The 144,179-nt window shown below is 30.7% G+C and overlaps 3 protein-coding genes, 1 long non-coding RNA gene and 1 pseudogene across 6 annotated transcripts; all 5 read right to left on the bottom strand.

Annotated features, from left to right (window-relative positions):
* Positions 1-44,948: 44,948 nt before the first annotated feature.
* Positions 44,949-54,621, bottom strand: LOC143242519 (techylectin-5A-like). 2 transcript variants are annotated; one of them, XM_076485960.1, is made up of 8 exons: positions 54,513-54,621; positions 53,342-53,414; positions 50,035-50,235; positions 48,657-48,837; positions 47,500-47,690; positions 47,287-47,392; positions 46,667-46,831; positions 44,949-45,228 (listed from the first exon to the last, which is right to left on the bottom strand). In XM_076485960.1, exons 4-8 carry the CDS (start codon positions 48,811-48,813, stop codon positions 44,978-44,980), a joined length of 870 nt encoding a protein of 289 aa, XP_076342075.1. In that variant the 5' UTR covers positions 48,814-48,837; positions 50,035-50,235; positions 53,342-53,414; positions 54,513-54,621; the 3' UTR covers positions 44,949-44,977. The 2 variants fall into 2 exon arrangements, with proteins under 2 accessions (XP_076342075.1, XP_076342147.1); XM_076486032.1 differs by lacking the exon at positions 46,667-46,831.
* A 10,968-nt stretch (positions 54,622-65,589) lies between these two features.
* On the bottom strand, positions 65,590-69,160 carry LOC143242615 (techylectin-5A-like). Its single transcript, XM_076486109.1, has 3 exons — positions 68,994-69,160; positions 68,238-68,402; positions 65,590-65,892 (listed from the first exon to the last, which is right to left on the bottom strand). The coding sequence occupies exons 1-3, from the start codon at positions 68,995-68,997 to the stop codon at positions 65,768-65,770; spliced, it is 294 nt and encodes a 97-aa protein (XP_076342224.1). The 5' UTR covers positions 68,998-69,160; the 3' UTR covers positions 65,590-65,767.
* A 2,780-nt stretch (positions 69,161-71,940) lies between these two features.
* LOC143239358 (uncharacterized) lies at positions 71,941-76,473 on the bottom strand. The gene is made up of 3 exons (XR_013021236.1): positions 76,421-76,473; positions 75,129-75,310; positions 71,941-73,244 (listed from the first exon to the last, which is right to left on the bottom strand). It is a non-coding gene; the product is annotated as an uncharacterized LOC143239358 (long non-coding RNA).
* Positions 76,474-84,353: 7,880 nt separating this feature from the next.
* On the bottom strand, positions 84,354-126,352 carry LOC143242168 (techylectin-5A-like; annotated as a pseudogene). Its single transcript, XR_013022522.1, has 7 exons — positions 125,978-126,352; positions 115,594-115,736; positions 114,878-115,061; positions 93,306-93,469; positions 87,820-87,925; positions 87,358-87,522; positions 84,354-84,996 (listed from the first exon to the last, which is right to left on the bottom strand). The product of XR_013022522.1 is annotated as a techylectin-5A-like (transcript).
* Positions 103,551-110,829, bottom strand: LOC143242463 (techylectin-5A-like). Its single transcript, XM_076485896.1, has 2 exons — positions 110,084-110,829; positions 103,551-106,619 (listed from the first exon to the last, which is right to left on the bottom strand). The coding sequence occupies exons 1-2, from the start codon at positions 110,130-110,132 to the stop codon at positions 106,333-106,335; spliced, it is 336 nt and encodes a 111-aa protein (XP_076342011.1). The 5' UTR covers positions 110,133-110,829; the 3' UTR covers positions 103,551-106,332.
* Positions 126,353-144,179: the final 17,827 nt, after the last annotated feature.

The following is a 144,179-nucleotide window of genomic DNA, read 5'->3' as shown; positions in this document are numbered from 1 at the left end:
GTGGGACGAGGATTCTAATCCGCCACACTTAGATTCGGAGTCGAGTACCATTCCCACAAGCCATACTAAGCCCAAAACGGAAGGAGACATATAACATGCATACTGGCCGCTGAGCCACAAGTAATATAAAAAACATAAATTGTTTTCAATTTCTTTGAAAAAATACCTTGGAAAAACAGAGATTGAGACTTCAATCGTGAGTAACATGAATAAGAAACTCTGAAATAAAAACTTCCTGCAGAGCAATTCAACAGATTAAGGTTATTTTTCTAGATTGCTACATGGCCACTGTTACATGTATTAATAATCATATTTAATGTCCAGTGATGAGAATTTTTCTTCCAACGGGATATTTTTTTTCCACATTTATATGATTCTTTTGGGTCTTATGAATTGAGCAATAGCAGGTGATGACAGATAAGTATAAAAGCTTAGGATATCTAACTGTCTTCTCATTCTATATCTTCCACTCACCAACGTTATAGTGTTCTTTAAGTGGAAATCTGTATGGTAAGTCTGTTTGTCACTCTCTTTGGCTGTTACGATAGCTTCTTAACCGTGTTATTTTACAACATTATAAATATTTAGAATTTATTTGAAATCAGAGTCTTCTTTGGTGACATATCTACTGATATTCTATATTCTCCTTTTAGCAAACTCAACGCTTAATATTTTGGTAGAATTACAAGTTATAGCTTAAATAACAATAATATAACTCACCTTTAGGTTATAGACTTTTTAACTCTGCAGAACATGCTTTCGTTTGTTTGCAGATGGCAATGACCATGAGTTTATCACTTCTATCCGCTGTATTAGTAACATTGCTTTTAGCTACCTCATGTTCTTCCCAGTTAAGTGAAAAACGTGGTTTCACTGACCAAGGATGTATGGGAACTTACGACAGTACCAAGCTTGCTCGGTTGAATCGAATCTGTGAGAATGTTATAATGTTTACCAGGTTCCGCTCATTCACAAATCCTGCAGGTGATTATCAAGAACTGGTTGTTATTGAACATTATTAAGTTGACAGAGTCTCAAAAAGTCTAATGGATACAGTCCTCGACTTTCACTCTGCGGGTTATGATTTCAAATTGCCCTTACCAAACATGCTCTTCCTATTTGGTTTTCCACTGGGCTAACCAACGAGATATAAAATATCTACTCTTACAAAAGTATTTGCCAACCCCAAATTAGTTAGAACTAATTGATATAAATTGGTTGAAAATTTATAAAATCCATGTATGTTTATGCCACCTGTAACGATAAAAATAATGTGATTATTGATCAATACTCACTATTAAACTATATATTCATCTGGTGTTCTTATTCTTATAATATTATATTGGAACATATAACAAAAATATATGAACAGATGTCATTAAAGTAAGTAAAGACAGTTTTATTGAGATTATGTTAGGTTGCACAAACCTCTACACCCCAGATTTCAATAAGAACCACAACCTTAACTCCATTTGAAAAGGGAGGTTAAGTTATTTTGCTGTAAATCTATTTTTTAACATTTTTCTTTTCCACTGTTTTCTTAAGCGATATATTTCTCTTATTTATTTAATGTTTCTGTACTTGTTTACTAAAATATTAAAACAAAATAAAGAAAATGCTTCATAAATAATTATACTCAAGAAGATATGTTAGATAAATACCATCAACTATAATAATTAATTGTTGTTATTTCTTTACGTTCTACAGAAGATAAAAGAATAGGATAGAAGTGTTAAATATATCAATTTTTTTTTTCAGATCGAACTGCTTCAATAACGACATGTTCACCGACTGTATCAAGGTTCTACTTCTCGAGTCTGACGAACAACAAATAAATAGCATGGTGGGAGAATTATTTGGAAAAAGGAAGTAAAATCTAATTTTGAAATGGAATATGTTAAAATTATAACTTGATCCAATTTTCTGTTGAATTGACGAAATAAAGAAAATATATTTAAAAATATATTTCTAAGGATTATTGACTACGTTTTATATAACAAAATTATATCAATTTGTGTCAATGTTGTAAGATTACAAGATATATTGCGACGCAAAAGTACAAAAAAATTCTAGTGTTTCTAATATAATGTATTGAAATATATTAACAAATTCCAGAAAAAAGAAACACAAATAAAAAAAATCAACTTTATATTATCATCAACAAGTGATAAAAAGTAAATTCAAATTTATGTCACAGATATTTTAGAAAATGAAAAAAATCTATTCAGATGTACCATTTATATATTTGTTACAGGAAACAATACTGGAGTATGTCATCCCTATCAGAAAAAGCACGACATCAAATAACAATGTACGAAAATAAATCTTTATCTTCAACGCCAAAAATTATGAACTTATCCTTTCATATTCGTTTCAACACACGTTGTCTCTATATTATATGGCCAGTTATTTACAGCTACATACCTTTAGACCACTTGAGTCGTTCAGATAAACAGAGAGAACCTGTATTAAACATTTAAAGATATTTTCTGAAGATTTGTGTGAAATCAAATTCGTTTTTCATATTACCAACAAATTAAATCTCTAACAACTAGATATTAGAAATATATTTAGTTTGAAGTATAATGCAGTCATGAAAGGATGATTATATCCTTCATATATTTGAAAATGATTATCGCTACATCAAACAGAGGATTCCAAAATACATATAGAAAGAGTCAGAAGTAGTATTTCATAACCTGTAAAGCCACAATCTGGAAATATTGACACGTTCAGAGGAAAGAAAACTAAAAACTAAAAACTTAAATATACTCAGATGATACTCTGTAGCTAAAATAAAATGAACTTGTGTTTAAAAAAACAATATATAACAATCTAGGTTTATGAGAAACAGAAAAACAGTTTCAACTATGGTTGACAGAAGCAAAAATATATTATACTGTAGTTTAGCATAAAAGAAAATATTATACAGTGATTTATAGAGAAAAGTTATGTTAGGTATGTGATACACATAAAACTAATTTCTAACTTTGTCGGTTTTATAGAAACAATATTTTGCGTATCGAATCACAGGTGAATAATTCTTTAAGTTGTGACCAATCTTTTAAATAATCAAACTACAGTACTGTTAACAGTTGTCACGTATTAAAATTTATTCCGACAAGCCTCCAGTTTATAATCTTAAGAAGTACAATGTCAAGTATCCTAAAACGCAGTTAAATGATAATTTAAAGTTAAAAGTTAAATAAATGGCGATATGCATACATATTATGATGTTTGCTAACATGATTGATAAACACAGATTTCTTCTCTGACACAAATATTACTTTAATATATAAATCATAACACAATTTACAAGAATGGTAATAACAAACAATGATTTATGTACAAAAGTTTGAAGTCTTGTAAACAATATCAGTCGTTTTTGTGGTCTGGAATTTTCTTGATGTCTTAAGGAGGGATCTCGATGAGCGAATTAATTTCATATGGATACAAGTACAATTCATTTGTATGTTATCTAACTTGCTCTGCGTTCTTTGTCGAGTTTGTCACCATTCAAATAATATAATGTTTCTGCGAAAATGTTCACGTACGACGGGAATGTGCCAAAGTTAAATGGTCTGTAATGTTCGAACTTTATTCACATTCGTGGTCAAATAGCTTACGTTCTCGACAAGTAAGTGTTTATCAGAGTAATAGTTTCTGTTATTTATTGTACACAACTTGCAGCAAACCAATAATATATAATGTTTCTTGGCGCGTTGCGTTAGTCACACTTCTCTGAGTGACGATAGTTTTTGGAAACTTCATCCTACACAACAATACCGTCAATACAATAGTCTTTACGTACATATATATATTGTTGACTTTTACACTCGAGAATCTTCTATAGCTTTAACGGATAGGCAGGAACTTCACTATACAAGTGTAATAGCATAAGTTATATACATTTCTGAATAAAACATAAATGAAAAAATATCAAACACTAAATCCATCAAAAACATCTTCTTCCTGAACTCAGACTACTCTTGTTTTATTGCATAGCGAAAAATGTCTATTGTATTAAGTAATAGGTGACTGAGATAAATATTAAGAATGATTTATGAAATGAAATACTTAAATGGTAATATAATTAAATCAAACCTTTTCTCTCTTTATCACTTTCGATTGTGATGATAGGAGCATTGCAATAGCATATTGAGATGCAGTAAATAACTAATAGATTCGAATTGCAAGATTACTTGAGCTCACTTTGCACCTTCATACAAGGAAGACTTATATGTGTACACATAAATCATATCATTGGGTTAAAGGGCTAATATTTAAAGGACATGTACGGATTGATATTAACTATCTAGGTGCAAAGTAACAAATACTCGCCAGTTTACTTCTTAACTTCACATTGCATTTTGAAGTGTACAGTTTTAGCAGAATATAATAAAAGTATATGATAATCACTATATATGTAAGTGAGTGTATTTTTCTCTTTTGTTATTTCCTATGAAACTGAGAAGTAGCTTGTAATAAATTAGAATGTTTAGTGGAAATATGATAATCATTGATTCAATCAGAAAAAAGAAATCTATCTCTAAATTTCAGATAATATCTAAACAAATTGGAAACCAATTTTATACGTAAAATGGTTTCAAACGTAAACGGAGAATGGTTTCAACAATTGCTTTTTACACTTAGAAATATCGTATAGAATCTTACCAGGTTCATGTTATGTGATGGTGTAATTATTCATACGAACATAAAAGATGGAGTAAGATGCAATATGTGTTACTGAAGAGGATACTTACCCAACGTACGACCTATTTAATTTTTATGATAATTCTCTACGTCATTCATACTTTAACTTCAGTAGTAATTCATTTTGCCACAACAAGATATAATATACGAACGATTAATTTTTTTTTTTTAATTTTCAATGAAACATTATTTGATGTTAAAATTTCTTTTTCAAAAGATCTTGAGACTGTTTCTTATCAAGATTTCTGGTTACTAGGAAATATTTCACGGAAACAAACAGTGAAAGTAGTAATATCATGCTCGATAATCTTTGAATGTTAGAAAATAAAAATGTCATCACGTAGTTTCACACATATAGACAGTGTAGTGAGTGTTGGATAAGTTTTCATGCAAATTATTTCATTCCAAGGCACTCTATAAAATTTAAAATGGTGAACAATCAGTCAAAAGTTCAATTTAGTTACACCACGTGTTATTTTCTTAGACACAAGTTATCTAATTAGTGAATAAAAAACAATGTTACTATATATCAGATAATTTATGCCAAAAAGGACATTTTTTTCCACATTTAACTTTGTAAATAAGCTGAGTTTAAAGGATGTCTAGTGATTATTCTTGTTACTTTTGTGTCCAGAAGGGAGTTTTTCTTACTAATTGTATATAGTTCATACATTTACTTGGCCTCTTTCAGCTTATTCTGGACTTTAGTCACATGTTTTGATATTCAATACAACTAAGAAGTTCAAAGTACTTTAGTTTTAGAAAACAAAAAGCATGACCGCAAGTTTAGAAAAGCTTTGACTGTTTGTATTCACTGAAACAGATAATGTTTTTAATTGACTGTGAGATACTCAATCTGACTGATGATTTTACTGAAATAGGATGGTAGTTGATATGTGGGAGAAAACATTTTGAAACAGAAGTTTAACAAGTAAATTATAATACATTTTTACTACATACGTGTATTTACTGTTACTATATCTATTCAGCAGAAATAGTTAAAACTCCAGATAATCATATGTTTTATAAATAAATTTAATATTTACTGTAGCTTAACTGTAGTTGTAGTGTGCCAATGGATTTAAGAAATAAACATTGTATGAAATCTAAGATATTTACCGTTTTATTCAAAAATACAATGAATTATACGTTTGTACGTACTCAAATAGCGACAGAATTAGCTTTTTCTGATTCGTGTTGATAAAATCGGTTAAATTTCAGACATATCTCAAGTTTTAACACCATCATGTTCAAATACCAAAGTGTGTAAACTTTTATAACAGAAAAAATGATATTTTTTTTCTATTTTAAGAATTTCTAGGCGTTTTCGAAACTAATTTGAGAAAGTAAGTCAAAAAATACCGAGAAACCCAAAATCAATTTTAAAACGTTAGATTTTCTATATGTACATCTTATTTTAATGTTAAAACTAATTAAAATATTTCTTATTGGTTCATTGAAATTCAGTTCCTAAATAATATTTACTTAATTTAAAGGATTTCATTGATAAGAAAGTTTTCATTTTGCGAAAAACATTGTTTTATCCTATGTATAAAAATCTTTCGAATCTTTGATCTGTGTTTCGTGCAACGCTATACTGGAGTTATTTGCGCTAGTTTCCCTAATTTAATAGTAAAAGAATCGGCAGAAAGCAGCTGGATGATCACCACCATTTTGGGGGAACTTTTTTCTCACAAATCATGAGAGTGACCACCTTGACGGCTGAAAACGTGAAGAAATTTGACGTGAGTCGAGCGCCTTAACTACCTGTCCATTCTAGTCTATCTCTGAGGAAACTTAGTGTATAATTAAGTTCAGCGACTGAAACAGAAGCCATAATCAAAGATGATAAAAATTATCCATCAAATACGAACATATAAAGTGATCAGACACAGGAAATATAAAAGACTGGAAGTACCACAGTAACCATCCACTGTCACTTGATACAATGTAAGTGAAATGCATAGCTTGAAAATTTGTATTAAAATATTGACTTATTTTCTAAATATTTTTATTCAAATGTATACAGTGTGGGTCATAATTTAAGTATTTATGTTTAGAGAAAGTTTAATGAAATAACTAAATATGTAGCCTCGTATGATAGCATAAAGAAACCATTTGTTTTGTTTTTCCTACGTATTACCTACAACTCATGCTCACATAAAGTGGATTACACACTGGTATGAGATCTATACATTTATTGGTATTAAGAAACATACAAACAATGCACAGTTAATAGTCTCATAGACGATTATGAGTAGACTGTGAATACATCATTTTATATTTTGAATAATAGTAGGTTCTGGTTTTCTTTTTATTAAAATTTCATGATAATTAAGCTTACAAAAACATGAGAAAAGTTGACTTTAGCGCCTTAGCATCGTAGTACACTTTAGATTAAACAATATGACAGTTGGGACAAATGTTTTCGACATTAGAAGCTTTTATTAATCCTACTATTAATAGTTATTGTTAGTTGACAACACCATCAATCTAAAATTACACAGATCCCGGATATACCATTAAATGTTTGGTAATGAACACATTAAACATAGGTCTCATCATACAAGAATAATAATTAATTAACATATTTTTATGAACTTCAGATTTCTGATATTATAATCTTGAAGAAGTGATCTAAAGTTTACTATATTTAGGCAAAACATTCCTATTTTACAACTGTGGACAAACAACAAGAAATACCCACCACTTATCTACATGCTCTTAAATGAATAGAAAAATCGACTGTAACAGTTAAGGACCATAGAAATGATAAAGAGAAGTGCATTCAGTAATATACTATGGCTCAAATACAGAGTAATGTGATCAGTACCTCCAATATTAACCCAAAAGACACGCAGAATAACCAACATGACTTAAAAAGAAATTAATAATTCTTACACTACCAGCTTGGTGATATAAGGTACATTTAAATACTAGAAACAAAAAAAACGTTCCATGATATAATAACAATAACAACTTAAAAATACGATATTTTTTACAACATATTCGTATAGTTTGTTATGCAAAAAAAAAGACATTTCCCATCTTAACTAAGAACTTATCAGACAAATTATCAAATACACTTCAAATTATCTACATGAGTTTATAAAGAAACAACAACAACTCTAGTGTAGAGCACATTTACACTTTGATTTACTTTTACAGTTGTGCTTTCTAATTACTGAAAACAAAGAAATCAGAACTACCAGAATAAAAATTCTGTCATAACAATTTTTCTATAGTATTATTAATGAAATATTTTAGTTGTTTAAAAGGTAAATAGTAGAATATTTTTTTCGTATTGATACTAAAAATTCATTTTATCAGAAACCCTCTTTCAGCGATTTTAACATTCACTGAAGGACAGAAATTTGTATCAGAATATCACACAATTTAATCAAATTTCCTAAGCATAATTCGAATCGGAAAATCGATACTATGTGTTACTTTAATATGTAGTAGTATATCGTAAGATGTAAAGAAAATATTAGTTAACATTGTTTCTTCAAAACAAATGATTTACATATTTCATATTTATTTATAATAAAATTATGTTTCGCACCCACTTTTATGTTGTACTTGTGAAGTTGACAGACAGATGACACTGGTGATGTTTATCAGCTGTATATTTCTGTCATTTGTTTTGAATTTTGATATAGGCATGACAGTGAAAGGACATTTTCATAAAAAAATGGAGTGCTCATTATGCCGCTATGAACCCAGTTGAGATTACTTTTGAAAAGCTGTCCTCAACTGTTTAAGTATTGCACGATTCCAAAGTAAATGTGAACACAAGAGGATTAACTCAGATTTTGCTGTCTCCTGCATGTAATTTCTCATTTTTCAGTTTGCTTTCTTTGTCGTGAGGAACTCTGAAAGAAATTAATTTCCACTGACATATTAAACAAATAAATTAGCATCATTTCTTTATTATTATTTTAATAATTTCACCTGCACATTTGCCATTTTGTAGAGTCTATTCGTCTTTTTAAATTTCACATTTATTGGTTAGTATTACAAGCAGGTTCATGTGTTTCTACTTACTTAATAAAAGTTAATAACGTTTGGTTTGGGTTAAAAACCTTTACCTTTTTGTCATGGCAAGTTTCAATTATCGTAATGATATTTCCAGATTTACCCATGTAATTTAGAAATTATTTTTTGGATGATCATTTCTAATATTTCGTAAGAAAGAGATTATTTTTAATTACCCGTGGAGCCAATGCATTAGATCCGCATGAGACTTATTGATGACGTCATATCTGGGTGCCAAGAATACGAAAAATATAGTTCTCCGTGATGGAGAAAAAGGTGAAACGGAAACATTGTGACTCCTATTGGAAATATATAGTCACGCAGGTTAACAATTTCGCGAAATTGTGGTTGCATATCGCGTATTAAAAATGTTTTTTAGTATCATATAAGAAAGAGTTTCATTATTGTAGGATATTCAGTTTTACTGACAGTTCTGCCGATAGAAACAGAGCATGTAGTAATATTAACAAACCTGTAAGCTAGTACTTAATAGAACATGAATAGAGATATGGTTTTAATGATCGAATAACGATTATTTTGATAATTGCACATTGATATTAGCTTGAATTTGTTGTTGTGTGTCTTTTAATTACATGACAGTGTTAAACATTGTTGGAAAGTAGGATTATTGATTGGTATATACTATTTATTTAATGTTGGATGTGCAACCTCTTCTCTTGAATACATGAGAATCTATACAGTAAATGCATCGGATAGATGTCAAATAATGTCCTAAAATGTTTAAAACAAAGATCTGGTACCTACTTGGTGATTGATATTCAAAACCATCAGGAAATCGTCAGGTTGACAGCATAAAAGTCGAGGAATTGTTTACACTTCACATCAGGTTCATATGCCTGAAATGAATTTGTTGTTTATAAATGTATCTGGTAAAGGAAGCATGTGTGGAGAGGTCTAATGTATAAAGTGTTAAAGAATATTGTTAATATTTTTATTGAAGATTTTTGGATATATAAAACTGTTTAGTGTTGAGGTTACAACTTGGATTATTTTGTGACTTAATGTTTTGTGATTGTTTAAATCTTCTTTAAGCATTGGTAAAGTAAAAAGACAGTGTTTGTTTACGACACATACTTTATGTGAATTTGGTTCGTTTTCAATTCTTTTATGAATTTATTATATAACATTTTAATGAAGTCATTCAAGATTTGAATTTATCGACAAGAAACTTTTTATTCTTTGAACTTAAACATTTATTGTTCTTTTCGGGTGCTTTTGTAGCAGTAGTTATAACTTGGGTTTTAATTGGCATTGAATGGCTTTACTGTCTCTGTACATGTGTGTTTATTTTTTATTTTACAAGTTTTAAAAGATTATTTATCTTCTGAGAACACAACATGAATCATGCCTGCTGTTCAAAGTATTAATACTTGAATGTTATCAAAATTATAACGTATTGTTACTTTCTAAATCATTAAATAAAATGACCCCTTCCCTGACACAGCAGTATGTCTGCGGACTCACAACGCTAGAAACTTAATTTCTTTACCCATGGTGGGAAGAGCAAAGACAAGTCATTGTTTATGATTCAAGTAAAAAGTTTGTATATACAGTTATCTTAACGATACATTTATAAACCAGCAGAGAACTCACGGATTTGGAAGTGATTACAATTTATTATATCTATAAAATTATCATAAAAATCAATTAGTAATTACACTAAAAACAAAATGAGTACTAAGACAGCTAGAAGTACATATAAAATGTATTTTTAACAACAGTTTCTTTATAAATATATATATAAACATTACAATGTTTATAACCTAAATCGTTTTTTAGTAAACTACTAGACCAATGGTCATCATATTTCGCATGTACCTTTCTGACCCTGAGAGGAGGGACTCAAATGAATAAAGTACTGATGAGAGCTCTACCTGAGAAGCCCTAATGTCTTACAGGTGAACAAGTGAATTGTTTGATCGATTGTTCCCAAACGCATGATGTACTCTTAAGACCCCTGACTATTAAATAGGGGTACAGTGTTGACTATGTACATAATATGTAACTAAAGGATGTCCTTATTAGGTTTTTACATTAACTGAATGTGAAGTTCAGTGATAGCTATATATATCATGTAGTTACAGGATGTGGTTCTTATAAGGTTTTACATTAACTGAATATGGATATTTAAACATCTATTATTACTTATTTTTGCCAGTACAATATTTCTACCATGCAAATAATCTTCCATCAAATTGTAGCTTACTCAAACAAATGATTTTCAAATTACCTCATACTCTTCACGTTAAAGTCATCTGTAAAAATATCATGTGTGTCTTGTTGTGACCAGAATACACCTAAATCAGCTTTGGTTAACCATTAAGCAAAATAGACACGTGTTTAGGGCACCAAGAGAAGAGGGACACCACAGTGTTTTTCTTTAGCTATCATGTCCTTAAATCTTTCACGCCACACTCAACTTTAGTAGATTTTTTGTAATTGTCCTTATCTGCTGTGTTTGACTTTTCTCTGCATTGTTAGAAAAACTTTTTCTTTGGCTCGGTGAGTGACTAAAGTTTCTAGAAACTACTAAACTATACATCTTAAGTAAGAAGTCATCGATTTGAGAAAGATTACTGTAAAGTGCAGTACAAAATGTTCATAAAACTACAGGTAAAATATGATCGTATGTTATGATGTCTGACCTTGAAGATGATATATTTTTCTTAATCATTCCTTCAGTTATGGCTATTTATAAGAAATTATAGGCAGTGGAACTGTTTTGTTTTACCTTTTACTGCTTTATTCAGTCACATCTACAGAAGAATAAGAGTATAATACTACAGAAACACAAGTCAAACGAAATGGTGACAGATGTACACAGAGACGTGGCGAGTTTCATGTCTTCTTGCCTTTGTTTTCGTACGTTATGTTTGGGTTATTGTCTTGTTTGTTTTAGTTTCATTTGCGTTAGTATTGCATTATTCACGTGTGTTTTGCAATATTTTTTATTAGTGTTTCTCACTGAAGCTTTTCTGAGCCACATTTATTTTTCTGCAAACAACGTGTTGTAAAATAAATCTACTTTGTGTGTGAGTGCATGTTTTGAAATTTATCATACTAAGAAAAAATTTAGAAAGGAATGCCACTGTAATAATGCTACCGTTGATAGATTACATGTAACCTATAAGTATGTTTTGGCATGAATGTATTCTCTTGTGATTATGTAATAATATAAACAGATCTGAAGCTGAGATTTATTTAAGGGATAAATATAAAGTTGCTCGGTCTTAAATCACAATTGAGACCGAGCACACTTGCTTTTATCCTTATTCATTAATAACTAACCAAATTTTGTCAAATATTTCATTTTTAAACTCAAAAATGGAGATCATAATTATATTCTCTTTACTTCTTCCTTGATTCTATCTGACGTCATAAATTTCCGACCCTGCCTGGTTTTCTGGTGATATTTTTCTGAGACGAACGAACAATCCGAGACAGGATTTTAATTACCTCATTTTAATTATATATTTTAAAAATAAATAAATTTGTCTACAAAACACTGATCGTTAAAGTAAACGTTGGATAGAAACATACCACCACTCCATACATAATGTTTATAATTAAGTTACTCGAAAAGGATGATGTTTTCTCATCACCCAGTTTAAAAGGTCAATCCATTGTCTTTACCACATTGTTGTTGTAACGGAATAGTATGAATATTATTTAATCCTAAAACTGTTGCGGGTCTATTAGGGTTGAACAAGAAGCACATCTGGAAATATTATTTTTGTCAATCGAGAAATAAAACAGTTTTTAAGCTGTTAATTTCAAACGTCTTTTAGATGTATAAGATGTTGCTTTTTCGTTTTTTCTGAAATAGTTTTTTGATGAAGTTTTTTGATCCAGGTTGATTAACAATATAGTTTTACACATATCTTTTATGTTCCAGTAAGAAAAAATGTCGACGAAACACCATTTTATTTGATATTGAGAAAATAAACTGCAGACTTTCCACACCATATAGAATCTGAAAAAAACCATATGAATAACACCAACATACTTTTTTTGTTATATCCTAGGAAACTAAGGAGTAACTTGTAATAAATTAGAATGTTTAGAGGAAATATGTAATCATTAATTCAACCAGAAAAAGAAAAATCACCTCTATAACTTTCAGATAAAAACACTTCCAAATCTGAGAAAATAATTAGGATAATCCAAATGACAATAGACACTTAGAAATTTTATATAGAAGCTTAACAGGTTTATGTGATGTGAAGGTGTAATTATTAATAGTTTCAGAAAATACTGGAGTAAGATGAAAGTTGTGTTGCTGAAAAAGATGCTTATTTAACTTACGAACTATTTAGTTTTTATGATAATTCTGCATGCCATTCATACTTTACTTTCAAGAGTAATAATTTTGCCCCAGTAATATATTATACACAATCAATCCTATTTTTATTCATAAATTTTCCATGGAACATCATTTGAAGATTACTATTTTTTTTCAGAAGATCTTGAGACTGTTTGTTATCAAGATTACTGGATGTTAGGAAATACTTCACAGATACAAACAATGTGAGTAGTGATATCATGCTCTATGAACTTTGAATGTTAGGAAATAAAAACGTCTTTACTTCGTTACACACATACAGACAGTGTATTAAGTGTTGGATAAGCTTTCATACAAATTGTCTTCATTCCAAGGCACTAAGTAAAATTCAAAATAGTGAACAATCAGTCAAAAGTTCAGTTCGGTTACCTCATGTTATAATTTTTTTAGACACGTAATATACAATTAGTGAATAAAAAACAATGTTACTTTACATAAGATAATTTGTGTCCAACGAACCTTTATTTCCATATTTAGTTTTATAAATCAGTAAAATTTAAAGAATGTACAGCGATTATTCCTGTTACTTCTGTGTCCAGAAGGGAGTTTTTCTTACTAACTGTATATAGTTCATACATTTACTTGGCCTCTTTCAGCTTAATCTTGACTTCAGTCACATTTTTTGAAATTCAATACAACAAATATTTTCGAAATACTTTAGTTTTAGAAAATATTCAAAGCATGACCGGAAGTTTAGAAACGCTGTTCACCTTTTGTATTCACTGAAACAGATAATGGTTTACTTTGACTGTAAGATACTCAATCTTGATATGGGAGAAAAATATTGAAACAGAAGCTTAACAAGTAAATTATAATATATTTTTACTGTATATATGTATTTACTGGTACTAAATATAGTAAACACAAGTATTTAAAACTCCACATAATTATATGTTTAATAAATATATTTAATGTTCACCATACCTTGACAACAGTTTTTGTTATCACTGGATTTAAAAAATAAACATTATGTGAAATGTAAGAGATTTACCGTTTTATTCTATAATACAATGAATTATACGTTTGTACGTACTTGAATAACGACAGAATTAGCTGTTTCTGATTAGTGTTGATAAAATCGGTTAAAGTTCAGACATGTCCCAAGTTTCAATACCACCATGTTCAAATAACAAAGTGTGTAAACTTTCATAACAGAGAAAATGATAATTTTCCTATTTTAAGAATTTCTAGGTGTTTTTGAAACTGTTTCAAGTTAGTCAAAATAATACTCAGAAAAGCAAATTTAATTTAAAGAGGTGAGACTTTCTTCATGTACAACATATATTAGTGTTAAAACTACTTAAAATATTTCTTACTGGTTCATTGAAACTCAGTTTCTAAATAATATTTGCTTAATTTAAAGGATTTAATTGATAAGAATGTTTTCATTATGCGAAAAATAATGTTGTATACTCTGCTTGGGAATCTTTCGAACATTTGATTTGTATTTCGTGCAATGTACACTGGAGTAATTTGCGCTTGTGTCACTAATTTAACAATGAAAGACTCGGAAGAAAGCAGCTAATGACTACCGCCCATCTTTTGGAATACTTTTTTTTTTAACAAATAATGAGACTGACCGTCAGATTATAACACTTCGACGGCATAAAACGTGAACATATTTGATTTGAGTCGAGCACCTTAACTACTTGTTCATTCCAGTTTGTCTCTGAAGAAACAAAGGGGATAAAGGATAAGTTCTGCTACTGAAACAGAATCCAATATCAAAGACGATAAAATATAATCTATGATACACGAACATATAAAGTGATCAGACACAGGAATTTAAAAAAAACTGTAAGTACCACAGTAACCATCGATAGTCACTTGATTCATTGTAAGTAAAATGCATAGTAAGAAATACTGAATTAAAATTTTTACTTATTTTACAAAATGTATACAGTGTGGCTCATAATTAAAGTATTCATGTTTAGAACAAGCTTAATGAATAAATAAATATGTAGCCTCGTATCATAGCTTAGAAAAAACATTTGTTTTGTTTTTCTTTTATGGAACCTACATTATGCTCACATAATATGGACTACACACTGGTATGAGATGTATACATATATTGGTATTAAAAAGCAGACAAACAATGCACAGTTAAGAGTCCCAGTGTAACTATAGACGATATAGAGAAGACTGTGAATACACCATTTTATATTTTGAATGAGACCCATGCCATATGACGACAGTCTTCCAATTCCGAAACCACCAGAGGAATGAACCTTAGACGAACCAGATGAAGAAACTGCAATGCAGGGAACTGGCAGTGATATTGTTCCGGATTTTGAACCGTGCTTCTCATACGATCCACATCTCATACAACAGTCAAAATTAAACGATCTCGTCAGAGATTTGGGTCTGTCAAAAGCAAAAGCTGAATTGCTGGGGTCGAGATTGCAGGAATTGGTGATTGCTGTCACCAGGTACGAAATTTTTTGTTTTTCGAAACCGACAAGATGATATAACCAAATTCTTTGCACAAGTTGACAATCTCTGTTTCTGTGTTGACATCGAAGTATTATTCTCTGATTTGGGTTGTGACCATGACCCGCAAGAATGGCGTATCTTTATTGATTCATCAATAAAGCCTCAAAGCTGTTCTGTTACACAATGACAACGTTCACCCTTCAATACCTGTTGGCTATGGGGCACACGTGAAAGAAACCTACGAGAAAATGGAAATGTTGCTGAAGCACATTCAGTACAGCAAGTACAACTGGAATATATGTGAAGATCTGAAAGTCGTTGCTATGTTACTGGGACTACAGCTCGACTATAAAAAGTACTGTTGTTTTATCTGTGAATGGGACAGTCGTGCCAAAGAGACACATTATTTTAGACAGAGCTGGTTACCACGTAAAAAGTTAGTTGCAGGACAAAAAAATGTGACGTATGAACCGCTTGTCGAATCGGAAAAGATATTATTGCCTCCTTTTCACATAAAATTGGGACTTATGAAGAATTTTGTGAAAGCAATGAACAAAGAAGGCGAAGGTTTTCGTTATTTAAGACAGTTGTTCCCAAGAATAACTAAGGCCAAAATCAAAGAGGTCATTTTTGTTGACCCTTAGATCAGACATGTTATGAGTGACAAGCGGTTCGAAGATTTCTTAGTTGGGCCGGAAAAGATTACCTGGAAAGACTTCAAAGACGTTGTTGACAATTTTCTTGGCAAGTATAGAGCTCCACATTACATTCAGCTGGTAGACAAACTTCTCAAAGCATACAAAACAATGAAGTGCAACATGTCACTCAAGATTCATTTACCCTACTAACACTTGGACTTCTTTCCGCAAATCTCGGTGCTGTCAGTGATGAACAGAGTAAAAGGTTTCAGCAGGATATTGTTACAATGGAAAAACGATATCAGGGCTACTGGAATCCGTCAATGCTTTCTGACTTCTGTTGGACACTGCAACGTGATGCACCAAACATTGAATACAAACAAAAATCAGGAGCAAAACAGTTCTAATTATGTTGAACTTAATAGCGTATTAGCAACATAAACGCAATTAAATACGTTATTGCCGGTAAAAAGTTAACTGTATATTTCCCAGAGTTCCTACGTGATGAAGCAAAACCAAAACTATATTTGTGCATACCCACCAGGTACCTGTCACAATCAGCAAAAACTTTTAAGGAAGCAAAACTTTTCAAAAAATATTGTGCAGTGTTATAAACACCAAAACTCGGTTGGAAAATAAGACAAAAGTCCAGTTGGAAGAAATAACTGAGAAAGATGAAGCACATCACATGGAATTGTTGACTTTTTTTCAAAAGATTTGATGTATTTGAAACAGAAGAAATGCAGGAAGTTAAACTCGACTCTCAAAGCACGTATTAGTTCTGATGACAATATAAAATCTAGATAAAGGTTATACGCAAACACAATAAATTACAATTTAATACAAAAGCGTTATTAGTCAAAACAGTATAAATTAAAGGTTTCTTTTAAAGTACAGAGGCAATTGAAATACAAAAGGATGACAGTTACCACATAATATATAGATATATTTGTATGCCTTATAAAGCAGCCATAAAACTATTGTGAAACTATATGAAGAAAATATTCTCGTTTTGCTTAGATAAGATAAAACACAATTATATAAATAAAATCTAAAATCGTAACACGCAGAAAATGTTATTATAATAAAACAAGAAGTCAGTAAGAATTTAACATATATTAATGTTGTATTAGAATAAAGTGAGTGCAAATAACAAAAATATCTGTATCCTATAGTTATTGTACCCATTCTATAAAATAAAAATGATTCAAAACACTTCTGCAAAAACAAAACTATTTTTGTATTTCATGGAAACATATATCAAAAAGATGTAACTTCATGAATTTAAAATACATCATCCAATATTTTCTTATGCAAGTAACAAATATAATCAACTAAAATGTATAAATGTTAATGTCTCACAACTCAAGTCACCCTTGAATTGTAATAATGTTCATTTTATTCAAGACACTAACTAACATATAATTGACACTTACAATTAATTTATCAACACAAATAACTATCACTGTTTTTATATATATGGATATAGTTATATTAATATTTTTTATTTCTGTGTTTTTAATAACATACAAGTGAATAACATGAAAATTTAAAAATTCAAAAACTGCATTTAGAATTACCTTGTTTATCCACAAATAGCTATCATATAAGTGTCCTTTGTATGATGTTATTTTAATGTTTACTGATTTTATAAAATACCGCATTCCACTGTACACTGGTTCGAGCTGTTTAAACAGGTTTTAGGGAAATGATATATTTCATAAATGTAAAACACTGTAGTATCTTACAGTTGTTACGATGGTTTCGTAAGCTTGTTATTTTAGAATATTACAACTACAGAGAATTTATTTGAAACGAGTATGATTTAAACTCTTTATTGACATATCTACTGATATACTATATTCTCGCTATAACAAACTTCACGTATAACAACTTCGTAGAATTACAAGTAACAGTTTAAATACCTCAAGCTTAGTTCATAGACTTTGAAACTCTACAAAAGATACTTTTGTTTGCAGATGACAAAGACCATGTGTTTATTACTTCTATCTCCTGTATTAATAACATTGCTTTTAACAACCTAATGTTCTTCCCAGTTAAGTGATAAACGTGGTTATACTGACCAAAGATGTGTGGGAACTTACGACAGTACCAAGCTTGCTCGTCTGAATCGGATCTATAAAGATTATTATAATCTTTACCAGGTTCCGCTCATTCACAAATCCTGCAAGTGATTATTAAGAACTGGTTATTATAGAACTTTAATAAGTTGACAGAGTCTCGAAAGGTCCAGTGGATATAGCCCTCGACTTGCACTCTGTGGGTTATGATTTGAAATTGCCTTCACCTAACATATTGGTCCTATATCGTTTCACATTGGGCTAGTCTTCGAGATATAAAATAACTATCCTTACAAAAATGTTGGCCAACACGAAATTAGTTAGTACTAAAGTAGTAATCAATATAAAGAGTTTGAAAATAGAGAAAATCCGTGTATCTTTTTTACTTGTAAAAGTAAAAAATTGTTAAGATTCTTAAATATTCACTGTTAAATTCAATACTGATCTTGTGTTCTTATTGTCATAATATTGTATTGAAACGTATAACAACAATATATCAATAGATATCAGTAAAGTACGTTTCATGGAGATGACATCAAGTTCCACGAACTTCTACATCCCCAATTTCAAATACAAATACATCCATAATTCCATCGGTAAAAGGGCGGTGAAGTTATGTTACTATGAATCTATTTTTTAACATTTCACAATTTTTATTTTCTACTGTTCTCTGTAATGGTATATTTATATTATTTCTTTGAAGATTCTGTGCTTCTTTCAGAAAGATTAAAATAAAATGAAGAAAATACTTCATATATAATTATACTAAAGAGATATTTCAGAAATATATCCTATACTGTTACAATGAATATTTTAGTTATTTATTTATGTTCTGCAGAAGAGAAAAGAATTAAGATACAAGCATTAAATAAATTCAATATTTTTGTTCAAATCGAACTGCTTTATGAACAACATGTTCACCGACTGTATCAAGGTTCTACTTCTTGTGTCTGAGGAACAAGAATGAAATATCACGGTTGGAGAATTATTTGGAAAATGATGTAATATCTTCTGCTGAAATGTAATATGTTAACAGGATAACTTGATACAATCTTCTGTTCAGTTCATCAAATAGAGAAAATATCAATGAAGATATAGTTCCAAGTAATGTTGGTTATGTATTATAAAAATGAATTATATCATTTTTTCTCTCTTTGGTAAGTATACTACCAAAATTATGATGGAAACGACGTATAAAAAAAATTCATTGTTTTCTAATACAATGTGTTGAAAAACACTAATAACTTCACGGAAATAAGTAACACAACTGTATAAAAAATGAAACAACTTCAGATTATCATAAACAAGGAACAAAAAAGAATTAAAAATATATTCAAATTTAAGAGCACAGATATTTTAGAAAATTAAAAAAACTAAAAATAACGGGATTATATGTAATTTTTCTTTCTTCTTCACTTCAACGTTTTAAATCCATTTTCTCTGTTTTTCTCTAAAGTAACACTAAATATTTTTGTTTTAAGATTGGCCAATGTTGTCATAGTTTCTTTCTGTTTAAGAATACCCCACGGTGTATCATTGTCAAGTTAATTACCGAGTTTTAATACCCGTTGTAGGAAACAAAAATAGACGATTATGCAGATTTAGGTTCAACTAATTTTTGTTTATCTTAGTGTATAAATTTTCTCTCAAATCAAGAATGCGTTTAAGATAAATTTTAAATGTTTATGTTTCTTAAATGTAAATAATGATTAAACATAAGATAAATAAATAAAACACTAGTCACGAATTTTGAGGGGTTTTTTGTTTTACTATTTGTAAATTCAACTAATAATGTTCAAAGGTAATATTATTTTACAGAAACTGTATTCTGTCATTACTTCCATATTAATTTAATATGCAATACTGGTATCTAAAAATTACAACCGATTTTACTTACCTTCTATCACATTAGAGTTAAACAGGTAAAAGGAGAAACAAATGACAAAAGATCCACACAACATTTTCACAATCTCTTTTAGCAACATTCAGGCTTAGATTGTTGGCAGAAGTTTCTAACAAATAATAATCATAATGACAACTTAGTGGCAAATCAACCAGAAAGTTACCACTTTACTGAATATTTAGAAGGCTCATTTTAAGTCCTTAAGACACTAAACTTCTATCTGAAAACCAGTAGAGATCAAAGAGCAATACTTTTTTAAATGTCTATTTTATACAGACTTGTTCAGCATAAATATTTCTAATTGATTATAAAATTCATTGTTATTTCAATTTCAAAAGAAAATAAATAAAATTGTTTTTTTTATTTTGGTTCAAGTAACGCAACCAGAATTTTAGTTTTCTATGAGAAGGTAAATTTCCCTAAGATTACAAAGAACCATGTGAAAGATATCATTAGAAGGTACACAACAATTCTCCACTACGGATATCGAATCCAACTTTATAGTGGTGTGAGTCCGTTGACACATCGGCATGTCTCTAGGTGTAGTTAAGTGACTCAAAACTAGCTCATTGTGTAGCTTGCTTAAGAAGAAAGAAGAATATATTTAGAAATAAATAACAACATTTATTTCTATGCGCATCATTTTCTGGTAAAGTATGAAAACAATAATTATTTTGTAATTTAACTTTAACCTCTAAATTATTATATTTTCAGAACTCTGGATAAAATCAAAGGTATATCTTTTTGTAACATACGTAACACATTTAAAACACAGTATTTTCCACCTTCATAAGTCCAATAGGTACACCAAAGTACAAATTCGGTTAACACTCTAAAGCAGATTTGAACTAGACTGAATTTTTTAAGGGGTCTCAGTAATGTAAGATAAGTGTTGAACTCCTCGTTTCTGATGAATTTTCTCAACCATTGGATTTTAATCAAACCAGTCTTCTACACTCAATCAATGAATGTTAGACCCAAGCATAAAGGTTTAAATCTCTCTGATTATCATGTGTTGCACTGATGATATCAATAGTTAGTCATTCAAGATATTTACTTTCTTGATTATAACCTAATTGGTTTTTATAAGGTTATACAGAGAAAACTAACAAAAACATAAGCACACATATTCAAATAATATGCATCTCATATTTGACAATAATGTGAAATAAAATTATAAGTTTCTAATACATTGTTTGTTTCACGTATAATACGACTCTCTTTCTCTCTTCAAATGGCTGATTTTTAATTTAAAATGGAAGATATATTTTTTTAAATTCTAACGTTTACTGTAGCACTAGTAACTGTAAGAGAAATAACGAGTACTCAAACATAATTCTCGATATCATCACCTTGTAGATAAATCTGTGAACTAAACAAAAGTAATAAGAGAAATTAGTTAATATTCTGTAAGTTATAAAACAACTATAGATCTTTATATAATTAGAATCTAATGATATTCTAATTTAGCTATCAATTGTAAAAAAATAAGGAAAACATATGTTACTATTGACTAAGCTTCGTGCTTCGGCGGCAAATATGAAATATCAAACTCTTAATTATTAGATTTAATAAATAATATACAGAGACTCCCAGAGGTAGATGTTGTTCGATGCTATTTATTTCTAAAAATTGGATAGAAGAAAATACAGATTTAGACTCAAATCGTGACAAACAACTATAAGAAACCCTCAAATAATTTTTTTCTGGTAAAACAGTTCAACATATTAAGGTTGTCTTTCTTCATTGCTGCTTAGCCACTCTTACAGCAGTTTTCAAGTAAAAAGTACTTCAATTATTCACACAACGATACGAGAAATGTAATTATGGTATTAAAAACATATGGGGATTAGTGGGAAGTATGGTATTGAACTGTGACGTGAATGAATTAATAATGACCTTTAGAGACCAGTGATGAGAAGATTTCTTCTAGGGTGACATTTTTATCCATTTTTTATAATTATCTTGGGTCTTTTGAATTGAGCAATAAGAGGTTAATCTGATGACAGATAGGTATAAAAACTTAGAATATCTAACTGTCTTCTCATTCAGAATCTTCCACTCACCAGCGTCACAGTGTTGTTTGACTAGAAACCTGTATGGTAAACCTGTATTTTTCACTTTTTCACTTTCGTTAATTGATACAATGGTATCATAAGCGCATTATTTTAGATTATAATTATTCAAAATTTATTAAAAACCAGTTTGATATAAACTCTTTGGTGACATAATTACTGATATTCTATCAGTTAAAGCAAACTTAACGCTTAATATTTTGGGAAAATTACTAGTAACATTTTAATTAACTATAAAATAACACACGCTTAGGTTTTAGGCTTTCAAACTTTACAAAAGATACTTTCGTTTATTTGCAAATGCCAATGACCATGTTTTTATCACTTCCATATGCTGTATTAGTAACATTGCTTCTAACAACCTCATGTTCTTCCCAGTTAAGTGAAAAACGTGGTTTTACTGACCAAGGATGTATGGGAACTTAGGACAGTAACAAGCTTGCTCGGCTGAATCGAATCTGTGAAGAATGTTATAATGTTTACCAGGTTCCGCTCATTCACAAATCCTGCAGGTGATTATTAAGAACTGGATATTATAGAACTTTAATAACTTGACAGAGTCTCAAAAATCTAGTGTATACAGCCTTTGACTTTCACTCTGGGGTTTATGATTTGAAATTGCTCTTACCTAACATGCTCGTCCAATATGGTTTTTTTTTGGGATAACCACCAAGGTATAAAATATCTATCCTTACAATATATTGGCCCATCTAGTTAGGGCTAAAGTCATAAGAAATTAATACCAGGTGGAAATAAATAAAATTCATGTATATTTTTGTGACTTGTAACAGTAAAAATAATCTGAAGTTTGATCAATATTCAGTATTAATTTCCGTACTAATCTTGTTATAATATTCAATTGAAACATATAAGAGAAATATATCAACATATATCAGTAAAGTAAGTAAAGACAGTTTTATAGAGATGATGTCATGTTCAACAAACCTCAACAACATCAGATTTAAGAACAACTAGAGCCCAAACTCGATGTGGAAAGGACGGTTAAGTTATGTTGCTATAAATCTGTTCTTTTACAATTTACAATTTTAATTTTCCGCTGTTCTATTTAATGATATATTTTATTATTTATTTGAAGATTCTATAATGATTTCGAGAAAGATTACAACAAAATTAAAAAAAAAATGTTCACATATAATTATACTAAAGAGTATATTTGAAAAATGAACCCTATCCTTATTCTCTTACAATAACTAATTTTTCTTATTTATTATACAGGATATAATTACTAGATGTACTTAATCTTTTTGTTCAGATCAAACTGCTTCAAGAACGATATGTTCACCGACTGTATCAAGGTTCTACTTCTTGAGTCTGAGGAACAACAATTAAATAGCCTGGTGGGAGAATTATTTGGAAAAAGGAAGCAGTATCTTTTGCTCAAATGGAATATATTAACACGATAACTTGTAACTTGATTCAAGCTTCTGTTGAATTCATGAAATAAATAAAACATAAATAAAGATATAGTTCCAAGAAATGTTGGCCATGTTTTATACAACTAAATCATGTGATTTTTATGTTGTGAGATTACAAGCTAATATATTATGAAACCAAAGTACCAAAAACAATTTCATTTTTTCTGTAATATAATATATTGGAAAAACATTAACAAATTCACTGAACACAGAAACAGACATATAAAAAAATTAAACAACTCTAGATTATTATCAACAAGAAATAAAAAAAAGAAACTAAAATAAATTGAAGTCCACGATCAGAGATATTTTAGAGATATTTCTCGTTGGCCTTCATTTGTTTTCAAAATTATTTCGGAAAAATAGAAATTTACATTTAAAATTTCAAAAACAAGTTTGGGTTTCTTTTTTTGAATTTTGCGCGAAGTTACTTGTGACAATCTGTGTTAGCCGACTTTAATTTAGTAGAGTTGAACTAGAGGTAAGGCAACTAATTAGTCATCACTCTCCACTGCCAACTCTTGGGCTACTCTTTTACCAACTAATAGTCGGATTGACCGTCACATAATAATGCCCATACGGCTGAAAGTGCGAGCATGTTTGGTGCGACGGGGATTCGAACCCGCGAATCTCAGATTACGATTCGAACGCCTTACACCTACCTGGCCATTATAATTTGACGTTCAATTCCACTATCCATTGGTAAAAAAATAGCCCAAGTTTGACGGTGGGCGGTGATTATTACCTTCCTTCCCTCTAGTCCTACACTGGTAAATGAGAAACGGCTGGCGCGTATAGCCCTCGTGTAGCTTTGTGAGAAATTCGAAAAACAAAACCTCAAAATTACTGTGACAGTTGGTACGACAAGTTAAGACTGTTACGACTGTTGCTAGGTGTGTATTTACGATGTGTTTGTTACACGGAATTCAAATCTATAGAGAACGTTATACACTCTTCGAGTTTAACTGTTTGATACTTACTGCTAATATCTGTATAAGGTTTAGGTGTAGGTTTATAAATTATCGCTACTCTATGTTTATTTATCTGGTGATAGTTACTAAATGTTTAGTTTTTAAAGCACACCTTAAGTGTGATAATATGTTGTGGCTCATAAAATTACTGAGTGTAGACCCAAAGGAATAAAATTAAAATTGACGGCCAAACTGGTAGATACATTTGTATCATTGATAAGAAGTTGAGAACAAATATTCATTCATTTGCAAACAGAGCTTTACATAACGAAGCGACATAAACAACTATGGTGCCAGAAAAGGCATTGAAAGCATGGTATTGAATTAAGACGTAAATATAATAATAATCACAAAATCACACCTTGAAATGGGAAAATGTCTTCCAGTAGTAATTTTTTCCAAACTTTTCCAATTCTCTTAGGCCATTTGAGTTAAGTCACAGATGAATGATTTGATAATATGAAAGTATGAAACCAAAATATATTTATCTGTTTCACATTCTGGTTGGCAATCCAGCGATATTCTGTAATGTAATTTTAGTAAATTCATTGTTTAATAGATTGGCAGAATTACTCGTTACAGTTTAAATGAAAACAAAGTATCTTATGCTTAGATTCTAGAAGTTTAAACTTTATATAAATGTTCTTTCGTTTGTTTACAGATGACAATGACCATGTATTTCTCACCTTTTTCTGATTTATAATGTATGAAAGGTAATTCAGTTAAAAATGAATAGGTTGCTAATTTTTCGTATGTAATTTGCTGCAGTGAATTACGGAAGCCTTAATGCTAATCTTATTTCTCTGTTCATTGTATTTGTCGTGTTGTAAGATTACTTTTTGACATGTTATAAGTTATTTGACTTCTACACTAATATTAAATGGTTTTGATAACGTATCCTCATAAAAATATTTAATATTGTCAGTTCTATCGGCTAACAAGTGCGATATTATTCTGATTATAGTTTCATTAATATTTTGATATTATAGTTTATAATTTATTCTATTGTGCTCGAGACAATCAAATCATTTTTATTATACAAAATACATCTATTGTGGCTTGATTATTATTAAATTATTAGTATATTGATTCAGTTAACAACGTGTAATATAATAAGTCTAATCGAATTTAACACACAACTAAAATATTCCGATGTGATGACAAATTGTGGTAAAAGAACGCACCAGTTATTGACTCTATCCATATATCACTTGATTCAGTTTTGAAACCAGTTCTTCAACAAGTCGATCTCTTCTATTGAACTATAGTTTGAGAGGAGGAGACAGTATATACTATCTATATTTAATCAGTTCCAAAGAGTGACTGAAAACAAGTAAAAATTAAGGTTGATGCACTTGAAAATATTTCAGAGGAAGGTAGTTCATATTTCATTAGTGACGAGTTAGTATCTCAACCACTGTCTATAATAACAATGTGAAAATGTCTGAATCTGATCTGTTAGAACAAAGATATTCCTCACAATAGAGACAACACTTCTAAAGCTTCTCATCTAACATAGGATATTTTAATGTGACATCTCTAGAGAACTCCTTTTGCACACTAATCAACAAAAGCGTACACTTTACCAAACTATCAATTTCGCTTCTCGATGATCATGGATGGACAATGAAATAATTTGCAGAAAAGAAAATGTTATTCTTTTCATTTTTATTTATCTATTGCCAATAAAAGTGAAGATGGTTAGATAAAACATAAAGTTGACAATGATTGTTTTTAACAATGAATTTACTAAAGTCGTACAGTAAAGAAATTTATTAAGATTACAAAATTGTTCTATGAGAGAACAGAAATTAATTAAGACCAGGAAATTATAGATTTTTTGATTTCGTTTTTATTGTTACCGACGAATAGAAGAATTATGCAAAAATCGTAAATTTATAAATATTCTCTTCAAAAAAAGAAACGCAAAAGGCAAAATTTGAGACAAATTGTTAACAAGTTTATTCCGGGTAGTTCTGTATGACATGTGTGAAACTTTGCACATTCACTGCTGAACATCCAAAGTCTGCAAAGGCGAAGTACACGCTCACTAGTTGAAGTTTAACGTCACTCAACGTCAATAACGAGTATGCCCCCCGTGAGCATCAATAACTGCTTGGCCTCTCATTCCCATGGAAGCGATAAGATGACGAATCACATTTTGTGGAATGGCTGTCCACTCAGCCTGCAAAGCTGCTGCAAGCTGAGGTAGAGTTTGCGGTTGAGGTTGTCGCCGTCGCAGACGTAGGTCCAACTCGTCCCAAATATGTTCGATGGGGTTTAAATCTGGTGATCTGGAGGGCAAGGAAAGAACGTTGATGTTATGGTGTCTCAAGAAGACAGTGGTGAGTCGGGCTGTGTGAGGACGGGCGTTGTCATGTTGAAAAACGTCGTTGACGTTCACCATGATGGGTTGCACATGGGGCCTAAGAATCTCGTCGACGTATCGTTGAGCCGTAAGATTCTCTCGAATGTGCAAAAGGTCTGTTCTGGCATTGTAGACGATGGCAGCCCACATCATGACGCTGCCACCACCAAATCTGTCAACTTCCTGCAAACAGTTTGCTGCAAAACGTTCACCTCGGCGACGGTAAACTTGGGTCCTTCCATCCTGCCTACGAAGCATAAAACGTGATTCATCTCTGAACGAAACATGCCTCCATCGTCGATGAGGCCATACCCGATGTGCTCGAGTCCACTGCAGCCGTGTTTGACGATGTTGTTGGGTGAGGATGACGCTTCTTACTGGACGTCGAGGTCGGATTCCTGCATCTCTTATACGGTTTCGTACGGTCTGATCGGAAATCCTACGCAGCCTTGGTATGGTTGAGGCAGTAGACGTCGCAGTGATGGTCCTATCCCGAAGGTGACGTAACCGGATGTTGCGATCTTGTGCGGGCGTGGTCACACGAGGTCTGCCAGATCGTGGACGGTCATGAGTTGATCTATGTTGTTGATGACGATTCCATAGCCTTGTGGTGGTGCTTGGGTAAACATTCACAGCTCTGGCAACACCTGATCGAGATTCGTCTGCTTCCAAGCGACCAATGACGTTGTTGCGTTGTGCTTCAGCCAGTCTTGGCATAACTGTATTGCGTGTTGGTGGCTTAACACTGAGCTATGGAAACCGAGAATCCGTCACGTTTATAGGGATTTTGCACATGTTGCACTTGCAGAACATGCAGATCTCTCAAACAAATTTATTGGACACGAATGCGTTTTGGCGAAAAATCCGATGCTTTCCTCCGTTTTCAAAGTGCACAACTTTTATTGTCATTTTGGTCTGACAATCAGTGTCTTAACACGTGTAACATCACATACTCTGAGCTTGTAACGTTATTACATATATTTCTCTTTCAAATAAAAAAAAATATCCCTTTAGCGTTTCTTTTTTTGAAGAGTATATTAATCAGCAGGTACCTAGGTTAACTAAGTTGCTAAACTGAGGCTCAATATACTAGTTAAGTGTCTCCTTTATCTTAATCAATTATATAGCTATTCTGATGCACAAATTCTTTAACTGATTTTTATTTTACGTTTTTCCGATCTTAATTCAGTTCAACTCTTTTTAAAACCAAATAGTTTTACATTAGTTTCTCAGATTCGATTTTTTTCTTACTGTGATTTTGTTTGAATTTTTCAGTCTTCGAATTGTGCAGTATTCTCTATTTCTATTTCCAAAACTTAGTCCAACTGTTTTAAGATCCCATGTTAATGTTGAAAATAAAGTATGTGGTAAGAAACATCCAATGTTGTTTTCACAGGATATTTTTCTATAAACCTTCAGGAAGCAGAATAATTAGGCTTAAGAGTTATATGGGAAAAAATGACCATTTTTGAGTCAAGTCTCGGTACACAATTACAATATCCCCGAAATATGTTTGCAAAGTTTTAGGTCTTTCACATACACAAATAGGATCTTTCATTATTATTGACAAAAAAATCTAAAAATTAATATCTAAATTCACTCCCTCAATAATTCCCTTAGTATGAATGTAAATTTCAAATCTCTAGGTTCGTTCCTCTGAGCCATCATCATACACACAAATACTCACTCTGTCTGAACAGTCTACTTGTGAATATTTAATCTTACTTTACACTGAAATAACTTTTTATAGTATAGCATTTATTATTATTTTATATATATTTATGCCCAGTTAACACTTTAATTACTTTTGGTTTGTTAGTTTTTTACAAGTTTTAAAGCTGATTGTTACCCTGACATGCTTACATTGTTTCAGTTTAAATATTATAAATTCATAATATAAATACTTAACTTTAATGGTATAAGAATAATATAATGAAATCTCCATTAAGATATTTCATAGAATACCCATTAATTCATTTATTTTTATTAAGATATAATGCGTTTTGTAACTTATTTAGATGTTTTATCAGAAACTTAAGGAAAGGGAAAGAGATGAGACTCTACATTTGTAGTTAGAGAGTTGTTTGAAAAGTTAAATGTAAAACAACAATGTATTGAGATTCATAAAGAGGAAGGTTTGAAAATGTAGAACAAGAATTTTAGAAAAATTGCGGTTAAGAGTAATAGTAAAGACGTTAAAGCTATAACTGGATATGACCACTGGATATTCAATAACAACACAAGTTGATCAACATCATTTTAAACAAAAGCATGTATTATGAAGCACATTATACAAATATAACAGGAGATAAACAAATAATGATTTATAAACATAAATAAGTGTTATACTGATGGTAGAAAATACTGAATATTTAGACAAAACATAGGTTTTTTTGTTTACATAGATGTTAAGTTTGAAATAACGAATAATGCCTTTGGTTGTGTTGGGGATATCCCACCTATCAGTCAAAATCGAAATAATTATGTTAATCTAGTCAGTTGTCAAGGAAAATCATATACACATATCCTGGTAAAGTATATATTTCTATTTAATATCTTTTTCCTTTTTGAAAGGTGGAGGTCGGGAGTACAATTAGTAGAAATATTATGGGGTGTCTTTTATCCATTTGCTTTCTACCTCAAGGTATTTAATAGCAACTGTCTTCCCAAAACAAAGTTTACACATTGAAGGACAGTACAAGTTGAAACGTTGTGGTTAGATGTAAATACTTATCTTTGTACCATAAATTTCTTATGATTTTCCATGCCGTCTGACTAGAATTACATCGGTATTTGGATTTTGTCTGATTGATTAAATATTCCCAACTCATTCGAGTGCTATAACTACAGGAATTATCAAAAAAAGCTATAATTTGAAACTTGGACCAATAATGGTAATGATATATTTTATTCATCATTGTTTTATATTGCTGATAATCATCGCGTATTAACAATAAATGTATGCTATAGTTTGTAAGATATTTATATATACATATAGTGAAACAATGCCAAAAGTCAATTTTCTAATCTGAAGCCAAACAAAATCCCTTCTTTAAGTTTCGCTTCTAAGAAAAGTTGTAACATGTCCATACAGATACTTGAAAGAGTTAACATCTTTGTCTAAGACCTATACAAACTGATACATCAAACTCACTTTCATCTGAAGTGGAGCTAATAGGACTTTGTTTTTCTTAACCAAACTTTCACGTTCAACGTTTTCTATTGTGCTATGAGGCCAACTCTGGTGCTTATTTAGTTCTTTGCTTGTCCCATTTCACACGAAAAACGTGAGACATTGTATAACAGGACTGTTAATCCAACAACAATGAAAAGACTTTCAGCTGTCCACAGAATAGTCAAACACATTCTTTATATTTGAATTCATTAACAAGAAGTTTGAGATTTTGTATCTTTTCTTCAAGTGAACCAAATGAGTAATAGTAAAAATACATATATGTTACCATTGTGAAGGAAAACACGTTTGATATTTCTGTTGGAGGAATCAATGTAGAATTGTCGTTTACTTAGTTCACAGACTTCATCTCCTAACATCGGTATTAATGCAGTGATACTGTTGTAATAAACCAGTGAAGTTTCTAGAAATCGAGAGAAAATTCATTTTTTTCGCAAGACGGTTCACTGATTTATTGCAACAACATTGCTGAATTAGTACCAATGCTACGAGCTGCAGTATGTGATCTAAGATAGTGGCCATTGTTCACTGATACCTTCAAAACAGGTCCAAAATGTGTTGTTCTTCAAAATAGTAACCTATATGCATCTGTTCTTATTACTCAATCATTTCACTTAAAGAAAATACACAAAATTCTTGAACTTCTTGAAATAAGGTCAATACAAAGAATATGGTTAGTTTTTTGTGTAATCTTAAAAGTCCTTTGAATGTTGTTGTATCAAAAGCAGTCAGACAAAGTTTTCACTTTTGTGTGAAATTGGACAACATAATACAAAATGAGCACTGAATAAAGAAGTAATGGTCACACAAAGTCAGCCTCATACCAAGATTGAAAACACTGAATGTGAAAATCTAGTTGACACAAAGAAAGTTATATTACCTCCACTTCATATAAAAGTGGGTTTGATGGATTAGGTTGTAAAGAACTTAGACAAAGATGGTGACTGTTTCAAGTATTAATATAAGCAATTAATTCTCAGCACTTTCAGAAACAACACTTGAAGGGATTTGGTTTAGTCTCAGATTATGAAATTGATTTAAGAGGAACACATGCTTAGCAGAGAATTTCCAAATCCAAATTTCGATAATATTGTCAATAATATGCTTGATAAATCCAAAAGGTCGAGTTGTAATAAGAGCCTAAAAGTTAATTTGTTTCGCTTGCATATTGAAAATCTCCATGAAATTCTCGGAGCTTTCAGAGAAAAAACAAGGTAAAACGTTTCGTTGTTGAAACAAGATGCAATATCTAAATTTTTTAATTTCAAAAAAGCTACTCGAAATCTGTTTGTGTTAGCCATCATAAAATTAGAAATGAAAGACTAATGAAAATGCAGCTAGTCATCATCATCCACCGTCAACTTTTGGGTGTCTTTTTACGAAAGAATAGTAAGATTGATCATAATATTATAATGCCCTCATGGCTGAAAGAACAAGCATGTGTGGATGAACAAAGATACAAACCCGCAACTCGCAGAGTGCGAGTGGAACTTGCAATATGTAAGACCATAACATATAGCTTTAGAACTAAAAGACGTAGATTTTACAAAAATATCAGGATGAATCAGAATACATATTTGTTTGACATCAACGTTCTCCTCTTTTGTTAATTTTTACTTTATTTTTGTAAAAGAATACAATAATAAAATGTTCATTGAGGTAAACGAAATAAAAAGTTGATTTAAGCAAGAGTTTTGTTTTTTTCCTAATTCGTAAAGACATTCTTACGTGGTATGAAAAATGGATATTATTTTCAAAATATATGAAGCTGAATTATGGGAAATCGTGTTACCCAATATACTATTTCTCTTGGAGAAATGTACAAACACAGTCTTTTAATTTCTTGTGCTATAATGATGCCAGCCTTTATAACCTACACTTTTCAACACATTCTAACACGAAAGGATGCTGTGTGAAAAATAAGAAAAACAATTGTTTAATGAAAATGTTTATTCTACATCAAATACATTTTGTTGAGTTAGTCTCTGTATACAGTTCTATGCAAAAGTGTTAGGACAAAATAACATTTTGTCAGTTTTACATTTTATGGAGCTAATTCTTCCATGCCATTACTGATCGTAAATTTTAACACTGTGATAATGATTCACTGATGACGTTTGACACTTCAGTGAGCCAGAATGAGAATACTTATCCTTTTGTGGAATTCTCATATACTTGTACCATGGGCACATTACAAAGGTTCTGTCTGAATGAACACAGTGATAAAATTTAGGGCCTAAAATAAGTGTCATAGTACTACATGCAAAGTATTAGCTGTATAAAAAAACTAGCATATTGTACCAGTATATGCTAAAAGGAATCAATTTAATATCAACCCACAAATAAATCTTGATAAAAACAGTAATAACACGTATATGATGTTATCTTGTCATTCCACAGCAACAAAAGAGGAGAGAATTGTCAGTAAAGCAGGGAGTTTGCATAAAAGCTGCATGTGATGTAAGGTGGATTCTCCATCAAATTGCTGCAGATTTTAAATGTTCTCCAGACACTGTCAAGTACACACTAGATTGTGAGATTTATACAGATATAATTGAAAACAGGAAATGAAGAAACAGAACGTGTAGATTCTATGATACGGGTGTTAAGAACCTTTCTTTATGCAGCATTCTGGACAGTAGGAAGACTACCACTGGTTGAAACAAGAGATAAACGACAATGTACCAAATGAAAGAAAACTGTCCAGATCTACAGTATCAATAAGACTCGATGGTAATGGACATTTTTATCGTGTAGCAGTTAGAAACCTTTACTTTGTTCTTCATATATTATAAAGAAACTGGACTGCTGATAATTGGAAAAAAAAATGATATGGATAGATGAGTGAAAGTTTGAAATAGTTGGATCAAACTGTACCTTGTATGTCCAGCGGAAGAAAGGTGAAAGATACTTACTTCAATGCGTAGCACCTGAAATAAAGCATGGGAGAGTCAGTGTGATGGTTTGGGGGTGTTTTTCTGCAGACGTGACAGGAGATATTTGCAAGAAAAATATGGACGAACGCAAGTTCCATCAAATACTGGTCCACCATGGAAGAGTCAGTGGTTTGCAAATTATCGGTAATAAAATTCTACTTCCAAGAAGATAATGACTCCAAACACTCATCCAACCTATGCAGAAATTACTTAGTTGAGAGATGAGCTGCTGGAGCTATTCAAATGATACAATGTTTCCCACACAGCCCCCGTCTCAACCCAATTGAACAGATATGGGATTGGATAGACAAAAAGTTGACAAATCAAGCGTAACTTCCAATGAAACTTTATTGGAGTGTATTAAAGATTAAGAGTAAAATCTTGCACTAATGGCTGAACAACATTCCAAGGTTATTAAAGCAAAAAGGAGACACAGAAAATATTCACTATTTGCTGAACTCAGGCGCTTTCACTAAATTTCTGTTGCACTAAATGTGAAGAACAATAAAATATTGATGTTTTACCTGAGATTTGCTTTCAACTATTCTTTGAAAGTGGCATTAAATCTGATTTTTGACTTTGTATTAACACTTCTGCAGAGTAGTGTAAGTTGGAATGGATGGACCTAAATGTAACAAACATTTTGCAGAATAAAAGTTGATAACATGTGGAATTATGGATATTAAAAATATATAAGTATGAAGCTATAAGATGGTGCCATTTTAAGTTGAAGTTTTCACACCGTAAGATGAACAGCCAAGAATGACAATGAATTCTTACATTTAATGATACTAGTTTTTGGTGTATGTCACAAAGACATAGGTTCAAAGCAAACCAAAAGAGCCTAGTAAAATAACAGTAATTTATACCATACCTGTAAGAGTTCAAAAATGGTGTATCGCTTATCTAATTTCACCTCTAGACACCTGTCCAGAAAGTCTTGAAACACTGGTAACAGGTTATCTATATTTTCAATGTTTGGTTTTCCATTTGTTAATATCAAATCAAATAATTGAACAAGAAGTGTGACTTGATTACTAAATCAATGACGTAAGTTAAGAACACAAAATGATTCTGATAAAAATATACATGAATATATAATGAAAACACTTATATTTGTTAAACATTATAACCAGTATTGGTTATAATACAAAAATACTAACTACTTCATGCAGTATTTCCGAATCCCTGTCATTTGACAACCATTACATCATCATGTACTTATATCTGGATAATATTCCCTAAAAATGTCTAAATATCTCGAAAGATATAATTTTACAGGAGCTGTACACCATGGGTGAATTACCTAACGTGTTTTATTTAAAGGGGTTAACAAGATGGTCGTGATGTTATGATAGAAAACACCATTGTTCAAGTATTTTAAAGATAATAATATAATATAATACAGTCCACAACATTGAATAATTAACTGTTTGTTACTGCATACAGTCTTGTCAAATATTCATTGTTGCTGTCTTCCTTTCACTGTTCATCGTTGTCTTCAATACATCTACATGTTTGAATAATGTGAAATGTTTTGATTTTGTCTTTATTATAGCTATTCCCTCTAGTTGGTTAAAGACACTTTGGACGAAGCAGACAATTGTGTTTAAAGTTAAAAATGTAGCTTTTAAGAATTAGGGTATTGTGGAACAATGATAATTGTTATGATTAACTTCATCAGAGAAAAATTTGTGTTTAACTAAAGCAAATCATGAATGCACCTAAATTATTAAGAGATCTTGAAAGTGTTGGTGAAATACTTTAATATTATTCACTGGAAGTCTCTCTCAGATTCATTAACTCAAAATGTTTTATTATTATCATCTTTAATTTTCTATCTAATTTGATGCGTTTGTAATTTTTTAAAACTTAACAAATGTGAGATATCCAAATAAAGAGAAAATTTAAATTGAAGCTACTCCTATTCCTCAGCTGTAAGTATGGGTTACCAAAATATACCGTGTGAGAATTTTCTTGATGATGAAGTGGTTTGCCATTAACCATTTCAATGGCTGTAATACTAAGTGGACCAGATGTCAAACTCAGGTTCATACTCCTTCATTCTTATTAATTCTGGATCCATCCAGCACCGAGTGACAACCAGTGATGTTCGTTTTGTTGTTCTAGGGAGATTTTAGCATATGTTCCAAAATCATCTATGTTATGGAAAGAACCATAAATAAAGGTATTATGTGAGAGAAAAATACTAGCAATAACTTGTAAGTAACTGCTAGTCAGTTTTAAAAATTAAATTAGCTCTAATTTAGATTTCTTCTGCTCTTATTGCAAATTTCGATTGTAAAATGCAAACATTTAATCATCCAAAAGCACAAATAAAACTTGTCAATATACAAAAAGTTGCTACAAATCTGTTTTTATATATATTTTTCTTACTTTGTTCCAGAACAAATAGTTCGTAATAAAGTATTTTTTGAAGTTGCTGGTGTTAAAAAAGTAAAATGTAACTAAATATTTAATTTGTTTTATAATTAGGAAATGACTAAAGCCAACACTTACAAGTACAGTCTGAATGTGAAATGATTTCCTTTTTCCCACCGAACTTTTTGCTTCATCATATTTATAAAGTTTTAGTTATTAATTCAGAAAATAATCTATGATAATTTCTTGCAACAAAATGGACTAGTTGTTCATTTGTCACAAATTGTACTATTGGTTGTAAGTACACCTAAAACCTGCCTTTTATGTCAACTTATACTCCTATTACTTAACAGCACAAATAGTGGCTGTGTTACATAGTTGGATTTATTTCATTATTTATTGTAAGTTTACAAAGAAATCAAATTAAGATTTGAATATACTCAATGCTTTATATAATTAGAAAAAATATTTTTGACAGCAATTTTTTGTCAATAATGTTTGAAAAATTGATATTGAATTGAAAATAAAAAATAAACAGCCGCAATATAAACTAAAAATGTGAAATATAATACAAATTAGTTAATATGAATAAAAAATAGGTACATATTCTCTCAGAAATCAATTAAGAAGATGTACTGAACATGAGAATTGGAAACATTCGTACATGCGTATGTATAATTATGTTCTAAACAAATTACTTTTTATATTATCAAGTAAACCACTGTTATCATATGATGTTTCAACATCTTCATAATATATATATATATATATGCATATATTTGTGAAGTAATCTAAGGAAACATGAAACTGTTACAATCAAGCTAAAATTCTTAAAACTGCACGTGTGAACAAAGGCATGAAATGTTTCAAAACTTACTCAATTTTATGCTCCAATCATTCCCAAGTAAAATGTTAGCACTTCTAATATCTCTATGAATTATATATATATATATATATGTACAGTTCTCGCCAAAATCTTAAGGCCAATGAACATAAAGAAAAAATATGCATTTTGCGTTGTGAGACTCAACCACTTATTTGAGTAGAGCTTTGAAAGATGAAAATAAGAAAAGGGAAAATAAAAAAAAAACTTTTAAACATTTAACAGGGAAAATGTGAACAATGTAAAATTAGCCTAAATAATAGCTGGTCAAAAGTTTAAGACCATACTGAAATGCAGCGTTAATCGATAAACACGTAACGAAACTTAGACATTTTGTGTTGAAGCATTAGCGTTGTCAACATCTCCCACTGACATCACCTGTGTTACATTGGGTAAAAATATGGCAAAGGCTAAAAGGTTAACAGAATTTGAACGTGGCAGAATTGTCGAGCTGCAAAATCAAGGTCTCTCTCAACGTGCCATCGCTTGTGAGATTGGGCGTAGTAAAACTGCTGTTGCAAATTTCTTAAAGGACCCTGAGGAGTACGGAACGAGAATTTTAAGTGGTCGGCCTAAGACAATTTCGCCGGCATTGAGCAGGAGGATTCGACGGTTTGTCCGGCAAGACACCAGCCGATCATAGAAACAAATTAAGGCCCTTACGGACGCAGAATACAGCTCAAGAATAATAAGACAGCATCTACGAGAGAAAGGCTTGAAAACTCATAAACGTCTTCAAATGCCTCGCCTCCTTCCACACCACGAAACAGCTTGGTTAAACTTTGCTGAGAAGCACCAAACATGGGACATAAAAAAGTGAACAAAGGTTTTGTTCTCTGATGAGAAAAACTTAACCTGGATGGTCCATATGGCTTCCAACGTTGCTGATAAGGATATACATCCGGATATTTTTTCTACACGATATAGTGGAGGAGGTTCTCTCATGATCTGGGGTGCTTTCTCTTTCCATGGAACAATGGAGCTTGAGGTTATACAGGGGCGTCAAACAGCAGCTGGCTACATTGGCATGTTGGAGAGAGCATCCTTATTGACTGAAGGCCCTCGCTTGTGTAGAAATGACTGGAGTTTTCAGCAGAATAACGCTGCAATCCACAATGCCCACACAAAGGTCTTTTAGATGGCGAATAACGTGATTTTTGGACCATCCAGCGTGTTCGCCCGAACTGAACCCCACTAAAATGTTTGGAGGAGGGTGGCAAGGGAAGTCTATAGAAATGGACGTCAATTCCAAACAGTGATGATATTATTGAAGTCATCTTCACCACTTAGAATGACATTTCAGCCAACCTTCTGAGACCTCTTGTTGGGCATTTCCTAGCTTGTTAAAGACTTCTTTTTGGTATGGTTTTAAACTATTGACCAACTAGTATTTTGGCTGATTTCATTAAGAAGTCCATTGGCCTATCTAAGATGGGTATTGAAAAACACCTCAATGGGTCAGATATGTTGAATGAAAGACGTCTCTTGTGTGCTTAACCACCCACTTGAGTTACCTTCTGGAGAAAATGAAGAGTATAAAAGACGGACTCCTGTTGAGAATGAGCTAACAGTAACCAGTCATCTGTATGATAATGAAAACACATCTTGAGAACAAAGGGATGTCGAGACAAAAGCTAAATCTATTCAATAAAAACATAAGGGGTAATATCAAGTCTAAAGATTAGTGTGCAAAACTAATAAATCACCCCTATATGAATAAACTAGGTATATGGTCAAAACTGTGTAGAGGAAAGGTTTTGAAAAGCTACTGAATTTATAACAAAAAATTTAACAAAATATCAACATATAGTCTTAAAAATCAGAGAACTGATTGATAAAGTGATATAACTAAGGTAAAATAATACACTCTAATTAATCAATACCATGTTCCAAAAATAAAGCTTTTATCTATAATATTTTAGTATTGACTATAATTTTACCTATAAGTCACTGTTCCATTTTTTTCAACCTATTACTTTCAATCTTAATCTTGGCCAATTTGCTTTATTTTTGTATATTTCTTATTGGGCTTTCTCTCTGAAACAATTCTTCTTAACGGATTTCCTCATCCGTCACTTTCTTTTCATTTACCTTGGATGACATCTTATTACTTTCTTTATTTGGCTTCTTCAGAGGAACAATAGTTCTTAACTTCTCCATGTTTTCCTTATCTGTCAACTTCTTGTCATTTAATTTGGTGGACATATTCTTGTTACTTGTGATGATACCTTTACCATCCAGTCCAAGAGGAGAGCTGTTCTTTACTTCCTCTATTTTCAAGGCCCGATATCGCCGGGTGGGTTAAGACGTTCGACTTGTAATCTGAGGTGCAAGTTTGAATCCCGTTTGCACCAAATATGCTCGTCCTTTCAGCCGTGGGGGCGTTATAAGTCACGGTCAATCCCACTATTCGTTGGTAAAACAGTTGCCCTAGGGTTGGCGGTTGGTGGTGATGACTAGCTGCCTTTCCCTCTAGTCTTACACTGCTAAATTAGGGACGGCTAGCGCAGATAGCCCTCGAGTAGCTTTGCGCGAAAAAATAAACAAAGAAACAATCCTCTTTTTCAATAGATTTTACGTAGGGGTAAAGACAAATAGTTATTAATTTTGGAACTATGAAATACTCGGTAGCGTCTGCAGATAGATGCTAGAGAGGGCTCAGTCCCAGGGCGCATGATCTGTGATGACGAGGAAACCCACTTGTAGAGACAATTATACACGTTTGGTTATACACATTTTTGTATAAGTGAGGCTTCTCTAATTTTGCATCTGTTTATGTTTGTTTCTTATTTAGTATTTGGGTGTTTTCTATGGTTATGTTGTGTTTATTTGATTTGCAGTGTCGAAAACGTGTGAAGGTGACTTTTTATGTTCTTTGAACCTGGTTTCCATTTTAATACTTGTTTCTCTAATATAGAATTTGTGGCAGTTATTACATTGTATTTTATAAATAATGTTGGTGTTGTGCTTGTTAGTATAATTTTTACATAGTATAGAACATAGTATAAATTTGGTATTAACTGTAATGTCATATTTTGTTACTAGTTTTTTGCCAAGGGTTGTTTAATTTTCTGCTGATGTCGGGAATACATGGTATACAGCCAAAACTGTTTAGTGATCTTTTAAATCGTGGGGTATATTTATTTTTGTAAGTTAATTTTGGTTTTTGTCCTTTTGTGCGTATAATATTTTCTACGGTTTGTGGAGGAAAATTATTGATGTTGATGAAGTATTGTTTTATTTTGTCTAATTCGTCGTTAATTTTATCTGGTGAACATAGTTTTATTGTTGTGTTTATTTGCTTTCTGACTATGTTGAGTTTTTGTTTTGTTTAACGTGCTGAGTCCAAAGAAATGTATAGTCAAGTTTGAGTGATTTTTCATTGGGGCCCATTGATAAGTTTATTCTATGTAAAATTACATGTAATGCGGGGACCAAAAAAATTATTAGCCCCTTAGCCCACAAAACCTTAAATCAGCCACTGAGGGTAATATGAGTAACTGTGAATAAAATGTTCTGGCACCAGCGAATTAGTGGAAGAGATTCATTGGAATTATATAACACCAAGAGTGTGAAAAACACAGCGACCTAAACTGTCGTGGGTAAAACCAAGTAAGATAACTCAAAAGTAATATTGAACACCATGATCTGAAATTTATCATTTAAACCAGTTAAAGCTTTATGTTATCAATAATTGTTTGTGTTTCAGTAGAACACTCCAGAAGAAAATGTGAAGTAAAACGTTGAGGATCTAACTAAAAATGAAATGAGAAATTTGGAAGCCTCTAAATAGATCTGGAGTTGTAAAGTTTATTACTAGTAGTAAATGTCTTTTGTACACCAGTATGCACTACAGAAATTATTGAATATAAAGTGTTTTAAAATAACAATTAATATACCTTAAAAATATGCTTTAGTTGTTTTTTTGCGCGAAACTACACGAGGGCTATCTGTCCCTAATTTAGCAGTGTAAGACTAAAGAGAAGAAAGCCAGTCATCACCACCCACCGCCATATCTTGCTTTACTCTTTTACCAACGAATAGTAGGATTGATTGTAACATTATAATTACCCCATGATTGAATGTGCAAGAATATTTGGTGTGAGAGGGATTTATACCCGCGAGCCTTAGATTGCGAGTCGAACCTCCCTAAATAATTAAATAAGAATAAGAGGTATTGTTTTAAGTTGATTTAACTTGTATATATTAAACGGAAAACACGTATTTAAATTAGAATAAGCGGCACTGTTTAAAGTTGGTTTAACTTGTATATACTGAACGGAAAACAAGTAGTTAAGTTACAATAAGAGGCATTGTTTTAAGTTGGTTTAACTTATTTATACTCAACGGAAAACAGGTAATTGAATTAGAATAAGCGGCACTGTTTTAAGTTCGTTTAACTTGTATATACTAACGGAAAACAAGTAGTTAAATGATGAGTGATGAAATAAATTTAACTGCTATAAGACCCTAAAATAACTTTTGAAGACATTATTGTTTTTATTTGAATTATTTCTGTGAAATTATGTTTAATAGGAAAATAAGTTGTGCTGATCACTCAGTACTAATCTACCCTGGAACGTGTGATACGTGACTTAAAATGTGTAAGAAGGTCGCTTAACACGGATACGTTATTTTTAAACATAATGAAAACAGTATAGAAGATGTTTTCTATAAAATAATGGAATAGTTCTAAGAAAACCAATAATTTGTGAGAACTGTATATGTAAATACTTATCTATCAAAAGTAATATTAGTTCAATTCTACAAAAATAAGAAAGTAACATGTATTTTAAAGTAATATATGAGTAGAGGTTAAATTGAAAACACTAAATTGATAGAAAATAATAATAATATTAACAACAGCATTTTGATATGTAGAATGTCATATAAGAATGAAATGAAAATTCATTTGTTTGGTTGTTTTGAATTTCCCGCGAAGGTACACGAGCATTATCTGTGCTGACCGTTCTTAATTTTGCAGTGTAAGACTACAGGGAAGGCAGCTAGTCACCATCACCCACCGCCAACTCTTGGGCTACTCTTTTATCAACGAATAGTGAAATAGACCGTCAGTCACTTTTTAACACCTCGACGACTGAGAGAGCGAGCATTGTTTGGTGAAAATGGGATTCGAACTCATAATCCTCAGATTACAACTCGAGGTTTTTAACAACTTGGATAAGTAAAATCACCTTCACTGTTCTCCTATATCTCTCTCTGGCAGTTGCTGTGACGGAAAATTAATTATTTCTGAAGGAAACAATTAATAATCAAATTGTGATGTTAGTGTTATTTGTGGGGATCTTAAAGACAAGGGATCGAATTTTCATTGACACTTCTAAGAGAAAGAAGTGATAACCTTTTCATGTCTGCCAGTTCATACCACTGGCGTAGCTTTAGTGTTGCCCATTCAAATAAAGTCCATTCAAGCTAAAAGTATGACATTCTACAATCCTCCACCTTCCTTTATATGACTCTACACAACCATCAGAATAAGTGTCGTGGCTATTCTTCTTGGTGGAGAAATGTAGCTCGTTGTCATTTGTTGGTTGAGGAAATAAAATCTTATTAACCAAGGTTTACCATTAACGTAGATATCGTAAATTGTATAACATTCAATAAACATGTACTATTGGTTACAGAATGATAATTTATTTGAAATTATTTTCTTTTCGATAAATCAACGATAAAACACAATATTTTATCACAAAGTTGTCCACCCTCTGTTAAAACTGTCATGAACCATCAGTGGAGGCAGTACTTTCAAAATCTGAAAATATCATGAATTGCTTACAATAGTTCAAAACTACATACTGAATATATTGAAACTGATAACCACCTATGAAATGATAGGACTAGCATCACTGGTTATGCAACTAGTTACAATAAAGCTATTGCAAGCTAAAGCTCAGCAAGATGCAAGATCATGCTGATAATGCATGACACACAATTATGAAGAATAAAAAACAGTTTCCAACCCTACATGATACTCTTATAGATATTCCTGTTAAAAAACTCAGAAGGAAGAACAATCATGATGGTGAACCATGAACTGGAATATGAAATACAATATGCCAGTACTATGGTTTGAATGCAGTGGAACTGTCAAAAAGGTTACTAGAATGTCGAGAGACATTCAAAGTCTATCAAGAAGAAACTGTCAGCTAAAGTTGACTTTATTTTTTTAATATCTAAATTTTTCATTTTAACATATTTTTTAATATAAAATCTCTATCATCTCGAAAGTATCTAGTTGTAAACTTGCTTAATCAAGTGATAAATGAGTGTCTAATAAAGTATTTATTATAAACCCACTTGTACATAAGTTATTCTAACCAGCTTCTTACCTCGTTTGTTCATGACATATTTCAATTACATATGCAGAGTGTGTGTGTTTTTTCATATAGCAAAGCCACAAAGGGCTATTTGCTCAGCCCACCGAGGGGAATCGAACCCCTGATTTTAGCGTTGTAAATCCTGAGACATACATATGCAGACAGTCTACGTTAATGGTATTAATGTGTTAAGTTCTTACGACTGTGCATATTCTTATTTTAAAAATTACAAAGACAGAACATTTTCATATCCTAATATATTTTGTTAAATTAAATGTTTCATCAAATTTTTATTAATTTCTTTGTTCGCTTCTTGAATTTAGCATAAAGTTACCCAGGGTTATCTAATTTAGTTTGCTTTTTGAATCTCGCGCAAAGCTACACAAGGCCTATCTGCGTTAGTCGTCCCTAATTTAGTAGCTTAAGACTAGGGAAAAGGCAGTTTGTAATCACCACCCACCCTCAACTCTTGGGTTGTCTTTTTTACCAATGAATAGTGAGGTTGAGTGTTATATTATTACGTACCCATGGCTAAAAGTGCGAGCATGTTTGGTGTGACGGAGATTCGAACCCGCGACCCTCATATTACGATTCCAGTGTGCTAACCACCTGGCCATGCGGGGCTTAGCTAATTTAGAACTGATAGTCTAAAGGTAGTACAGATAATCAACACCACTATCTCCTAACTATTGGACAATTTTTATTAACGGATAGAGAATTAACAATCCTATTATAAGGCCTCGAAGACAGAATTTCCATGAGAGTAGTGAACCCACAACCAGCAGATTGCCAATCAAGCATCTCAACTACAAATGCTTTTCTTTAAGTGAGTTGTTAATTGTAAGATTTCACTAATTTGTAAATTTATTTTAAAAAATTCTAACGAATCAATGATGAACATACGGCTAGAGTTAATTGACTACATGTTATATTTGAAATTATTTCTAACATATCTGGTACTTATATGTGATTCGTCAATACGTTCTATTTAGAACTAATGAGTAATATACTGTGTTAATAATTAATCATTAGAATGTTCTGTTTTTTAAGATTAGCCCACCATACGTTGTATTTAGAATTAATCAACCCTATATTGTATTTAAAATAAATCCTGTTTTGTATTTGTTCTATTTTTGAGATATTTCAAACAACTATTGTTGACTGATGACCTTGTTTTTAATTACTCTATCAATCTTTTGAGCTTTTAATCAAGACGTAATAATTTTTCAATAGTTTATTACTATTCAATATAGATGATGTTTTTATATCTTTAAACACTAGAGATTATTTAGTTATTCGATGTATCTATGTCAAGAGAAAAATTAAAAGCATTAAACAATATGCAGGACAATCTATGTTTCAGGTTTAACAACATACATTTGTGTATAAAACATAAACTTCTTGATGTTGAACAGTAAGAAACGTGTTCAATACAGTATTGAATACAACGAAGAAACATCAGTTTTCTGAAATAAATCTTGTCGAAAAAATGGCTTACTTGTATATATCTGGTAAACAGAATGAAAATCTTATATAAATCTTATATATAACAATAGTATGTAGATGTGATAGTCCTTGATCCTGCACTATGTATTGTTCAGAGCAATACATGTGTTTCTTTGTATATTTCGACGCAACACATGGCATTGTGTTATTATGTTCATCTACTAAAGAAGTGTCATTAAACGATATTGATACAATATCCACCAATGGTAAGGGGCGTAATTTGAGTGACGTATACATATCTATATGTTATATTATCAAGTTAGCTACTAGCGTATTCTAGAAAGCTGTTAGGAGCCCTATGGTGATATGAAAATAAATTATTTTATTTATAAATATTTTTTAGAACGTTGTCTTTTGGTAAGTGTAACAGTAGCAATATGTTGTCACGTGATCAGTTTAGACACCCGACGGTAACATTATTTGTTATTAATTTGGTGTGTAGAATACCTTAAGTATCAAACTGACTTTCAAACATAAACTAACATTTAAAAAAAACATTAAGCTATTACTTTTATCATATCAAATACAAGTGTTATTATAATAAAATAAGTTTGTATAGTTTATTAGTCCTGTAAATACTAATACCCTATTATTACTTTTGTAACTATTAGAAACAACAGAATTAAAACAATTTCCAAACACCAAAGACATGTTTGTTTTCTGTAAAAATCAGAATAAAAAGTACAATCTGTTTGTTGTTTGTAACATATTATATTGGTTTTAATACAGGGGTCGTATCTTGATCTCCACATCTGGAAGTGAGTATTTCTGTCCTTTCCATGCACTCCATTCCACACCATCAGCATAACTCTCGTGTTCACCATTCAGATAGAGACCATTGAGGTTGGAACTGTGACACTTGCTATACCACCAACCTCCTTTAAAGGTTTGGGCACAGCTTGTTTCATAAATGTCATTATCTTTGTCCTTCGTAGAAAAACTGAACCCATTGTGTCCACTGAACCCGTCTCCTGTAGTATGAATCAGTAACATAACATCAATAAACGAGCTATCATAAATCAATATGTGAAATATGTTGGTTGGTTGATTAATAATACATAATAACGATAGTTGTAATACTATGTTCTTAACCAAAACATAAATATACCTAATGATAACATAAACAAAGAAAGTCTTCCATTCTAAATAACCAAACTGTTTTTACCAAAACATTCACCTTAGTTATCTCTATATCATTTACAACAAAGGTAAAATAGGTTTATGACGTCTAATGATGAAGAGGATATATACTAATTATAAGAGGTAAATCCAATAGTTTAGGTAAAATAGTTCAGAGCATGAGTTCGATACCAGCTGCAGTTATTGAGAATAGAACCACTGTTATACGGTGTTGGGATAGTAATAAATGAGGTGCAAAACAAATCAGGACAGTAATATATATAAGATATAAAACAGTCTTAAGATTTTAATACACATATAAATTAAATTACAAAACACTTCATAATTATTACTAAAACTGTAATAGTAAAGTGACTTATCAGTCTTTATAATAGACACCTGATATTTATGTGTTTAACTTATATAGTAGGCTGGGTTAATTTTGTTGTTTTCATCCGGGTATTATACTTTATTCCAGAGTACATCTTGTCAATAATGACTGGGGAAGTACCACCATCCCACTCCATATTATACAATGATATCACCTTTCATAACTAAATGAAATATATAAATTTTGCGAAATTAACTTGACCAAGAGATAGACATGAGAATGCAGTTGATGCAGTAAAACGTCAGTAAACTACTTCATAAGCCAAACAACATTGAGATCATTCATGGAATCTTATAACACTTGGCTCTAGGGTAGATGATAGCACACTATGCTTTTATTTAGGCTTATTATACCAACACTCACTACACTTAAAAGGTTTCACGCTCTCCCTGTCATTCAACTCGCAATTAATAGACAATAACCGAACTACGCAGTCTCGATAAATGCATTTTGTCTTTTGTGACTCATCCTATTTCAATAAATAAAGCGTAACGTGACACCCACACTGGATGTTGTGTAGGTTAAATAGTTAATTAATTGGTTTAGTTTCATCGTAAACAGCCTGATTATCCATATATATATAATTAGAATAGCTGGAATCCTAATATTAGTTACATTATGTGGTTCATAACGAAGAACTTACTGTGTTCTTCACCTAAAAAGATTTCTTCCTAAAATTAATGGATTTTATCATTCTATACGTAAGACACACAAGCAAGAATAATAGTTAAACGTCAAGTTGTTAAATCTAAGTTTATAAATTAAACAGTTGGAAACGGTTTTTTATCATCAGATATTTCAATAGCTTTCTTCATTAGAATATTTCTACTACTTTGTTTTGAAAATATAACTTGAAAGAGTTAAATTCACATATTACTAATAAATTAATTAAAGTTTACCTGCGTCACCAGTGTAATTACTGACATGTAATCTATACAAGTTGTTTTCGTTTTCTATCCAAAACTCCCGATAGATGGCAAATCTTTCGTTTCCTTCTTTATCCTTCAAATCAAACCTGATTGAATAATTTCCTTGATTTGTTAGAGCATAGATCCGATCGTTTCCTACAAATTAATAATGAAACATTTCGATTTTACACAAAGTTTATTTCATAGAAAATGAAGGGAAACATTTAAAGTATGAAAGATCATTTTAAAATTAACATTTATCAAACCGTTTTCAAGAATGAAGACTTAAAATGTTTCACAGTTGTATAAAACAGTTCACTGCAAACAACAACATGAAGCCCAATAATTAAAACGTTACAACAAACTTGTGTTTTGTAACTAAGAAGGGTTTACGGATTAAGATAATTCTGTTAGTTATCCAACAAAGACTTTGTCAGAAGAGACAAGAATTATTAACGTCTGCACTGCATATTGTTGTTACATCTTTAGAGGAACAATAATTTTATCTTGTATCTCTGAACAATGTATTCAAAAGTTTAATTTAATTTATCTATCCAGAAAGCTTTCTATATCCTAAAATCATATTTTTCTAAACTAAGATCAGAACCTACCAAGCCAGAACTCTTTCTTAATATCTCCAAATCCAACTTTGTAATCAGCCCATGGTTTGAAAAAGTAGTCCTTTGGGTTTCCGTGGTTTCCTCGTCTTTGGATTACCTTAGTAACAGAAAAAGATTATTTTTAAGTTTGTTTTAATAATTAAACTTATTACACATGTTCTTAGATATAACAATTTTCTATTATCTATAATACACGTTACTTACCGTCCAGCCTCCCCCATCAGTAGTCATGTCACAGTAAACATAGAAACTTCCAGTAGTCATCCATGACCTGGGCCATATACGGTACGATCCACTGGTAGAATGTCCATTGAGTAGAATATGTGCACAGTCTGTTGGTCCAGGAGAAGAAAGGGAACATGTGTGGTCCGTTTCTTGGTTGATTAGATGTTTTTCTAAGACAGAAAGACATAATCTTTACCTAACCAAGGTTACGTTTTACATATATATATGTAAATGGATAAATAATTTCATTTATTAAATGTTATTTGCACATAATGTTTGTACATTTGGTAATAGTAACGTAGTTTTTGTTCAGTAACGTCACTGTAGATAGTTTAGAACATGTGGCAAACTTCGTATGTTTTATACAAAGTCATAGATAGCTACATATTACACAAGTTATTATGTAGTTGGTACACTCTAAACTGTATAGTTAGCACACTTGTTATTACCTGATTATATTTCGTAGAAAAATAAAACCAATTTATTTATTGTTGCAGATGTTATGTTAAAACAATTATCGTAACATTTTTATTCGCAGTAAATATTTAGAATCGAAGCCTTAAGATTTATTTATCTACTTATTATTTTAACTTTAATTATAACAACATTCTTACAATATTTTATTTTGTTTTAGCTTATAAAGAGAAATGAAGATTTAACATTAATATGATAAAGTCAACACCTACATAAACTTAAAACACAAGATTTTAATTTCCAATCAGAAAAGTGAAGTTCGTTTGTCTCATAACAACAAAAAAAGAAAGAAAACCATTTAGTTTGTGTTATGTTTACCAATGAACGTCAAAAAATAAACTATAGAAATGTTCATGAACATAAATTCTATATATTAAACAATAATACTTATTGTGTACAACTGAACATCCTTCATATGTATGAAAATCATCATTCAACAAGTAACAATAATAATATTGTGTTATTTTATTTTAATATTTTCTATTATGATATTACCTGTTACTATAGTGACAGAGAGCATCTGGACTAAATGATTGTCATGTTATATACAATGATGTTATGTAGAAGATAATATATAACGTTCTTTAATATAATTAATTCTAACAACATTTAGTGATAAGAATTATTTACACCTCTAGATAAACTGGCATATGAAGTTTTACCTTTAGTTTTGAGGTTTTCTTTGGCCAGAGAAACTAAAACGTCAATGGACTCAACTATTCCGGTTATTGACTTCTCTTCACATTGTTTCCTGATGAACTCTGATCCAGAACTTGTACCAACCACATAAACAAACCAAATAAAGACGGATGTCATCATTTTTAGAGACTTATTTTCTGCTTACTGTAAAATAGAAACATTATGTAAAAGTTTCTTTTCGGCAGACGTAATACAGAATAATGTACTAAATATAAAATACACACACATACATACATATATAGAGAGAGTAACTTGACGATATTATAGAAAAATATAAACTAACTGCAATATATGAAAAATTTACTGAATGTATATTTGACATGAAGTTGATACAATTAACATTTAGTTTCTTTTAGATACCAGGAGTTTAGTTTGTTCGGTTTGAATTTCGTACAAGCTACACTAGAGCTATCTGCGCGAGCCGTCCCTAATTTTGCAATGTAAGACTAGATAGAAGGCAGCTAATTATCACCACCCACCGCCAATCTTTAGCCGACTCTTTCACCAACGAATAGTGGGATTGATCAAAACATCATAACGACTCCACAGCTGAAAGAGCAAGCATGTTTAGTGTGGCGTGGACTCGAACCCGCGGATTACGAGTCGAATGCATTAACCTCCTGGCCGGGCCTCTGGCGTTTGTAAGGAAGGTTTTATAAGATGATAAAGCTCTTTATCATTAAGCATCTGCTAAGGTTGGATTAAGTTATTCTGTAAAGACAAAAGTAATTTTTTAAATATACAGAAATAACACATCTGTCTGACCGATTGAAACAATAACAGGAATATCACAAATATATCCTTAGGTGTTCTTGTTGTACACGTAGTCAGCTATAATATTTTAGTTACATTTTTCAAAAGAGTTATATGTAATATGATGTAGAAGTGTATCACGTACAGTCTTTACTATAACAGAAAGAAATAAAAAAAAACAGCAAAGAATCGACTCCAACAGTTTCTTAACCCACAATTATTCTTATAAAGTACTTTATTTTGAAACCAAATATTTCCATTCTCCCTGACACTGATTATGTTTCAATGTAGATTTTTCTGAAATAATGTTTGAATGTTTAAATATTCAGTAATGTCTAATATTTCTTCCACAGACTGTGGTTCAGTGGTTAGTCTGAGAAGCTCTAAAGTGAGTTTCGATACCCCAGGTTGACATACCACACGTAGCCTATTGTAAAGCTTTGTGTTTAACAAGAAATAAACATTCCTCAAATGACGAAGAATTATTATTATATTTTTTAGTCACAAAACAAAAAGATTTATAAATAGAATTAAATACTTCAGTAATAGACTATCCGTCAATTATCAACAATATAAAATGAAACTTACCTTTTAAAACGAGTTTTCTTTGGTATAACTGCCTTCAGTAACTGATGTATTTTAAAATAAGATGATGTTTTAACCTTAGACAGCAAAATCTCGAAAGAACGGAAGTCTCTGTTAAAGTCTCGTGAACCTCAGTTGTTTTAACTTGTGTTCTCTGTCTAATCACGTGCTTCAAATTCACGTGGTCAAACTTCACAACTATCACTGATGGTATTCAGATATGTAAATAAACAATAACAAACTATAACTTAACATAATAAGAAATATAATCTAATGTTTTAAGAATACATTTAAATCTTCTGTTTTATTTAATAATGTTCTCTGAGTTTATTTTCTTGAAATTGCTTGGTTGTTTTTCGAAGGTTTAAGGTTACAATTTTTCAAGTGTGTCAGAACGTCTCGTCCACTTGAGTACCGATATTGTTCTTTGTTTCCTTTCTATAAGACCCTTTCATTATTTAAATAATGCACTTGTTGGACATCTAGCCATTGAATTACTTCATGTTAGCTTTATATTGAATAATACTTAAAAATTGCAAACAAATTTATAAGTTGAATTCTTTATAACGTTCTAGAGATTTTTGAAATCATGTGGAAAACATAAGAAATGTAATCTGAGAAAACAAACGATAAAGTTAAACATACATTCTTTATAGGTAGCTGTTGAAAAAGAACTTTATTTTACCTCACTTTAACATATTTAATAATATTTAACTACATTATTTGTTGAAACTGATTTCAAAAAATACATTTTCAAATGAAGATAAGAGATGGAAGCACTATTCACATCAATTAATTGTTCAATATGGTCCCTTCTATGCCATTTTCCTTCCTATATTATCCACTGTCATTAAAATTGTGACTATGATACAATTTTTAAAAAGTTGAGATATATTAACGTTCTCAGAAATAACTTATATTTAAATATTTGCTGTTTTGATAACAAAGAATGTTTAGACAGAGTTGGCACAGTTAGTTTGAGATCTGTTATAGACTGAAAATTTCTGTTGAAGGAAAGGAGACAATGTTTCCACTTATATATTATGGTTTTTTTCTTAGAATTCCAAACGGCTTCCACTTTTCTTTCAACAAACAGTGAGAGTCTACAGAAGTAATCCAGATCAGAAATGGTATGCTTTTGATAAGTTATGAACTCGATTAATTAAGGCGTGAGTTTCATCAAAGTTTTTAAATGTTTATTCCACCTTAATTCTTCATTTATAAGTATTAACAAATAATCAATAATAAATATTGAGAAGGTAAAAAAATAAAATAAAGTTTATGACTAATATTGTTAAAGATCCATTTTATTTTTACAGTGTTGATGGGAATGATGTTAAAAATACAGTGATCATTTTTTTGTACCACATGGTGTTATTTTCATTAACGTTTGAGAAAAAAAACTGCGATTGTTTTGTTTTTTCATTTAACATGATTTTCGTGTAGATAAATAATAATAAAAAGTTGTTATTTCAATAATTTATTTTGTAACAATAGTTTTAGAGAGCTTCTAAATCAACAAAAACAGTTTATAGTTTATTTTTATGCCTGTTGTTAATTAACAAGATATATTGTGGAGTTGACATCATTGTTGACTGAGGTTCATACTTTGTAGTAATGCGGATGGATGAATCAATATGCCGAGTTGTCTAAAGACCAGCCCTGATAACGTGATCAGTAAGGTTCTGTTGGATCGAAATGCATTGAAAAGATACTTAAGTACGAATATCATATATTTAACACTAACAACAAAATCTGTTTATATTTATCGTAATATCAAAATTAAACAAGGTGGAGAAATCTTTTAGCAATAACACCAGATGTCGACGGAGCTAAGTTCGTTTACGTAATCAGGTAGGTAGCAGACGAAACACTTATTGTTTTTGAGATTTTTTAATTATTTTGCTGGAAATACTTGCTATCTGTTTTGTGTATTATAAATATACATATATACGTATAATATATTATACACAATACTTTGAATGGTGGGTTTTCGCTAAGAAATTCAATAGAGTAAATTTTCGGCACTTTAACTATTTGAAAATCATAGTAATGAACAGGAAGGAAATATTGTAAAGAAATCAATATTTTCTGTTAAAGATAATGTTTGTGATGCGATTGCGTTAAAAGACAGATTAACGAACCTGATTGTTAGTATCAATATGATATTCTGTATCGGTGATATTTCTGTAAGTAGTCGATCAGACAATAGTACATTGAACATTTACAGGTTTATATTAACACTATAAAATGTTATGAGTAGGTGTGCATTATTAAAAAATACAAACGATATATATTTACTGGTATTCTTCTGTATAAAAATATCAATAACCAATATCGTTATAAACCTAGCCTACATATATTATGTAACCTTTGATATGTAGAAATTGTGTATCCCAAATTATAGACAGAGGGCGATTAGTTTTTCATTGTCTTTGTATCTCAGATCAAATTGAATGGAGTAAGTTGCTTGATATGTTGAACTAAAAGTCCAGTAATTTCATATGAAAATAAATTATACTAATTAATTATATTTGTGATATTAATTTTGAAATAAATAAATTTATTAATTAATTAATACAAACGGTAATAATTGCCCTATAATTATATGAAAGATTAAGATTTGTTGATTAAAATTTCAGTAACAAACTATTTAAAAATTATTCTGTCTTGATTCAAAGCTCAAACGATTTATAGTAAAATTAGGAACAAGTTCACCAGTCAACAGTTATTTGGAATATTTTAAAGACTGGATAAATACACCACAAAATAGATTCATTATAATCACAACGAGTAAATCATATCTAAATACAACATACGGTGGATTATGATGAAGAGAAACCCAGTTGAAGTAAAAATATATTCTAACGACAGCTAGTATGGGTGTTAAAACTCAAATTATAAAAAAATACAGAATAGTCGATTTTAGAGTACATAAAGTAGGTTAATTTTAAATACAACATTGGGTGAATCAGTTTTAAATACAAAATTGTACGGGCCAGTTCTAAATACGATATATAGAAGATTTATTTATAAGTACCGTCCTGTATATCTTTAAACACACAGAATAAAATATATTATGTCTATTTGTCTATATTTTATCGTCTAAATATCTCATTTTTGACCAATAAGTACAAATTAAGTAATAATTTCATAAACTGCAAATAAGAATTTCATTTGTCTGGTAAAACAGCCTCTCAGAAGCACAGAGGAAACCTAGTTTCGAAACAACTGGTGAGCTAAGCACATAAATTAATAAGACACAAAAAAGAACAAAAATAAACGTCTTCAATAAAGCTCATACACTCACACAGACATCGGATATGTTTCTTTTCTCGTGATGGGTGCAAGACAGAGAGCCGATTCTGTAGCTTTCGGCTTAACTACAAACAAAGAAGTTAACTAAAGTACTTTATGAATAGACTGTATGATTTATTACAACACACAATACTATTGTTTAATAGTTAAAGTAAAAAACAATATACATTTTTAACAATATAACTTCTGTCAGATTTAACGATACCATCATTCAACAACAAAAATAATAACATTAATGAATTGAACCAGATAATTTATGTAAGAAAATCGTTTTAAGCAAGATGATGTAAGTCTTGTTTTGTAGATTTAATTCTAAAGTAACTAATAAAAGAGCTTTACATAAAAGGAAATTCTACTTATATTTTTACTAACCTGAAGTAAAACGTCAGTGGACGCAACTATTCAATTGTCATCTCTTCACACTGTTTCTAGACGGTATTTGATCCAAAACTTGGACCAACCAAGTAAACAAACCAAATAAAGAGAAATCCCGTCTTATTTATATACTTCGTTTTCTCTATAATGTATTATAAATAACATTGTTATAGTGAGGCCGAATATAAATTATTGTTTGAAATATACAAAAATGGTAAACAAGGCGATTTAAATAAAACAATAAACAAACAACATAACTCTTATAATGATATGATAAATAGCTTCAGTATATAAAAGTTTTTATAAGAGTAATTCGTACATGGAGTAGATACAATTAACCTGTAGTTATAATTCTAATATTTCTTTCTGAAATTATTTTTTTGTGTAGGAAAGTTTAATAACAATATAACAATGTTTATCATTAAGAGTCTAGTTAAGAATAGTTCCGGTAAGTTAATCTATAAAAATAAACAACATTTGTTAAAGTATGGAGAACTGAAACAACCATACTTTTGTATTTATACTGAAACAATAACAGGATTAACATTAACACAAATCAGGAACTCCTTGTTTCACACATACTTAAAATAATAGTTTTTATTTATCATACTCAATAAAGTTATATAATCCAGAAGTGTCTCATTCATAATTTCCATGTAAAACCCTCTGCTAGTACAGTGGTAAGTCTGCGGATTTACAACGCGGTTTAATTCCCGTCGGTGGGCTCAGGAGATAGCCCGATGTTGCTTTGTTATAAGAAAACACACACATTTTCTGTAGAACATTACCTAAACGTGTAATCCAAACTCGTGAACCACAGGTCTTCCAATAAAGTACTTTGTTTCTAATAAAATATGTTCCAGCTTTCTTTTCCCCTCAAGTTGATCAAATATCAAATACTTTAACGTTGTTATAATGTCAAACTGATCGAAGAAAGTTAACATTTAATTATTCATAGTTTTGTTCACACTACAAGATAAGTTTAATAAAATAAGAAAACAAACGATATATTGTTATATATATAACGATATATACATAGTAATAAATATTATTAATGAATAGCCACAAATAAAATAAATTATCTTTCAAAGAGAGTTTTCTTTTCGTCTCTACACCGTTAGGAACAAGTCTGTTTTGTTTTAATCTATGATCTGAGACAGTAACGTTATACAAATAATGTTGTATGAACGTTGGTCATTCACGATTTTCATCTGCACAAGCTCATCACGTGATCATAGTTCTATACCACTGGGTGAGCTAGAGTCACGTGATCACAGTCCACATCTGTTAGTGATATTATAAAAACATGTAAATAAATCATGAAGACCTGAACTTTAATCCAGTAAGGAATGTAGTTCAGAGACAAATAATTATACAATGTAAACAACTAGATGTGTAACAGAATTTGAAGAACTTTTGTTTTGTGTTGTGAAATTTTGTTCTCTGAGCATAATTTAATGTTAGGTAACTTTGTTTAAAACATAAAATTCGAAGTAACAATAAATATAATATAGTTTTTGGAATATTTTTGTAATTATTTTTTTTCCATGTAATTTGATAACTTCCTATCTTTAAACTATGTTCAATATATTTTCCCAAGGTTACAATTATACAAATATGTTTCAACACCCATCCAGTTGAATTCCAATATTGTTGATTGTTTTCTTTGTATAGAACCCTTTCAGTGTTTAAATGTCTCACTTACTTGTGTTCTGAGAAATATATACAGTTTGTTATCAGTTTTATACTTGTTTTTTTTAAATAATTTTTGTAAAATCGTAAAATGGTCTCCGTTTTGTAAACGATTTTAATGTTTTAATAATTCCTAAATTTATAAAACTGAAGATATTGTAATGTAAAGAAAATGACAAATGTTAATAGTGTAGGGGTAAATTAAAGTTAACATACTTGTGAACAGGATGTGAATGGTTGTAAAGTTGTAATGATGATCAGTTTGATTAATTTACCCTACCTAGCTTCATTAATTTATTATTTCTTCTGTTTCTATTGTATATTATCTTGTAGTTAATTAGTTTCTTTTATTAGAATACGTTTAATGGTTAAGTTTATTTAACAATCTAAACCTTGTTATATAAGAACAAATAGATGAAATATGTCTAAATAAGACCCTGTAAAACATTTTACATATTATAGAATTAAGACTATGTACGAAGTCACAGAGGATGGAAATAAAGGTCTGAAAACAAAGTTACACAACTGATATTTAACATGATTAAAGAGTTTATTAATAATGCTTTGTTTCTCAAGACTTTGTCTACAACCTAATGATTTTGAATATTAACATACGAATACAAGTTTTATGTTTCAAAAATAAAATACAAATACAAACTATAGAATAAGCTGTATAAATTATATGTTTAATGTCCACTTTTATAAAAACAGTACACCCAGTGCATATACAGGTATTAATATCTCTATATGGTGTTTAACATATATCTGTAATTATTCAACGTCAACATTTTCTCAAGACGTTAGATAGAGATATATTTCAGGAAAGTTGAAAACTTATAAATTATTAGAATATGTTATTAATTATTTACGTATTATAAGAAAACCTAAAATAACTAAATATCTTAATACTGTAAAAATTATAAATATTTTAAGCTTTATCACAGAAACCAACTATCAATCTGTAGATCGTACGTTCGAATCCTTCCTCCAAACATTTTCTAACTCTAAGCGGTGGAAAGATATTATCCTATTATACGATTAAAGCAACCCGAATATTGGGGTGAGTATTCTTAACTAGTTGGTTTCTGGTTAGTTTCTCAGCTTGGCGTGTCTAGGTGGCTAAGACTCGAGTCGTAATCTGAGAGTCGCGGCTTCGAATCCCCGTCGTACCAAACATGATCGCCATTTCAGACCTGAGGGCGTTATATGTGACCGTGAATCCCACACTTCGTTGGTAAAAAAGTAGTCCAAGAGCTGGCTTTGGGTGGTGATGACCAGTTGCCCTCCCTCTAGTTTTACACTGCTAAATTGGGAACGGCTAGTGCAGATAGCCCTCGTGTAGCTTTGTGAGAAATTCAAAACAAACAAACAATCTAATATATCTATTTAAAATTAGTAACACATAGGTCAGATAAACCACGTGTAGCTTTGTACAACATTAGACAAATAATTGTAGAATAAATTTATTTATTGGTGAATTATTTTTCTTGTTAAATTGAAGTTAAATTATTAATTTTTTTTATAATAAAATCAACATGAATGGGATTTTATCTGTAAGCTTTAGTCTTAATGAAAACGGGAAAGAAAATAAGTAGAAATTGTTGCTATTGTTCCTGATCACCTATAAGCTTGGCTTGATAATAGTGTCTAACAAACAAAATGTGGCAAATGAAAGTAAAATGTTATATGTGGCATTTAAAAATAATTGTCGGTGTTAATGATATTATACATGTAAGGAAAACATAGCAAATAGAAATGAAATTAGATCGCGTGACTTGATTAACAAATATTTCGAGAGAGAACATAAAAGCCAACAGAGATTTATACAAAATCGATTGGATGATGCAAACTGTGTGAAAATGACGTTTTTTAAATTATTGTCGTTTTTATACAAGATAATTTTATCAGAAAAGAACAAGCTTGTAGAGTTTAAACATTGTGATAATATAGCTGGAATACATAAACAAGTAGTTAAACAAATGTTTAAGTGATATTGAATAATTGTTCTGGTTTATCAGATGTTACATTTTCAGGTCAGGGATTACTACAAAGTACTTAGTTTTGAAACATATATGTTCCTAACTTTGGTGAGAATAACTCGAATGTCACTAACATTGAAACGTATATGGTCCTAACTTTGGTGAGAAGAACACGAATGTCACTAACTTTGAAACATATATGTTCCTAACTTTGGTGAGAAGAACACGAATGTCACTTTTAAAACTAGATTTATACTTTATTATTTTACACTTCATACTGAAATTTATTTTTCATATATAAATAAATACGTCATGAAAATGTTTTAAGATTTTAATATATGTTACGCCCTCCCATATTCATCAGACTTTGTTCATTATAAGGTAGAAACCAACCTATGAAAGTCTATAACTTTTATTGTTCACTTTTTACATCAAACTTTAGTTGGATTAAAACGTTGTTATACTGACAAGAAAGTTATATCTCTGTCTGTGGCCGGGTATGTCCAGGTAGGTTAAGGCGCTCGACTCGTAATCTGAGAATCGTGGGATAGAATCCCCGTCGCACCAAACAACCTCGCCCTTCAGCCGTGTGGGTTCTAATGTTATGGTCAATCCCACTATTCATTGGTAAAAGTAGGTTAGTTAGAGTAAAATATATATGTAATGGTAGAGATTGTTTTATATTGCGCAGTACGCATACTATTCAATAAATGGCGTAACCTATGAAATTAATACTTTTAGATTCTATGTGTTATGTTTTGAAACATTTAAATTGTATGTTTACATCAACTATTTAAGTTTATTTTATTAAATCATTCAGCACAGATTTATGTTTTTGTCTGAATAAAAACTGCATTATAGATTTTCTGTTATCAGCGTTTTCTTTAAACGCTCGTCAATTAAGACGTGATGTTGTCCATCAGCTGTTAGAAGAACAAACAAGAATCAGTTGATTTATTACGTTTAGCTACACCCATAAAAATATAATTTTAAATAAGTAGTCTAAATTAGATGATATAGCTTCTAAGATAAACAATTTAGTATTCAAATTTGCTTATTCAACTCCAGTATTCTTCTGTTCAATACATAAACCACGTGTATTGATATAGTTTGTTTGTTTGTTTGTTTTTAAATTTCGCACAAAGCTACACGAGGGCTATCTGTGCTAGCCGTCCCTAATTTAGCAATGTAAGACTAGAGGGAAGGCAGCTAGTCATCACCACCTACCGCCAACTCTTGAGATACTCTTTTATCAACGATTACTGGGATTGACAGTAACATTACAACGCCCCCACGGCTGAAAGGGCGAGCATGTTTGACACGACGGGGATGCGAACCCGCGACCCTCAGATTACGAGTCGCACGCCTAAACACTTAGGGCCATGCCGGGCCGTATTTGTTACATAAACTTGAATTTCTTGTTCAGTACCCATTCTGTGTTTGTCCACATAAATATCTTATTTTCTTATTTATTTTCATGTATACTTCATTTAGTCTACACCACAGAGTATTTGGTTAAGCTGATTTTTGTAAGTTTTATAAGTATTATTATTTCACCCTGTTAGACGCCTCGGAGTTCAGTTTCTTCAGTTTATTTCGCTGTTATAAGAGCCACATTTTGATTCTGGAGAAGTTTTAACTGTGAAAATAATTTTTGGAACGTAATTTAACTTCCTGATATATCTTAATTATTTCACTTTTCGCCTGTAATTACATTGGCACTCAGTCATGTACAAAACCAACTAAATATGTATTTAACATACCTTGGACATCGTAAACAGAAATTGACGATGGTCTTAAACTACAATATACGAGACGTTCTATAGATATATTTAGTTGTACTCTAACATAAATGCAGTTCTGTAAGTATCATACTGAATTATATGATGATATCTTGGTTAATATAGTAAAGTTGTTGTATTTTTTGTTGATATGTGTTTAAATATGAAGATATCAAATTAATGAAATCTTATATATGAAGATATTATAACATAGGATTTTAACTGGAGTATGTATCACCAACAGACGACTTATTTTGCATTTTTAAAATAAACCTTAATTGTATATGTGGACAATTAACTTCTAATGCACATCATCGTAAAATATTGGAAGTTGTTTGATAAATATGAAAATAATAAGTTTCGAATCTGGACGTTCATGTTTAGACTCATAAACAAGGTATGTGTTACTGCTACAGTTATAATATTATGAGTTGGATGACTGACAGAGTTTATTTCCTAAAATGAAAATAACATTTAATTTCATTGTGTTGAAAAGTATTAGAAATAATAAGAAATATATTATTATTTTATCATGAAATAATGTAAATATATTTATACTATGAACACAAAAATACGAACCACTCTTATATTCTTTAATTAATGTACATGTACATCCAGTTTAACTGAAACACAGTGGTGTAAGTGTACTGTCATGTGTGAGCACCAAATAACAATTTTCAAAAAATATATTACTTTAACGGTTTTAACTCAAGTGTCAAAATAAGAAAATTTCTTTCATATATTTTAAGTATTTTAACTATTCCTGTGCGACTGTTATCAACATAGGCCTGTACTTATACAAGTCTAAGCCTAAACGCGACATCAAAACTACAGTTCAAATGGGGCACACCAAATAATTAGGGATACTGCAACTTACTTATCCCATTAGTTAATCATGTCCCGAATATACCATACTTATTTGTGAGCCACATTAGAAACAAATAAATGGAAACAAAATACCTCAGATATCTACAGAAATAAACACTAGAGCATGACATATAAGATCAGCTAAACTAGCCTGAAGTGACGATCATTCCAAGTTTACCACCAGTTAATACCTGTTCACAAGTATGTTAACTTTATTTCTTCTCTACACTGTTAATATTTGTTAATTTCTTTACATTACAATATTTTAGTCAGCTTTATAAATTTAAGAATTGTTAAAAAATTAAAATCGTTTAAGAAAAGTATGTCATTTTACGAATTTTTAAATCAGAAATCTACTGAGATTCAAATATAAGACTTTACCAAAACCATCAACTTTTTTCTATTATTCCCTTTAAAAAATCTGCGTCAGATTATGTTATGCCCGATAATTATTGTTTGAAAAATTAAAAAATAAATAAAAGGAAACAACAATCTTCATTGGTCTGACCGTACATCGATTAAAACTGATGATGTTCTCTATGAGATGCTGCGTCATCTCTCTTCTGCCTCTCTTGCTCTTCATCTGGTTGTTTTTAACCATAACCAACAGACAAACATTTTACCTGGTCTTGGTACAACGCAATTGCCTTTTCAGTTTTTAAACTTGGAAAGGATCCCAAGATTCGTTCTAATTATTATTGAATTTCTTTAACTAGCTGTCTCTGTAATGTCTTGGAGAAGATGATTATTGGCTTCATGTTTGCTTTCTTAAATCCAACAATTTCTTCTCACCTACCCAGTGTGGGTTTAATCAACAGTGCTCCATCATGGACCATTTGATTTGACTTGAAACATCGATGAGGAAAACTGTTTTCAAGAAAGAGCATCTTCTTCGATCTTGAAAAGGCTTATAATACTACATTGAAGAGCTTATAATACTACATGGAAGAGCTTATAATACTACGTGGAAGAACAGAATTTTGTGGACCTCCATTCATACAGTTTGCGTGGCCAATTGCCCATTATTATTCAAAATTATTTACTTGACAGGAGATTTAAATTCCGTGTGCGTTCCGCTCATTCTTATTCTTTCACACAGAAGCTGAGGGTCCTTTAGGGCTGAGTCTTGAGTACCATTAAGATCAGTGCTATCACTACAAAACTTACTCCTACTGTTGCAACGGGCTTTATACTGATGACTTATATATCTCATGTTTGTTATCACGTATCACGTCTATTGAGAGACAGCTTCAGACTGTCCCCTATCGCATGTTGAAGTGTATCAGAGCAAAAGGTTTTACATTTTCTTTTTCAAAGCCGACGGTATGCATTTTTGCCACAACGGCATCTACGCCAAAATCTCTAGCTCTGTCTCGGTGATTCTGTTTTTCTCGTTGTCCATGAGGTAAAGGTCTTGGAAATTAATTTTTGACCATAAGCTTACTTTCATTCCTCACATAAAACGTCTATGTGTCAAATGTGTTAGAGCAATGAACATCATCCATGTCCTTTCCTTCACCTCTTGGGAAGAAGGTCAATGTTCTGTGCTCCACGTCTGTTGAGTCTTCATTTAACTCAAGCTCAACTATGGATCTCTAGTCTGTGGTTCTATTAGGACTTATTGAATATGCTGGCTCCCGTTACCATTTGGATCTTTGGTTCTCTGTGGGAGATTTCTGCACTTCTGAAGTCCAGAGTTTGTGCACAGAGAACCATGAGCCTTCTCTTCACCCTCACCATTTTCAACTTTCTTTGCAGTTTATTATTAAACGTGATCCTCACAATAGCATCCAACTTAGTATTGTGTGTGTATCTACCTCTTTTGGACTAGATGGTATGCACTTCCTCTTTTGTCCTTATATCAGGTGCAGATTGCTATTGTGGGTCTGCCATTGAATAACATTGGTATTTCCATTGGTTAGCCCATCCTGCCATTGTTTATTTTCATCCCCACCTCTGACCTTTCTTTGAGTCATCTGAGGAAGGTAGATATTCCCAATTGGAAGTAACATCTTATTTGTAGCTAAAAATTTTTTAACCCATCCTTATATTTCCATTTGTATAGATGGTTCGAAATCAGGTAACTCTGCCTCGGTTTGTTGTGGCTTCTTAGCTTCTCACAGTATTATCTTTACAAATTCCGTGTTCACTGACAAATTCTGTGCCTTTACTTTTGCCCTGGATCACATATGGGCTGTAAAGTACACAAACTGTACTATTTATATCGACCCCTTAGAACTCTTTAAGTGTAAAAACGAGAATGAAAACTAATGTAACCACAGATGTGTGAGTAAATTTTTGTCTCTTTTTTAAAATTAAATTAGTATATCTTTGTAAATATATTTATTTTAATTATTTATAAAGTTATTGTCATTGTGTAAAATGTTTTATTTTGATTCATGGGTCTTTTAGAAAACTCACAAAAGCCTCACAGAAATATTTCATTGACAGCACGAGAACTTGTGAAGTTGATTGTACTGTTTAACACTAACAAACAATAACGATATGATCCTATAAGAATCCGTAAGGAAAGACAGCATTAGTTTCATTTTTATAAAAATTAATACATGTGTAAACAGAGACGTGATTTGGTTACACAACATAAAGTCATATTATTTTATAATTTAAACAAGATATGTTATCCACGTTTAAGAATATACTCTTTCATTTAACCACCAGTTTATGTAACTACACCTGTTTCTAAAGAAGTATAAACTACAGAGCGATTCAGCTAACTGTATATAGAAGGCTTATACAATTTATTACTTCTGAATAATATCACCTTTCAAACATACATTTTATTATTCGTTTTGGTACAAATCCAAAGTAATCTTCAGTAGACAACGATACTATGTTATTACTTAAACTATAGTTAATCAGTAACTTAAGAATAAAAATTGTAGTTTATTCTTTGGTTTACTAGTTTATTTATTTTCTTAAAGTTTTAACGTTTAAGACTTTTAGTAACTTTTGACGCTTATTAAACACTGTTATTTATCAACAGGGAATTTTGTTTACATTACGTATGATATCAGATTTTTAGAAGTCGAGTTATGCTGAAACTGCACACTCACTGTCAGAGGCTTGTCTAAATTCAAATTTAACAAATATATTAATTGGCTTGATTCTATACTGAAAACGGTGAACATATAAATCTTGTTCAAAATAAATGTAGAATTCTTTCAAAACTCATATCAGTAAGATTTCAAGAATTCTTGATATTTTCTGGTGTAGTTGAATAAATAAAGAAACGTACATAAACTGAATATAAAATTGATTATTAAAATAAGTAACTATATGTATAAAGACATAACATTAGTATGTTGTCTTCATTATTTATATCGTATCATTAACCTCAATCTTCACAAGAGAATAATTTATACCGATATTAAACTAAAGTTTACAACTGGACAAGTTTATTACTAACCAGCTATTCACACGTAACGTGTGTGAATTTAGTTATTATAAACTTACTTCGATATAATTTAAAATGTGAATGGACAGTAACATCAAACTGTTACAAATATTTATCCTGTATGGTGTTATACTGGTCTTAAGTTATAGTTTAATACATTTTATATTGTTTTTGGTATCTAGTTGTTTTAACATTTAATAATTTAAGCCATTTATCTCCGGGTATCGTGAGCAATAACAGTTTGTTTATTAACAATTTGATATTAATATAGTTTTACACTACGATCAATAAAATGTTTACTGTTTAAAACTTCCGTTGGTTGTTCTTAGCATGTTGCCAAAGTCTTAGACTATAATTTATTATTTATCTAACCGTCACGTAATAAACCTACATATGTGATTTTGGTATTTTTCACACACGAGTATTAAAAATAACATGCAAATAATGTACTGCAGTAAGTGATTACAATAGCTGTCTTCAAATATAGAAATTAACTAGACTAGGACACACGTTTGAGGAGCCTGATCTTTGATATCAGAAACAGATAGGCTGAGTATCTTTAACTTTACGTGAGTCAAAAAACCAAATAAAACTATCTTGTTGATATAGCAACAATTATACACAGTTGATAGTAATAAAAACAGTAATTAAAACACTAACATACTTTGTAAAGTTGGTCCAAACCTGATAAATATCAGAAGATGGTAAAGAAGAAGTGTGTAGTGTTGATGTCAGATGAAGTTTTTATAACCAACAACTGAGCTCGTCTGTAATAGATAACGGATGTGATGTACTATTTAAAGAGTCCTTAACAATGATCATAAACATTTATCGTTTTGAAAGTTACGTTTTGCATTATATAGTACCATGTTGAAGAAAATCGAACTTTTAACATTTTATTTTATTTTTAAATTTTCTAAATCACTTTTTAATTACAGTAATTACTGAAGAAATTAATAAATAAATCTTGTAACAATCAAATTGTACTAGCTAAATGAGAATTAATTTACTAACCAATATTATTGATTAACAACCTGGAGAAAGACACGTAACTTTCTAGTGTATTAAACAGCAGTGAGTATTGGGGATTGTATCATGTATTATTACCATATTCACCGTTCAGATAAAGTACATTACGATGGATTGTTTGTTTGCATTAAAAAAAACCTCGTACAGCTATCTGCTGGGTCTACCAAAGGAAGACTTAATTTGTTTTTGTAATTAAGCACAATAGGCTATCTCTGTTCTGCCCACCAAAGGTATCGAAACCAAGATTCTAGCGTTGTAATTCCTCATCCATACAGTTATGCCACTAATGCCGAGGACGATTTAAGAATAAAAATGTGATAATTTTAAAACTAACATGAGTTTTCACTGTATTATTAACATCAAAATAAGGCTAATAGCACAACTAAACAATGTACCGTAAGTTTCTTTTGAAAGCTACCAGTATGACGTATCGCTGTACCAAATGTTTCAGAAGAACAACATTGTCATGAGTTATGACTCTTCCAAATGTATCATCAGAAGATAACTGGCACGAGTTATCATGGTATCAGTTGTTTTAAAAAAATGTCACCTAGTGGTGGTTATATTTAAACGGTGTACGTATTGTATTGTGTAATGACTTATTCAGTCATGCGATTTTATTTTTATATACTAGTTGCAGCATTAAGTGTGTCATATAGTTACAATATACCTCTTGGGTGACTGCATCATGTGATGCAATATAACCTAAAGAATAACATTTAGGAAAGTAGGCAACTTATCATTACTTGTTGTGGTATGTGAATAAATTATTTTATTTATCAACATTTCTACAGAACATTGAGTCAAGTGTGTTACAGAGACGTGGAGCACTTTAAAAACATACCGGTAACATTGTATATTATAAAATGTTCACATGAAATGAAAATACCTGTGTGTATTAAATTCGCTTTGAAACAGAATGAATATTAAATTTGTATTTTGAAACGTTTTACATTTTCAAATATTATTGAATTATTAACTTCCCATCACGTGCCACGTATCATTACACAAAAATAATTTGTGCAATTTCCTCGTCCGATCGTTGATAAACTTTTAATAATCCGGTAAATATCAAAATAAAACAAGTGAATTAGACATCAAGTAGCTCAATCACGTATTTATTGTTGAAAATAAGGAAATACATCTGGTTATTGTTACTAATGCTTAACAGAGGAATTAGTAAAGGGGTCGCGTCTTTATATCCACATCTGGAAATGAGTATTTCTGTCCTTTCCATTCACTCCATTGTAGACCATCAGCATAACTCTCATGTTCACCGTTCAGGTAGAATCCATTAAGATTGGAACTGTGACAATGCTTGTACGACCCAGCTTCTTTAAAGGCTTGGGCATAATTCGAATAATCAATATCAACCTGAACTGGTTGTGGCCACTAATCGAGTCCCCTTGAAATATAAATAATATATTCAGTCTTATGTAAAAAGTATCATGATAATATCTTAGCGTACGATGTGTCCTCTCTGCATACACCCTCTTTGTCCACCTTTCATACATCATATATATCTACAGATATCATCTTTATCTCCACCTTCCTATAATTACAGAGAAATGCATCAACTGTAAATTCCAAATCAACAGGAATATTTGTACTTGTAAAGACTTACAAAATGGAAACATATATTTAAAAGAATTCAGTTCAAATTTATTAATAAATTATTATCACTTGAATGAAGCTCTTCTGTCTCTGTAAAAGATTACTGATGAGGAACAATTGTTTGTTTCAGTACTGATTTACTGAAGACGATGAATAATGAATTATTTCAGGTTAAAGACCAAATTTCAAAACTGGGGCTACAATAAGTATAAGAATAATTAATTAACTTGTTTCAAGCTATCTAAAATTTAAACAGATTGTAAGAGAAAAAAGGAATATTTTCAGAAACTATTTCATGTTAAAACTTTATTTTTTAAATGTTTTCGCACGAGAGTATATTGTAGTCGTATCTAAAACTGTAAATGATTCATGTTTTTGTCAAAAGTCTACACAGGCTGATTAAATAATTTTAGGATCCAATAAACAGGACGAATTATTTAGTAATGACGGGAAACCCACTTAATGTGAAAATGTATTTCAAGACGGTTATTATGGGTATTAAAACTTTTATCAAAACTCTTTGTTAACCTGAAGATGATCTAATAAAGTCGAAACATTATTCTCTTCTTTATTTTAATAACTTTTTAAATAGTCACACCAACCGTTTTGAGATACAAGACGAATTATATTTCCTCTAATGTTATCACACCCACCCACACATGTATATACCTTGCCCAACTGAGACATAGAATTTTGTACAAACAACACGAGAGTCGCCACAGTGTAAAAATACTTAGTTAAGATAAAGAGAAAAATAGCAAAGATTTCAGTAACGTGGCATCAGCAATATTAATAAAGCTTAAACAACAGTTTAATTGCAAATTATAATTCATCCAGAGTTACGTAAAGAAATACGTTACAGTTAACATTATCAAAACAATCCATCTCCAACACAATCAGTAAATATTAAGTTACAATATAGACTAAATAATAACACTTACACAAAACACAGTTATATAACCAATAGATAATAGAAGCTGTTACAGAGATAGAGTTATATTGACTTTGAAGAGTAATAAATATTGTACAAAGAAGCTTGTGACAGTATCACTTAATGTACAAGGTAACTTATAACAATGATACATCATGTATAAAACAGATATGGATAACAACACTTAAGGTGTCAGGCAGTTTAGAAGAACAATACCTAAGGTATGGAACAGTTTATGAGAGTGATACCTAACTTTTAATAAAGGTGTTGAATTGTAAATAGTAAAGTGACTTATTAATCATTATAATCCACACCTAATTATATCATTAGAAACCCAGTGACGAACACATTGAAATAGCTTTATCTCTTTTGGTATATTCAACATCAGACAATTCACCACAAATAACCTTTCTCTGCCAGTTTTACTAGATCAAAAAGCCACCTATAGCCTCAATGTATAATTTTTATTTATGAAGTTTTGTTTTTATCAAATTAACGTTGTTTTTCTATCACCACTCAAAATAAAACGAGCAAAAATATCTGATGGTAATATGATAAATCTGACGGAAAATTGAAAAGGACACATGAATAAAAATGACTTTGATATTAAAAATTTTAAATAGTTTGTATTTTAAAAATGTTCCAACTAATTATTTTTCAAATGATAAAGTTAATGATAATCCTAATAAAATCCTGTCACTCAAGTCGCAATAAACAGACAGTAATCGAACTATTCTGTCTCGATAAATTCGTTTTGTCTTTTGTGACTCCTGCTATTTCAATAAATAAAGCGTAACGTGACACCCACACTGGATGTTGTGTAGGTTAAATAGTTAATTAATTGGTTTAGTTTTATCGTAAACAGCCTGATTATCCATATATATATAATTATAATAGCTGGAATTCTAATGTTAGTTACATTATGTGGTTCATAACGAAGAACTTACTGCGTTCTTCACATAAAAAGATTTCTTCCTAAAATTAACGGATTTTTTCATTCCATACGTAAGACACACAAGCAAGAAGAATAGTTAGACGTCAAGATGTTAAATCTAAGTTTATAAATTAAACAGTTGGAAACGGTTTTTTTATCATCAGATATTTTAAATAGCTTCTTCATTAGAATATTTCTACTACTTTGTTTTGAAAATATAACAATAAAGAGTTAGATTCAACATATGACTAATAAATTAATTAAAGTTTACCTGCGTCACCAGAGTAATAACTGACATGTAATCTATACAAGTTGTCTTCGTTTTCTATCCAAAACTCCCGATAGATGGCAAACCTTTTGTTTCCTTCTTTATCCTTTAAATCAAACCTGATTGAGTAATTACCTTGATTTGATAGAGCATAGATCCGATCATTTCCTATAAATAAATAATGAAACATTTCTTTTATACACAAAGTTTACTTCATAACAAATTATGGATAACATTTCACTCATGTAGAATAACTTTAAAATAAAAATTAAGCTTACGGCTTTCAATACAAAATGTTTCCAAACTGCATAAAAAGAGTGCACTGCGGACAGACCAAAGAAGCAAGTATTAAAATGATAAAATAAAATAACTAACTACATTACTGGAACAGAAAGGTATTGTTACTGTCCTTATATAGTGTGTTCAAATTTGAAGACAAGGAATCAACATTTATAAAATAAAAGTTTGAGTGGTTTCAATTGATAATAAAAGAAACTTTATTAGAAGTAACAAACGAACAATGTGAAGATAAGTTGTTGTAATAGGTAAGAGTACTTGTATAATGAGAACATATCCTACCCTGAATTCATTCTGTATCTTTAACACCATATCTTTTAAAAGTGTAAACAGAACCTTCCTGTACAGACCCACTGTATCTTTAGCACTGGCTCTTTAAAAAACAGTAAACAGAACATACCATACCATGAATTCTTTCTGTATCTTTAACAATATCTGTTTAAAACTTCAAACATAACCTACCCATATAGACCTTCTATATCTTTAACACCATGTCTTTTAAAACTGTAAACAGAACCTTCCTATACAGACCTACTGTGTCTTTAACACCGTCTCTTTAAAAAACTGTAAACAGAACCTAACCTAGCTAAATTTTTTCATGTTATAAAACTGATGTTGCATGAACGTTAGTCATTTACTTTTTCCATCTTCACAAGCTAATCATGTGTTTATAGTTCTTTATCATAAGGAGAGTCAGAGTCACGTGATCACACTCTATTAACGATGTTATCCAGGTATGTAAATAAATCTTAAAGACCTGAACTTTAAACAGTAAAGAAAGTAGTTCAGAGACAAACAAATATATAATCTGAAGAACCAGTTGTGTAACCTTATGTAAAGAACTTATATTTCGTGTTGTAAAACCTTGTTCACTGATCATATTTCATGTTAAGTGACATTTTTTGCAACATAAAATTAAAATCAACAATGTATTTAATAAATATTGTGAGAATATTTTAGAATTAATTTCGTTCATAAGACTCTTTAACCTCCTCTCTTTGAACTATGTTTCATATATTTTCCTAATGTTACAGTTTTTCATGTGTGTTAAAACAACCCATCAAGTTGAATTCTAATATTGTTAACTGTTTCCTTACTGTAAGGTCCTTTCAATGTTTAAATGTTTTATTTACTTGAGTTTAGATATAAATTCAATTTGTTGTCAGTTTTATACTTGTTAATTATTTAATTAATTATTCCAGAATCATAAAATGGTCTCCGTTTTATGAAATATTCTAATGTTTTAATAATTTCTAAATTGATAAGGTTGACCAAATTATTGTAACGTAAGTAAATTGACAAAGGTTACTAGTGTAGGGGTAAAGTAAAACTAACATACTTGTGAACATATGTGAATGGTCGTAAAGTTGTAATGATCGTCACTTTTGGCTAATGTAGCCTTCCTTTCATTTGTTTGTTTCATCTGTTTGTGTCACCTGTTCCCGTGGTTTTCTGTTAACACCTGTTCGTGTTGTCTGTTCCTGTGATATATTACTAACATTTGTTTGTGTCATCTCTTCCTGCGGTATATTACTAACAACTATTTGTGTCATATATTCCTGTGGTATATTACTAACTACTGTTTGTATCAAATGCAATATGGTATATTATTGACAACTGTTTGTATCAAATGTTATATGGTATATTACTAACAACTGTTTGTATTAAATGCTATATGGTGTATTATTAACAACTGTTTGTATCAAATGTTATATGGTATATTACTAACAACTGTTTGTATCCTCTCTTCCAATTGTAAATTAACTTATAGTTAATTAGTTTCTTATTTTACTGATTTATGTTTCACCGTTAAGTTGATCTGACTATATATTCCTCATAATTCAAGTACAAGTACCAGGGACGTGTGGTGATTTGTCTGGATGGGGAAGCAAAAGCATAAAAGGTGGATCATAAAATTTAAAAATAATATATACAGGACGGCCACTAATGATAAAATTAATTTCTTGCAGTCATTAATTATATTTAATATTAAGTGTTTCTAATTAATAATAAAACAAGACATATTCAGCTAATTACTTTATTTATATGCTAATTCCGCCCTCTCTTCCTTAAGATTGAATAAATGTAATACATTTTCATTGAAGGTATAAGTATTTATTTTCTTAAGATTAATACTGAACTTGCAAGTCGTTTTTGTCGTTGTGAATTTCTGGTGTAGCTGTGTATTCTTTTTAAATGACATAATGAAAGCTCAAGTGTGGCACTGGTTGCTGGAAGAGTAAAGGTTAACTCACACAAGTTGCAAGGCTGCAGCTGACATTAAAATAATTCATTCACTAGTTTTACTTTCAAATTAGTGTCAGCGTATAAAACAGAAAGTTCACTTTTCAAGCGATGAATATCAAAGTATTCTTTGTAATTATCTTTCAGTGATTTTAATGCAAATTCAGGAAATATTTTTGCTCTTCTCCTGTTTGTTATTGTCGAGAAGCTGAAGGAATACTACGTTTTATAATTCATTTCATGTATTTTAAGTCTTTAAACTATGTCTGTGCGACTTTTATTAACATAAGCCGATAATTATATAAATCTAGGCCTAACCTACAGTTCGAACGGGGCACACCAAATTATTGGAGGCCCTACACTGCAAGTTACTTTGTCCATTGGTTAACCCTGCCACGATTATATTACACATATTTGTAAGACACATTAAAAACAAATAGATTAAAACAATATACCGCAGATATCTACAGGAACAGAATCAAAGCGTGACATATAAGATCCATATGAGTCCGAAGTGACAATCGTTACAAGTTTATGACCACTAAGATCCTGGTCACAAGTATGTTAACTTTAGTTTTCTTCTCCACTATTAGCATTTGTAATTTTCTTCATATTACAAAATTTTGATCGGCCTTATAAATTTAAGAATTGCTAAAAAAATAGAATCGTTTACAAAACATACATCAATTTAAGATTTTTCTAGTTCAAAATCTACCGAGAGTCGAGATAAAACTTCAAAACCACTAAGGCTTGTCTGTCTTTTTATTATGTTCGGTTGTTGTTGTTTGAAAAATAAAGGAAACTAAAAAAAGACAACACTCAGTGAGTTTGTTTCCACACATGAACATAGTTTCACCAGTGATGACGAGAAACCCACTTGTTGAGAAATTTATATGCAAAAACGGCTCGTTTGGGCTGAGAAAACACTTTTACATGGAAGAGCGAACAACGTTTCGACCTTCTTCGGTCATCGTCAGGTTCACAAAGAAAGAGGTAACTGACCGGAAGCTGACCACATGTTTGAAAGGGGTTGTGTAACTGTGTGTCGAAATGTAGAGGGCGGTATTAGATGTTTGAATATATAATTTTATTTATTTTATTTTATTAATATAGGTATAGGTATAGATTTAAACAAACTCACAATCAAACTCTGAAACTTCCTTAAATAACACTTCTTTTACAGAAGCAGTTTATTTGTTTAATTAACAAAGGTGACATTTACTGAATTGTGACGCTATTCATACAAAAGATTTTCAAAAGAACAGTAAGACTAAAATTATTGAATATTATTAATAACATTTAAGAATTATCAAAAATACCCTTCAAAATATCTTTTAGGTTGATCTATACACGGTTAAAAATTCTTTTAAAATGATATGAACGAGTCCGTGTTGTTCTAATATATGAAACAGTAACATGATATATGACCAACGTCGTACGAAGTTTAATCGTATCAAGGTAATCACGTGATTCTATTTCTAAATCATGACAAGAGAAAGTCCAGTATCCAAAGTATCCAAAATCAACAACTGGTGATGCTATTATTGAAACATCCTGCACTTGAAACCAATAAGGAAAATAAGTGACAGATAAACAAGTTTGACAAACCTGCAGTTCGACCTTCTTCAGAGAACTGTTTCTTGTTACGCAACTGTTCTAAATATCAAACTATAAACCAGCAGGAAATATTATTTGAAATATTTTGAATACTTTACTAAATACATCTATTCAAATAATGTTTGTTAAGTTTTCATTGTCTCAAATGTATCCTTCTGTTGTTCTTTCAAGGTTTAAGGTTACAATTATTTACGCGTGTTAAAACATATTATCCACTTGAGTTCTGATATTGTTAATGGTTTCCTTTCTATAGCACTCTTTATGTGTTTAAATATTGCGCGTATTTTAATTTTGAAATATTTAGTCATTTTCTTTTTCATATGTATACATTTTAAAACAAATGTTCAAATATTGATATTTTCTTATAAATGTTTTTAAAACTGAAGCATTTTAACAAACACGATAAATTAAACACTACAATATATTTCATATTTTACCAGGAGATTATTTCAAATAGTTATAGCGGAAGTGTTTGTCGTATGTTTGTGTTTACAGTTTAAAAATATTTACATGTTTTATTTTAAAACAATAACATATTTATGGTTATTTGTTGACATTTTCAACTCAATAATAATAAATAATGTTTTGTTTTATATCTAAAATTAACAAATTTTCATACAAATTCAACAAATGACAACAATTAGAAAGTGCAAACATTAACTTCAGAGTTTAAATTTGTGACTTTAATATTTATGAATCAACTTCCAGTATTAACAGTAGTTCATGATGATACGTCTATTGAGTTGATAATCGTCCCCCGTTAGTACAGCGGTATGTCTCCGGATTTACAACGCTAAAATCAGGCGTTCGATTCCCCTCGGTGGGCTGAGCAGATAGCCTGATGTGACTTTGCTATAAAAAAAAAACACAAACAGTGAGTTGATAATCTACTTTCATAACTAAGGTTTGTTTTAAATATATAAAGCAAGTCATATGTAGTTGTTATACACATAAGGAAATAAGTTCCTAGTTTTAATACCTTCGTCACAAATATAATTTCTTTAATTAAACACATATATCAACAAAAAGTATAACAACTTTACTGTATAACCATAATCTCATCATATCAGTTAGCATGATACTTATAGTACTATTATCATCTTACATTAAAACTAAATATATCTATAGAACGTCTTGTATATTGTAGTTTAAGACAATCGTCATTGTCCGTTTACGTTAACCAATGTCTATCACAATATATATTTATTTAGTTTTGTACAACAACGGTTCAGTTTATGAATATTGGTTCTGAAGATGTGAATGATAACGTATATTTACCTGCGAAGAGGACGATTTTTATTTAATCATTTAATTATAATCACAGGTCCTTTAAGGACCATCAGATCTACACGTACCATATCAAAGGATGTGAACGGTCGTTAACTGGTAACGATCGTCACTTCTGCCTAATGTAGCTTAGTTCATATGACACACTTTAATGTTACCTGTTCCTCTACATATTTGTGTTATGCTATTTTCATTTATTTGTTTCTAATGTGTCTTACAAATATGTGTGGTACATTCAGGGCCTGGTTAACTATTAATTATAATCAATCATAAAAATGTTCATTTTAGAAATACTTCACCTTAGGTTTTATTTGAAATCAATCCACTCTGATCTATCTAATCTTTATGGTATATTTTCCTAATGTTTCTAGAGTTTCTCGATGGATTTATAACAAGAGAAAAATTAAAAGTATTGAAAATTATGCAAGGCAATGTGTTAAATTTAACAACATAATTAAAAATTACATCCATGTAAAACACAATTTTTTCTTTCTGAACAGTAAAAACTGTGTTTCATTACAGTCTTACCAACAGCTAGAAAACAACAGTTATATATGGTGAAAAAAATCGGTTATATGATATAGATCTTGTAGGTACAATAATTATCTCATATAAATCTTGCAGAAACAACAGAGCCCCCCCGCTAGTACAGCGGTAAGTCTACGTATTTACAACGCTATAATCAGAGGCTCGATTCCCCTCGGTGGGCTTATTTGATAGCCCGATGTGGCTTTGCTATAAAAAACACACAGAAACAATGGTTATTTTATATGAATCTAGTAGAAACATTGGATATCTTATATATATATTGTATACGATGGTCCTGTATCAAGTACTGTATTTTATTGATAATAATACAAGGTTTCTTTGTATATTTCGACACATCACATAACATTTTGTTACTATGCCCATCTACTAAAGATAGTAGTTGTGAGTCATGTGGTTACTATAAGCACCTATAGTGACAGGCGTAATTTGAATGATGTAATTAATATACATATCTGGATGTTATATTATCAACTTAGCTACGAATGTAATCTACAAAGCTGTTAGTAACCTTATCGTGATGTGAAAATAAATTATTGCATTTTAAATATTTTTTTGAACTTTCAGTTTGTTATCTTCTGATAAATCTAACAGTAAGAGTATATCGTCACGTGATCAGTTTAGACACCTATCGGTAACATTGTTCGTTATTAATTTTGTGTCGAATTACTTTTGGTATTAAATTGACTTTTAAACATAAACTAACATTTTATAAATCGAGTTACTACTTTTATCATACACGCTAGTTGATTTATTAAGATGAAATAATTCTGTATAATTTATTTGCCTATGATTGTTGAAACAGTGTTATTAATTTTGTAACTACCAGAACGAAAATAATTAAAGTAATCTCCAGTCATCAAAGACATATTTGTTATAAGCGAAATTTAGAATAAAACTTACAATTCATTTATTGTTTCTAACTTTTAGCACAAGGGTCGTATCTTCATTTCCACATCTGGAAGTGAGTATCACTGTTCTTTCCGTCCTACTCTATTCCACAACATTAGCATAATTCTCGTGTTCACCGTTCATGTAGAGTCCATTAAGGTTGGAACTGTGACAGTTCATGCACCACCAAGCTCCTTTAAAGGTTTAGGCATAGTTTGTTTCATAAATATCGTTATATTTGCCCCTTGTAGAAAAACTGTACCCATTGTGTCCACTGAACCCATATCAGTAACAGATAACGTAAAGAAATTAATTTTGATAAATTAAAGTGTGAAATATGTCAAAGGTTTACTTTATATTATATAATAATGATTTGTTAAAGGTACATAAACAAAGATACACATATCAGACACATGTAAACCACAACAGGCTTGGGCAGAGTTTGAAAATAAGCGTGTACGACAATAGATGTAATACTATATTTTTAACCAGAACTTAAACATACCTTACACTTTAATCATAACATAGATAAAGTGAGTCTTCCAGATCAACAATAACTCACGATAACAAAGGCATTCTAAAATAACCAAAATGTGTTATTAGGAAAAACGTTCACCATCGTTCACTGTGTATCATCTACAACAAATGTAAATTAGGTTTATGACGTCTAATGATGTACAGGAAAGACACTATTTATAAGAAATAAGTAAGATAATTGAAGTAAAGCAGCTCATAGCATGCTTTCGATACCAACTGCAGATACTGAGAATAGAACAAATGTTGTACCGTATTAGAACAGTAATAAATAAGGTGCAAAACAGTTCAGGACAGTGATATATATAAAATATAAAACAGTCTTAAGACAATAATACATATATAAATGAAATAGTAAAACACTTCATAATTATTACTAAAACTAGTAGTAAAGTGACTTATCAGTTCTTATGATCGCCATCTGATATTGATCTGTTTAACGTACAAAGTAGATTGGACCACTTTTGTTATTTTCTTCTGGTTATCACACCTTATACCAGCGTAAAAAATGACTGGACAATTACTACTACCCCAACACACAGTGTACAATAACATCACTTTTCATAGCTAACTGAAATATATAAATTTTGTGAAATCATGCTTGACCAACAAAGACAGAGAAACCAAAAAGTGCACTTGATGCAGCAAAACTGTGATAATGTTTTTTGTAAACCAATCAAAAATAAGATCGTTCTTTACAATTTATAACACTTCACCCTAGGCTAAATGATCCCACACTACGTCTTTAGGCTTATTATATCAACACTTACTACACTTATAACGTTTCACGCTCTCCCTGTAAAGGCATTACTGTCACTAAAATCGCAATGGACAGACAGTAATCGAGCTATGCTGTCTCAATAAATACATTTTTGCTTTTATGACTCCTCCTATTACGACATATCAAGCATGACGCGATATACACTTTGGTTTTTATATAGGTGATACAGATAGTTGATGGATTTAATTTTATCGTAAACAACCTGATTATCCATGTATATAATTAGAATAGTTGATACACCTATGGTATATATGATATATAGTTCAAAATGAAGAATGTTTCTCTAACGTTACTGTGTTCTTTATATACTTATATCAAGGTTTCTTTTTTTCTCAAATTAATGTATTTTATCTTTCCATACGTAAGGTACACAAGCAAGAAGAAGAGCTAATGGTCAACTTGATAAGTTTATAAATTAAAGAGTTGAAAACAATTTATTTGTTATCAGACATGTTAAACAGTTTTCCACAAGAATATATCTATTACTTAGGTTTGAAATGATAACTTGAAAGAGTTAGATTCAACATATTACTAATAAATTAATTAAAGAGTCTACTTTGATTACCTGCGTCACCAGAAAATGTCTTCATTTTTATCCAAAACTCCCGGTAGATGGCAAACCTGTCGTTTCCTTTTTTATCCTTTGAATCCAACCTCATTCAGTAATTTCATTTTTTTTTGTTATAGCGTAGATCCGATTGTTTCCTATACTTTAATAATGAAATATTTGATTTTACATAATGATTACTTTATAATAAATGAAAAGAAATAATACTTAAATTGTGAAGGATTATCTTAAAATAAAAATGTGTTAAACTGTCTTCGAGGCAGAAGACTTAAAAGGTTTCACAGTTGTATAAAGAATATCACTACAAACAACAACATAAAAACCAATAATTAAAACGTTACAATAAAGTTGTGTTTTGTAATTAATGAAGGTTTAACAAAGAATTTGTCAGAACAAACAAGAATTGTTAGTCTTTACTACATAATGTTGTTACATTTTTAGAGTAACAATATTTTATATTTTATATCTTGTATACCTGAACAATTTCTGGCTTACCTAGCTGGAACTCTTTCTATATTCTTAACACCACATGTTGAAAACTGTAATCAGAACCTACCTAGAAAGACCTTTTTCTATATCCGTAAAATCATCTGTTTTAATACGTTTATCAGTACCTACCAAGCCAGAATTCTTTCTGAATGTCTCCAAATTCTGCTTTGTGACCTATTCAAGGTTTGAAAAACAATGCTTTTGGTTTTCATGATTTCCTCTTCTTTAGATAACTTTGGAAACAGAAAATGAAGAATCTATAAATATATTTCAATAATTACACTTATTATACATGTATTTACAAAGCACAGTTTTCTACTATCTATAATAAATGTTACTTACCGTCCAGCCTCCTCCATCAGTATTTATGCCGCAGTAAACATAAAAAACTTCCACTAGTCATCAATGGCTTCAGCCAGAAAAGTTTGATCCAGTGGTAAAATGTCCATTAAGTAGAACATCAACACAGTCACGAGAAGAAAGGAGACACATATCTGACAAGATATTATACATTGTTCTAATGTGTTCATTACAACTAGAGCATGACCTTTATCTGTTTTTATAATTATTATGTTGTTGTTTCTGATGGACTAGAAGAAAAAACCATTACAGGTTTGGTAAACTTAAAACAGTTAAGATAATTGTGTGCTATTGTGTGCATCTACTTCTAATTCACATATTTATAACGTTAAAAGTTCTAGTTTATTTCAGAACAATTCATGAAGATTAGATATTAATCTTACATTTCAACCTATTTCAGAAAGGGTTTATTCTAGAAATTTCTACTTCTCTAATAAATGTTGAATTTTACTTTAGATTAAGAGCAAGTTTATATTAGAACTTTCAAGCACGTATTTTTATTAGCGTCTGTTTTGTCGGTAAATGTCAATAGAACAATCTGTAGAAACAGCGTCCTAACGTTTGATAAGAATAACTAGGAAGGTAATTCGATTTACTTGATGAAACTGTACTAAAGTCATCAGCTGAAACGTTTTCAAAATTTACGACTTTTTTGTTTTGATTATTTATCCACCTTAAACTAAATTGTTGTTGTACTTTCTAAGTTATGAAACCTATAAGTTTAAAACGTACTGTTTATCATAGCACTCAGAATATAAATAACGTGGATTAACTCTATAGAAAAGTCTTAATAGTAGAATACTAACATTAGTTATCATGCTAACAATAGAGATTTTAGCTTACATAATTTGTAACTAGTCTTATATTTCAAATACTGTATTTGTGATTTTTATCTGAGTTACGTAAGTATTTCTAACAATGCATAAAACGAATTTAAAATAAACATCATTAAAACACTCATGAGTGATGACAAGTGTGATAAATAAACATAATTAAACCACCCATGTTTTATAAAAGTCAAATTTGATAAATTACTAAATAAAGGATTCGAGTTAATTTGCTTACAGTTTCTACGTAGGCCTAACTTTAAGTTCTTTGTTAAACTATATAACGTTCAATATTTTAATTAGTATTTACACTTACTTTTAATAAACACTGTAATGAACAGTATAGGAAGAATTGACACAGTACTAGTGTTGTTTAGTTCAATGTTTATATTTAATATTAACCAACATAACTTAGAGAACTATGTTTACATTACATGCAAATACCTGATAACTGAAAGTTTTGTTTAGGTGAAACTAACTTAAAGCTAAGTATTAGAATATTGTCCTCTCCAGCCACTCGTCTTTTAATAAAACTTCCAGCACTCTTGAGCTCCAGGTTACTATGTACAAGTTGAACACATGTTACTGAGAGGTGAATAAAACTTGGTTTAGACAAAATTAACATATAGATGTGTGTTGCGAACCCTAAAGACTAGACTGCCGACGTTCAATGTCAGATATCTTATGTTTCTCTGGAGTTTTTACTAAGCACAGACATCAGTAATGGATATACATATTTTTTTATTAACGTGTGTGAGGAAAATATATGAAATCACTTTACATTATATGATGGTTTAGTTTGCGAAATGTACATATTTTATTACAATAAATTGATTTAAGCGTTTTAATCATATATACTTAATTAAATAGTGGTACTTTAATATGTCGATAAAGTTAAAAGTTTTCTTTTCCTCTTGGTTGATCGGAATTAAATTTAATTTGCATTTCCTTCAGCCTAATTTCTTTCTCGGCTTCGATACGGGCTCCTTCAGGCTCAATTTGTATAAGTTTTAGCTGGATTTCCAACATATCTTTATCACTGAACTCTGATTGGCTGGCGGAGACACTAGGGTATTCCAATAATGTTTCCTCAAACAACAAATTATCATAATTTTATATTGCAGTAAGACGCTTTATTAGTTTATTTTATCTCATTGAGTTCTTAACTTCTAATTCTAAAATTTTGGCAGTTTCACTTTTATTATATTTTCTAGTTGTTCGAAAGAGAAAGTGATTCAAGTAAACCTTGATATTCAGACATAATCAAATTTTGTAGGAACTGATAAATTTAGGTTGAATTTCATCTCTCATTCAGTACTGCTTAACGAATCTCCCATTTATTTTTATTATAAATTACGATTTGTCTCTGACAAGACTGCGATTCATTATGTTACGTTTTACAACTTAAAATAGCTTTTAACTGAGTTAAAGTTTAAATTGAATTTATAAGTTAAATAAATGCTGATATCTATAAAATTTATTATATTTGCTAAAAATATTGCTTGACACAGTTTTTTTCTTTATCAAAAATACATTTAAATTATAAATAATAATACAATTGAGAATAACGGTTATCACAAATGAGAAAATTATATACAAAAGTTTTAGAAATTTGCTGTGTATAACTGAATATTTTATCGAGGGTTTACAATGAGCGAAATAATTTTGAGTTGATATCGATACAGTTCACCAAACGCGTAACAACCCAGCCGCTCACTGATCGCGCGTGAGTTTTTTTAAGTGTGACGAAACTTGTAGTTTTATGGTAGTTTGCTGAAGTTAAACGAATTATAATGTTCAAAATCTATCAACATTCTTCATAAAATATCTGTAGTTCCCCGATTATTAAGTGTTTCACAGTTATTCCTTCAGAGGTTTATAGTATACCAACTGTAGCAAACCAATAATAGGAGGGCATTTCGGAATACAAATTTAAAAGTATAAGTTACAAGCAATTATAAAAACAAATTTAACTTATACAAATATTGATATTGAATAAAGTAGTAAATTCGTTACAGATGTCACCTGTAACTTTTAAGTACTTGTTTATATGCTCAATCTACGAGGGCTGTTCAAAAAATACACGGACTGTTTGAATTGCGCGGCTCCAGTTGGTTCCAGGGGAATCCGCTTGGTGTCGCTAGGTTTGCACAGATCAGCTAATTACGACGCCATTTCCCGATTGCAGATATCTTTATTTGTGTATTAGCTACGCGGTTTTAAGTGAAGTGCGATTTTTTTTTCGTTTGGCGGATTTCAGAATGAATGACCTGAAGGAGCAACGACTTGCTGTGAAATTTTGTGTTAAACATGGAAAATCTGCGACTGAAAATTTTGCTATGCTTAACACGGCTTATGGTGATGTTGCTATGAAGCGTACGGCATGTTTCAAGTGGCATGAACGTTTTAAGGATGGTCGACAGTCCATTGAAGATGATGAGCGTCCTGGACGTCCTTCCACGTCAACTGACGACCCACACGTCGACAAACTCAACACCCTGGTGCGGGCAAATCGACGTCTGACTGTCAGGGAGCTTGCTGAAGAGTGTGGGATATCAGTTGGGTCTTGTTACGAGATTTTGACCGAAAAATTGAAGATGCACCGCGTTGCTGCGAAATTCAGCCCTCAGAACTCGTGAGTTTTTGGCCAAACACTCGATCACTGTTCTTCCCCACCCCCCTACTCACCTGACCTTGCTCCTTGCGATTTTTTTTTTGTTCCTAAAACTCAAAAGACCCTTGAAAGGAAGAAGATTTGAGACGATTCCCGAGATTAAGGCAAATGCGACGAAGGAGCTGGAGGACATTAAAAAGAAGAGTACCATGACTGTTTCAACAAGTGGAAACACAGTTGGGATAAGTGTGTGCGTTGGGGAGGAGAGTACTTTGAAGGGGTCCCAGACCTGTAACTTCTAAATAAAGCACATTTTGTTTTATGACTTCAGTCCGCGTATTTTTTGAACAGACCTCGTATTCACACGAATTTGTTTTGACAAAGACTGATTCTTTTTTTGATAAAACTCCACACACGTTGGTAATATTATAAAGATATATAAATAAGGACAAACAATTTTACTTTCAATCAAACTTGAAAGTAATTCACTAGTAAATAAATTTACTTTGCAATTATTTATCTGTTTGTATTATGATGTGTAAAATTACTGGAGATTTATCTGACCAATTTTCTTCTTAATTTTAATGTTATAGAGAGAAACCAGGTAATTAACACCACTCACTGCCAAAACTTGGGTTGCTCTATTCGGATAACAGGATTAGCCGTTATAACTTTTTTTGATTAAAAATTTTGGGGGGATGGTATTCAAATGTACGACATTCAAAATCTATTTCCAAGGTTACGCCCGATGTATTATAGAGTTCTAACGCTGTTAAAATATTTGATCGCACATTTCATAAATTTTGCGACTTTCTTTAAATGAATTTCGATCCAACATTTAACAATAATATATTGCAATAGAATAATCACCTAAATATTTCTTAAACGTCGTACGGTAATAGTAATACATGTAAACCTACAATGATACTGTTTTTACTTTAGTGTACGCTAAACTTATAACTTGTATATTCATCAGTTAATATTTGTATTTTATTTTAAACAACTCATATGTTAATATTCATAAAATGAATAGGCTTTAGAAAAATTGAGTCTCATGAAACAATTATTGCCAACTCCTAATCTTAAAGCCCTTTAGCCATGTTAAATATAAGATATGTAACAATGTTCACTGTCTCATTCGAATATTGTATAACCTTAACCACTACCCCTTATATCCGTATTGTATAACGATTTCCATCAGGTCCTATTTCCACGTTATATAACTTTGTTCAGGGATATTATTTCTTTTTTGTGTAACCTTCTTTCAATATTTTATAACGTTGAACCTTAATTCTGTATACAAACTAATTGGTAAAACTTATTTTCTTAGCTATCTTAGAAAATTGTTAAACTAAATCTCAAATAAAATATTTTCTCCGAGATAAATAAGAGTATTCCGACACTAAAATGTTAAGTATTTTTTATGAATAAATATAAATACTGCTTAGCTGTTCAATAGTTATATTTACTCAAAACTAAATGGCTAAGGGTAAAGGTTGGTGAAAACGTATTAGCTTATTCAAGATATTTTTAAAATGTAGCTAAATCTATGTAACAATTTGTTACAAATGTACATATTTCTATTTATGTAGATTTTTCTGTTTTAAAAATCGTAAATATTTCAAAGTTTGAAATTTTGTTATTTTTATTTAGAAATGTCTGAAAAGAAAGCTTATAAAATTTAATTAATTTGATGATATATAAATTGTTATATGGCACAAAATAGGCATATTTTACTTAGTTCTATTTGAATTATGAAGTTTCTATACTTGGATCAACATAAAGATTACACGTGAAATAGTGAAATAAAATGTTTATTAACTGGAAATTGCTCTCTTCAGATGGTGTTATTATTTTAAAAACTCACATGTTTTCTTTGTAATGTTTTACCTTCAGTATTTTGTGATTTTGTTTAGAAAGTGTATTCTGTATTTTACATTATGAAAGTTTACCTTCCACGACGACTTGTTCACAAGGAAATGGAACATGAGAAATGAAAGATGAGTTAAAACATTTATTCGTTATTTACGAACTGAACTAGTAATAGGCAGTTGTCAAAGTCAATATTGTAAAATCACATATAAACTGTTTATCGGGTAGCATGCTGTTCAACACATTCGTGATGACGACAAGCCCATTTGAAAAAAAATGTATCCCAAAACGGCTGGTATGAGTATTAACACCTTTACAAATAAAGCACACAACAACTGTTGCAAACTCTGTCTTTGTTATTCTGAAAATTACCTAAAAAGATCGAAGTGTTGTTATTTTATTTTAATAAAAGTGTTAATTCCCATACCAGTCGTCTTGAGATACATTATTTCACAGATTGTTCAAAATGTTTCATTGTGTGGAAAAAGTGGTAAAACTTGCTAATAGTTGGGCCCATCATTAACATTAAAATTATATTTTATAACATAACCAAAATGTTTATAAGTTAACGTTTTAGCTAGCAAAATTTAGGAATTAAGAAATAAATGTAAAGGGGATTGTATTGATATAGAAAAACGAATAACAAATGAAACAATTTTAGTATAACATACAGCTAGCAATCACTATTCTCATAGTGTTAATGAAATAATATGAAAATAAGTAAACAAAGAACAAATATGAAATAAATAAAATATTATAAGAATAACTATTTAATAATTTAAAATTAACTTTAGAAAGAGATAATGCTTCATTAATTGTAGAAGTTCATTTATGGCAACACCGTTATGTAAAATCATTGGTCAAAATTGTGATTACGAAATAAGTTTCCAATGAAAATGATATACGTTAATGTTCAGGATTTTTCAAATTTGTGTTTAAGACTTGTATTTATGTATTTGCTCTACTGATTCATATAAAATGTAAAATGATTTATAACAAACAGTGTTTCTATGGTTATTGTTTTTAATATAGAATGAAAACAAAATATACCATGGAAACAATTTGAGTATAAGGTCATTATCAAAATATTTGTCTCTATAACTTTAATCATTTTGAACTTATATTTATAATCTTAAGAATATTAAACTTGCATCTGCAAAAATTCTAAATATTCAATATTGAATCAAATACGTAGAAACACACCATCTTTATTTAACAGTTTCAGATAGAATAACATATCTCATATCTAGAAATCTTCAAATGTAACAAACACAAAATAAGTGTTAAAATATATTTTTAAAAGATTCAAAATAATACGTTTTTCGTAAATGAATAACAATAAGAAAAAAATAATGAACCTTCTTTATTTTTCAAGAGTAACTATTTCTTAATATAACCAAAATTAACTAAACCTTATTATTTTCTTCATCGTAATTCACCAGCTTCCTCATCCCAACTTATGTATAACCAGAAACTTAATATCAATTTAAAAAGTTAATTTTATGTATCAAATAAAAACGAGAGTTTGGAAAGATAAAACACTACTTTTTACATTGGAATGTTACTGTTATTTACAAGAATCTCAAAGTTCAGAGGTCGAATTTTAATTGATACTGTCTTGAGAGAGTAATGATAACCTTTCCATGCCTTCCAGTTCACACCATTGGCTTAGCTCTCGTGTTCTCCGTTCAGATAAAGTCCATTTAAGTTAGAGGAATAACATTTTCCATACCACCATCCTCCTTTATGTAGCTCTGCACAACTACCAGAATACGTGTCGTGGTCACCGTCCTTGGTAGAGAAGTTTAACTCGTCGTGGTTTGTCAGACTGTCTCCTTGGTTAAAGAAATAAAAAAATGTTTTTTGACTGTGATTTATTATTAAGGTATCAAAACAAAAATTATGTATACCATTATATATACAGTTAGAACTGGTTAGACAACGATAATGAACTAATAATCTCTTAACCTATGCTCTGAAAGACAATTTTGCAAAGAAAGAAAATCAAACAACAATGGTTTGGATACTGCTATATAGAAGAAAAACTAAAATCATCAGTGCATGAACGTAAAACAACAATGGAAAGAAGGCTTCTTTCATCTTACTAGAAAATAACTTGGTGGGTGGCAAACCTGGTGAAACTACATTAGAACACTGATTTGTCAATTAGTGGTCGAAAGACAGTGATAGTGGAGCAACCAAGGAGCAGTAATATGAAACTATCGCAAACTTAATCCATGGAAATTTGTATAAATACCCTTGTGAGACACCACGATTTCATAATCTCATGTATACTTGTATTCAAAACGTTGAGACCAAACAACACCATTATAGCATTTATAGTTTTATTGTACCTTAGTGTTCCTTTACCAAGATAAATAACTATTTTATGTTGTTTGAAGAGAACCTTAGGCAGTTTCTCAAGTACGTATAGTACTGATAGTATTAAATATATATCCTCCAGTGCCTCAGCGGTATGTCTGCGGATTTACAACGCTAATAAACGGGTTTTGATACCCATGGTGGGCAGAACACAGATAGCCCATTGTGTACTTTGTGCTAAATTTAAAACAACAACAACATTAAATATACAGTTAACCTCTACAATGTTAAGACCAATTATTTCAATAAAATAGAGGACGATTTTTCTAAAACACGTTATATTATTTTTATTAATTTCCTAGTTTAAAATAAAATTATTGTATTTTGTTTAAACGATTTTCTTTTAAATAAATCAACAATAAAAACACAGTTTTCTCTTAGTTTCGTTAGATTTGTTTTGAAGAGGTTTTAGAGCAACAAAAACATGTTTCAGTTTATTTATAGATATGAAAATAATTATATCTTCAGCACAAACTAAAAGTCTTTGGTCATTCGTATACAAAATAAAATGAAAGCTGTAATAAAAAGAACAACAATATACAGAAAGATACAATTTGGGTTTATTTTGAAACGTTTTTCATTTCGCTATACGCATCAGAATGTCAATTAAACTATGTATTGAAAATCGTTTTAAAACTATCCAAATAGTATTTATTCTATTTAAGGTATTCCATATATAAATCAAGAAATAGCCAATGACCCTATTTTCCTTTAATATTTTAATTTGTTCCATTTCTTTTTCAGTTTCTATATGTTCATGGAAATCTTCAAACATTTAGTGTAGTCCTGTTAATGATAAATATAACTTTTACAAGAATTAAACCCACAATCACAAATTCATAAACGGCAATCGTTATTTTGACCTACAGTTTGTAAAAACTGCCAAAAGAGGGATTAAATTTTGTAAAATTGTTATTGTGGTTTTACTTTTTAGTTCATTACTTTTGTTGCAAGACCCCAATTTCATTTTAAAATTCATAATTTTTAATACACTTGTAATTTTGATTTTGATTTTACTTTTTATTTTATAATTTTATGAGATATATACTTTCCCTCTAGAAACCGGCACTTGTCTATTTATCGTTATGTACGGTTATCTCTTGAATTTAATTGATAGTTAAGTATTTGCATGATATATTTACTTTGTATTAATAACTGTATATATTTATCATAATATGATAAATGGATACCCTAAAATCAGTCATGCAAATTGGAAATATTATCTAGCAAAAGTCAGAGCCGTCTAGAAGCCAGCCTCGCTGAAATCATCAAGTAAGTGGTAGACGAAACAGTTTCTGTTTTAGACATTTCTAAATTGGTTTAATGAAGATATTAATGATTTAGCGTATTATCAGTACATATGCAAATGATATATTGAAACTAATACACTGAATGGTTAGTTTTTGGTTTAAGAATTCAACGGAAAGGTTTCTTACTTCCAAAGTATTTACAAACATTTTTGATTCCTACTATTAAGTACTAAATATTATTATCATAACAATATTTATAGTACAGTTAGAATTCTTCTTAAGTAAAGTTGATACTTAATAATAAAGAACAGGATTAAATATTAAGAAAAAATTATGGTTTATGACGATAATCATTGTCGTGTGATATTCTATATGTGTGATATATTGTACATAGACGTTGAGGCAAAATTTTGTTCAGAGTTTACATGTCTACATTCACACGAAAATGCGTTATGTATAGATGTACATTGTTAAATAATACAAACAATATATCCCACTCTAATAATGTACTACTAATCATATATATAAACAATATCATTGATCAATATTGTTATTACACATTACCTGCATCACCCGTGAAACCTTTAATATGTAGACGATAGTACAATTCTTCATTATCTATCCTAAACTCCCGATAGAGGGCGAACCGCTTTTCATCTTCCTTGTCTCTCAGATCAAACCTGATTGAATAAGTTCCTTGGTTCGTTAAAGCAAAAATCTAGTAATTTCCTGAGAAAACAGATACATTGATTAATTTTGTTTATGCAATAATTACTGCAATAAATACGTTTTTCAATTAATTAACACGAACAATAATAACTGTTATAACAAGATGTAAAAGTAAAATCTGATGATTAAATTTCATAATATTTATGAATGATGTCCATTTCTTTAAAGCAAATTGTGAAAATTAACGCTTTAATATTTATTACATGTAGTATTCTCTATACGGTTTACATTATATATTTCTATTGTAGTTACATACAATTGATATTAAAAACTATTCCTACTACTGTATTATCATACCCAGCCAGAAATCTTTCTTGATGTCTCTAAAGCCCATTTTATATTCTTGCCATGAATTGTAGAAGTAATCTGTGGGGTTTCCATAATCTCCCCGTCTTTGAATCACCTAAAGAGAATTTCTTTATGTGAATCTAATTAATATGGAGTGAAAATAAGAATAATTGTAAATATGAAATTAAACTATGTTGTACTTGTGTTATTTATGTTTTAATAAAAATGAAAAATTTAATAGAATTAATATTTATATTCTAAGTTTTACTTAGCAACATCAATCAGTAAACAACAGTTCTAATATTCTCATTATTTTTTCTTGATCATAATTGAAAAATAATATTTAAATTCCAAATCTAGTTTTCTTTATTTTATGGATCAATAAAAAGGAAAGTAACAGTTTACAAACATTTCTCTTATTAAAACTTAATATCTCGTGAAAATAAACTTTTACCTCAAGATTCTAAAAATTGTGTATAACTATGACAATAGAACTTTGATGTGGTACTTAAGGTATTTTAACTATAATTTTACGCTGGTGTTACATTTTACAAAAATGTTAACATTGGTTTCATTATTTCAACAAAAATAAACCAAGATTTTAACTATAAGTTGTTTTGATATCATTGTAGGATGAGAAGAAACATAATATACTTGTTTAAAATATCTGTGTTTACCTCGTTAGGAACTTCAACAAAATTGTAATTCCGTAGAAATATTGTTCTTTTTTTATTTATCAGTTATTCAAGATTAAAGGTTTATTAAACAATTAAATAGGACTTCGATATTCCAAACAAATAAAATTCTGCACTGAACAGCTTATATTTGACGTAATTACGAACTGTGACATCAATATATGACGGACAATTCAAAATACCAGCATCAGTTATTCACACACATTAACACACTTTACAAATCTTTTGTTTGTTTTGCGTGTTATTTTCTGGTTCAATTGGATAAACACATGAGCTTAAACTGATTTTTATCAGTGGCCAAATGCACCAAGAGAAATGTTCTTTGCTGCAAGACCACAGAATAAAATAAGGTGGACAAAATTCAATTGCAAATACCAAACCGCAAGAAAGTTACGTAATGTGCAATAAACAGTGTGAAGCACAAAGAACAGAAATTATTGTCGTCCGAAGGAAGGGTTCATACGGGTGGAAGTTTCTGTATTTAATTAGGTTATTAGTTAAACGTAACTCAAGTTCTATAGTATAACCCGCGACACTCAGATTACGAGTCGCACGCCTTAACCCACCTGGCCATGACGGGCCATGGTTAAACGTGACTCAAGTTCTATAGTATACTTGTAGAAAATTGTTAAATCCACGACGAGTAAAAAAAACTATGATATCTGTTGGATATACAAGACAGTTAGGTGTAGGTTTTATTATATAATTTATTTTATAAATTAATATTTAATAACTATTCAGTTCTTGTAACAACAAAGTTAATTAAAAGTTAATAATTTTAAAAGCCATAAATACGATCAGCTAGGTGGTCAGGGCGATCGACTTTCAACCTGAGAAACCCTTCCACTTGACATGTCATCAGTTTCAGGAGTGTAAAACAATGGCCCAAGAATTTGCTGTCGTTGTTGTGCCTTCCCTCTAAACTGGGGACAACCAGAGCAAATAGACGTCGTGTAACTCTTCGCGAATTCAAAATAAAGAAACCACTTACGATAAGTTTAATTACGAAACTCAGTAATAATCGTACATTGTGTTTGCAAATACAATGTTATCTAGACTTTACTAATGTTGTTGACGTCACATAAGTGAAACCTTCGGTATATTTCTAATCAGTTTAAATGAGTGTTATTTAATAGGAGCCGCTTGCATAGTTTAGAGAACTCAGCCGACTTAAGAGTGACCTGCCTTAACGGTCGATATTTAAATAGTGTTTCACAACTTAATAGAAATAAGGAGAATGATTTATCCTGTCAACCGGTGTTCAAAAGTAATTAAAACCGTCTGTGTGGACTTTGAAAAGGAAGACAATTATTTTAAGTTCAGAATAGAATTATGGTACATAACGGAGTAACTTAGGAGAATTATTCACTGATACTGTTTTGTTGAGAGTAGAGAAAAATTGTTAGTCTTGCCATTTGGATTATTGAGTTAGTTTGTGGTTTCCTATAGCGTTTTGAATATATACCATTTCAAAAGAAGTAGATTGTTTGCTGTACGTTTATTATTTGAATTTATTGCCAACAAGTCACAGACACCTACTGTGTAATAATCCATGTTTACATAAACCCATGACTTACTCAGCCGAGGGAATGTGAGATTCATTGTTGGAATCATGTGATGAATGACAGTTCAGCAAATAACACTGTGTGACACAAATTATGTTCCTGGATAGTGTGTGTTATTTCTTAATTGCTCATGTTGTAAAAGTACAGAAAATGACCTTTATTCCTTTCGAACTTTGCTTTTCTGACCTGGATGATGAAATTTAGAAATTAACCTGTTTTCTATGTAAAAACGGACAAATTTGCACATTTTCATTTACATAATGTCTGAATAAAACAACATATGATTCAAGATTTACATGTATTTATACTAAAATTATACAAAAGTAAAGAAAATGTGTAGAATTTGGTAGTTTATCGAGATTTGCGACTGTAATGTAAATCACTTCAATGTATCAGCCCCCAAATATATTTTCCTCTCATGTTTTCGTTATATGCCCCTTGGTAGCAGCGTTCAAAGTTCAGTATATCTTGGTGTAAGCACTCGCTTTGCTCCTCTGAGTAAGCTCTCATATTATCCTTGAATTTATCAAGATGAGCGTCAAGGACATTTTGCCGTAGTTCTTCACCAAATCTTCACCAATTTCATAATTTTCGGCCTTATGATTGACCAAGAAGCCCCAAACCACTGCGACAAAGCTGCTCTAAGCGTTTTTTCCTTCCTACTGAGTTTCTTGGGTAATTCTGTACACTCCAGGATAATCTTTATTTGCGTTTTAACAAAGACACCAGCTTTGACCTTTGCCTCAGATAGCTTAGGGAAGAAGTCTCGAAGGTACTTGAAGGCTGCAGACTCCTTATCAAGAGATGTGACAACTTGTTTCATAAGATCCAATTTTATGTGCAGTGGTAGGAACAACACCTTCTGAAGATGCACCAGTGGCTCACACTTGACATTGTGCCGCCCCACAGAGACATCGGTTTGTTGTGGCTAGTGCTTCCTATTATAGTGCGCTGCGGTGTCCCTGTTGTCCTAAAGGCAAAAATAACAGAGAGAAATAGTAAATCCTCCTTGGGGACACATCAGGAATGCCACCATTTTGAAGTATCTGATAACGTCCCATCATACTCAATTCTTCTAGCAAGGTCTTAACGCTGTTGTATTTCTCTTTGAAGTGCACCGAAAGATATTTAAATTTTAAAGTGTCTAAAATTTCTATAATATAAAATCTCACTAATTAAACAAGGAAAAATTATCCGTCTTACCTTCTAGAGTTTTTTCTGCAGTGCTCGCAGGTAAAGTGAGGCGCCCAGGGTTTGTCTTAATTTCCGACAGGCATGCCAAAATATGCCTTGTAGGTTTCACATATTTTAGCAGATGTTGTCACAAGGTACTTTTTCGCTCTTGTGTTAAGAAAATGGCCACATACACAGCAGAGTGCGCCTGGAGAACGCTTACATCTTCTTGATGCCATCTCTGATAAACTCACATTGGTCTATGATTTCACTTAGGATGTTAGAACTAAATTGGAATGTTGAAAGGTGAGCCCCTGTATATATATATATATATATCACTACGGAAAGTTCTAGAAAATTCTAAAAAATTTTGAATGTTCTACAACATTCCAGAAAGTTCTAGAAAATTCTAAAAATTTTTGAAAGTTCTACAACATTCCAGAAAGTTCTTGAAAATTCGTGTAAGCCCGAGAAAATTATTTATCAGCCACTCAGCATTGAATTTACCTGGAGTGTTCTGAAAATGGGTAAATTTGAAAATTTCATTACCCAGGTCACAAAAACAAAGTTTGAAAAGTAAAATAGATCTTTTCCATTTACTTTAGGTATAAGCAATTGGAAAATAACACTTTCTGCACAGAAACAAGAAAAAGTAAAAGTATTTTTGCACAGTGCAATTGAAAGAAAGAAAGTCCTCACCGTAATTGAAGGCCCTGTTGATGAGCATGGTTTATGTAAGCCTGTGGAAATATTTGTTAATTTGAACCTTTGATGAAACTACTGCTGCTGGATTGACAAAAAGGAGATAGATTTCCTAAACAGTATGTTATTTCAAATACCCTGAATTCTATTGCCAATGCCGTAATGAAAACTAAATATGTAAGTGATATATAAAAATTCGGTCAAAGTTATTCAGCAGAAATGTAACCAAACAACCTATGTGTTGTTTCATACCCAAAAGACTGAATATTGTACTTGGTATTGAAACCAGCTGCTGTTCAAATGTCCAAAATAAATAAATAAATAAATTTTATATGATAGATGTCTGATTTCACTTCAGCTAAATCCTTTTAAAAGTTCACCATGACTGTGATGACAACATATAGAAAGGGAATCTGCCAGTATTATAGTTTCAATGCAATGGACGTGACAAAGGAGTTGCAGGAATTTCGAGAGTAATTCAAAGGTTACCAAAACTTGAGGTATAGACAGTGAAAAGGTACTTAAAGTAGACATTGAAGATGAGTTACAAAACTGTAAACAGTCAGCACATCAGGAGAGGCAATAATACAAGGATAACCTCATGAAACCACTGTGTCTAGTCTCTCAGACCAACAGTTACCCAAACTTGTTCTTACTCTGCAACATCCTTTTATACTGTTGTGTACAGTCACTCAGTTGTACAGATATCCAAATTTGTTCTTACTCTACAACTTCCTTTCATAGTGTTGTGTTTATTCACTTAGACCTACTGTTTATCAAAATTTTTCTTACTCTACAACATCCTTACGTTGTGGCGTGTCTAGTAACTTAACTTTACAGTTATCCAAACGTGTTCATACTACACGACATACTTACATACTGTTGTGTCTAGTCACTCAACCATACAATTATCCAAGCTTGTTCTTACACTATAACATCCTTACATACTGTTGCGTCTAGTCACTTAGCTCTATAGTTATCCAAAGGTGTTTTACTCTGCAACATCCTTATATACTGTTGTGTCAAGTCACTCAGCTCTACAGTTATCCAAGCTTGTTATACCACTACAACATCCTTACATACTGTTGTGTATACTCACTCAGGTGAACAGTTATCCAAACCTGTTCTTACACTACCACACCATAGTATGCTATTGTGTCTAGTCACTCAGCTGTACAGTTATTGCAAATATATCGAAGCATATATATTATGTTCCTTGAAATCAAAACATAGCAAAATAAAACAATAAACAAAAACAAAAAATATTTACTTATATCAAGACTTCCACTGACATCTAGAAACCCATAAGAAAATGAGTTTAAAATAAGATAAAGTTGACCTTTTTTCTTTGTACACTTACCGTTCAGCCTCCGCCATCAGTATCCATATCACAGTAAACATCGAAACTTCCTGTAAACATCCAGGACTTTGGCCAAATACGATACACTCCACTAGTATGGTTTCCATTAAGGAAAACATCTGTACAGTCTCTTGGTCCAGAAGAGGTTTGAAGACATTCCATTTCTTGTGGTCACAAAGCATATAAAATGGAATTTACGTAAGATAGCAAAGCAAAAATAATAAAATATGTTTTCAAAATTTTGTTTGTTTAGTACACAGCTGCACAAGAGGCTATCTGTGCTCTATCCATTACGAGTATCGATACCCGAATTTTAGAGTTGGAATTCTACAAACATACTTTCGGGATTTATTTAAATAATTTTATATATCTTAAACATAAGATAAAAAAGATGTCTCAAGTGATGAATATTTCTAATAGCAAAGTTCTGACAAAAATTTACGATAAAAAATTACAAAACATTGTAACGCAAACTGTTAATGTCCAAGTATTCACCGGTTTTAGATGTTGACAGAAAAGAATTGTAAACGTTAATTTACCATCGCTGTGTATTTTATTTTTAGCTTGTGTAACCAGTACACTGATTGAATCCAGTACAGTTGATACTGATGTCATTTCACATCGCTTGAGGTTTGTCTCGATCTGACACCTTTGATGAACCAGAAGAAGAATCATCACAGGTTGGATACTGATCATCATTTGGTTAATTTTAAGTCACATCATCTGGGAAAAAATGTTATTCACACAATAAAACATGTTGAAATTTGTCATTTATGAATTTATATTGTATTACAAACCTATAGATTTTTTCATCTATATATTGATTCTAGTTGCTAATAAACTTCACATTCATCCAGGAACTACTAATATTGGTTTTCACTGTATCGAAGTTTTATCCTAACTCTACTAAAAATGATTATCATATTATATCAAAGTTTTATAAAACTCTTGTAGTTTCAGTTAACTGTATAATAAAATATTTAGACAAAATCTTATTTGTAACAAGTCGCCTCTTTCAAGAACTATATTTTTGTTTTTTTAATTTAGTTCACTCAGAAATTTATAACAATATAGAAACAAAATTCATAATAGTAATAGTCATCTCTACTATCAAAATAATTCATACTTGATATATCATAAAATAAAAATTATTAATTTTTCTCTTACATTTTCGCATAATTTCTTAAGTTTGCCTTTAAATTTCATTTTCAAGCTATAGCGTTCAATATTTTAACATTACTAACACCTTTATTAAACTGTACTAAATAATAGAGGAAGAACCGATACAATGTTGATGTTATTTCACTGTAGTTTAATCCATGTACTTAACACTGGCGAATAGGGAATTTTGTTTACTCTGTGTTTGATCAGATTCTCAGAAGTTGATTCTACTGAAAGGATCATTGAGTTTAGCGTTAGTTTTTTATCTTTCCTCTCTAGTTCCTCGACTTCATCTGACACCAGCACTAAGCTTCTATTCACGAGCTTAACAAATATTACCAAGAAGTCAGTTAGTTCTGGTTGTGTTTAGTGAACATCAACAAAGTTCTATTAGAGGTTTCTATCTCAGTAAATAACTTAGAAATTGTTTGTGACCTTGTACAACTCGAAAAAAAACATCTTACAGATATGTTAATTACTTCTAACCATTTTTAATGTAGTTGGGCAAATAAAGAAATACATAAGTAACTCAATAACAGAATTAAGTACACACAAATACTTTCAAATTCAAAAAACAGACAAAATGTGACAGAAATGCAACGTTTTAAGATAACGTTTCGTCACTGTCAGCATGGCTTGATGAAGATGCGATCCACCATGTCAGACAATCTCTTATTATCAATAGTTGCTTTAAACAGCAGTAAAAGACATAGTAATTAAACTTAAAACTGAACACATAACAATATATCCAGTAGTTATTTAAATTATTTGTTATGTGTAAGATTTCACTACATTTGAAATTTTTATTTTAAAACTTTTACCAACTGTATTTTCAAATAATGTACAGCATATATTCACTAAAGAACTAATAACTAGATAGAGTAATAATGAAGATATAATTAATTGCAATTAAGTTATATTTAGAATTATTTACATCATGCCATTATTTAGAAATAAATCGTCAATGTATTGTATTTATAATTGTCCCGTGCTATTGTGTATTCAGAATTAATCATCCTTATGTTGTAATTATAATTACTTCACTCTGTTATGGATTTAGAATTAACCTACATTATTATATTTTTAGAACTAATCTACACTATTGTGTATTTAGAACTGACATACTCGACGTTGTATTTAGAATTAATCTACGTTACGCTGTGTTCAGAATTAATAAACCCTGTTTTGTATTTAAAACTAATTTATTCTGTTGGGCACTGAGAAAAAAATCTACATTATTGTGTATCTGAAACGATTCTAAAATATTGTTTACTTGGAATTAACCCAACTTATTTGTGTTTACAATTAATCCACCATGTGTTGTTTCTACAGTAATTCCACCCTTTGCTGTATTTAGAATTAACCTACTCTACGTTGTATTTAGAATTAATCTATCCTTTATTTTATTTACAATTAATCCACCCTATATTGTATTTAGAATTAATATATCCTATGTATTCAAGAGACAACTGTTTTATTCTTCATTTTAATTAACTTTTTAATACACATACCAACTATCTTTAGAATACATTTTTTTCCCCCGGTCAGTTTTTTGTAATCTTAGTCAATCTTATGTTGTATTTAAATTGAATCTACTCTCTTGTGTACTTATCGAATCTTTAAGATAATCCAAACAAATTTTGTTGAATGATGATTTTGTTTCTAATAACTCTATCAATCTTTTGAGCTTTGAATCAAGACAGAATAATTTTTCAATAGTTTGTTAGTGATTAGTATTGATAATTTTAATCAACAAATCTTAATCTTGCATAAAATTATACTACTGTTATTATTGTTAGTGTTAATTAATTGACAAATTTGTTTTTTAAATAATAATTTCACAAACAAAAGAAATTAATATGTTTTATTTTCTTATGAAGTTACTTGATTTTAGTTTAACAAATCAAAAAACTAATTTCATCAAGTTCTTTCTGAGATAAAAAGAAGACGAAAAACTCTTCGTTCTGTATCGGGAGTTTAGGATAGACAATGAAGACCTTTACTATCGTCTCAATGTTAAAGGTTACTCAGGAAGATCCAGGTAAAATTTTTAACGATATTAATCAATGATATCGTTTAAAAAGATGTTTGCTGGTACATTATTAGAGTTTGAAATATTGTTTGTATCATTTAACAGTATTATAGTGTTAATATAAACTTGTTAACGATGAATAAATTATTGCTTACCAACTACGTGCAGACACATCACAGATACAGAACATTACATTTCTATTAATAGCAAGCTAAACTGGTATTGAAGAAACCATATTGACCAATCACGTGACTTGAATGGTGCTGCCACCTTTTGTCTTTATTGAAAATGAATTCTTATAAATCAATTTCTACAACTCCTGGTCATGAATCACTATTTCAACCAAAATTTGAAATCCTAAATATTTATTACGATTGTATTAAATTTAGTTGAGATTTGATATTCATATATTAAATTAATTTGATATTATTCCAATTAAAATTATGATAACAATGATTCTAAATGTTCTGCTTAAGTTGATTATTCCCTTTAGGTTTAGTTTCAAATAACTGCATTCATCTAGTTAAAATAGTATTATATTATTTATTTACTTGAAGTATTTTACCTCAACTACTTTATTTATCTCTCATAATTAATGTTTGTTTTGTATATCATTAGGTTCTATAAACCATGATAAACATTTTTGCTTGCAGCACATTTTGATTATTTTAGAATGTCTTTGTTGTCATCATGATTAATCTGTAAAATAATTTTTGCTGATGATTAAAGTATAAGGTATATGTTACAGTAAGTCCTCTTTAACAATATGGTATTACATCTATTATCTTACACGTTTCTTTTCCGACTCTGTAATGTGCCTAATGGTGTCCCAAGTCTCTAATATGTGTATTTTTTGTTTTTTCTTCAACAAATCGTTATCATATAATTTTAAGCAAACTTTTACATATTGCAGATAGTTATTTATCAAAACTTTTTCTTGATGTTATGTTACTGATCCATGTTACAAGAAACGGGTTGGGTGAACACAACGTAATGATTTTCTACAAATAACAAGGATAATGACATTTATGAAACAAGCTGTGTTCAAAACTTTAAAGGATCTTGGTAGTACGACAAATGTCATGGTTGCAACCTCAATGGACATGAGAGTTTTGCTGATGGTGTGGAATAGAGTACATGGTAAGGACAGAAATACTCAGTTCCAGATGTGAAGATGAAGATACGACCCCGATGCTAAAACCAGTATAATATGTCAGGAACATCAATCCAATTGTATTTGTGATTCACATTTTACTTATTAGAAATAAGTCTTTGATGTTTGGAGAGACTGCTTTAATTATCTTTTAAATAGTAGTTGCAAGATTAATAATAGGGTATCAATAATCCCAGGGCTAAGAAACTACACAGAATTACTTTGTGTTAATAAATCTTCCATTTTGTATGATAAAAGTAGTAATTCAACGTTTTCAATATTAGTTTAAGAATCAGTATGTTTGAAAGTCAATTTAATACTTAAGGTAATTCTATATACAAAATTAATAAGAAATAATGTTACCGGTAGGTGATCACGTGACGATATAGTGTTACTGTTAGATTTATCTAAAGGCAACGAACTAAAAGTTTGAAATAATAATTTATAAATGTAATAATTTATTTGCATATCATGATAATGGTAACAATAGTTTTGTAGATCACCGTCGTATTTCCCATTGTAAAATAGCATCGAGATTTGTATACTAATAACGTTATTGAAATTATTCCTGAAGAATGGGTACAGTTTTTCTACAAAGAACAACAATAATGACATTTATGAAACAAGCTGTGCCCAAACCTTTACAGTATCTTGGTAGAAAAAGAAATTTCATCATTCCAACCTTAATGCACTCTATATGAACGGTGAACACGACAGTTATGCTGATGTGTATATATAGTGACGACGTGACTCACATGATGCTGTCTTCAGTAGATGGTTATCGTGAAACAATGTTGCCTGATAGCATGAGTTTGCGAGATGTGTGAAAATATACAAACTCTTGTATTCTCGTTAATAAAACGCACCACATGATACAGGACTGCAGATACATGATATCACATACAAGATATATATGAACTGTATTAAACACGTTTCTCCAACAAACATTTAAATTACAAATGCAATTTTTAATGATGTTATTAATAACACATAGATTGTTCTGCTTAGCTTTTAATACTTTTACTTCTTCTCTTGTTATAGATTACTCAAGTAACTCTAAATAATATCTTGTGTGTGAAGATATAAAATCATGACATCATCAAAATTAATCAGTAACAGGCTATTGAAAAAACATTCTCTCTGGCTTCAAAGCTGGAAAGATTCTTAGAAAAAATCTGAACATTAATTTAAATACCCGATACAAATAGAGTGGATTAATTCCGAATACAACAGAATATACTAATTATAAATACAAAATAGGGTGGTTTAATTGTATATACAACATAAGGTGAGTTATTCCTAAAAAAGAATATATTGATGAATCGTTATAAATACAAAATATTAGTGATCATTGTATATATAGCATACTGATAAATTAATTATAAATACAACATATTATGGAAATAATTCTAAATATAACATAAGTTGATTATTCTCGCGGTAAAATTTTCATTTAAATTGGTTTAATTAATATTTCTTTATTCAATACATTATTTCGAAACATCGTTCTTAAGAGCTTTATAAAATTTTCCATTTACAAGTTATTGAAATCTTATATTTAACAACACATTTAAAGAAACATCAGTAGTTGAGATGCTCGGCTGACAATCTGCTGGTTGTGGGTTCGAAATCCTTCACAGAAATGCAGCCTTCGATAGCTTATTATATGATTATCAATTCTTTATCAGTTGGTAAAAAGTAGTCCAAGAGCTAATTGTTAGTGTTGTTGATTATCTCTTCTAACTTTAGATTGTCACTTCTAAATTAGCTAGCACATATAAACCTGGGTAACTTTAAGATAAATTAAAAGAAACAAACCGAAAATGACATTAATAAAATATTAATGAAATATTTACTTTAACGAAATGTGTTAGGTTATGAAAATGTTCTATATATAAAATTTTTAAACTATGAAAGTGTGTAGTCATAAGAACTTCAAGTATTAATGTAATTATACTGTTTGAAGAATTGATTAAGGCGTTTCACATACAGACGAGGTAAGAAGTTGGTTAGAATAAGTTATGTTCGACACTAAGATGTGGTCAAGCTTAAATTATATTAAACACTTTCTTAAATAATTTCTTATCACTTATTTTTGGTTTAGCTAGTTATAAATAGGTACTGCTCAAATGATAGAAAGTTGAGGTTTAAACAAATTGCCTGACAATGAAAAATTAAAATATTAAAATGACAAATTTATTATTTAATATTTGCCCTGTAACCCTCTGAAATAACATTGTTTATGTTACTTAATTAGTGGATGTATGCACATTATTTGACACGAAAGTTTAATGATGTAGTATTTGAGCAATGGTGTGATTGTCTATCCGTCCGTTTATGTGACGGAAATAATGAATACAATAATGCTATTTCTTATGCTGAAATACAACAAGGTTTCCGTGTCAGTTGTGGTGAATTATGACATGGTGATTCTCCCCTTCCACTTTATGGCACCAAAAACAGAATAGTTAAAAAATTCACCCTTTGGGTATTCAAGAAAAATAACTGTGGTCTGTGCAACAACTTTTAATAAATAATAAAACACAGTTGTAAATAACAGTACTGTCCTTACAACAATGACACGACTTTCACAAAAACTATACTTGAAAGTTTGATTTTATCTTCAGTGACAGAATTTTTAAATGTAGTGCTAAAAGTTAGACTTCTTAATATCTGTTGTTTTTTGAACAAAAGGAAGTACGTTTAATGCATAAAACATTAAAGTTTATATGAGTCGAACACTTTTCTCGTGTAGTACTTATCAGAAGAAAAATATATATGTATGTAAATGTTCACACTGTTCCAATTTTTACAATAAGGTATAACTAGCACGATAAGCAATTGTTTCTGTTATTTTAAAAGACTAAGGAACTGTATTAATCTTCCTGTGTATTTTAATATATCTTTTAAATATTGCTTTAAATAAATTATTTTAATTATTACTATGATCAAGTGATCATGAGCAAAACTAAATTACCACTCCTAAAAGAAATAGTTAAGTGTATTTACAAAATAATTTGTCAGGATAATTTGAAAGTTTAGAAATTTAGAGTAAATAAATTTATAATAATTTATTTAAAATTAGTTCAGTAATCACATTTTTATTTATAAGAATGCCGATATAAAACAAATAGAAGTGTACATAAAACATTTTAAACTATATTCAAATTATTACTTTACATATTTTAAAGGTGAACATATCATTAGATATTATAGAGTCTAACGAACGGTATCTCACCCTTTACTAGAAGTTTCCTGGAAGAGCAAACTTGAATTTAATATCAATAAAACTTGCTCCAATGTAAAGTTTGAGGTTTATGACAATATGAAAATAATTTAAACGCTTGTGTTTTATGTTAAATTTCTGGGTAGACATTTCCTGTTCAGAGCGCTGGTGTCAGACAGGGTTCAGTAACTTGAGAGGAAAAATAAACACAGAAGATAAACATAATTCTACATTCAGTAGAATCAGATTTCTTAAACACTAATCATGCGTAGTGTAAACAAAATTCCTTGTTGGCCAATGTTAAATATAAAGATTTAACTACAATGAAATAACATCGATATTGTATCGGTGCTTCCTGTATTATTTAGTAGTGTTTGATAAAGGTAGGTGTATGTAATGTGAAAACATTGAACGTTATAGTTTGAAAATGGAATTTAAAGATAGAGTTAATGAATTATGGGAGAGTAGATGACAATCATTAAACTTTAGTTAATAATTTATTAATTTTGAGTTATCATGATAATAGATATGCCTAATGAAGGTTATTATAAATTTATATTTTGTGTGGCTGAAAAACAAAGGTTTTTAAAAGTTGTGATTAGTTACAAGTAAGATTGTATTTAAATTTTCTATTGCAGCGTCAAGTAAATATTGACAGAATTGTAGATAGCATTAGAATAGTTTGGAAATAAACGTTTGATAGAGTAATGAATACAAATTAATACTGTTATCAAAAGTTTAATAAAATATATCGACAGATAAACAAGTTTGATTGTAAAACATGGTAGTGGTGTGTGTTTTCTTACTGCAAAGCCACATCGGGCTATCTGCTGAGCAAACCGAGAGGAATTGAACGCCTGATTTTAACGTTATAAGTCCGCAGACATACCGCTATAGCGCTAGAAACTTGTTTTAATACCCCTAGTGGGCAGTGCAACAGACAGCCCACTGTGCAGCTTTGTTCTTAATTGGAAATAAACAAATATATAAATGGATAAAAATGAATTTATTTTTGTATTCTTATATTATATTGTTTTGCTAGGTAATAATTTCAAATTACACTGTATACATTAAAATATAGTCTTAAGGATGGTATACAATACATAACATAAATCGATACGTGTTGGTTAACAGTTTATTACTTTTATGATCATTTGTTATCTATACATAATGAAGCTATCATAATCCAACACTACAATTCTTTTATAAATTAATAGATCTACCCTTTATTGGAAAACGAACTGATTTTAAGAGCCCTATTTTATAGTATTATGTTTAAAATCCACCATTTAAAATATAAATAAAACTCTACCGAAAGTCCTTGTGAGAGTCGTGATCTTATTGTTAGACGTGTACTTTAGTTTTGTTTGATTTTGAATTTCACGCAAAACTACACGAGGAAAATCTGTGCTAGCCGTACCTAATTTAGCAGTGTAAGACTAGAGGGAAGGTAGTTAGCCATCATCACCCACCGCCAACTCTTGGGCTACTCTTTCATCAACGAATAGTGAGATTGACTGTAACTTTATAACGCCCTCACGGCTGAAAGGGCGAATATGTTTGGTGCGACTAGAATTCGAATCCGCGACCCTCAAGTTACAAGTCAAACGCCTTAACCCATCTGGCCATGCCGGGCCGAAAGAGACACGAGGGTATTCTACTGATGCCTCCTCAAACAACAAATCATCATCAATTAGTATTTCAGTAACACGAGTTATTAGTTTATTTTATCTCATTTATTTCTTAACTTCTTATGCTAAAATTTTGGCAATTTTACTTTTATGATATTTTCTACTTGTTCTAGAGGATGAATCAAGTAAACCTTGATATTCAGACATGATCAAATTTTGTTGGAACTGATAAATATAAATTGAATTATTATTTTAATTTTAATTTAGGTTAAATTTTGTCTCTCATTCAGTACAGTTCACGAATCTCCAATTTATTTTTATTATTATTATGATTTACCTGGGAAAAGTCTGCCATTCATTACGTGACGTTTTACGATTTAAAATATCTTCAAACTGGATATAAAAGTTAAATAAATGTTAATGTCTATTAAATTTATGACATTTGCTAATAATATTGATAGACATAGTTGTCTTCCTTATCAAGAACATATTTAAAACTATAAATAATAATACAATTCATAATATCGGTTATTGCAAATAAGAAAACTTACTACATATGAAAGTTTTACAATCTTACTCTGTGGAACTGAATATTTTATCGAGGGTTCACAATGAGCGAAATAATTTTGAGTTGTTAAAAGTGTTGTTCATCTAACGCAAAACTAACAAGCCTATCATTAATTGAGCGTGAGTTTTTAACTGCTCCTTTTATCTAATGTTTTCGTAGAAATGCCAAAATTCGATGGTAATCCGCTGAAGTTAAACAAATAGTAATGTTCGAAATCTATAAACATTCTTGATAAATTAACTGTAGTTTGCCGATCAATAAGTGTTTCACAGTTATAGCTTTAAAGATTTGTAGTATACCAATTGTATCAAACGAGTTATGTATACTGTCTTTCGACGAGTGGGTTAAAAGTCTTTAAGGTGAGGTTGTAGAAATTTCAAATGGTCCATCAATACTCTAGTGCGTTCGTAAAACGTGTATTTTGTGTTCCTACACTCCAAAATCTTCTATAAAATTAGGAAATAGGAGGGCATCTCAGAATACACATTTAATAGTATAAGTTACATGCATTTCGAAAAATAAATTCAACTCACACAAACCTCGATATTGAATAAATATGTGGAAGTAAATCCGTTGCAGATTTCACCTTAAGTTTTCTTTTAACAACTTGTTTATATGCTCAAGCTATTCACACGAATTTATTTCTTTGTTTTGACAAAGACTTACTCTTTTTGATAAAACTCCACACACGTTGGTAATATTATAAAGACATATAAATAAGGACTAACAATTTTACTTTCAATCAAACTTGAAAGTAATTCACTAGTAAATAAATTTACTTTGCAATTATTTATCTGTTTGTATTATGATGTGTAAAATTACTGGAGATTTATCCGACCAATTTTCTTCTTAATTTTAATGTTATAGAAAGAAACCAGGTAATTAACACCACTCACTGCCAATACTTGAGATGCTCTATTCGGATAACAGGATTAGCCGTTACAACTTTCTTTGATTAAAAATTTTTCGGGGATGGTTTTCAAACGTACGACGTTCAAAATCTATTTCCATGATTACGCCCAATGTATTATACAGTTATAACGCTGTTAAAATATTTGATCGCACGTTTCATAAATTTTGTGACTTTCTTTAAATGAATTTCGATCCAACATTTAACAACAAAACAATAGAATAATAACGTAATTATTTCTTAAACGTCATACAATAATAGTAATACATGTAAACCTACAGTGATACTGTTTTTACATTAGTGTACGCTAAACTTATAACTTGTGTATTCATTAGTTAAAGTTTGTATTTTATTTTAAACAACTCATATATTAATATTTATAAAATCAATAGGCTTTAGAAAAATAAAGTTTTATGAAACAGTTATTGTCAACTCTTAATCTTTAAGTTCTTTAGTGATGTTAAATATAAGATATGTAAAAATGTTGACAGTCTCATTCGAATATTGTATAACCTTGATTACTACCCGTTATATCCGTGTTGCATAACGATTTCCACTAGGTCCTATTTCCATGTTATATAACTTTGTTCAGAGAGATTATTTCCTTTTTTTTTTGTAACCTTCTTTACAGAACCTTCTTTCTATATTTTATGACTTTGATCGCAGAACCTTAATTCTATGTGTAAACTAACTGGCAAAGCTTATATTCTTAGATATCTTAGAAAATTGTGAAACTAAATCTCAAATAAAATATTTTCTTCGAGATAAATAAGAGTATTCCGACACTGAAAATGTTAAGTATTGTTTATGAATAAATATAAATACTGCTTAGCTGTTCAATAGTTATATTTACTCAAAACTAAATGGCTAAGGGTATAAGGTAGTAAAAACATATTAGCTTATTCAAGATATTTTTTAAAATGTAGCTAAAGGTATGTAACAAATTTTTACAAATGTACATATTTCTATTTATGTAGATTTTCTGTTTTAAAATTCGTAAATATTTCAAAGTTTGAAATTTTGTTATTTTTATTTAGAAATGTCTGAAAAAAAAGCTTATAAAATTTAATTAATTTGAAGATATATAAATTGTTATATGGCACAAAATAGGCATATTTTACTTAGTTCTATTTGAATTATGAGGTTTCTATACTTGGATCAACATAAAGATTACACGTGAAATAAAATGCTTATTAACTGGAAAGTGTTTTCTAAAAGATGGTGTTATTATTTTAAAAACACTTACACGTTTTCTTTGTAGTCTCTTACCTTCAGTATTTTGTGATTTTGTTTAAATTAAAATTATATTTTATAACATATCATTCGTGAAGTTTATAAGTTAACGTTTTTAACAGCTAGCAAAATTTAGGAATTAAAAAAAAGTAAATGTAAAGATTGTTCAAAATGAATTGTATTGATATAGAAAAACGAATAACAAATCAAACAATTTTAGTATAACATACAGCTAGCAATCACTATTCTCATAGTGTTAATGGATTGATATGAAAATGAGTAACCAAAGAACAAATATGAAATAAAAAAAATCATAGATATTTAATAATTTAAAATTAACTTTAGAAAGAGATAATGCTTCATTAATTGTAGAAGTTCATTTATGGCAACACCGTTATGTCAAATCATTGGTCAATATGTTTTGAAAATTGTGATTACGAAATAAGTTTCAAATGAAAGTGATACACATTAATGTTCAGAATTTTTCAAGTTTGTATTTAAGACTTGTATTTATGTATTTGCTCTTCTGATTCAGTGAAAATGTAAAATGATTTATAACAAACAAAGTGTTTCTATGGTTATTATTTTTAATATAGAATGAAAACAAAATATACCATGGAAACAATTTGAGTATAAGGTCATTATCAACAAAATATTTGTCTCTATAACTTTATTAATTTTGAACTTATATTTATAATCTTAAGAATATTAAACTTGCATCTCCAAAAATATTAAATATTCATTATTGAATCAAATACGTAGAAACACACCATCTTTATTTAACAGTTTCAGATAGAATAACATATCTCATATCTAGAAATCTTCAAATGTAACAAACACAAAATAAGTGTTAAAATATCTTTTAAAAGATTCAAAATAATACGTTTTCGTAAATGAATAACAATAAGAAAAAATAATAAACCTTCTTTATTTTTCAAGACCAACTATTCCTTGATATAATCAAAATTAACTAAACCTTATTATTTTCTTCATCGTAATTCACCAGCTTCCTGATCCCAACTTATGTACAACCAGAAACTTAATATCAATTTAAAAAGTTAATTTTATGTATCAAATAAAAACGAGAGTTTGGAAAGATAAAACACTACTTTTTTACATTGGAATGTTACTGTTATTTACAAGAATCTCAAAGTTCAGAGGTCGAATTTTAATTGATACTGTCTTGAGAGAGTAATGATAACCTTTCCATGCCTTCCAGTTCACACCATTGGCGTAGCTCTCGTGTTCTCCGTTCAGATAAAGTCCATTTGAGTTAGAGGAATAACATTTTCCATACCACCATCTTCCTTTATGTAGCTCTGCACAACTACCATAATACGTGTCGTGGTCACAGTCCTTGGTAGAGAAGTTTAACTCGTCGTGGTTTGTCAGACTGTCGTCTTGGTTAAAGAAATAAAAAATTGTTTTTTGACTGTGATTTATTATTAAGTTATCACACCACAAATTATGTATACCATTATATAAACAGTTACCACTTGTTATACAACGATAATCAACTAATACGTTAACAACCTCTTAACCTATTCTCTGAAATACAGTTTTGGAAAGAAAAAAACAATAATGGTATGAATAATCCTATATAGAGGGAAAACTTAAATCATCAGTACATGAATGTAAAACAACAATGGAAAGCAAAGAAGGCTCCTCTTATCTTACTAGAAAATAACTTGGTGAGTGGCAAACCTGGTGAAACTACATCAGAACACTGAGTTGCCAATTAGTGGTCGAAAGACAGTGATAGTGGAGCAACCTAGGGCCAGTAATATGAAAGTACCAAGAACTTAATCCATGAAAATTTGTAAACACCCTTGTGAGGCACCACGAATTCACATTCTCATGAATAATACTTTCTCTCAAAACGTTGAGAACAAACGACATCATTATAGCATTTGTACTTTCATTGTACCTCAGTGTTCCTTTATCAACATAAATAATAATTTTATGTTGTTTGAAGAGAACCTTACGTTGTTTCTCAAGTACGTTCATAAGGTATGAGTTTCGTTCAGCAAAAGTTCATGAACTTTACAAATATTTACAAGTTTTTCTGGATCGATTCTTCAATTATAGCATTAACAGCTTATCTACAGTGAATATTTAGTTACAAAAAAAGGAAGAGAAAGTTTAAACATGATAGTATTAAATATATAATTAACCTCTACAATGTTAATACCAATTATTTCAATGAAACAGAGGGCGCTTTTTCTAATAATACGTTATGTTATTTTATTCATCTCCGAGGTTATAAATAGTGTGATTGTTTTTGTTTAAAGATTTTCTTTCATATAAATCAACAACAAAACACAGTTTTCTCTTAGTTTTTATTACAATTGCTTTGAAGAGCTTCTAGATCAACAAAAATATGTTACAGTTTATTTATATATATGAAAATAATATCTTCAGCACAAAGTAAGAATCTTTGATTATTCGTATCCAAAATAAAATAAAAGCTGTAATAAAAAGAACGAAATATGTAAAGAGATACTAGTTGGATAGATTTTTAAAACGACTGTCGTTTTGCTATGCTTTCCGCCAGTACAGCAGTAAGTTTACGGTTTTATAACGCTAAAATCAGTGATTCGATTCCCTACGATGGGCTAAGCAGATAGTCCGATGTGGCTTTGCGATAAAAAGACACACATAATCTACCTTAGGTTTGAGTGAAATTCAAAACAAACATTTTGCTATACGTATAAGAATGTGAACCAAACTTTGTGTTTAAAATCGTTTTAAAAACTATCCAATTAGTATTTATTTTGTTTTAGTCACTTCATATACAAATCTAGAAGTATCTAAGGATCCCTATTTTCCTTTAAAATTTTAATTTTCTTTATCAGTTTCTATATACCCATGGACATCTTTAAACATACAGTGTAGCTCTGTCAATGTTTGTTTGTTTGTTTTTGAAATTCTCACAAAGCTACTCGAGGGCTATCTGTGCTAGCCGTCTCTAATTTAATAGAGTAAGACTAGAGGGAAGGCAGCTAGTCATCACCACCCACCGCCAACTCTTGGGCTACTATTTTACCAACGAAAAGTGGGATTGACCGTGACATTATAACGCCCCCACGGCTGGGAGGGCGAGATGTTTAGCGCGACTCTGATGAACCCGCGACCCTCAGATTACAAGCGCATGCCTTATCGCGCTCGGCCATGCCAGGCCTCTGTCAATGATAAATATAACTTTTACAAGAATTAAAGCCAGAATCACAAATTCATAAACTGCAAGCGTTATTTTGGTTTACAGTTTGTAAAAACTGCCAAAAGAAGGGTTACATTTTATAAATTTGTTATTGTGATTTTATTTTTTTTATCTCAGTACTTTTTGAAGTAAGATTCCAATTTGATTTTAAAATTAATATTTTTAATACACCTGTATTTTTCAACTTTTTATGTTATACCTGTATAAAATATATACTTTCCCTACAGAAACTGTCCAGTGTCTAGTTATCATTATGTACCACTTTGTGTTAGATTGAATTGGATAGTTAACTAACTGCATGTTATATTTACTTTGTATAAATAATCTGTATATATTTATTATAATATGAAAAGTGGATACTTTTAAATCAGTCATGCAAAGTGGAAAATTTTTCTAGCAATAGTCCGAGCCATCTAGGAGCCAGCACCGTTTAGATTATCAAGTAAGTAATAGATGAAACAGTAGGTGTTTTAAACATTTTTAATTGTTTTAATGGAGATATTAATGCTTTAGCGTATTATTGGTATATATATGCAAACAAAACTATGCTCAGCAGATAAAATTAACGAGGAATTAGACAAAATAAAACAATACTTCATCAACATCAATAAGATTCCTCCACAGACCGTAGAAAACATTATACGCACACAACCAACAAAAGTAAATATATCCCACGAATTAAAAGATTACGAAACCATATACTGCTGCATACCATATATTCCCGACATCAGCAGACAAATAACAAACATTTGGCAAAAACTAGTAACAAAATATGACATTTCAGTTACTACCAAATTTATTCAAAAACCAGGCACAAAACTGAGGTCTATACTATGTAAAAACTACACTGACAAACACCACACCAACATTATTTATAAAATACAATGTGATAACTGCCACGACAAACCAAGCTTCATTCTCACCACAATTCCCTGGCGAGACACTGGAAGCATACTCAAGTTCAATTAATAGAAAAATTACCATAACTGAACTAAAAATTAATATTAAAAACTTGAAAAACACTTCCCCCGGACATGACCAAATACCAAATATTATTCTGAAAAAAAGCTCTACTCTCCTATTACAACACCTCACAAACATCATGAACATTTCACTAACAACTGAATATTACCCTGACACTTGGAAAAAAGCCATCATAACCACGATTCCAAAGAAATAAACCAACAGGACCAATCCAGATAATTTCCGTCCCATCAGTTTGTTAAGCTGCCTTGGCAAATTGATGGAGAGGGTTATCTCCAACTGTCTTCTCCACTTTTGTGAAACAAATAATATCCTTCCTGAATCCCAAAACCTCCAGGAAAAACAGGCAAACAACAGATCACCTCACACGACTCACCGAATCAGTCTATAAAGCTTTTAACAGCAACCAAGTTACCATTGGTGTATTTCTAGATGTCAAAAAAGCATTTGACAGCGTTTGGCACAATGCCATCAAATACAAACTAAATCACCTAAAAATAAATCCTACTATAGTTAAATGGATTTCAAATTTCCTAACAGATAGAACAGCACAAGTAAAAGTCAATAAAACTATATCTAAATATTTCAATATAACTGCAGGAGTGCCCCAAGGATCAGTCCTCTCTCCACTACTATATATTATTTTCGTCAGTGACATACCTTTCCCCAATTTTCCATACACGCATAATTCACAATACGCAGACAACATCGCTATCTGGAGCACCTCCAGAAACCCAGTGATGGCCACGTCTCGCGTGCAAGAATCACTGAACAACGTCTCAACATGGAGTAACAAGTGAAGAGTAGTGTTAAATCCAACCAAAACACAAGCAATCACCTTCTACAGGAAATTAAAAAACAAAGAAAAAATCTAGAAAAAATAAAATTATCACTCGGAAATACGCCCATTAACATGAGCAAAAACATCACATTCCTTGGCATCACTTTCGACACGAAACTAACATGGAAAAAACATGCTAACAATATACACTCATCAATTAGAAAACGGATTTCACACTTAATGACTCTAACCAGCAAACACTCGAAATTCTCACCAAACACCATTATCCAAATACTTGTATACAAGGCTTACATCCGTCCACTGATAGAATATGGATGTCAAGTAACATATAATATGTCAAATAACACACTCCAGAAAATCCAAGTTCAACAAAACAAAATACTAAGATCTGCATTCAGTCTACCATCATTCACTCCAGTAAATTATATACATCAAATCAGCAACTTACCAACACTAAGAAATAGACTAACGGAAATATCACATAAATACTATTTAAAAGCAGAAAACAGAAACAAACTAACGGCATCACTTTACAAATTAACTAGTGCACCAACTAAATATATTTCACCTTACAACATATTTCAAGAATCACAAATCACACAACAAAATACTCAAAAGACAAAACTCACGTTAACACTATGTATTTTCTTTTTTAGGTCTCGGGCACAGGACAGGTAAAACTTTCGGCGCCTGTCCTGTGAAAGTGGGTTTTTCTCAGGGCGCTCCCGTTTCCCCCCACAGCAAAAAACTTAGGAATTGGATCTATAGGTCCCAGCCCAGGCAACTTTATTGCCAGGCCCTGAATCGGGTCGTTTGTGTTCGTGTTCATATTTACTTTGACATCTGCCTTTCCGGACGGGACCTGGCTGTTTTCTCCGGTGCTGCCTTTGCCTGGGTCATAGATAATATTAAGTATGACCAACTTCACTCCTTCACCCAAAAAAAAAAAGTCTAAAAACTATTTAAAATAATAAAGAAAGCTACATTCAATAACCTTCCACGAAAAGGGACGAAGAGGAACCACTTACGATTACTCTCTCTCTAAACTAAACCCACGTTAGTTTGCGTTTGCCACGACTTCTATATTGGAGAAACAAGTAGAAAATGGAAACCAGATTCAAAGAACACAAAAAGTCACCTTCACATGTTTTCAAACACTGCGAATCAAATAAACACAACATAACTATAGAAAACACACAAATACTAAAGAAACAAACAAAAACAAACGCAAAATTAAATAAGTCTTACTTATACAACAACTCAAGCCCAAAATAAACCAACACAAAGGAACACCTCGAAACCTGTATTAATAAATATAATCCAACATCTAAGCACGCCCTCTATATTCTTACACTCAGTTACACAACTCCCTTCGAACATGTGGTCAGCTATCGGTCAGTTACCTCTTTCTTTGTGAACCTGATGATGACCGAAAAAGGTCAAATCGTTGTTCTACTTAAAATAATTTCTCAACTTAAACCAGCTGTTTTTACATATATATATTATTTACTACCTTTATCGATTTCTACTATTAAGTAATAACTACCGTTACCATTTACTATATTTGTGGTAGAGTTAAAATTGTTCTAAAGTAAAGTTCATACTTAGTAATAATGAACAGGATTAATATTTTTTTATGGTTTATGATGATGTTACTTATGACAGTTTAACTAGATTAACTATCAGAAAAAATACGATATTCTATATGTGTGATATGTCTGTACATAGATGTTAAGGCAAAAAAAGTTATTCAGCTTTACCGGTCTAAATAAACACTAAAATATGTTATGAGTAGGTGTACATTGTTAAATAATACAAACAATATATCCAATTCTAATAATGTACTACTAATTATATATATAAACAATATCATTGATCAATATTGTTATTACACATTACCTGCATCTCCTGTGAAACCTTTAACATGCAGACGATAATACAATTCTTCATTATCTATCCTAAACTCCCGATAGAGGGCGAACCGCTTTTCACCTTCTTTGTCTGTCAGATCAAACCTGATTGAATAAGTTCCTTGGTTCGTTAAAGTAAAAATCCAGTAATTTCCTGAGAAAACAGATACTTTGATTAATTTTTTTTATGCAATAATTACTGCAATAAATAAGTTTTCAATTAGTTAACACGAACAATAATAACTGTCATAACGAGATGTAAAAGTAAAATCTGATGATTAGATTTCATAATATTTATGAATAATGTCCATTTCTTTAAAGCAAATTGTAAAAAAAGCATTTCATTGAATTCAAAATAAAGAAACCACTTACGATAAGTTTAATTACGAAACTCAGTAATAATCGTACATTTGCAAATACAATGTTGCCTAGACTTTACTAATGTTGTTGACGTCATATAAGTGAAACGTTCGGTGTATTTCTAATCAGTTCAAATGAGTGTTATTTAATAAGAGCCACTTGCATAGTTTAGAGAACATTCGAAGCCTCAGTTGTTAAGGTATTTATATAAGAATCTCGCGAGTAAATTTTAAGACGAAGTACAAAGTGAAATGGATTCAATTGCAGTCTAGACAGAAAAAACCGTGAACTCAGCCGACGTAAGAGTGACCAGCCTTGACGGTCGATATTTAAATTGTGTTTCACAACTTAATAGAAATAAGGAGAATGATTTACCCTGTCAAACGGTGTTCAAAAGTAATTAAAACCGTCTGTGTGGACTTTGAAAAGGAAGACAATTATTTCAAGCTCATGATACAATTATGGGACATAACGGAGTATCTTAGGAGAATTATTCACTGATACTGTTCTGTTGAGAGTAGAGAAAAATTGTTAGTCTTGTCATTTGCATTATAGAGTAATTGAATCAGCTCAAGTGGTTTTTAACTGTAAAACAGAATTATGTATGATCTTAGATAAGTTTATGGTTACCTATAGTGTTTTGAATACATGTATCATTTCAAAAAAAAGCAGATTATGTGCTGTACGTTCATTATTTGAATTTATTGCCAGCAAGTCACAGACACCTTCCGTTTAATAATAAAAGTATACATTGTTTGTTTTTGAATTTCGCGCAAAGCTACTCGAGGGCTATCTGCGCTAGCCGTCCCTAATTTAGCAGTGTAAGACTAGAGGGAAGGCAGCTAGTCATCACCACCCACCGCCAACTCTTGGGCTACTCTTTCACCAACGAAGAGTCGAACGCCTTAACACATGCCGGGCCATGCCGGGCTCCCATGTATACATAAAACCATGACTTAATCAGCCAAGGGAATATGAGACTCATTGTTGGAATCATGTATCGAATGACAGTTTAGCAAATAATTGAGGACATAAGGAACAATCTCATAATGAAGACTGAAAAATGCAAATGATATGTAAGAATATGGTCAAACATGTTCAGCAGGATTGTAATCAAACAATGTAAGTGCTGTTTTGTGTCCAAAGGCTGAATCTTGTGCTTAACATTGTAGCCAGCTGTTATTTATATGTTATCTTTTTTAAGCGTCAAAAGTTACATGATCAGCAAAAGTAATCAACTAAAAATGAATGAACCAAAGACAGGAGTAAAATACAGTTACTAGATGATGTTATTCAGTCGCTAGAGGGTAAACGATATGTTGATAAAATCTGTTTTATATGATAAATGTCTTATTTCACTACAGCTACATCCTTTTAAAAGTTCACCATGACTGTAATGACAACATATAGAAAGGGAATCTGCCAATATTATAGTTTTAATGCAATGGACGTGACAAAAGAGTTGCAGGAATTTCGAGAGTAATTCAAATGTTACCAAAACTTGAGGTATAGACAGTGTTAAGGTACTTAAAGTAGACATTGAAGATGAGTTACAAAAGTCAGCACATCAGGAGAGGCAATAATACAAGGATAACTCATGAAACCACTGTGTCTAGTCTCTCAGACCAACAGTTACCCAAACTTGTTCTTACTCTGCAACATCCTTATATACTGTTGTGTATAGTCACTTAGCTTTACAGTTATCCAAAGGTGTTCTTACTCTACGACATCCTTACATACTGTTTTGTCTAGCCACTTATCTGTTCAGTTGTCCAAAACTGTTTTTTTTACTACAAATTTCGTACATACTCATAAGAAAATGAAGTTAAATTATACATGAAGTTGACCTTATTTCTTTGTACACTTACCGTCCAGCCTCCTCCATCAGTATCCATATCACAGTAAACATCAAAACTTCCTGTAAACATCCATGATTTTGGCCAGATACGGTACACTCCACTAGTATGGTTTCCATTAAGGAAAACATCTGTACAGTCTCTTGGTCCAGAAGAGGCTTCAAGGCATTCCATTTCTTGTGGACACAAAGCATATAAAATTGAATTTACGTAAAATATCAAAGCAATAATAAAATGTTTTCAAAATTTTATTCGTTTAGCACAAAGCTGCAAAATGGGCTATCTGTGCTCTATCCACTACGGGTATCGAAACCCGAATTTTAGAGTTGAAATTCTACAAACATACATTCGGTTTTGTATCGAAATAATTCTATATATTTTAAACATAAGACAAAATGATGTCTAAAGTGATGAATATTTCTAATAGCAAAGTTCTGATAGAAATTTGGAATTACAAAACATTGTAATACAAACTGTATTCACCGGTTTAGATGTTAACAGATAAGTAATGTGAACGTTAATTTACCATCGCTGTGTATTTTATCTTTAGCTTGTGTAACCAGTACAATGATTGAATCCAGTAGAGTTGATTCTGATGTCATTTGACATCGCTTGAGGTTTGTCTCTATCTGACAGCTCTGATGAACCAGAAGAAGAATCATGACAGGTTGGATACTGATCATCATTTGGTTAATTTTAAGTCTCATCATCTGGAAAAAAATGTTATTCACACAATAAAATATGTTGAAATTTGTCATTTATGAATGTATATTGTATTACAAACATATGTATTTATTTATCTATATATTGATTCTAGCTGCTAATAAACTTCACATTTATCCAGAAACTACTAACTTTGGTTTTCACTGTATCGAAGTTTTATCCTAACACAACTAAAAATGATTATCATATGATATCAAAGTTTTATAAAACTCTTGTAGTTTCAGTTAACTGTATAATAAAATATTTAGACAAAATCTTATTTGTAACAAGTCGCCTCTTTCAAGAACTATATTTTTGTTTCTTTCTTTTAGTTAACTCAGAAATTTATAACAATATAGAAACAAAATTCATAATAAACAATAATAATCATCTCTACTGTCAAAATAACTCATACTTGATATGTCATAAAACAAAAATTATTAGTACATTTTCTTCCATTTTCGCTTAATTTCTTAAGTTTGCCTTAAAATTTCATTTTCAAACTATTGCGTTCAATATTTTAACATTACTAGCACTTACCTTTATTAAACTGTACTGAATAATAGAGGAAGAACCGATACAATGTTGATGTTATTTCACTGTAGTTCAATCTTTATATTTGACACTGGCCAACAGGGAATTTTGTTTACTCTGTGTTTGATCAGATTCTCAGAAGTCTGATTCTACTGAAAGGAACATTATATTTAGAGTCAGTTTTTATCTTTTCTCTCATGTTACACGACTTCGTCAAACACCAGAACGAGGCTACTACTCAAGAGTTTACCAAATATTACCAAGAAGTCAGTTAGTACTGGTTCTGTTTAGTGAACAGCAACAAAGTTCTATTAGAGGTTTCTATCTCAGTAAATAACTTAGAAATTGTTTGTGACCTTGTACAACCAGGATTAAACTTCCTTAAGTCTGTGTTAGTTACTTCTAACCTTTTCTAATGTAGTTGGACAAATAAAGAAATACTTAAGTAACTCAATAACAGAATTAAGTATACACAAATACTTTGAAATTTAAAAAACATACAAAATGGGACAGGATTGCAATGTTTTAAAATAACATTCCGTCACTGTTAATATGGCCTGATGAAGTTGCGACACACCATGTCAGACTATGTTGGTATCACTGGTTGCTTTAACAGCAGTAAAAGACACATTGATTAAAGTGAAAAATGAACACATAACGATATATCTAATAATGCCACGAGAACAACGGCGAAAAACTGTTTTTTAAATGTACTTTTATCCCATTTTATCTGTTTTTGAATTTTAATATTTGTAAACTGTGGGATACCTCTAACATTAAATAGAAAGACGTTATATAAGTGCTCTTTTAAGTACATATTATTAGAGATTAAGTGACAGCCCTATGATTTACTACTGGTCTAAAGGAAAATGGTAATTAAAATAGACATCATATCTACATCAGTATCTGATAAGTGCTTAAATCATTTTACGTTATGTTATAAACATCAAGCCTTAGATTAAAGTGATATATATTGTTAATAAACTAAAGTTTACTCTTATTTTAGACTTCTAGAGAAGGATGAGGTACCAAGGGTTACACTCGTTAGGCTCTGTTATACCTTATTAAAATATTTATTTTATGCGGTGTTATGATAAGCGAAAGAAAACGAACAAAAATAGTTTTAATATAGTTTAAACTGTTTTTTGTTGTGCTAGTTTCTTTATGTTGACTTTAACCAAAATTATAATTTGATTTTTACAGCTAATTATAAATAAGTGGTTAACATTTATTTACTCTAGTTTCAAAAATTTCACATTATCCTGAAGACATATTTGTAAATTTGCTTAATTATCTGTTTAATTTGTTCAGAATATTTGACGAAATAATTCTGTTAACTCATTGCAATAATCAAAACAATTTATTTAAAGCAATATTTATAAGATATTTTGAAATTTAGATTGTTCTCTTTAGCCATTCTATTTATTATTCTTCGTTACATTGATAAACTGCCACGCCATTACTCTATTATAATATTGTTATATTAAGATACTTTTACAATCTTAAGGCACTTGGTTTCACAACATAACCCACAAGTCACCAAGTGTCACCAGTGTTTAACATAAGTTAAGCAGGACTACATGTTACTGTCGTACACGACTTATTCTAACCGATCTCTGACCTCGTCTGTATTTTAAAATCTCAAATACAGAATTAACAGTCAATGTATGAGGCCTTCGAGGTTAATTTTAGAACACATTTACTGAAGTGGGTCAAAAGAGTGAACTTCAGGTTGCCTCTCAACTGTCTCAACCGCTTATTCTTATTTAAATTAGTTGTTATATACAAGGTTTCACTAAATCCAAATTTTTATTTTGAAAACATTTTCCAGCTTTGTTTTCAAATAATGTAGAATGTATTCACTAAAGTAATAATAACTAAATAAAGTAAAAGTGAAGCTATAATAAAATACCATTAAGCGATATTTAGAATTGTTTCCATTATAAGATGTATTTAGAAATAAATCGTCAATATCTTGTACTGAGAATTGTCCCGTACTATTGTGCATTTAGAATTAATCATCCTTATGTTGTAATTATAATTAATCCACTCTGTTATAAATTTAGAATTAATCTACATTATTATATTTTTAGAACTAATCTACACAATTGTGTATTTAAAACTAACATTATCTATGTTGTGTTCAGAATTAATCCACCCTATCTTGTATTTATAATTAATCCACTATGTTGGGCTCTGAGAACAAATCGGCATTATTCTGTATGTCAAACAATTCTAAAATATTGTTAATTTAAAATTAATCCATCTTATTTTGTATTTACGATTAATCCACTGTATGTTGTATCTGTGGTAAATCCACTCTATGTTGCATTTAGAACTAACCTACCCTATGTTGTATTTAAATTGAATCTACTTTCTTGTTTATTTCTCTAATCTTTAAGATAATCCAAACAACTTTTGTTGAATGGTGATCCTGTTTCTAACTACTCTATCAATCTCTTGAGCTTTGAATCAAGACAGAATAAATTTTCAATAGTTTATTAGTGATTAGTATTGGTAATTTAAACAACAAATCTTAATTTTGCATATAATTATATTAGAGTTATTTTTCTTGGTGTTAATTAATTGACAAATTTATCTCACAATAATGATTTGACAAACTAAAGTATTTATTATGTTTTATTTTCTTATGAAGTTACTTGATTTTTAGTTTAGCAAATCAAGAAACTTATTCCATCATGTTCGTTTTAAGATAAAAAGAAGACGAAAAACTGTTCGCTCTCTGTTGGGTGTTTAGGATAGACAGTGAAGATCTTTACTGTCGTCTCAATGTTAAAGGTTACTCAGGAAGATCCAGGTAAAATTTTTAACTATATTAATGAATGATATCGTTTAAAAAGATGTTTGCTGGTACATTCTTAGAGTTAGAAATATTGTTTGTATTATTTAACAATATACACCTACTCATACGATATTATAGTGTTAATATAAACCTGTTAACGATGAATACATTATTGTCTTACCAACTACATGCAGACATATCACAGATACAGAATATTACATTTCTATTGAGAGTCAGCTGAGTTAAACTACCAGTTAACTCAACTAGCATTGAAGAAAATCTCCGAACATGAATTGTGCTGCGATCTTTTGTCTGTATTGAAAAAGAATTCCTATAAATCAATTTCTACAACTCCTGGTCATGAATCTCTATTTCAACTAAAATTTCAAATCCTAAACATTTATCACGATTGTATTAAATTTAGTTCAGATCTTATATTGATATATTTAATTAATTTGATATTATTCCAATTAAAATTATGATAACAATGATTGTTAGCTAAATGATCTGCTTATGTTGATTATTCTCTTTGGGTTCAGTTTTAAATAACTACATTTATCGAGTTAAAATAGTATCATATTATTTATTTACTTGAAGTATTTTACCTCAAAATTTTATTTATCTCTCATAATTATTGTCTGAACATTTTTGCTAACAACACATTTTGATTATTTTACAATGTTTTTGTTGTCATTATGATTAATATGTGAGATAATTTTAGTCGATGATTAAAGTGTAAGGTATATGTTACAGTAAGTCCTATTTAACAATATGGTATTACATCTATTATCTTACACTTTTGTTTTCCGACTCTGTAATGTGCCTGAGTTTCTAATAAGTGTATTTCTTGTTTTCTCTTCAAAAAATCGTTATCATATAATTTTAAGTAAACTTTTGACATATTGCAGATAGTTACTTATCAAAATTTATTTCTTGATGTTATATTACTGATCCATATTGCAGGAAACGGGTTTGGTGGACACAATGTGTAAAGATTTTCTACAAATGACAAGGATAATGACATTTATGAAACAAGCTGTGCTCAAACCTTTAAAGGATCTTGGTGTAACGACAAATGTCATGATTCCAACCTCAATGGACTCTACCTGAAGAATATACATGAGAATTATGCTGATGGTGTGGAATAGAGTACATGGTAAGGACAGAAATACTCAGTTCCAGATGGGAAGATGAAGATACGACCCCGATGCTAAAACCAGTACAATTTGTCAGGAACATCAAACCAATTGTATTTGTGATTCACATTTTACTTATTAGAAATATATCTTTGATGTTTGGAGAGACTGCTTTAATTATCTTTTAAATAGTAGTTGCAAGATTAATAATAGGGTATCAATAATCCCAGGGCTAAGAAACTACACAGAATTACTTTATGTTAAAAAATCTTCCATTTTGTATGATAAAAGTAATAATTCAACGTTTTTAATATTAGTTTAAAAATCAGTATGTTTGGAAGTTGATTTAATACTTAAAGTAATTCTATATACAAAATTAATAAAAATTATGTTACCGGTAGGTGATCACGTGACAATATAGTGTTACTGTGAGATTAATCTAAAAACAACGAACTAAAAGTTTTAAATAATAATTTATAAATCCAATAATTTATTTGCATATCACGATAATGGTAAGAATAGTTTTGTAGATCACCGTCGTATTTCCCATTGTAAAATAGCATCGAGATTTGTATACTAATTACGTTACTGAAATTATTCCTGAAGAATGGGTACAGTTTTTCCACAGAGAACAACAGTAATGACATTTATGAAACAAGCTGTGTCCAAACCTTAAAAGGATCTTGGTAGTACAAGAAATTTTATCGTTCCAACCTTAATGCACTCTATATGAACGGTAAAAACGACAGTTATGCAGATGTGTATATGTAGTAACAACGTGAGTCACATGATGTTGTCTTCAGTAGATGGTTATAGTGAAACAATAATACCTGATAGCGTGAGTTTGCGAGATGTGTCAAAATATAGAAACTATTGTGTTGTCGTTAATAAACGCACTACATGATACAGGACTAGAGAGACATGATATCATATACAAAATATATATAAACTGTATTGAGCATGTTTCTCCAAGATGTAGGAGAACTGGATATTCAATCATTCTTTTTACGACTCGGTTGTTTTTCTTGTTAGAAGAAGTTCTGTAGACTTCCATGGATCCTGCCTTGAGTCAAATGGGCGGACATAGATCAATTGAAGTAATTTCCCGTAACCGTCGCGTGAAAATACCCATTCTGCATCTTGGAGCTAAATAACATTGACCCGAGCAAGCACCAGAATCCCAAAACGAAGGCTATTACTTGAAGTATCAATTGTGACAGGAAGAGGAAATGCTCACTTGTCAACTCGTTTATCCGCAGAGTGTGAAAGATTCTATAGGTGGTATGTAAGAGATTCTCACAAAAGCACAGAAAGATCTGTCTGTAGAAGTGAAATATGAGATATATCGGAGATGCAGCAAAGAAAAATAAATTTCCAGCTCCGTTGTACGAAATGGTACTTACAGTTTACAATCACTGTACCTTCTTCTCTAAAGCAAGATGAATGAGAATCATTACAGTTAATGTAGTGAGGGTCCATAGTAGCACTCAAAGATATCATGGTCTTTACAATCACAACGAATACAGTTCACAGAACTACAACAATATATCTTTTTTATGACCAAACTGCTGACACTGATGACATCATAGAATAATAGGAATAGATAGCCATAATTAACAATGAAGTTATCCTGGAGATGTAAACATCGAAATGACAACATTGGCAGCATAATTCCATCTTTACGAGTAGATATACATCACACTGCGAAAACTACTTGGCAGAAGACGGAGACACCAGCAAAGCTCTCTGAATTATGGCGTTTTTCAAATCCCCCTAAACAATAACTTCTCATGAAGAATTCACAGCTGCATGAAAGGTAACTTCAATTGGTATATCCCTCATATATATCCTAGGAATTTGGGATAATTTCAGTGTGTTTTCTTGTGGATTTTTCCACACAAATGCCCATAGAATGTAGCTTTTTAACTGACTTTAAATAGCCATCAAATTTTTCATCTCTTATGAATAAAAAAGGAAGACATATGTCCTAACTTGTTTTCTGACAAAAAATGGAAAATAAGAATATGAAATGCAGAAGCAAGATTTGTTTAATATTGGTGCTCAGAGTCTTCAAGACGTTGTTATTTACCAATAAGATAAAATGTACATTATTTTATTTTTGTATAATTGGGTATCCATAATAAAAGGAGAATGATTCGGTGCCCTCTGATTACACCCATCATGAAGTCCTTCGAGGGGACACATATACTATACTCAAACATCAACATCAGACACAATGTCCACAGCACACTTTGAGAAAACCAAACACTGGTACTCAATTGACCCTAGCCCAAAAGAAAAAAGCCGAATGGTTCTAAGGATGACCAACATAACGCCATTCGTTTACATAATTCAAGGGCAAAGATGTCTATTATAGTGCCCGTGACACCATCCAACAATAGGATCATATTACTCCCATTCACAGGTCGTCACGAGTGATAAACACATGGGTAGATGTTCAGATCCAAGAGGAGGTAAAGTGAAAGTACAGAACTTTCTCTGGGAGGTCTCCTCACCACATACATGAATTTACCTAGCGGAGTTCATTGATGTCAAAAACAATCAAAACAATAATTGGTTGATATAATGATACTTAAAAGAACTTGTTTGAACTGTTGACATTTAATATGTGGTTCAAACATTATCCTGGTATTTATAAACTTGTAGATTGCTACAGTATAATGATATAATTATGAGATTTTAGATGGTTAAATGGAATTTCAGAAATAAACTGAAAAAGTTGAATAAAGAAGAGCCTAACAGAGCAAAATGAGACTTCCAACTATGTACAAAAATTAGCATGGTCAATGACTCTGTGGTATAGACTAGATGAAGTATACATAGGATTAAATAGGAAAACCATATATTTATATAGACATACACAGAATGACTATCTGAACAAGAAACTGAACTCTGTGTAACAGTACATAAAACCTCTGTATTGAACAGAAGAACATAAGAATCGAATAGGAAGACTTGAAAAAGAAATCTATCTTAGAAGCTATATTCTGTTTCACAAACTACAACTACTAATAAAACATTTTCGTTTCAATTTGTTGGGATAGAAAAATATCAGAAGCTAGAGAACATTTGGTTGGAGGAAAATCAGCACAATTCATTAGACTGTTTCAGTCGGCTATACGGATCACAGTGACAATCAAAATGGGGAAACTAACTTCTAGTACCGAACCCGCGACCCTCGGATTATGAATCGCACGCCTTACGCGCTTGGCCATGCCGAGCCCCGATATAGAGAGCAAACAGATTTCATGATCTAAGATCAATCCTAATGTAATGAGTTAATTGATTCGTTAAATTAAAATGCAGTAAATTTTAATAAAACCAAAATATTGTAATTAACTTTGGTTTTAAAATTAATGCTAGAAGAAATAAATTTGTCAATTAATTAAAACCAACCAAAAGAACTGATATAATTCTTTACATACTAGAAATTTGGTTAATAGAAATCAAAATATTTATAAATTATTTCTATTTCTCTAAGTGGACAAAGAAAAAATTATTTTAATATTTGTTGCATGGGATATTTTATCTGTATTTTACACATTTTACTTCTATTACATTTACATGATAATAGCAGCTTTCTCTCTACAACTATATCATTATACCTCGCCAGAAATGTTTCTTTATGTCTCCCAAGCCCTTTTTATATTCTTGGCATAACTTGTAGAAGTAATATGTGAAGTTTCAATAATCTTCCATTACTGGATCACCGAAAGAGTCAAGAGATATTGTATATTTTGATTTCAATAAAGTGAATTAAAAATAAGAAAGATGTAAAATTAAATTTGAATTTCCTTGTACTTGTATTTTTACAGCTTTAATGGATAATGGAATACTCAATAGAATCAAAATGTATATTTTAAGTTGTACAGAGAAACCTGTGGTATATAGAGCACAGATAGCTAATTATACACCTTTGTACATAACTTCAAAAAAAGGAAAATGTAGAAATCAAGTATAACTTTTATAATATAACTTCCTAATCTTCCTTGGGTTCTTTTGAATTTTTATTTTCCATAGAAAAAAAGCTGGTATCATAATTTCAAAAAAAGATTACACATTACTTTAACCCTTTCAACAAAAGTAAACCTGGTGTGAAAAACTGATTTGTTCTGACATCACCACAGGATGAGAAGAAACGTAATTTTAAATACACCTGTTTAAATAATGTATTACTTTAAACTACGTTGTATAATTAATTCCATTCATGGCAGGAATTTCTCTACTAGATATATGGGTTAAGTAATGATACCCAGAGGCATTCACATAGGAGGGACTGCAATTATCTTGCTCCAGCTTCAAACCAAGTAAGGAGCGAATAGTTCCCCTGAATAAAAAAAAATCTATGTTTACCAGATTAGGAAATTCATTAAATTATAATTCAGAAGAAATACGGTTCTTTTCTTAGTTATCACTTGGAAATATAAATGATTATCTTCTGATGGATGGATGTAAATATACAAAAGTTTCTGATCGTATTAATCTTGTTAGCCAAACGTAACCCAAGTTCAACAATATATTGAAGAAAATTGATAAATCCAGGACAAATGAGAAAACCAAGCTATTTATTAGATATACAAGATTGTTTGGTATTGGTGTTATTACATAATTTATTTTGTGAGTCAATATTTAATAATTGTTCAGATACCATAAAAGAGAGTTTATATATATTAATTGAAAAGGCGATAGATACGATGAGCTTGGTAATGTAAAACAATAATAATCATACGTTTTGTTTGCGAGTACATTGTTGTCTGGACGTTACTAATATATTTGATGTTACATTACACAAACCATCAGTATTTTTCTCTTCACTTTCACAGAGTATTGTTGAATCTGCGACACTCACGTGGTATATATAAAATTCGAGGCCTCTGTAGATAAAGTATTTATATAATAGGTTCGCAAGCGAAATTTAGACAAAGTACAAAATGAAGTGAAGCCACGTGCAATATAAACAGGAAAAAAAGAATTTAGCTAGCATGTGAGTTATTGGCCTTAATTAGTTATTAGCGTTATAACTGTAAACCATTGCAATAATTAAGTTAATAATACATATTTGTAACTTATTCTAAAGATGACACAGTATATACCACGCGGCTGGTACAGCAGGTTTTACCAGAAAATATTACATAGAACAATAAACCCAATTTAATTATTGTTAAATGTTATGTTAAAATAACTATCATCACTCTTTTCTTACCTGTAAATTATTAGATACACAGACTGTATATTTTATTTATATCATTATTATAATATTTTTATCATAAGAACATTTTTACAATATTTTAGTTTAGTTTTAGCTCATCTATACGATTTAAAATTTAACATTAATTTAATAAACTTACAAAACTAACGCTTAATTTTCAACTATTAATGATAGAATAAAACGAGAAAAGAAAGAAAACCACCTAATTAATCTTATGTTTATCAAAGAACTTTAAATAATGATTTGTAAAAACGTTCATTGACAGAAATTCCATATTTTAAATAGTACCATCATGGAACAATTATCTCAATTTGTACAACTGTACATCCTTCATACAAACCAAAACCATCATTCAACAAGATACAATTATAACATTGTATTGCTTTCTATTAATCCTATTTTATTATCTTACTGAAAATTATACTGACGGGAAACTTTTGGACAAGATGATTTTTGTGACAGATTTGTCATGGAGAAGAAAATATAGAAGGTTCTTTAATTTAATTACTTGTAACAACACTGTTATAGTGTAACAGTTTCTAAGTCCACCCAAGTGATGTTCTGTTCCTAGTGGTAGGGCAAATACGATTTTAGATTGTATATATAGAAATACAAGTCCAAAGAGATTATAATTTATTTGTAGATGTCACTGGTAAGGCTATTTTTGGAATACTGTGTTCAGTCTTTATCCACTTAACATCATTTTGTTAGAAATGGTCCAGAGAAGGGTTACTAGAATGGTGCTAGGAATGTAGGGGTTGTCATGTGAGGAAAGGATGAAATATCTTAAATTGTTTTCTCTTGAAAAAAGAAGAGTTAGGGAGAATTTAACTGAAGTGTTTAAAATTGTACAGGGAGTTAATAGTGTTGATGCATCATCGTTTTTAATACTTGATTTTGGTAAGGTAAGAGTTATTTTGTGATCAGACATTTTATTTTTATAACTAGGTAGTTGGTCTTTGGAATAGATTGACTTTGGATGTTGTAGAGGTATTAGTTTTTTAATGGATTTCAGAAAACGCTTGCTGTGTACATCAATGATTAGGGCAAACTTTAGGGATGTTATTACAATTAATTTATCAATACATTTTATTCAGTTTAGAGGCTGGAACAGCCGAGATGGACTATTAAGTTACATCTTGTCCCAAGGCGTTATGGTATGTTAACAGTCATTAATGAAAAGTATTGGCACTTCTAAATAAACTTCATATGAACTTTTACCTTTGGTTTTCAGGCTTTCCTTAGCCAGAGAAACGAAGACCTCAATGGACGCAACTATTTCGATTACACTGCACAATAATTTTTTTGAAAAGTTTTGCTTCCTGAAAAGTGTTTGCTGATTGTGACAGGTACCTGGTGGGTATGCACAAATATAGTTTTGGTTTTACTTCATCACGTAGGAACTCTGAGAAATAGACAGTTAACTGTTTACCGGCAATAACGTATTTAATTGCGTTTATGTTTCTAATACGCTATTAAGTTCAACATAATTAAAAGTGTTTTATTCCTGATTTTCGTTTGTATTCAATGTCCGGGGCATCACGTTGCAGTGTCCAACAGTATTCAGCAAGCATTGACGAATTCCAGTTGCCCTGATATCGTTTTTCCTTTGCAGCAATATCCTGGTAAAACTGAAGATTTTGATAAAACGTTACGTGATAGGCAAATTTGGAAGTGATTTTCGTAATCAGCAGCCAAAATCTATAAAGAACACCCAACACTGTTCAAGAAGCAAAAATTTGTTGTGCAGTGTTATTGACGTCTCTTCATAATGTTTCTGGACGGTATCTGATCCAAAACTTGGACCAACCTAGAAAACAAACCAAATAAAGACGAATGTTATCATTTTTAAAGACTTATTTTTCTTGTTGCTGTCAAATAAAGAACATTATATAAATAGTTCTAACAGACAAAATACAGAAAAGTTTACGAAATGTATAAAGTTAATAAACTGGTGATATTATTAGAAAACAGAACATTTGTGGTAAGTAACATAAAACCACTACAAAATATGAAGGTCTTACCGATCGTAGTTCTGATATATAGTTGATACAATTAACATTTAATATGGATTTTTAATTTTGTTTTAGATACCTGGAGTTTGTAAGGAGGGTTTTATAAAACGATAACACTGTATATCATTAATGACATAATTAGGGTTAGATTAATTTAATGTGTAAAAACAAAGGTAAGTCATTTAAATATACAGAAATAACATAACCTGTCTGATCTATGTAGGAAGAAACAATAACAAGATTAACATTGATATATAGTCATGTGAAAAAGTTAGGACACCCTATGAAAGCCTGTGTATTTTTGCAACATTTTTGGAAAAATAGATATTTAATCTCAATTTTAACAATACTGAGAGATTGTGGGAATATAACTGAACAATAACAATCAAAACTGAAGAAAATACTTCTCAAGGTTCTCTGTAAATGTAATTCTACAAAAATGCATGTTCTAACTAAGGAAAAGTTAGGACACCCCCACATTTATTCAAACTTAAAATGGCTCAACTCAGCATTTTGAATGAGGCTTGCTCTATTTAAACTTCAGACATTGAGTTTTGTGTGCTCCTGACTGTTGAAACGAGATTGAACACCATTGTGAGTCAGGAGTTTAAAAAGATCTCAAAAGATTTTGAAATTAGCCATTCCACTGTCCGGAAAATAGTCAACAAGTGGAGGGCTTTCAAAACAACTGCCAAGATGCCCAGGTCTGGTTGTCCAAGCAAGTTCACCCCGAGAACAGACCACACGATGCTAAAAGAGGTCATCAAAGACCCTAACATGTCATCACGGAACCTACAGCAGGCTCTGGCTACTGTTGATGTGAAAGTACATGCCTCTACAATCAGAAAGAGACTGCACAAGTTTAACTTGCATGGGAGGTGTGAAAGGAGGAAACCTTTGCTCTCCAAAGAGAATGTAGACAAAGACCAGGACTTCTGAAATAATGTTCTTTGGACAAATGAGTCCAAAATTGAATTATTTGGACACCAGAACAGAGGACATGTATTGCGCAAACCAAACACAGCATTCCAGGAAAAGAACCTCACACCAAATGTGAGGCATTGAGGTGGAAGTGTCATGGCTTGGGGCTCCTTCGTTACAGCAGGACCTGGACAGCTCACGATCATAGAATCCACCATGAATTCTATTGTGTATCAGAAGGTGCTTGATGATCGTGTGAGACCATCTGTACGAAAATTAAAGCTGAAGGGGAACTGGACCCTACAACACGACAATGACCCAAAACATACCAGTAAATCCACAAAGGACTGGCTCAAAACTAAGAAATGGAGAGTCCTGAAATGGCAGAGTCAAAGCCCAGATCATAATACCATTGAGATGTGGTGGGGTGACTTGAAACAGGCTGTACATGCAAGAAACCCCTCAAACATGTCACAGCTGAAAAAATTTTGCATTGAGGAGTGGGGCAAACTTTTTTCAGACCGATATCAGAGACTGGTAGATGGCTACAAGAAGCGTCTCACGGCAGTTATTTCAGCCAAAGGGGGTAACACTAGCTATTAGGGGGCAGGGTGTCCTAACTTTTTCTTCAGTTAGAATATGCATTTTGTGGAATTAAATTTACAGAATACATTGAAAAGTCTTTTATTGAGTTTTAATTGTTTAGTTATATTCCTATAATCTCTCAGTATTGTTAAAATTGAGATTAAATATTTATATATCCAAAAATGTTACAAAATACACAGGTTTTCATAGGGTGTTCTAACTTTTCACATGATTGTGTACTTGGATCTTCTCGTTGCACACGTACGTGGACAACAAGAATTTAGTTACATTGTTCATCAGAGTTATATGATGTAGAAGTGTATTACGTCCAGTTTTTACTATAACGGAAAGAAAAACAACAACGAATCGACTCTAACATTCTCTTAAACCACAATTCTTCTAATAAAGTACTTTATTTTAAAACCAAATATTTCCATTCTCCCTGACACTGATTAAGTTTCAATGTAGATTTTTCTGAAATAATATTTGTAGGTTTAAATACTCAGTAACGTCTAATATTTCTTCCACAGACTGTGGTTTAGTGGTAAGTCTGAGGAACTATAAAGTGAGTTTCGATACCATAGGTGGAAAGACCACACCACACGTAGCCTATTGTAAAATTTTGTGTCAAACAAGAAAACAAACAAACCTTCTTCAGATGACGTAGAATTAGTAGTCACAACACAACAAATTTAAAAATTTAATTAACACTTAAATCATAGACAATATCCATCAGTTGTCAACAATATCAAAATAAACTTACTTCTTAAAACGAATTTTTGTTGGTATAACTGCCGTTAGTAACTGATGTCTTTCAAAATAATATGACGTTTCAATTTTAGACAATAACGAACAGAAGTCTTTGTTAAAGTCTCGTGAACTTAAGTTGTTTTAATTTGTGTTCTCTCTCTAATAGCGAGCTTAGAGTCACGCGATCGCTTTACGCATCTATTATTGATATTACATATACTAATAAATAAACCTCAACAAATTATACTTTAAACCAGTGATTTTCAATGGGATCCACCACTTTAACACTCACGGGAAGAATTTCAAGTCGAATGGAAGGAAGTTTGGCTAGCAGAGGGTTATATACTTTCACAAACCTTTCCTTGGACGCAACATGCAGGTTTAATTCACCGTCCTTGAAACCCGAGCCAGACGTTGTTTGCTACCATCTGGTTAGCGACAGGTCAACTACACTCATGACTGGTGTGCCGTGGCGTAAACAGTCCTGTGTTTTCTTGTTATTTCTTCAGGTTTTATTCCAGTATCAGTAATTTGTACTATACATATGTATTCAGTATTGAGTGATCTATGAGGTGATGTTATGTTATTAGCCTGACACACCATAAAAACCTGCTAAATTACTAAAATCTAAGTTTTCTGGCGGTGTGTATCTTATAACATAGTGGAATAATGTTTTTGTAAACATGGGATCGTGGGTGTACATACCGGCAGTTTTCGTGATTTTATGGATATCATGGTAGCAAATGATTCTTATATATGTCTCATATCCACATGTAGCTAGTTGTGGGCCACTGTTCTATTTAGAATTAATATTAGTAATTATATTCAGAATTAATACACTGTGTGTTATATTTACAATTCATTTACTTATAGTCTATACAGAATCATCAGTATTTTGTATTTAGAACCAATTTTCAATGGTCGTGTTTAAAATTGATACATTTTATATTGTATATAAAAATGTATATACACAATAATTAAGATACTCCAAATAACATTTATTGAGGTTGGTCTTATTTTTAAATATCCTAATAATCTTTGAATTAAGACAGAATAATTTTTCAATAGCAGGTTACTGATAATGCAGATGATGTCATGTTTTATATTTAAATACTAGAAATCACTTAGTTATTTTATTATCTATACCAAAAAAATAAAAAAAAATTATTAAAAATTAAGACTTACGGTGCTGAGGAAAAGTCAGCACGCGCGTCCAAAAATCTACTTAGTTAATATAATTGTGGTATGTACCACGTTTATCACTTTGGTTACTATAGTTATTCATATTTAGTAAATTTACTGCCATGTATTAAAGACAACTGTAGACAGCTGAAATATATATTGAATTACTTAAACTTAGTACTGTACATTATACAAACATAGATAATTTTATGTGTAATTTTGAATGTCGCAGGTTTTGGCTAAATGTCTAGAGAACAGATGTATTAATACCTTTCCTTTCTTCTGCAATAATTTTTAGGGGTACTTTAATGTACTTAAGATATTTACGTATTAAAACTGATAATGTTATAGTGGTTTTCGTTGGCTTTAGTTGTGAAAGTGTATTTATTGCTTCACTCATGAAGTTTCTGAATCCATGAAAACTTGAGAATTTAATTATTATTAACATTTGTATCAACTAAAAATACTGTATTTAAAACTTTATTATGTTGTTTTTTAACATAATTCAACTAATTTTAACTTACACATAAACAGAATTATCTGAAGGTTGTGATAATTGGTCTGTAACAAAGTTAGAAAGTGTAATAACATTTAAAAAATGAATTTATCAGCTTATTTATCTATCGGTGTTTTCTTGTCAAGATTTTGAGGATGCATTTGTGTGAAAATACCTGGAGTGAATTTTATTTCTGGTTGTTTATTAGTTCACAGGACTATGAAAGATGACAGGGATTTATCTTTATTTTATTGTTTTTATAGTTTCATTTGTTCATATCAATGATTGCATCAAGTCGCTTTTACTACGTTTTCACGTGACTTTCCGTTATTCATATTGATAATTTATGTCCTTTATTGAGGATGAATGATATATTTAAATGTATAAAACAAGAAAAGGTATAATTTGTTTATATTTTCATAATGATAAAGAGTTCTTTTATGTTTCATTTTAACACATTTAAGGTTGGTGATTTCAAAGGATAAACTAAACGAGCAAAACCGAGTTTACGTGATGGAAGAAAGAAAAGAAAATATTTAGCTGGGACTGATTTACAGTTTTATTTATAGTATGATTACTTAAGATATTTAGCTAGGACTGATTTACAGTTTTTATTTATGGTATGATTACTTAAGATATTTAGCTAGGACTGATTTACAGTGTTTATTTATGGTATGATTACTTAACTTGTTCGTCAGTATGAAACTAAGAATAAATGATGTTAGTCAGTCAATATTTGGACATGTTCACGTTGAGCAAGTTGTCTTCGTTCCATTGGTTCCACTAGTTTAGTACATCGCTGTAATCAACACCGGTAACGACGATTCTCAGGTTAGTACAGTACACACTGAACTATTTCAGTAAATTGTTTCTCATGTTGATGCTTCGTTCAAAATTCTTGGTTCAACATTTGCTCCACCAATAATATATACTGTCACGGTCAGTCTCACTATTCGTTTGAGAACGAGTGGCTGGTAATGACTAAGGTGCCTCTATTCTTTCGCTGCTAAATTACGGACGGCTGGTGGAGATAGTTCTCGTGTAGCTTTGAGCCAATTTAAAACAAATCAGTAGTTTATTTAGACAAATTTGATTAACTTAACGAATTCTGCAAAGTTTGGTTTAAAGTGGAGAAACTTTGGAACGAGGTGCCGAAGATTGCATTCTGAAAGAAAGCAAATGTCAGCGTTGATTTTTATTAGTCCCATTTTTCTTTGATAGATTGTTTAGGCAGAGAATTCATGATGAAACTTTGTAGAATGGACGTAAGCTTTCTAGATGTTGTCTAGCAGGGTTTTCTGTGGACAGTACGGCTGTGTGTATTGATAAAGTGGAAGCCCAAATGATCTCTGATCGACTGAGATGGTCACAAGCATTAGAGATACATATTGTAAAATCATATAGTTTGGCACTTTTACTTTGAAAGTAATTTTAGAGGCAGCTCTGGCCATTCGACTACCTTTAACATCTAGCATAATTTCTAACTAGTCAAAATTTATGACCTTACAATTTCAGTTTTGCCTTTTACTATTTCACATGAAATTATTTTCAGCTCGATAACAGTATCTTATTTTCATTTTTTATTTTATTTATTTTTCATCTTTTTATCTTATTCTTATTTTAACTATGGAGAGCAGTCACCTTCCCATAACAGATGTTGGACATTGTGGGCTTGAGAACCCACATTTTGCTCTCCTAATTTCTAATCTTTTGTGAGACTAGTGAATTGGAGGCTAAGACTGATAGAGGGTGTATCCCCACTGCAATATGGGGTCCTACTTTATCAGTCACCTCCAAAGCATAGGTTACATTTTATAATCCCACATTGTAGTTTGTACATTAGGATCCTTTTAAAGATGTTTTGTTTATGGCTTAAAAAATTATGATTATAGTTAATCAGAGGCTGGGATTTGCTGTTTTTAATGCAGTCCTTCCTCATGATTTTGTTTAGTCACTTGGCTTCATTTGGATGTAATTATTTAATTTCATTAATATATATAACACACACACACAGAGAGAGAGAGTTATACTTAGATAATATAAATTACATAAGAACCAATTTATGGTTCTTCAGCTCATGACAACAACAAAGCCAATGCTTCTATTTTGACATTGTGTTAAAAATATGTCATTATACGAAATAACTTATTGATATGAAGTTATATTGTGAGTTATGACAAACATCATGGCTGTTGCCAATTTAAAATGAAAGTATAATATACTATCACTCACCTATAAAGATGAAGAGCATGAACCCAATTAATTTACGCATTATATTGTTTTGTTTTTTTTAACATTCTGATTTTGAAATTTGTTATTGGTTCAGTGACAAGACTTTTATAAGCAGAGGAAGACTATAAGGCCTAAAAATTAATCCAAAAATCTTGCCAAATATACTTATATTTAATACATATTTTAGATTATTTGACCAGTCATGTGACTGGCATGCCAACTTTTTAATGTAGCAGTCCTTTGGACTTGAGGTATGTGATTGTGTTTGAGAACAATACCACACAAATTTTGCTTCAGGTGTATTTAATTGCTCATAAATATTTCATTATTGCTTGCATACTAAAACATGTTAGAAATCATTCATGCAACTTATTCAGTGATTGTGATGAGTGGTATTTTCGTATCTCAAATAATACACCTGGGCCGTTCCATGTCAAATCATCCAGATTTTGAAAAATTTTCCAGGTGACTCCCTCAGAATGTCTTGAAAAAATTCGCATGTCCTCATCTACCCATATAATGAAAAACTGCCAAAGCTTAGATCAATATCTGTAATAACTGATCTGTTATATTGTAACCTGTTATTACAATATCTGTAATAACTGTTATCTGGATAACATGAAATTTCATTCCTTAACAAATATATATAACCTAGGGTGTTCCAAATTTGGAAGTGGTGTGAATTCCAATTTATATTCACATAATTCTGCTAAAGAAGCATAATTTACCTCTATATGTTGACTAGAAGTGAATGAAGGATTTATAAAATGCTATTATTGATTTTATTGATAATATTATTGATTTTTATTATAAACAAGCTAATTGCTAGGATAATCTTATTTTAAAATAAATATGCCACTAAAAATACAAAGATAAGCCATCCAAACCTAGATATTAACAGAGAAAAGAAATGTCCCTCCTTGATCACCTTATATCCCAGTTACCACAAACAAGACTGTAGACTCTTAAGTTTGTCATTAGGAATTTGTGAGTCAATTTTAATGTTTAAAATCCGAAGTACAGATGAATTAAAGAGAAAGTTCCTGTCCACAAGAACATAGTTCAAAGATGGTCATTGTGAATCAGCCCAGGCACTTCTAAGTTTTGTCTGGTAAACAAGTAATAGTTATTTGAGAGAATCGGATGAACGATACCCACGCATATCTCAGAATATATAAAGGTGTTATAATATATTATACGTATGACCAACATAGGTGAAAAGTTCTGTTTCAGGTATTATAATCCAGTTTGGAAAAAGGAGTAACACACGAATTAAATGTTGTGGCATAAATCTAACGAATTTTAAGAATGTACAGTTATTTTATAGCTCAGTTTTACTTTATTACGCCCACAGTGCAGAATTTCGCAACATGGGTACTCGAAATCAATGTTTTTAAATGTATTTCTCATTTACTTTCCATGTTTTAAGAAATATAAATAAAATGTAAATCTTAATCAGTAAATAGTAATATAGATATGTGTATTTATAGAGTAACGTACGGAAGCCAAAGCAGTGCACTTGTCCCCCAGTGACTCAGCGGTATGTATGCGGACTTACAATGCTAAAAACCGGGTTTTGATACCCGTGGTGGGCAAAACACAGATAGCCCATTGTGTAGCTTTGTGCTTAATTCAAAACAACAACAGTGCACTTTTGTAGGCTAATACAGAGTTAGGCCCACTGCATTTATGTTATTGTCTAAACTGAGGTAAAGTTAACACCACATTATACAACATTCAAAACTTGACGACTTTAAAACAAGAAAGTAGTAAATTATATAAGTAAATGTCCAAATAACACCATCATACACATATGATGCGAAATTCGACGGACATCAAATAGATGAGCAGTAGTACTGAAACACCTGCAATGTCAGAACATACAATGTTTATTGGACCAGCGCAACTTTGAACTATATAATAAATATTTTCACACAATTTAATTACAGTTTTATTACCCTTGGAAATTTCTTTGCCAAGTGTTGAAGGAAATATGAGCTGCTTAATCCAATATTGTGTTCTCTGTGTAAGAAAGATACTTTTCTGTTCTGCACGAGCCGCCTTGCTCTTCAGAAGTGTTGTATTACGTCGCGCTGCACAAAGACGGTCAGAGATTTCAGTTTTATTTACAGTAGGTTTAACTTTAGGTGTTGAAAGTAAAATAAACAAAAAAATATTGTTGGATATGTTTAATAGTTGAAATTCTCAGGGTACATTGGTCAGTAACAATAAGTATGTCAAAACAACGTACTTTATTGGCTGATGCAGTGTAATAGTTACCTACTCCTAATATTACTGTATTTGTAATTCTATCATGCAACAGAATAGAATACAAACAATAAAATGGCGTAACTTTACAATTATGTAATTTTTAGTTTAATTTCTTCTTAATAAACATTTCTTTAGAATAATGAAAACAACAATAAACATTATGGTGAGAATCAAGCACTTTTCTGTGGCACATCAAATGGAAGTTAAATCACACCTTATGTAAAAATACGAAAATAACGTAAATAGATAGTACTAATATATTTCTTCACAAACCATGTGCATATAAATCAAATTTATGATAGAACTGAAATTAACAGAAAAAATCACTGTATCAGAGGGACCATTCCTTTAATTGATAACAGATATGAGAATGGAATAATCCATTTAGCAGACCAGGGTATCCAACAAATTCCACAAATGATATAAAATTATTGCTTTTCATATTAATTTTTACAGTTTCTAATAAGCACTTATTAATAATAATCAAATTTCTGTTCGTCAAAACCAAAAAAAGTTCATGCATATTAAAAAGCAAAACTACAATTTTTTGAAAACAATGATATGTAACAAAACCACATTTATCCTGACACCTTCCTGTAGAAATCTCCTTAAAAGTACAATAACTGTTTTTTTTTTAACTACGAATTTCACTGTTCATATTTTCGAAAATGTTTTCACATAATTTTATGTATTATTGAAACTTCACAATATAATATTTCAGATATATTTATTGTAAATATTTTTAAACAACAACAAAAAATGTCCACAAGTTTCTTAGTTCATAATTAGTATTCAGTGTACAGATATAAATGTTTAAGTTATATTTATGAAAAGGTTATATTATTGAGTATCATGTATTATACATTTGTCAAATACTAAACTTATATACCTTGTTTCCTTTTCTATAAATCGTAACTCAATGCTTCTAGAGGTCTTTCTGTCTTTCTTTTTTCTCTGTCATTTTGGCCACGCCCTTGCTGTTTAGTTTTCAATTAAAAAGTTAAATTTCTTCTTTGAAAGTGGTAACTTCTTTAGATCAGTATCTTATGAGCTTATTTTACGTTACGGTCTCAACAGTTTGAGGTAACTATCTCTTATCATTTAAATATATATAAAATCATCCTTTAGATTTCCTTATGTTTCCTGCTTTCACCTGCTGGTGAGTTCTGTCGTTAAAAGTAATAATCTAAAGGCCTTTTATTTATACATTTTTTTAGTTTAATGCTCTTGTGAGATATTTCAGTTGGACAACTCATCATGGCAGCAATTACGCCGTCAGGTGAAAATATGAATATCGAGTTGAATGTGTTAGACTTAAAACATAAAACGGTGTTAGTTCGTACAGAAGGAATGAATTTTGAAGAAGTTTTTGAGGTCTGAAAACTGTCGATTCTGAAGAACATGAAATTACGTTTAAAGAACTAACTGAGGTACAAATATGCATGAATATGGGTATTAAATGTGGAGAAAAATTATTACCAACCAGTGAACTGTGAATGTAGTGGTGACACTGTTCATATTCAATGTACCACCATATATTAACAATGACCAGATAGTTAACAACTGAAGAATTTGGATACCAATGTAGACAATATAGAACTGACAAAAATACACCAGAATAAAATAAAGGACGTGTATATCGAAACTAGAATATTTCGTGTAGTGTGTCCACCAGGCAAATCGTTATTAACGTATGTGGTAAAATTAATTGATGCATTATGTCGTGTTGTTTATTACAACATTAAACATAACGACCAACATAAAATCTGTTATTTATGTATATATGAAAATCGTCTGTCTAGTGATTGCCCTGAATTTTAGTGCTACATCTATCATAAACAAGGACATATGGACATAACTATTATTGTATGACGTTTAACACACAAAATCTTGAAAACCTTCGCTCAAAGTGTTCATAGTCAGAGGTAGTGTTTCGCATGTGGAAGGCCGTGACCTTGAACTAGTTGGAATACAGGAAGACGAACCTATAGAGAACGCAAATAATATTAATAATGACACTGATAGAACAAATCGAGGAAGTATTGAGGGTATTGAAATTAAAACGTTGAATGATATAAAAACAGATTGGTGATATCTCTAACGAACAGGACACCTTCTGAGAAGAAACAGAGGTACTTTCTTCACTTACAGAAAACAAGGAAAGACTAATGGACAGGGCCGAGAATAATGTAACAAATACTGTATTGGAGCTTTACAAATCTTCAGTCTCATTTATCGGAAAAGAGTAAGAACGACGAAGATTCAAACAACATCAATGAGGATTTTGATACCAGTGATGAAACAAATAAACGAATGAAAAGACTTAAAATCACCAAGGATGAGATGGCTCTGAAAAAGAAGTTAATTAATTTTACGCAATAACAATGCCCTACCTCGATACATAGTGGTCCGCATAGGAACATTCAATCTTATTGGAATAAAAAGTAAGTATATCATAAATAGATTGAAACATTAGTTTTTTGTCTTTGCGATATAACATCTTATGTGTATGAGAAACACACTGGGACAATGATGATATTCCAGAGCTTAAAAACATATGGAATGTTAATAAGTGTAAGATTTTTTTGTGTTAATGGTAGAAATGGGGTGTTTATATTATTTCGAAAAAAATATGGATATTACAGTTAATAATCTATATAATGAAAATAACAATGGTCGTATATTGGTTATAGACTTTATAATACAGGACGCACCAAAATCTGTATGGAGCATTTATAGCCCGAATGTTTATCATACGCGATACGTATTTTTTCAAGAATTACTGATAAAACTACCTAAAACAACATGATAGTCCTGGTGGGGAATTTCAATTATGTTTTGGAAACCCATGTGGACAAAGATTCTCTGACTTATCATGATGATAGATCCCGCATTAGTTTGATAGATTGCATGAGATAACGTAAATTAGTGGATGTATGTAGAAAATTTCATCCCACGGAGACACAATATACATGGAAAGGAATCTATCAATATAAAATTATTCACTCGAAGATAGATAAAAGTTTACTTTCCAATAACAACACATATTGTGCGAAATCAATGATGCCTAAAGTAAATGCAAAATACTTATTTTTCTCTTCAAACATTGTTTTTGTGACTTGGGTAATAAAATTTTCAAATTTCCCCATTTTCCAGAACATTCCAGGTAGATTCACTGCTGAGTAGCTGATAGAGAATTTTGTCGAACTTTATGGAATGTTGTAGAACTTACAAGAATTTTCAAGAACCTTTTACAATTTTGTCAAACTTTCTACAGTAATATACACAGGAGCTCACCTCTCACCATTTCAGTTTAGTTTTAGCTGCCTAAGTGAACACATAGACCTATCTGATTTTATCAGAGATGGCATCAAACAGATGAAAGCATTCTCCAGACACATTCTGCTAAGTATGTGACCAAGTTATCAAGACAGGAGCGAAAAAGTACTCTGTGACAGCATTTGCCATGAAGTATGATGAGTACGGCTGGAAGGTTATCGGAGACTTCAAAATGGTGGCATTCCTGATCGGTCTCCAAGGAGGCTTTACCAAGTTTCCCTGTTATATTTGCATTTGGGATAGTAGGGACACTGCACCGTAGTACAATAGAAAGCATTGGCTTCACGGACCGAGTTCTCTGTGGAGAGGCACAATATCAAGTGTGAGCCACGAGTGGACCTTCAGAAGGTGTTGTTCCCACCATTGCACGTAAAATTGGGTGTTTGAAAAGTCATCTGATACAAAGGGAAACGAGTATGACCTTACTCAGATATATTTAGTAAATATTTTAAAAGTATGGTACAGGCTCTCTATATCTACCTGAACGACTCATCTGATCTAAATATATCTAGTCATAAATGCGCTGATTTCTCTTCTCTCTTTCTACAACATAGGCTTACAACTACTAAAGATGTTTCTTTCTCTGCACGAGAACAGCTAACACAGGTGTGTGTACTTCTACATGAGATCATGTATATGTCTAAATTGACAAATACTTTGTTATAACATCTAAACATTCCTACGATACGGAACTTACAAAATCAGTAATATTATAACCAGATAATGATTGGAGGATAGATATAATTACAGTTTTATTACACCTATGGATACCCTTGAGAAATATTCCTTCTCACACATTAGGAAGTCCGACAACGGTTTATGTCACGTTTCAGGTAGACGACTCCTTGAAATAACTGGAATCTTAAACTGAGTAAGTTTCAGTTGATCACACACAACAACTACGGGAAGTGAGAAAGATATAATTTAATTGTGATGAATGATCGACTCATTTGAAGACAGAATTATCTAAGCTGAAAAGTGAGACTACAAAATATTTGTAACGTAAAGAGGTTATCTGCACCATCTGCGTGGTAAAGCAGCCTCTGTGATGGTCTCATCATATTATGTATGACTTATTATAAGAGAATAAAATGAACTTATTAACCCTCTTTGTGAGCCTTTTTTAAGGTTATAACAACTTTCCCTTTGATTATAAGTGATATTTTAAACTTAATTTCCAGTGACTTCAACGTCATGACAAACCCAAGTGGAACTAAGTACCATTTTCTTGTATCTATTTATTACAAAAAATTCTCTTTCTCTATTACGGCTTTGAAATGTTTGTTTTTTAAAATATATTTTTGATGTTAATAACATGTAATTGAACAATTATCTAATAATTGAAATTGTTTCATATTTTATTTAAAAAATACTGCTATTGTGTTGAAACCAAATATGGAAATATCCTTAAATTAAAATCAATAAAAGTAACAATTTTTGTATTAATATTTAATGGTATAAATCTTGTTTCTCATAAATTGAAAAAAAAGTATATATTTGCAAATGGTTTGTTCGCAATTATACTATAAAGTATAACATAATTACGTACATATTTTGAATTTTCCTGTTTGTTCATTTCAGTATGTATAAACATGGTAGAGGTATTAAACTTGACGGGATGTAAATTTTTTGTTTGTTTTGAAGTTCGCGCAAAAGCTAAAGAGAAAGTTATGTTATTTAATGTAAATAATATATTTTTGTTCTTTCGTAAAGGGACTCATATATGTGAAAGGAAAGATAGAATTGATTTTAAAATATTGTTATAACAAGTTAGAGGAAAAATAACATTAAAGAAAAAACATATTTGTGTGAGCTTCAATTATAATAATTTATCCGTCTAGTAATATATATATATATATATATATATAATTCGTCTGCATAGCTTACACCAGACACATATCTGTGTTTATTTTATGTACTATCGTAACTTACCACTGAACTATTAATAGTAAACACTGTTGTTACATAGAGTATAAAATCACGAAATTAAACAAATCATATTCAGAAAGATCTAAAAAGGGTTGAACACTTGCTAATAAAAATCAGAAGAATTAAGTTTTTATAGTAAATGTCTCTGCAAACAGATCCACTCACTTTCATTCCTTAGAATCATATATACATGATACATATAAAACCTTTAGAGTTACATTATTCTGTATAGCGCAATTACAATTCAGACATTTCTTATAAATTGTTAAGTTAGTACAAAGTAAACATCAAATTAAATCCTTCTGAACGTTTGGGTGAAATAAAACCTCGTTTAACAAAGGATAGAAAACTGTGTTTCCATTTATTTATATGCAAAAACGGCTCGTTTGGGCTGAGAAAACACTTTTACATAGAAGAGCGAACAACATTATTTATAAAATACAATGTGATAACTGCCACGACTTCTATATTGGAAATTAGAAAAATGGAAACCAGATTCAAAGAACATAAAAAGTCACCTTCACACGTTCTCGAACACTGCAAGTCAAATAAACACAACATAACCATAGAAAACACTCAAATACTAAATAAAGAAACAAACATAAACAAACGCAAAATTAAAGAAGCCTTACTTATACAACAACTTAAACCCAAAATAAACCAATATAAAGGAACGCCTTTATACCTATATTAATAAAATAAAATAAATAAAATTATATATTCAAACATCTAATACCGCCCTCTACATTTCGACACACAGTTACACAACCCCTTTCAAACATGTGGTCAGCTTCCGGTCAATTACCTCTTTCTTTGTGAACCTGACGATGACCGAAGAAGGTCGAAACGTTGTTCGCTCTTCTATGTAAAAGTGTTTTCTCAGCCCAAACGAGCCGTTTTTGCATATAAATTTCTCAACAAGTGGGTTTCTCGTCATCACTGATTTCCATTTATTGTTTTTTTGATTTAACAAATATTAAAAATGCAAGTAAATTACATAAAGAGATCAATGTTGTTAAGTACGATGTACGGTTTTCAATATGAACTTAGATGAGGATCCAAACTCATGTAGTTTGTTCCAAGTTATAGAAATTGTTCGTAAAATTCTCTCCTACATAATATAATTCAGTACGTTAACTGAGGCTGAGTATAATAGATCTCTGACAGTTGAAAAAGTAAATTTTTATTTAGTAGAAGAATAATTCTATTTGCTGTTACGTATTTGCAATACATTACATACAATGTGCAGATTATTCTTTGTTGTATGTGAGGAAAAAGATAAAACAAGGACTATTACTACAACTGCTAATATGATAGCTCGTGTATCTTATATGATAGTTATTTGTGAGTAAACAAGGTTATTCTAAGTACGTTTTTTAAATTTATTAATTTTCATGTTATCCACTTGTATGTGAGTAAAAACACATAGATATGAAAAAAATATTAATATAACTATATCTGTGTACATAAGAATATATGATAGTTATTTGTGTTTATAAAATAATTGTAAGTGCCAGTTATATATTATTTATTGTCTTTAATAAAACGAACATCATTGCCATTCAAGGGTGACTTGGGTTGTGAGACTTTAACATCTATACCTTCAATCTGAATACATTTATTACTTGGATAAGAAAATATTGAATGATGTATTTTTAATTCTTGAAGTTATATCTTTTTGATATATGATTCCATCAAATATACAAATGGTGTCAATAGTTCTGTTTTTTGCTGTAGTGTTTTCAATCATTTTATAGAATGGGTGACAATAACTATAGAATACAGATATTTTGTTAGCTGCACTCACTTCACTCTAATACAACATGAATATCTGTTAAATTCGTGCCGACTTGTTGTTTTACTATAATAACATTTTCTGTAAGTTACGATTTTAGTTTTTATATGTATAAATGTGTATTATCTTAGCAAAGCGAAAAGTGAATATTGTCTTCACATAGTTTTACAATAGTTTTATATGGCATACAGATACATCTATATATCATGTAGTAACTGTAATCCTCTTGTATTTCATTTGACTCTGTACTTTAGAAGAAACCTCTAATTTATACTATTTTGAGTAACAATGTTTTAAAATTACCACCTTTATCAAGATTTTATTTTGTCATCAGACCTGATACTTGTATTGAGAGTTGTGTTTAATTTTCTGAAATTCTTCTGTTTTATATGCATCGTATAATTATTAACAATCAGTAATTACTTTTTCCGAAGTTATACATTCAGAACTATTCATTATTTTGTGTTTTATTTAATATAAAAATATAAAGAGAAAATGGTTTCGTTTTTTGAGAAAGATTTAACATGTGATGTGCTATATCTTTTTCGGGTTGTTTTTATTTCCAACTTGATCTTTGTCTTATTTTCCAACATACTATGACATACATATAACATACAACTGTTTCATGCAGATTAAACTTTTCTTTTTCTCCTATTTCTTGTCAGCAAGTTCATCATGTTTTAATTGTTCAATTATATATTCCAACTTCTAATTAAGCAGTTGTTAAATACCTGAATTTTTTATTAAATATTTATAAATATATTTCATTTAGAAGTGCTTTGTACATTTTTTACGGTGTACTATTCTGGATTATATCGTGCTTTACAGATAAATTTACAATATTCAATAAATTACCCAATTTTACTTTTTAGATCTTGTTTGGTGGTTGTGATGAATACATTATAAATAGAAACCATTAACTTCAAGTGCATAGCTCAGTTTATGAACTTAACCTTTCATAACCGTTTCAACACGCACTTAACGCTAACCTTTGAATTAAAACATTAGTTGTTCACTGAATAAATAAGAAAACAATTTTAAAAACATTCGAGAGCTTCTTTCTTTGCTTTCATTTATTTAAAAGTTTCATATGTAAAACGCAGAACATTTTCTTTCTTTGTGATCAATTAGTGACTGACATGCCTTTACACGTTCATGTGACTTCTTGTGAACATTGTGTCCAGTCCTACAGGATTTTACTCAGGAAACGATGCTCTGTTTCTTTTCATATCGACGTGTTTTCCAAGTTTTAATAACTTTAATTAAAAGAAGTGCTATAAATAAATTCAGTAAAAAACTGTATTTTAAATTATTTAAAGCGTATTTTATTTATTTCTAGAAGTATCTAGATTAACACATAAAATTAAATTTCGAATATACTACTCAATGTAGGCTATACGTAAAAGACATGATAGTTACACTAAACGTAAATAAGACCTAACAGATGCACGAAGATACTAGCAAAATAAATGATATATAATATACTAATTGTCTTTTACTGGAAATAAATGTTTTATAAAGTCATTTCCTATCATTACAAATTTTTAATTCAATTAAAAACAATTCGAAATTTCATTTTCTGGTGATATGTTTCATATCATCTTTTCCATTTCGTAAAGACAGTTTAAAAGAAGACAGGTCCAACAGAATCCCTAATGCTATAGGTATCTCAGCCACATGTTTGTTATCTTAGATAATTCTGAAGGTGTTTTATATCAAAATACACACATGTTTATCGTCGAAGTGATGCTAATAACTCGCCTGTAATTACAAATTCCACATTTAAGGTATTAACTGTTCAAGATGACTGGACAAGGGGATAATACCTGTTCTTTGAACTGGACAGACTAATGTTCTAGTCAGTCAAGTACTTGGACGAAGGCGAGGTCAGAGAATAGGATACGATCA

The sequence above is a fragment of the Tachypleus tridentatus genome, chromosome 1, assembly GCF_004210375.1.
Source record: "Tachypleus tridentatus isolate NWPU-2018 chromosome 1, ASM421037v1, whole genome shotgun sequence".
Lineage (NCBI taxonomy): Eukaryota > Metazoa > Arthropoda > Merostomata > Xiphosura > Limulidae > Tachypleus > Tachypleus tridentatus.
The sequence above is the reverse complement of the archived record's forward strand: the minus strand, read 5'-3'. Positions and strand labels throughout refer to the sequence as shown.

Coding starts and splice junctions, on each gene's coding strand:
- LOC143242519 (XM_076485960.1), bottom strand. CDS start 48,813: ATGATGACATCCGTCTTTATTTGGTTTGTTTATGTGGTTGGTACAAGT. Junction 46,832..47,286: donor TAAGAAAGAGTTCTGGCTTG/GTAGGTTCTGAT, acceptor ATTAATTTGTAG/GAAACGATCGGATCTATGCT. Junction 45,229..46,666: donor TAATTACACTGGTGACGCAG/GTAAACTTTAAT, acceptor TTCATACTACAG/GAGACGGGTTCAGTGGACAC.
- LOC143242615 (XM_076486109.1), bottom strand. Junction 65,893..68,237: donor TTATTACTCTGGTGACGCAG/GTAAACTTTAAT, acceptor TTATATTTCAAG/GGGACTCGATTAGTGGCCAC.
- LOC143242463 (XM_076485896.1), bottom strand. CDS start 110,132: ATGTTGTCTGCGTATTGTGAATTATGCGTGTATGGAAAATTGGGGAAA. Junction 106,620..110,083: donor GTATGGAAAATTGGGGAAAG/GTATGTCACTGA, acceptor TCTTTAACCAAG/ACGACAGTCTGACAAACCAC.